At 41.4% G+C, this 144,179-nt stretch overlaps 1 protein-coding gene, 1 long non-coding RNA gene and 1 pseudogene across 2 annotated transcripts; 1 reads left to right on the top strand and 2 right to left on the bottom strand.

Annotated features, from left to right (window-relative positions):
* Positions 1–28,389: 28,389 nt before the first annotated feature.
* Positions 28,390–40,423, bottom strand: LOC132663110 (large ribosomal subunit protein uL6-like; annotated as a pseudogene).
* An 8,211-nt stretch (positions 40,424–48,634) lies between these two features.
* RAD23B (RAD23 nucleotide excision repair protein B) lies at positions 48,635–96,199 on the bottom strand. Its single transcript, XM_060609111.3, has 10 exons — positions 95,706–96,199; positions 76,965–77,046; positions 76,591–76,670; positions 72,957–73,225; positions 67,639–67,694; positions 62,752–62,879; positions 58,747–58,879; positions 56,868–56,995; positions 56,024–56,194; positions 48,635–51,125 (listed from the first exon to the last, which is right to left on the bottom strand). The coding sequence occupies exons 1-10, from the start codon at positions 95,769–95,771 to the stop codon at positions 51,012–51,014; spliced, it is 1,227 nt and encodes a 408-aa protein (XP_060465094.1). The 5' UTR covers positions 95,772–96,199; the 3' UTR covers positions 48,635–51,011.
* LOC132663112 (uncharacterized) lies at positions 96,200–142,489 on the top strand. Its single transcript, XR_009602903.3, has 3 exons — positions 96,200–96,499; positions 115,244–115,355; positions 142,218–142,489. It is a non-coding gene; the product is annotated as an uncharacterized LOC132663112 (long non-coding RNA).
* The last annotated feature ends 1,690 nt before the right edge of the window (positions 142,490–144,179 follow it).

Here is a 144,179-nt window from a genome sequence, read left to right as displayed (position 1 = left end):
TTACCAACCAAGAGGTTTCATTTTTTAACATACCAGGAAGTCTAGAAGCATAGCAGCCAGGGATGAGCAGGGAGTCAGTGGGGCCCCAGGAACTCAGACTTTTCCATCATCCTGCTCGGCCATACTTAGCACACAGCCCTCTTTCACGGGCTCATCTAGACCTTTGTCCTGTTTCAGGGGAAATGTGGAGGAAGGATAAAAGGTAAAAATCATAAGCTGGTTGAGCCAGTTTTTTATTTTTTTATTTTTTTAATATATGAAATTTACTGTCAAATTGGTTTCCATACAGCACCCAGTGCTCATCCCAAAAGGTGCCCTCCTCAATACCCATCACCCACCCTACCCTCCCTCCCACCCCCCATCAACCCTCAGTTTGTTCTCAGTTTTTAACAGTCTCTTATGCTTTGGCTCTCTCCCACTCTAACCTCTTTTTTTGAGCCAATTTTTTTTATCAGGAAAGCAAACAGTTCTCTGGAAGCCCTACCTACTGGCCTCATGGGCCATCTCTCCTACATGAAAACATGGGAAATAGAGTTTGTTTTAGCTGGCACATTCCTATCCCTAATAGTTAGGGGTCTGTTAGTAAGAAGACGAGGAGACCAGATGGACGTGGGGTAGGCTCCTGGCAGTGTCTGCCATATTAAACGTGTTATTTTACCAGATCATAACATATTTGTTCACAAAATGTGTTTTGAACTTTAACAATCGTCCAGGGTCTTGTCAGCTTGAAACCTGAAGCAGTCGAAGGGTTCAACCTGACACAGAATCCACAGAACATAAAGGATGGTGGGGTTAGCCATGTTGGTGCATTATTACAGAGGTGAGGAACGCAGGCACGAGCGGCTGCAGGCGTTTTTCAGAGACAGCGGGGGATAGTATTCAACCCATGACTCATTCTGGTGCAGTGTTCTGCCACCTGCAGGGCCCCCCCTCTCTGAAACACGTTCCCTCTCTGCTTTCTAATTTTTTATTTTTCAAAAATATTTTTATTGTGACAAAACCCACAAAGACAGGAAGCCACACAAACCAAATTATGGTCTAATGAATTATAATAAGATGAACCCGGCCTGGGTCAAGGAAAGAACTTTGTCGCAACACTCCCTACAGACCCCCATAAAAAATTTCATGCTTTCATATCACTCCCAGGTATTTGGTTTTGGTATTTGGTTTTGTTTTTGTTTTTTAGTGTTACCGTCCACAGGTGCGATTCAAGATTGAGTTTAATCTAGCTCACTTTAGACCTTTGTTGTGTCTTTTCAATATGTTCTAATCTATAGGTTTGTCCTCCAGCTCCTTTATTTCATTGCCACCCATGAGTGGATGAACCAGCCTTTTTGACCTACAGAGTTTCCACGGTCGGTTGTGCTGATTGCACATTCTTGTTGTACTTCTTTATTTGTAGTTCCTGGAAATTTGCAGCTGGGTCCAGATGCGGGATCAAGCTTCATCCTTTTGACAAGGTTATCAGCGGTGTTTGTTAAGACTATGGGAGGCACGCGGTATCTGGTGTTTCTTTTTGTGGTCTTAGCACCCGTTGATATTCACATTTTCTTTCCATTTTAAAGGAGAAATGCGGACTCTGTGGTGACGAAAGCTTCTCGGTATCTACGTCTTCCTGTCTCCTTTCTCCCAGGGGAGGCTGGGCTCCTAACCCCGGAAGTTTGGGAATGTGCTTGTGCAAAAGGATGGGCTCCTGTGCTTCCTCTGGAGGTTTCCGAGGCCCCTGTGCTGGTGAGGTGGACTTAGGGTGGATGCCCACCTCTCGTGCTACTCAGGTCCTGGCGGGTGAAGGTGGAACCCACTCACTGGCTGGAGTCTGCATACGTGAGGTGTCGGGAGTCACTGCAATGCCGGACGATGGAACACACGCGGGGAAGGGGGCAGGCTGGAAACTGGGTGGTGTCGAAGACAGACGCAGCTGCTTCTGTGGCCATGTCCTGACACATCTGAGTCTTCTGACACTGAGCGCTGGTTAAGAAAACCACACTCACCACCTATGCCAAGGCCATTTCATCAGCAAAGTCCTCTGATAATGGGTGAAAGGCGATGAAGGCCAAGGGCTCGCTCCACCCCTCGCCCGGATAGCACCTGGCCACAAGGGAGCCCTGCAGCATCACCACCTGGGTCAGGACAATGGGGACGGAAGCCAGACAGGCAAGCAATATCCTCTCCTCTCTGCGGGCCCTGACCCTCCCGCTCCCCTGCTGCCCCGTGGCTGGGAAAGGATGAGAATAAGGCCCTGTAGGGCACAGACTCTGATGGGAGGAGCAGGGAAGCAATCTGGGGAGAGAGAACATGCAAAGAGTGAGCTTACCTGGTGCCGTGAACAGTGCTTGAGATGATGTTCTTGAAGACAAATGAATGAAGGGGCGCCTGGGTGGCTCAGTCAGTTGAGTGTCCGACTTCAGCTCAGGTCCTGATCTCATGGCTCATGAGTTACAGCCCTGCATCCGGCTCTCTGCTGTCACGGAACCCACTTCGGATCCTCTGCCCCCGCTTTTTTGGGGTCCCTCTCACGTTCTTGCGCTCTCTCTCTCTCAAAAATAAATAAAGCTTAAATAAAAAAGAAGATGGGTGAACATTACCACCCTTCCTGGTTGTGGGAGAAATAGCATCTCTATTGGAAGCCCAGTTCTGTTCTGCGGTGCTGTTCTGTTTCCCGAGACTCAGCGCAGAATTTGCCCTTCAACCCTGTCAATTCTTTTTACAGCACTGAATTCTCTGTATCATATTGCTTTTTACTTGAAATAGTGAGGGTATTTCCTTCTACAGCTGAATTCATACTGATACAAATAGATTAGATAAAATCTGATGGGCAGAACTGAGTTTATAAGCTGGGGCTACAATGTAATTGTTCCATTACCAATTAGGAGTGTGAACCTTACAAAGGATTCATAGAGCAACAAAGAAGCTACATTTTCCTTGGGTGGGGGGGGGGGGGGTGGAATGTCTATCTTTGCCGATCCTGAAATTCTACTTTGCTTTGTGCATATATTCCAAAGGAATCATAAACTGTTCAGCCAGGCACCTAGAACAGGAATGTCAAATCCACTTTGTGCTTGTTGCCATTGCCAATCCTTCACTCATGACAGACATTACTAATCAATCATGTACTCTTTTCCCCCAAGGCCAGATGTGGCTTTATCTCCACACAGCACTTCAAGCAACCACTTCTAATTGACTAGCTAAGGAAGCAAGACTAGTGATGTTTGGCCATGTCTGCTCTAGAACAAAGATGGGTTTAAAAGTGCCAAAAAATTTTGGGGTCTCCTGAGTGGCTCAGTCGGTTAAGTATCTGACTTCAGCTCAGGTCATGATCTCACGGTTTGTGAGTTTTCGAGCCCCGCATCAGTCTCTGTGTTGACAGCTCAGAGCCTGGAGCCTGCTTCAGATTCTGTGTCTCCCTGTTTCCCTCTCCCTTCCTCACTATCTCTCTCTCTCTTGCACAAATAAATAAACATTAAAAACATTTTTTTTTAAAGTGCCATAAAATTTTTGAAGTCTCTTTTTTTTTTTCCAACAATTTTTTTTTAGTGAATGCCTGTTATGTTCAAGGGTCTGTGTTATATGCTTTAGAGGAATGCAAATATTATTTTATCATATGTTTTAAAGATTTTATGTTTAAGTGATCTCTATACCCAAGGTGGGGCTTGAACTTACAACCTTGAGGTCAAGAGTCATAATGTGATGGGGAGTAACAGGAGCCAAATTTTGCAAAGCAAGATGACATTAGATTGCCAAGGCCTTGAATGCTTAGCTCAGGAGTTAGGGCCCCATTTGCTCTGCAGGGAGAAGTCAAGAAGTGGGGTTCAGAGTGGCATTTGAATCTCAAGGAATCCAACACTTAGAAGGATCCCTTTCACCCTCGCCTTCTTGTGAGATTCAAACCCTTTTGGAGAGTCCATGGCTGCCACAGGATTATGCAACCTACTGGAGGAAAAGAAACACGTCACAAGTTAGTGCAAAGGAAGAGCCTTCCAGGTGGCAAAAAAAGTTACCAGAAGATGCAGGTGGGTAGAGTCAGTCAATAGGAGTAGCCTCCCAGTGGAAGACATGTATTTTTTAATAGTGTTACCCCTCACATGTGCACCCCAAGATCTAGTTTAGTCTAGCTAATTTTTGAAACTTGATGTGATGATTTGATATACATATATATTGTGAAATGATTACCACAATAAGGTTAACATACCTAGCACCTCACATAGTTACTTTTTTTCTTATTCCATATATAAATGAGATCATACATTTGTCTTTCTCTGACTTATTTCACTTAGCATAATGCCTCAAGTTTCATCCATGTTGCAAATGGTAGTATTTTCTTTCTTTTTATGGCTGAATAATATTCTTCTGTGTGTGTGTGTGTGTGTGTGTGTGTGCATACTTATCAATTCATCCATTGACAAACACTTAGGTTGTTTCCACGTCTTGGCTATGGTAAATGCTGCCATGAACATGGGGTTGCAGATTTCTCTTTGAGATCCTGATTTTCTTTCTTTCAGATATATCCCCAGAAGTGGGATTGTTGGATCACACAGTAGCTATATTCTTCATTTTTTGAGGAATCTCCATACTGTTTTCCAATTTACACCAATTTATTCCCACAAACAGAGCACGAGGGTTCCCTTACCCCATATCCTCGTCAGCATTTTTTATTTCTTGTCTTTCTGATGCTAGCCATTCTAACAGGTGTAAGGTGACAGCTCATTTTGGTTTTTATTTGCATTTCCCTTATGATTCATTATGTTGAGCATCTTTTCATGTACATGTTGGTCATTTGTATGTATTTTTAGAAAAATGTCTATTCAGGTCCTTTGCCCATTTTAATCAGATTATGTTTGTATTTGTGGTTTCATTTTGCTGTTGCATTTGTAAGTTCTTTATATATTTTGGATATTAACCCCTCACTAGATACATAATTTACAAATATGTTCTTCCATTCCATTGGTTACTTTTTCATTTTGTTGAATTTTTTTTTTTTTGGTAGAAGTTTTTTGGTTTGATGTAGTCCCACTTGCGTATTTTTGTTGCTTCTGCTTTTGTTGTCATATCCAGACAATCATTGCCAAGACCCATGTCAAGGAACTTTTTGTTGTATGTTTTCTTCTAGGAGTTTAGTCTCAGGTCTCAAGTCTTTAACCCATCTCTAGTTAATTTTTGTAAATGGTGTAAGACAGAGGTCCAGTTTCATTCTTTTGCATGTGGATATCTAGTTTTCTAAATATTATTTACTAAAGAGACTGTCCTTTCCCCCATTGAGTATTCTTGGCTCCCTTGTTGAATGTTCGTTGACTGTATATGTGTGGGGATTTTTCTGGGCTCTTGATTCAGTTCCCTTGGTCTATGTGTCTATTTTTATGCCAGTACTATATTTACTTATTATTTTTATTTTAAATTTTTATTTATTATTTTTGGGAGAGAGAGAAAGAGCAAGCAGGGGAGGGGCAGAGAGAGAGAGGAGGGCAGAGGATCCAAAGCAGGCTCTGTGCTAACAGCAGACAGCCTGACGTGGGGCTCAGATTCACAAACCCTGAGATCATGACCCAAGCCAAAGTCAGATGTTCAACCAGCTGAGCCACCCAGGCACCCCAGAGCCACCCAAGGACCCTAGTGCCGTAGTATTTTGATGACAGTAGCTTTGTAGTATAGTTTGAAAATAGGAAGTGTGATACCTCCACTTTGTTCTTCTTTCTCAGGACGGCTTTGCTATTCAGGGTCTTTTGTGGCTCCATTCAAATTTTAGGATTGTTTGTTCTATTTCTGTGCAAAGTGCCATTAGATTTTTTATTGGAATTGCGTTGACTCTATAGATTTGGGTAGTGTGGACATTTTAATAACATTAATTATTCGGACCCATGAACATGAAGTATCTTTCCATGTATTTGTGTCTTCTTCAATACTTTCTTCAGTGTCACAGTTTTCAGGATGAGGACTAGATTTTGAGTATCAAGGCTCTTAAGCACTGGTTCTCAAACTTGGCTGAAAACTGGAATCACTTGGCCAGCTTTAACTTACATACATACTTAAGTCTCACTCTCAGAAATTCTGATTTAATTGGTTCAGGGTAAGGCCCAAGCAGTGAGATTTCTAAAGCCTCTGCAAGGTAGTTCTAACGGGTGGCCAGCTGGCCCAGAGCAGAAGTTATAGGTGGGTGGCCTTGCAGCCAAGTCCAATCAGCTCATCTGTTTGGTTTGGCCCACCCAGTATTTTAAACTTGTTCCACTGACAGCACTTAAAAGTGGAAATTTCATGTACATGCACAAACAGAAGCCTACATTTCCAGCTTTTCCTGAAAAATCAGAAAATCTGGTGTACTCAGTCTGATTCCTACAAGGCCACCATGGGCAGACATGGAGTAGCTATTGCCCCTGTAATGGCCCTTCAGAAGCTCAGTCCACTCACCCTTCATTATTGTCTTACCCTGTGGACATGTAGCTTTGCTAACCTGGATTAGACTCTAGAAGCCCCCACTGGACCTTCTTCCTTGGATTCTGGCCTTGGTGTGCTTCTTGGATGTTAGAGAAACATTTCTTCCCCAAATCTGGTTTTTGATTTTCAATTGCAAAACAGCCAGTGTATTGTAAATCTGGGTATCATGCCCATACGTCTTAATCTTCAGTATGTTACATCCTGCATAGTGTTGTTTCATCGGAGTTTTTGAATGTCCCAAGACAAATTATGATCCCTTGTTAGAAAACCATATGAACCACTTGACGAATCCAACACCTGGTTGGTTTTGCCATTTCAATTTAATGCCTCTATTCCATGATTCACTTCCAGGCATCAATTGTTTGCATTTGCATGCAGAATAACAATACTTCATGCAGTCGGAGTTCTGCTCAGCCATCCATGAAAGCACTTCCTCAGACATTCTTTCATAGGATCTTCACAGTAAACCGAACAAAAGCAAATATATTGTTCTCAGTTATTGACAAGAAAAATGACTTTTTCAGTCCAACCTGACCTGTTATTCAGGACTCTTGAAGTTTTACTGATTCCTAACCCTGAACTTTCTACCCCCCCCACACCACCCCAATGCCAATTCCAGAGTGCTCCTCTAAGAAATCCCATGAGAACTGTGACCCCTAATTGCAAAACGTTAATCTGGAAAACACAAGCCTTTGGAAATGCTCATTCTTGAGGTCACATCTGCTTTCTGACCTCATACTGTTTAGATTAGATTGCTCTCAGAAGAGTCTGGATTTATCAGAAAACAAAAGTTACTAAAAGATGCTTGGTACAGTGGAAAGGACATGGACAGTGGAGTCCTACAGAATTGGATTCCAAGGGTCCCTAAACCTCACTTCTACCAGCTCAGTCAAGGGGAAACCAGATGTACCCAATTGGCTGAGCATGAGTTAGAGCCAAGAAAAGGAGAAGCAGAACCCTAGGGGTTGGGGCGGGGGTGGGGGGCAAAGACATTAACAAACAGACAAAAAACCAAGATGACTGTCTGATGTAAAGAAAAGATAGGCAAACAGAGAGACAAGCTCGATGTCTAGCTTAGGTGGGTTAAGAAGGGCAGGGGCTACTCCAAGGGAAAGCAAAGAACTGTTTTATATCATCTTTGGGACTTAGCAGATATGTACAATAGTTTGCTAGAGGCCTCTCTGGTATGAGTCTGTCCCTTCCCACCCTCCTGTTCACTAGGAGAATAGTTAGGTTCCTTTGCTTGCTTAGCCAAATTCACTCTCATGCTGGAAGGACGTACAATGAAAAGGAACTGGAGGAAGATGGATTAGATTTTGTATCCAAGAATATTTTTACCAATTATGCATCTGGGTTTGAGAAAGGACAAAAGGGTTAGTAGAATTCATCATTTTCATCCTGCTCTCAATTTTTGCTTATCATTCCTTACCTGGACCGCTCTGCATCCATGCTGTAGCTAATATCCTGGAATCCTTGCCCACATCCTGGAATCACCTGGGCAGATAAGGCAATAGATGAGGAAGGCTGGTTGGGAATGGTTAAGTAATGCCAGTTATAGGATTCAGACTTCACCCTGTAAGTTGTTTAAGAAAATTATTTTAGCACAGTAGCCCTCAACCTTCACTTTATTTTAAAATCAGCTGAGGAATATTTAAGACTCTTCATACTGGGTCACAGCCCACACCAATGACATTAGAGTTTCTGGGGGTGGAACCAAGGATCAGTGTGTTAAAGCATCCTGGGTGATTCAAATTACATCAAGGACGAAAAGCACTCACAGCTGCAGTGTGAAGGACAGATTGGAAGACAAGGTTCTAAGGAAGAAGCAGGAAGGTAGATTAAGAGATTGATACAGTGGTCCAGGTGACAGATGATAAGGCAGGAACCAGGGCAAGCGTGGTGGAAATAGGAAAAGAAGAATGTGAGCTGGGTTAGGGAAGGAGTTACCTGGGATAGGCAAGACAAGGGAGGCATCAAGATGATTTACAGGGCTCTTCTTGGCCAGCTGGTTGAATATGGCATCGTTACTAAGATGGGGAAGGCAGAGAGCAGCAACAAGGGAATGGAGGAGATGCTGAATGTGGTGGGACTGCAGGACACTCAGGAGGAGATATTGAATGTATAGTCTAAAGCTTAGGGGTGATGCCCAAGGGAAAGAGTATATGGTTCTGCCCTGGATCAAGAGAATAGTTTGAGAAATCCTCAGCATCTAGGTGATAGTTGAAGCTATAGGGGTTGAAGAGATGGCCAGGGGAGAAGGTAGGAACAAAGTCAAGAACATTAGCTCAAATAATTAATAATTTAGTAATGGTAAACAAACAAAAAATTTGTGACTGTGGCTAAGGCCAAGAGTTCTTATCCCTCAGTGTCCTAGAGAGCAAGACAGAGAAGAGATAATTGCTACCCAGACTCAACTACCAGCTGCAGCTGAAATTTTACCTAACATCCTGCTCAAATATTTTGAGGAACACCATTTTGGACCCCACCCTACCATGTGCCCCTAGCCCAACTAGGGATGACACCTGAGTTAAGAAAATAAATCTGAATGCAACATCCTGTTCTTATCAGGTGAGCATCAAGAATCCATGTTCATCTCATAGATCTGAAATCAGGAAGGAATTCAGCCTTATTTCATGGATTTGAAAACAAAGGTTCAAAGGATGGAAATGTCTTGTTAAGGTGCCACAGTGGCAGGGTCAGGGAGTGGTCACCTGGGGACCAATCCACAGCACCCCCTGTTGGACCCTGTGTCACTGTCCCAAAGCACAGCCGTTGGCATCTACTCAGGCACTCCACACATCAAAGGCAAATTAAAGGGATAAATATTTCAAAACTATGTGAGACCTGACAAAATGGGGATTATTAGAGAGAAGGCAAGAGGGTAACAAGGGCCATCAACTTGAAAGCATTCTTTTGGGCACAATATTTGCCATGAAAAAAATGAAGTCTGCTATGAAGAGTATTTCCTTGGATCATTAACATTGTCTAAAGGCTGGTCTAACAACCATCAACAGACTCTGGCTAAGAAATGTCATCCCAGTCTGGGGTCAGCAGAATTGGCTATGTAGGAGAAAAAGCAGTGGAGGTCATGCCCAGTTCTGACAATTCCCAGTGTCTTACGCTAATCATGTCCCCTCTCTGGGTTGCCTATAAAACGATGAGGTCAGACTAAATAATCTTTGAGATCCTTCAAATGAAATGACTTGGTTTATCCGTTGCCTTTCCCCAGATGCTCATGAGATAGCTACCGTAACTTCTTTCCCAAACATGGAATAAGGACTCTTCCTTGCCCAAACCCTGGCTCTCCAGGTGGACTTAATTAGCTATCAAGGCTTGATGTGGGGAAAAAAGAATTCCATTCTCATGTTATATTTGTTAAAAACACATTTCCATATAAGCACATCCATCTGTCTCTGTGCTTGCACTGAAAGATACTTCTGTTGACAGTTTCTTGGAGAGTTCAGAGACTAGAGGCGTCTGTTCCCAGTGCACACCTCACCCGGGAGTGAGGGCTTTGAAGCCCAATTAATGTAGCAGACTTCATGGGGTTGGAGTGCCTGCATCTCCCTTTCTGGCTTACAAGGTGCTTTCCCATACTTTATGTCATTGGGCCCTCCCTGCTGACCTATGAGGTAGGTAGTGTGGGTGTTATTATTACCATCTTATTGGTGAGGCATCTGAGGTTAGGAGAGGTTAAGTGACTTGGCCAAAATCACACAGTGGCCACTGGCAGAGCTGGGACACCAATCCTGACCCCGTAGCCAACCCTCTTACCATTACTCACTCACTCATTCATTCATTCATTCATTCATCAATTTGACATACACTTAGTAAGCACCTCACATGAGCCAAAAATGGTGACGGGCTCTGGAAATACAAAGATGAGTAAGATAAGTTCCCTCTCTTGAGGAACTAACAATCTAATGAGCTGGGAGGCAGATCTCTACAGCATTGATGGAAATACAGGTGCTGTGCTTTGGGAGGAGAGAGGAGAAGGAAACTAGCTCTGCCTGGGGAAATCTCAGAGAAACAGATGCTGGAGTAGGAGTTTTCAGAGCTATAAAGAAGGGAGAGAGCACCATAAGGAAAAGGAACAGCATGGGTAAAGGCACAGAGGCATGAATAGTTGACATATTCAGGAGATACAGCAAAGTCCAGTGTGGCTCAAGACTAAGGTATGTTTTGAGCATGGAGGGAGATGAAGCTGATGGTTAGGGGCTTGGTGGTAAAAGCTCTCTAGCTTTCTGAGCGGAGCTGGCCTTGACCCAGTAAGTGAGGGGTCCTTGGATAGTCAGTGCATAGACTTTCCAGATTTTCCTGTTTGGCTGATGGTGCGTCTGCCTGATCCGAAGTCACCTACACAGTCAATTATCTCTTCCTCCCCACACATGGCTGACTTGACCCAGTTATTCCAGAGTATTGCTCAATTTCATTTTAGCTCCCTTAAGAGGCGAGAGAGAGAGAGAGAGAGAGAGAGAGAGAGAAAGAGAAAGAGAAAAAAGGAGGAGGAAGAGGAGGAGGAGGAGGAGAAGGAGGAGGCAGAGGAGGAGTAAGGGGAGGGGGAGGAGAGGAGGAGGATGAAGAGAGATGTTGGAACAATCCATCCAGGTGGCCCAGCCAGGATCTGGCCTCCAAGAGTGCATGTGGGTTTAACATTCTCAGGACAATATCTGCCACCCTCACTGGCAGAGGGGGAGCAGAGACGCTTCATGCACTGTTTGAAGACAGGTCTAGGCCTGGATGGGGGTGAGTCACTGGTCTTGGGTGGGGCTGGAAGGGAGCCTGGTGGCTGATGGTGGACATGGGTGGAGGGGGAGCTGGGAGGGTACTCTCCTGGCCAGGGAGATTTTCCTGCTCCTGAGGCTCTCTCCAGTCATCAAAACTCCTCAGGTTTCCTCTTGTCCCTCCCCTCAGACCAAGGGAAAAGGTAGGAATAAGGGGGTCAAATAAGGTCAAATAAGGAAGGTAAAAAGAACCATTTCAACTCTTGTGTTTCCAGCCTTAATCTAGGCTTAGCAGCAGTAACTTCCAACCAAAAATACAATGTACACTGCCTAGTATTTGCACAGCCCCTTAGAGTTTATACTTTATCACCCAAACCGGGACCCTTGAGAGTATTATATTGCTGAACAGGACAGAACATCAGGTATAAGCTGGATCCTTGTTCTGGATGTGCTGTGATGTATGGTCCTTCTAGATATGTCCAAATACAGTGGTTCATTAATCCCTCACATTTTCATTTTACGACTGAAGAGAAGCATGTGTTTCCCAGTGGCATGCTGCCAGTTGGACGGAAGAGGAAGACGGTCCAGCAGAGACAAGGTGGGGTCATCAACAACCTTGCCCAAGCTCCTCATGGGAAGCAGGGGCTGTGTTCTTAGAAGTGGAGCTGGGAAGGGAACCCCCATGCATGAGTGCTTAGGATGAGGCAAGTGTTGCCTTCAGCATGTATCCATTCATTGCCTCATTTATCTGACATTAGCCCTGCAAGGAGATAATATTTTGCCAATGAGGAAAACAAGGTTCAGAGAAACCAAGTAACTTATCCAACATCCAGTGGTATTAAGTGAGGAGTTGAGATTCGAATTCAAACCAGTACCTTTTCCATCACACTATGCTGCCTGGTGTGGCACATTGGTACATTTAGCATGGAGGCCCTCAAGAAGACCTATGTCTGGTGGTGGTAGCCATTCCCCAATATTCTTCTGTGCCCTCTTTCATAACCAATTACTTTAGCCTTCAGTCACCTATCTGAATATGCTTTGAGACTAGCCAGGTTTGTACTCAATATGAAATACATGCATTTAAAGATCCCATAAGCAAACCATCTTTAACTCAGCTCTCCTCTGACAGGAAGGCTGCTTGAACAAGTATTCTCTGTAGAAACTGAGGGAGAAGGTAAAGAAGTGAGTTAGAGAGGCTATCTCAGGTTGGTTGCTTATGCTCCAGGACTATCTCTGGTCCTGAAAAAGCTGGATCTACTATTGTAAAGGGCATAGCCCCTGGCCACTTTCTCTACTCCTGGGACACTGCAGTTTCCCCCATCCTGTCCTGATCCCAGCTAAGTCCGAGGAATCTCCTGGCAGCCTGCTCACTGCCTCTCTTCCCAAGTGACAAGGTGAGGTGCCCAGTGGCCATCACCTTTCTCCGCTCATGAGTGGCAACTTGCACACAAGGCAATGGGAGTTTGGAGCATGTATTCTCTTCAAGCTACTCATATATTTCATAACATGAGTCTACATGGTAGAGTTACCTCATCCTGGGTTGCTTGTCCAGGTGGCTGCAGGATCTTGCCAAGTTTTCTCTAGAACACTGTGAGCCCTATTAGGTTCCTGTTTGTCTGAAATTTTCCTCTCCTCTCTGGTGAGTCATTGCTTAACATGGTCAATTCCCTTGTTACTCAAAGTATAGACCGTAGTTCATTCAATTGCATCGGCACCACCTGGGAGCTTGTTAGCCATGCACAATCTCACCTCCCACTCTAGACTTACTGAGTCAGAGTCTGCATTTACCAAGATCATAACATTTGAAAAGAACTGCTCTTAGATGCCCAGGAAAGTTCAATTCCAAAATTCCATCATCTCCTGAAATCAGTCTCATATAATGAAGGATTGAAGATGATGGTCAGGTGCTACTAGATACTATTACACTCCAGACTCACTCCTCTACTCAGGCTGTACAAAGTTATTTGAGCGCCAGTTAGATTCGTAAACTTGTTTAGGTTTGGGTTAGATTAGAGGCTGAATTCAGGTTTAGTGGGAATGAGTTGGGATGGATTAGTGGTGTCTGTCATGGACCAAGGGGTGTAGAATGGATGCCTTCCCTATCCTAGGCACTACCTGCTTTCCTGGCACTCATTCTCATTTACATCTCTTGGCAGTTTCCCTACTCAGCCCCTGACATTTCCCAGTAACTCCTGGGACTAAGAACTGGATGACTCCAGACCCGACCATTTGGAATAAGCACTAACTCCAACACCTGCTCACTGCTGTTCAGTGACCACTCGTTCTGGACGTTTTCTACTCCATAGTCACAGCTACCTCTCTACATGAAGAAAGCACAAATATACCCTGAAATGGGATCCGCTTCTATGTCTGATCCACTTCTCTCCATGCAAGGGCTAGGGGAACCATGGTCTTCTTACTGCAGGGTCTAGAACTTCTTTTTTCTTTTCTTTCTTTTTGAGAGAGAGAGAGAGAGAGAGAGAGAGAGAGAAAGAGAGAGAGAGAGCAAGCAGGGGAGGAGCAGAGAGAGAGAGAGGGAGACAGAGGATCCAAAGCGGGTTCCATGCTGGTATGCAGGTATAAAGCCTGATGTGGGGCTTGAACTCCTGAACTGTGAGATCATGACCTGAGCTGAAGTCGGATGCTTAATTGATTGAGCCATCCAGGCACCCCTTGGAATTTTTTGTAAGTCCTGGAAACTTGTCCAAGTAACAGGAGCATTACCCCTAATGCCACTTTTGCTCAGAACATACCATTCAAGGTTTTAGACACGAAGTCAGTCACCTTTAGCCTCAATCCATTCTGCTCAGTCCAGAACATAATAGGAGTGAGGATAGTCACCAACTGGTATGAAAACATATGACCTCAAATTTCAATAGAGAAGACGCCTGAGGCCACGCCAAGAAGCTAAGAGCTCAGCCTGGGATGCAATGGTAGAAACCTGCCCTCATCTCCCTCTTCGACAAAGTCAGCCACCCAAACTTTCTGCTTCTTGGTCAATAACCCTTTTCTTTTACTTGAAAACAAGCACTTCTAAGGTTTCAAAAACAGAACCTGAGGACACCAAGACCTCTGCCCTGGGGCTGTCCTAAGTTTCCCGCCTTTCCACAGCTGCTCCCCAAATGGGAACCAATATGTACTAAGTGCTATGCAATTTTGTGTATTTTACCTCATTTACACTTCACACAATCCCATCAGGTAATTGTCATCATCCAAATTTACAGACAAATTAAATAACATGTCCAGTCACACAGCTGGTAGGTGGTGGAACTAAAATTCAAACCCTTTCCTACCGGGCTCACGAACTGGTATGGCTTCCATGTTCATTATGTCTGCAGTGAAATTCAGTGACCTCCTTGCTGCCAGTACCTTGTGTTTACTCCTCATCTTACTTGATGTTTTAGCAACATTCGACACAGTTGACTGGTGCCCTCCTTCTTGAAACACTTTCTTCTCTTGGCTTTAGGCAATCTTACTTGCTGATATTCCTCCTACCTCACTGGCTGGTCCTCCTCAGTCTCCTTTTCAGATTCTCCATTTTCTGTTTAATTTCTCAGCCTCAAAAAACTCAGGACTCAGTCCTTGGCTTTTTTTCTTCTCCATCTACACTCTGCCTGGGTGATCCCGCCAATCTCCTGGTTTAAATGCCATCCACATATGGAGGTTTCCAAACCTGTGATATTTCTCTGGAAACCCAGACTCGCATAATGAACTTTCTGTTTGATATTTCTACTAAGATCATTAATGGGATTATTGATTTCCCCCCCCCCCCTGAAATATTTGTTTCTTCAATTTTCCCCATAAAAGTTATTAGCATCCAATTACCCAAGCCAAAAACCTAGGAATTTTCTCTAATTCCTCTGTTTCCCTGGCCTTCAGCAAGTCCTAGAACCTCTGCCTCCAAAAGATATCCCAACATCCATTTCTCTCCTCCAATGCCAACACCTTAATCCGTGAGCAGCCCTCGACTGGGTCACTACAGAGCCCTCCCTGCAATCCATTTGCCACATGGCAGCCAAAGGATCTTTCTAAAATCATAAATCAGATCAAGTGACTTCCTTATTTAAAAACGTTTTGGGGCACCTGGGTGGCTCAGTCGGTTAAACGTCCTACTCTTGGTTTCAGCTTACATCATGATGTCACGGTTCGTGGGCTCGAGCCCCACGTCAGGTTCCACGCTGACAGTGGGGCACTGCTTCGGATTCTCTCTCCCTCTCCCTCTCTCTCTGCCCCTCTGCTGCTCGCTCTTTCTCAAAATTAATAAATAAACTTAAAGAATTAAAAAATAAAAACCTTTCAATGGCTTGCCATCTTGCTTTGAATAATATTCAAAATCCTTGCCCTCCCTCACAGAGCCTGACCCAATCTGGCCTCATCTCACCCTGCCTTTACCCTCACCCATCACACTAGCTTTTCTTCCTCCCCCACACTCACCAGCAGGTTTCTGTCCGAGGGCCTTTGAATATGCTGTCCACCCTCCAGAATATTCTTCTCCTGGTATTCCCAGGTTGGTACCTTCTGGCCATGAGATGAAATGCCACCTCCTCAGAGAAGCCTTCTTTGACCATCCATCAAAAGTAGCCACACCATCAGCCACTGTCACAATCCCATATTTTAGTTCTCTGCATAGCAGTATCTGATCTTTTTTATTCATGAATTTGTTGCCTTATTGTCTTAAGTTCCTCATTATAAGTCAGCCTCCAAAGCCTTCCCTGTCTTGTTCACCATCAAATATATAGTGCCCACAATGGTGTGTAGCACATAGGAGGCTCTCTGTAAATATCTATTAAATGAATAGGTAAATGAATGACCATGGAGACAAATCACTGATGTTTGTAACTCGGAAGGACAAAGCCACAAGGCAGCTTTTGGAGAGAAGAGAGCATGGTGGGCTAGCCCGGCAATGGCTCAGGCATATGTTTGGCGGTGGGGGGCGAGGGGGGGTGCTTGAGAACCTCCTTTGCATCTTCAAGGACAAAGTCCATAGTTGGAATTTACTTCCTTTCTTCTCTCCCTTTCTTATTAGAGAATGAGTTTTATTTATTTTTATTTTTTTTAATGTTTATTTATTTATTGGGGGGGAGGGGCAGAGAGAGAGGGAGAGAGAGAATCCCAAGCAGGCTCCGTGCTCTCAGTGGGGCTCCATCTCACGAACCATGAGATCATGACCTGAGCCGAAATCAAGAGTCGGAAGCTTAACCGATTGAGCCACCCAGGGGCCCCTTAGAGAATGAATTTTATTTTATTTTTTCTCTTTTATTTATTTGTTTATTTTATTTTTTTAATTTATATCCAAGTTAGTTAGCATTTAGTGCAATAATGACTTTAGGAGTAGAATCCAGTTATTCATCCCCTACATATAACACCCAGTGCTCATCCCAGCAAGTGTCTTCCTTAATGCCCCTTGCCCATTTAGCCCATCCCCCCACCTCTAACCCCTCCAGCAACCCTGTTTGTTCTCTATATTTAAGAGTCTCTTATGTTTTGTCCCCCTCCCTCTTTTTATATTATTTTTGCTTCCCTTCCCTATGTTCATCTGTTTTGTATCTTAAATTCCACATATGAGTGGAGTCAAATGATATTTGTCTTTCTCTGACTAATTTCGCTTAGCATAATACACTCTAGTTCCATCCATGTTGTTGCAAATTACAAGATTTCAGAGAATGAATTTTATTTATTTATTTATTTATTTATTTATTTATAAGTTTATTTATCTACTTTGAGAGAGAGACAGTGCAGGCGGGGAAAGGGCAGAGAGAGGGAGAGACAAAACCCAAAGCATGAAACCTGACATGGGGCTTGAGCTCACGAATCATAGATCATGACCTGAGCCAAGATCCCGAGTAGGACGCTTAACCAACTGAGCCACCCATGCACCCCAAGAATTAATTTTTTTTAAGAGTTATACATAATCTCTAACCCTAACAGAGAAATTATTTTCACATATGTGTATTTCCCTCAAGTCCTTTTTCCATAAATGAACAGAGTTTTCACAGAATTGCAATCATAGGCGATACAGTATTTAGTGGATTTTTTCTTTTTCTTTTTTTTGCTTTGGCTATTGTGTCATAAACATTTTCCAAGCCACTCCAGATCGGCATGTTTTTTTAAATAATATTAATAATAGTTGGCATATATTGAGTGTCCATGAAGTGCCAGCTGCTATTCAGACATTATCATGGCTTGTCTTGTTTCATCCTCACAATAATCTTATAAGATAGGTACTATTAGTATTTGCATCCTGCAGAAGAGAAGAGGAGACTGAAGCAGAGAGGCTAGGCCCGAGGTAACACAGCCAAGAAGTGACATTCTGTTTCCAGAGACGGAACTCTTACCATTATGCTTCACTGTGTCAAGTGGAAGTTACTTCATCATTCTCTGGTTATTGGATATTCATCTGTATTTCTGGATATTTGTCTGTAAAAGGGGGGCAATAATGGTACCTCCCTCATAAGGTTGTTGTTTTTTGGATGAAGTGTGTGAAGTTAAAAAAAAAAAAACGTTCTATGAGAATGGTTAAGCAAAATGTGGTATAGACATACAATGGACTACTGTGCAGTCTTACAAAGGAAAGGAATTCTGACGTGTCCTACACGGAAAAAACCTCCAAGACATTATGCTAAGTGAAATAAACCAGTCACAAAAAGACAAATACCATGGGATTCCATTTATATGATACTATAGGCTGATGTTTGTGTCTCTCCTAAATTCATATGTTGAAACTCAACCCCCAAATGTGATGGTGTTTGGAGGTGGGGCCTTTGGATCAGGTCATAAGGGTAGAGTCCTCATGAATGAGGGATTAATGCCCTGATAAAAGAGACCCCAGAGAGTTCCCTTGCCCCTTCCACCATGTGAGGACACAGGGAGAAGAGAGCTGTCCATAAGCCAGGAAGCAGGCCGTCTCTAGGTACCTAGTCTGCTGGCGTCTTGCTCTTGGACTGCCAACTTCCAGAACTATGAGAAATGAATTTCTAGTGCTTATAAGCTCCCCAGTCTATGGTGTCACATTATAGTAGCTCAAATGAACCGAGACATAGCAGGTCCTCGGAAAGGTCAAAATCATCAAGACAGAAAGTAGAGCTGTGCTCACCAGGGCCTAGGGGAGGGAGGAGTGGGGAGCTATTGTTTAATGGATATAAGGTTTCAATCTGCAGGATGGGAAGAGTCCTGGAGATGGACAGTGATGATAGTTGCCATAGGAATAACAACAATAGGAATGTACTTAATGCCACAGAACCGCACACTTAAACATGGTTGAGAGAGAAAAATTTACGTTATACGGTATAAAAATTAGGTGTAAGGTATACACACACACATATGACATGTGAAGAGAGGGGGTCTAGGAGAATATACACAAAGCTGTTGCCAGTGGTTGAGGAGAGAAGTGGAAATGCAGTGTAAAGGGGGAAAGTCATTTTCATTCCACGTGTTCCCATGGAGAACGTGCTAGAAATGGACGTTCAGACAAGGATTCCTTCTGTCTTCTACTATGTTGAGTGATTAGCTCACTTGTTTTTGTACCTCCCTCCTGCACCAGTGCCTAGAAGACCTACTTCTCTCTAGACTCCAGTGTGGAAACTTGTTTTAAAAATGTTTATTTATTTTGAGAGGGAGACAGAGTGCACGAGTGAAGCGGGTGGGGGAGGAGTGCAGAGAGAGAGGGAGAGAGAGAATCCCAAGCAGGCTCCACACTGTCAACACAGAGCCTGACATGGGGCTCGAACTCACAAACCCTGAGATTTTGACTTGAGCTAAAATTAAGGGTCTGACACTTAACTGACTGAGCTTCCAACTGAGCCAACCAGGCACCCTTGAAAATTTATGATAAGGTTTTAAATTCGTACTGCAAGATAGACTTTTTTTTTTTAATTTTTTTTTTTAACGTTTATTTATTTTTGAGACAGAGAGAGACAGAGCATGAACAGGGGAGGAGCAGAGAGAGAGGGAGACACAGAATCTGAAACAGGCTCCAGGCTCTGAGCTGTCAGCACAGAGCCCGACGCGGGGCTCGAACTCACGGACCGTGAGATCATGACCTGAGCCGAAGTCGGACGCCTAACGACCAAGCCACCCAGGCGCCCTAAGATAGACTTTTTTTTTTTAATGTTTACATATTTACTTTTGAGAGATTGAGAGCACAGGGGGGAAGGGACAGAGAGAGAGAGGGAGACACAGAACCCGAAGCAGGCTCCAGGCTCCGAGCTGTCAGCACAGAGCCCGATTGCGGGGCTCAAACTCATGAACCATGAGATCATGGCCTGAGCCAAAGTAGGCCTAAGCATGGCCTAAGCCAAATGCTTAACCAACTGAGCCAACCAGTCTCCCCTCATACTGCAAGATAAATTGCTACTTTTCAAATTGTGAACTTGCAACAGGAGAAGAGAGGATTTTGAATTTGAATTTGACTTGAAAAGTGGGTGGAGAAAGTGGCCACTCCTTCCTTCCTGTTCATTCCAGGCCTTTCTCTACTGGGCTCCTTTATTATTTTTTTTTTTAAGTTTATTTATTTATTTATTTTGAGAGAGAAAGAGAGAGCATGAGCAGGAGAGGGGCAAGAGAGAGGGAGAGAGAGAGAATCCCAAGCAGGCTCCATGCTGTCAGCGCAGAGCTCGAATCCTTTATTTTGAAGGGTAGCTAAGACATGCTGAGCTCTTGGTGGGTGGATTGGAGATGGAACACTGCATGTGTCATCTAATAACTACCAGTAGATGGTTGCTGAATGAAGGACAGAGAGCAGTAAGAGAAACTGAAGGAGCCAAGAGGTACTTGGCTTACTTCAAAGGAGCCAAGAGGTACACAGATCTCTGGTAATGGCAACCACACAATGCCATCCCATGGGGATTAAGGACGAGGGCATTATCTTGGCTGCCAGGGTGTAGCTGAGCCATTCCCTTCTATGTCATGATGGCGGTAGCAGGTGTGGGTAAAGTGTCATCCCCTATTATTGTGAGGAGGAATACGAAGGCTGAGGGGCTCTTGTCTTGGAGATGTTGGCTGATTTGTGGTGTTTTCTGCCTGGCAGTATACAACTGGCCTTAATACTAACACATCAAACATCAACCCAAAGTGGTAGCAATGACTTCAATCACCATGTTTAGGTTCTTAAAAACTTTCCCACAAGGTCAGCCGTATCACCTGCAGGTCCCAGTGCAAAATGAAAATGTAAGACCCCTTGTTCAAAATAATATGAAGCATTTCAAGAAGGTGACATCAGAGGAGTAAGTCACACACTGGGGACCTCTAGGCAGGAGTCTCCACACGACTTCTCAGCCTGGGAAGCCGCTCTGCCATCCACATCAATACAGACTCACCCCCCATCTTTCTCTGACTCCTCCATCTCTATTCCTCCCACGTACTCTCCTTAAGCCACTTCCTCAACCCACTGTCCCCACCTCCGAGCTCTGACTCAGTTTTTGCATCTCGCAAACTCTGGAACCCTGTTTCACTAGTTGTTATGGGAAATGCTGCCCTACCTGTTTTCCAATCACTCCCATGGATTGGGATGAGGAGGGGGTGTGGAGGCTTGGTGTGCTCTGATTTCAGTTTGAGCTCTGCAGCTCGTTCCTTCTGAACCAGCCGAGGGCAACAGCCCTTACCACTGAAGCCATTAGCCTTCTTCCAAAGGGAACAGTCTCCTCTCATAGGATGAATACATATTTCTTCTAGGAGAAAAATATCAACCCTTTTCCTCATAACACCACAGCCCTAGCATTATTATGCTCAAAGAAACTTCTTTATCCTGTTTTTACTACAGAGAGCCCCACATTAGCTGATTTCCTTTCTGACTGAGCTGTCTGGAAGTTTTCTTTTTTTCTTTTCTTTTCTTTTTTCTTTTCTTTTCTTTTTTCTTCTCTTTTCTTTTCTTTTCTTCCTTTTCATTTGAGAGAGAGAGAGAGGGAGAGTGTACGAATGGGGGACAGGGGCAGAGGTAGAGAGAGAGAGAGAGACAGACATAGACAGAGACAGAAAATCCCAAGCAGGCTCCACACTCAGCCCGGAGCCCGATGCAGGGTTCAATCCCATGACCCTAGGATCATGACCTGATCCCATAACCCTGGGATCAAGAGTCGGAGGCTCAAACAACTGAGCCACCCAGGAACCCCTGGAACTTTTCTTAATAGTTCCTCTCTGATTCTCCATTTTTTTTTTCTCTGATAGAAAGAGAAAGTTGAGTTTCTGTCATCCCACCACATTGCAATGGGCCAGAGAAAGCAAGGATGGTAAGCCTGATTCTTAGATGTTATCACTGGGTGGGTAGGAATGCATCTGTAATACTTGACAGAATCCTTACTTATAGTGTCGATTATTCCTGATCTGGGGATGTCATGTTGCTGCCCCTTGTCCTTTGGTCACATTTACTTGCCTCCTATCTGGGGGATCAGGGAACATCACCAGGCTCTAAATTCATGCTGGTGGAGTAAGTGGGCCCATGATGTCGCTCCCAAATCCTCTACTTAGTTCTTGCCTGCTTGCTGATCTAGACCTCCAAAAATATTTTGCCTCATTTCTCATTTCCCAAAGGCCCTCATCCTACAGAATTTTGTCTCCTACACAAACTTGTACACCAACTGAACACCCAATTTCTTCTCAAATCATCGTTGTATTTTTGCTTATTTTCCTTCTTCTCCTTGGGTTGTACTCAGAATCCCTTCCATCTCCTTCAAAACTCTGTTCCACAGACTCCCCTCCCTTTCTGTCTTTGATCTCCAATCCTTCTTCCGGGTACCTCGTTCCTGCACCTGAACCCTCCAAATATCTCCCAGCCTGGAACAACTTTCCCTTCACCCCAACTTGCCCTCGGGTCATCATCACATCTCTTGCCTTCGCTTCACTGCCAAATAACTTGAGCAAATATCCCTCACACTTGGTCTCTACTTCCTCGCCTCCACACATCCTCAACCCACAGCAATCTGGTTTGCTCCCAACCTCTCCACTGAAACTACTCTGACAAAGGTCAATAGCCTCCTTTTGCCAAACCCAGTGGGTGCGTTTCAGTGCTTATCTCCCTTGGCCTCTCTGTGAGTCTCATGTTAATCACCCCATTCTTCACGAGGCTCACTTCTTTGGGTCTCCACACCTTCCTCTCAAGTTTTCCTCCTACCTTCTTGGCATCTCACTCCTTTTCCTGGTCATATCATCCTCAGTCTTGATGGTGGCAGAAAGAGAACACCAGTAATTAGAAGTAGGATGTGAAACTTGGGGCCCCAGTGATGCTGCTTTCTGGGAGCTACAGAGGATCTCACCAATTGTTAACCAAGAACTTGGCAAACCAGGACAGAGGTGCCTAAGGAGCTGAAGATTGTGTGTCCAGGTGCTCAAGCAAGTACAACAGGAAATTTGCATTGTCTTTCATCTCTTCAAACTGTCTTCCAAGTTCCCAGAATCCTTCCTATCAGGGTGGAGATATCCACAAAAAAGACACATGGCTCCACAACACTGAATAAATGAAAACAATCCAACCATCCAACACCGAGGATCGAGGGTGAGGAATGACTGATGTGTAGTCTCTCATTCATGCACCATAGGAATAGTATTCTAGCGACGCTTCCCCCCTCTGCTCTACATAGTCATTCCCATTGGCACACAAAGATGCTGTTACTCTTCCTGTCTTTGAAAAAGTAATATCATATCGTATTTGTCTTTCTACATCTGACTTATTTCTGACTTAACACAACGTCCTCAAGATCCATTCATACTGTTAAAAATGGCAGAATATCCTTCTTTCTCATGGCCGAATAATATTCTGTGTGTGTGTGTGTGTGTGTGTGTGTGTGTGTGTGTGTGTATCTTATTTATCCATTCATCCATTAATAGACATTTAGGTTATTTCTATATCTTGGCTACTATGAAAATGCTGCAATAAACATGAGAGTTCAAATAAGGTTTTGATATCTTGTTTTCATTTCCTTTGAATATATACACCCAGTAGTGGAATTGCTGGATCCTATGGTGGTTCTGTTTTTAATTTCTTGAGGAACTTCCATACTATTTTTCACTGTGGCTGCACCACTTCACCTCCCCACCCAGAGTGCCCAAGCCTTCCCTTTCCTCCACATCCTCACCAACACTTGTTATGTCTCACGTTTTTGATGACAGCCATTCCACCACACGTGAGGTGGTATCTCATTGTGTTTTGATCTGCTACAATTTCTAGAGGAAACAAGGAACCAAACGGAGATGGTGTAATTATTAAAACTTAGAAGAGGGGCCCCATGGAGCTGAAACTCAGATCTCTGAGTCTTTTTTTTGACTGGGCTGGTGCCCCTACGTCTGAGGTGGCTCAGAAAGACTTGGGCTGAGACTCTGCCCTAACCAAAGGTGTGTTACCTCTCAGACTCCATTCTGTCACTTGTAACGGAGAAATAATGATGCTGACTCTGTAGGGCTGCTGAAAGGCTAAATCAGGCACCATAAGCAAAGCACTCCCTTCCCTAAAAGGGTAGGGCAACCAGCTGACCGAAGATCAATTTAGTTGTTCAATCTACAGGAATATGACTACACAACAAACAGCTTGGGAAATGTCAACCGTCACATTACTTGATTTCCCTATCTGCGGGGTCAAAGTGACAAAGCAGCAGGTATCCCGGCTGCCATTTATCCTGGGGCAAACAATGAGATGGCCCTTGGTACCAGACAAAGCAGGGACTTTCTCTAGGGAACCTGATGGTGAGACACGGAGCAACCATGAAGAGGGTTCTCATGTCAAGTTGTGATTCCTTATTGGGTTCTGGCTAACTAGTCATATGCCTCCGTTCCATGAGAGCTAAGCCACTTGAGAAGAGTCAGCTAAGGGATCAAAATGTCAGGTTTTTTTTGCTGTAAAGCTGGACTGGAGGCTGTAATTTGGATCTGCTTACTCCTTCTCCCCTTCCACCCAGGTGAGCCCGAACCATGACCTTAACTGCGACTGTAACCACAATTCTAATCGTAACCCTTTCCCCACCCGGCCTGAGACAACTGTCAGGCTCCAGGACAGGCCTGGCTACTGGGCCCACGAGGCAGAGGACAGCACTGTGTCCTGGTGCAGTCCGGAGGGAGAGCGAGCCAAGGAGGGCAGGGCGACTTCATTCTTGTCTAGGAGACTGCCCTCTGTGGGGAGGAAGCTGGAAGGAGGAGGGTGCAGCCCCCTGGCCCCTGTGTCGGGAGAGGGACTGTGGCATCCTCCCTGACAGCACTCCCAGCCTTCTGTCCCCTCATCACTGTGGCTCTGCCAGAGCTGTGGGGCCTCCAGCCCCTAGGGGCGCAGGTCCCAAGGTGGATTCCAGGTTCAAGCCCAAGCAACAAGCACAACAGCCACAGGACTGGCGCTGAGGACGGAGGGTGGGCACTCCTCCTAAGACGTAGGACAGGCTGGCCTGGGAGCACTGACGCCGTGGCATTGCAGGGTGGCCTGCGGGAAGTAGCCGTGTGTGTGCATGTCCGTGTGTGCACGGGCGTGCGAACTAGAAGAGTGCTGGCACTAAAGCACTGTCCCCTGGCACTCATTTCTGCAGCGGGTCCTGGCTCCCCGAGGGTGACATTAAAGGGAGAACACCCACCATCGTGAGGAACAGGAGGGTGAGCATCTGCGGCGGCAATCAGAAGACACGGCGCCTCAACCTACACTGAGAACTTGGAGGTGCTGCGGGGATCCAGAGGGGGAGGGCGATGGCAGGGGGCAGTGCTCAGGGTGGCATGGTGGCCACCTTCAGCAGCCAGTCTTCCCTGTGGCCAAGCAGAGAGGCAGGCACAGGTGGGGCCCGGGGGTCAACACCACCCTTCTGGGCTTTTGGGATTTACCAGAGTAGGTAGGGGAAGGAGGGGGGCGGGGGAAGGACTCCTTTGTAAACAGTCTTAGAATCATCCCATTTGAATTTTAAAAGAAATCTGACCTTATTTGTAATGCCAGCTGTTACAGTGGTACATAGCAGGTGCTTAGTTTGTTTTGCTTATCTTTCACATTGAAATTCGATTTTTTTTCTGATTGCATAAATAATACATAACGATTTTTGATAATGAGGACTACAGTTTACCCTTGAACAATGCAGGTTTGAACTGCATGGGCACACTTAGACGTGGATTTTTTTGATAAATACAGTACACTACTGCAAATGTGTTTTCTCTTCCTCATTTCCTTGTGATTTTTTTTTTTTTTAAGAGAGAGAGAGTGCACACGTGGGGGTGGGAAGAGAGAGAGAGAGAGAGAGAGAGAGAGAGAGAGAGAGAGAGAGAAATCTTAAGCAGTCTCCACACTTAGGTGGAGCTTGATCCCACGACCCTAGGATCATGACCTGAGCTGAAAATCAAGAGACGCTCAACCATCTGAGCCACCCCGGTGCCCCTCCTTGTGATTTTGTTAATAAGATTTTCTTCCCTCTCACTTCTTTATTGTACGAAGGCAGTATATAATACATATAATATACAAAATACATGTTAATCAACTGTTTATATTATTGGTAAAGCTTCCAGTCAACTGCAGGCTGTTAGTAGTTCATTTTGGGGGAGTCAAAAGTGAGATGTAGATTTTGACTGTGCAGGGTTTGGTGCCCCTTAACCCCTGTGTTGTTCAAGGGTCAAGTGTATTCATATAAATATCTGAACAAAAAGAGTCACCTAAAACGGCACCACCCTAAGCTAGTCACCATCAATGTGGGTTATCACCTTCTCTTGCACCTCCTTGTACATTTATATACATACATGTGTATACATTTCATAAATTCATAAATGTATAAATTTCATAAATGAGAGGGCGTTATTCACTTTTTTAATCAATCACCAACCTTCTGCTCTCATTCCCCGACCCTATCCGCACCCCGCAGGCAGCCCTTGTTCACAATCTGGTACGAACCTGTGCTTTGCTGTTTGTAGCTATCTGCTATTGGTCTTTGTTTTGTCAAATGAGGCCACCTGTTTCCTCGCATCTGGCTTTTCTCGGTCAGCAGCACTCCTGGAAATCCCTCCAAGGTCACCCGAAAGGGCTCCAGCTCCTCTTCGATGGCTCCTGCATGGTCTGTGGCAAGTGATGTTAAGTTGGCATTTCTCCACCCACTTTCCCCAAGGAGTCTGACCCTCGCAGATGCAGAAGAAATCTGAACCCACGTGGTGGTGCAGCGGGAGACCAGGAATCGCCCAGACTGAGGACCTACTCTCCTTAGTACCCGGTAAGCACAAACTCGGAAGATTATGGGGGAAAAGCCTTTTAAATAACAATGATGGGGATGCTGCTGCTGACAGTGACTAATAGTTGCACTTATTGGTTTTGACTGTCTTGCGGACTTTTTTTTTTTCTAAGTTTACTTTTTCCGTAAGTAATGCCTTCCCATGGTTCAAAATCCCCAAACGTACAAAGGGTACACAGTGAAAAGATCCCTTCACACTCCTGTCTCCCAGCTGCGTGGCTCCCCACCCCACAAAAGTACCATTAGTGGGCACTTTCTACATTAGTAAGAATTTTGATTTTCTTGGGGTGTCTGGGTGGCTCAGTCAGTTGAGCGTTCACTTCTGGATTTTGGCTCAGGTCACCATCACGTGGTTTGTGAGTTCAAGCCCCACGTCAGGCTCTGCGCTGGCCTGCTTGGGATTCTCTCTCCCTCTCTCTCTCTGCCTCTCCCTCGCTCTCTCAAAATAAATAAACGTTAAAAAAAAAGAATTTAAATTTTCTTTATTCCATTTACTCATCCAACCAGAGTAAAGTAGGTAGTAGAACAGTTATCATTCTATGTTACAAATGAGGAAGCTGAGACTCCAAGTTTCAGACATTAAGCACAACCTGGATGGGGATCCCCAGTCTATCAGACCCCAGGCCCACTGGGCCGGGTTTTCTTCTCATCGAATGAGCTCATGGTGTGGCTCCATGAAAGGAAGCCGATCATAAGTCCCAGTCTGGAGTGAGTGCTCATCTCTCCCACTGATTCATCACTTTAGCAGGCCTGGATTTTTCTCCTCCGAGTCTTCTTGTTTTTCTTTTTTTCCTACTGCAAGAGCAGAGCTGACTCCCTGAGCAGTGGGATGTGACCAAGCCAAGGACTGTCCCACCTACGTTTTGCAGCATCTGGAGCTTCTGGAGAAAGCCGGTGCTTGTGCAGCTGGGCCCCTTGTGTCTTCTCTCTATCTGCCTGGTGTTTGCCCTGAGGGCTCAGGATAGAGGCCTTCTGTTCCTGCATCTGTTTGCCTACCTCTGCCAAGAAGCCTTTCCCAATGCCCCTTGATAATCCCCTGATGCTCAGTTGAGAAAGATCACCTAGGCTTTCATGGGCTTCTTCCATCTGATCCTCACAACAAGCTTATGAGACAGGCATGAGGAAACTGAGGCTCAGAGAGGCCAAGGGACCCCCTCAGGACTCCACAGCATGCAAGTGGCCCCATTAGGACTGAAACCAAAGTTTTCTCAGGCCAGTTCCCTGCTCGATCTACTGTACTGGCCGCCTCTATGGACTGCCCATGCCCTTTGCTTCTGGCTCTGGTGCACAGGCAGTACTATATAGAGGTTAAGGTCATGGATTTGGGGATTAGCAGACTGGGGTCGGGGCCTGGCTTTGACACTTGCCAGCTCTATAGCTCAGGACATGTTCCCAATTTCTCTAAACGTTGGCCAGCCAAAAAGCGGAGATGATAAGATTTGACTCATAAGGTCCATGTGAGGCACAGCGAGAAAACGAGACCATGTACACAGCGCTCTCATCACAGGCCTTGGTTGGATGTGAGCAGTAAAGGCTTTCTCTGAGGATTTTAAAAACTGACTCATTAGCTCCAGTTCTCCTTCCTTGTGCTTGGCAGACAGAGGCCTACTCGCCAATCTTTGAGCACGCTGCAGTGTTTTGTACAGAAAGGCTGATATTTTGAGCTGGAACTCAAAGGGTGATGAGTCAAAAAAACAAGGGAGAGGCTGCCAAGGCCAGTAGGTGTGAGGGTGCTGGCATTTTTTCAGAATGATGGCTCTTCCCATGTGCTTGGACCTCACAGGTGGCTGGAGGGGGTGTGGAGAGAGATAAGCCTGGAGAAGTAAAGAGGAACCAGACCCATACCAGGGGCGTAAAAAGGAGAAAAAAATTAGCTTGTGGCCTAGTGGGTCCAGGATGGGGATCAAACCAGACCTCTACGCCTATTTTATTTTAGGCAAGATGGAAAAGAAATAGAACTTCCCGGGGGCCCCCAGCTACCCCACAACTGATTGGCAAGAACAGAATTTTTGTTGTTGGAAGAACTCATCTGTTTCTCTTCCCAATTGCAAGTTTCCTTATGGATCTTTCTGATTTCCCTAGATTTTCCGGTCTACTCTTCCCACTGCTAGGATAATTCCAGATAAAGATGATCTCTTCTGAATTTAGGAGTAGGAATACTTAGGAACATTCAGCTGTAAAATCAGAAAGGTTTTGATTATTGAGGAGAAAGATCACACTAAAACAACCAAAAACAAGGAAACTAACCAAAAGCTGCCTCTGCTTGGTCTGTGTGTAACACGGCAATACAAATGTGTAAATTTCTTCCTAAAACCAGAGAAGGGAAATTCTCTAAAGTTTATATTGAACAAGAGATGGTATTTAGAACATAACAACAAAGTGCTCATGATTTTTTTTTTTTTTATTGTTTATTTTTGACAGAGAGAGCACGCACAGGGGAAGGGCAGACAGAGAGAGGGAGACACAGGATCCCAAGCAGGCTCCAGGCTCTGAGCTGTCAGCACAGAACCGTGAGATCATGACCTGAGCTGAAGTCGGACACTTAACTGACTCAGCCACCCAGCCGCTACCATGGTTTCTAATTTTACATATAGACCATGTCGACAGCACTTGCTTTTTTTTGCCACGTTCATTAGGTTATTCTCATGCAGGTAAAAATATTCCTAAGCATAACCTAGTATCCCCAGGCCTTGCCAACCTGCAGGTGGTCTTGGGGTTATCCTGAAAATACAGTGTTTTTAGTCTATGCCTATGACAGACAGAATAATGGTCCCCGCAAAGAGGTCCACCTCCTAATCCACAGAACCTGTGACTATGTTAGGTTACACGGCAAATGGGAATTAAGGTTGGGGATGGAATTAAGATTGCCAATCACTGGTCAGAACATTAGGGGATAGTCCAGGAAGGCCCAATGTAATCACGAGGGTCTTGATAAGAGGGAGACAGGAGTATCAGAGCTGAAGGATTTGTGAAAATGGAAACAGAGGCCTGTATAATGTGGCCATAAGCCAAGGGATTTGGGTGGCTTCTAGAAGATGGAAAAAGCAAGGAAAAAAGGATTCTCCTTTGCACTCTCCAGAAAGGAGCGCAGCTCTGTGACACCTTGATTTTAGCCCCATGAGACCCTCTGACTTCCAGATCTGTATAATAAATCTTTGTTATTGTAAGCCACTGATTTTTCAGTGATTTGTCGCAGCAGAAATGGGAAACTAATATAAGGCCCTTACTTGCTGATGCAGGAGCTGAGCCCTTTCCACCCACTGGGAGTCTCGTGCTTATTCTGGACAGACGATCCTGGGCTGACTCATGTAACTCACAAACACTTCCCCCACATTCTTCCACTCCAGCTCCTTCAGTGACCTGTGATGCCCACGTTGCCTTTGACCATGTTTTCTCACTGAGGCAGGGATCTCTTGGGAGCACCCAGGCCCATCCCCAGGGGATCATCTTATACGACACAGAGCATCACATGCTGGGGTTTCCAAAGTGGCCCCGTCCCTGCCATCATCACTTTAAACTTCACCATTGTCCCTGAAGGAACTGGAAAGAGATTGCTTCCCACACCTCATGCTTCGCTGGGGCATCTGGTTTCAAGGGGCGGCTGTTCGTATCTCTGTACAACATGGGCAGCCTGCATCCCATCTCCTCTGGAGAAAGAGTAGGATCTATCCCATCCCTGCTCTCACCGAGGACACTCTTGCTGTGACTTGTTGGGCTCCCTCAACCAGATGCCCTCACATACATGAACCCCCCTTCTCCCCAACATCCACTCTCGCCAGACATGCCAGATATATTTTCATCCCTGCGAAGCCACAGGGATGCCCTGCCAGGGCCACAGAAGAGCTTTAGAGTTTTACTTGCCCCATCCCGCTCCCTAAGCCATGTTTCTAGAATCTTCATTTCGTCAGCCACCGTGGGGTTTGAGCGCCTTGGCCGGCCAGTAGGGAAGGGCCACTGAAATGCTTTGCTCTGGAGAAGGCGGATCCCATCACTCCCTCTGCAGCTGGGCACACAGAGCATTGAGACCTCAGCATCTTGCCCCCATGTGCCCTCAGAGACTTATTCGCCAAGCAGCCTTTTTTGGGGAGAGGTGAACGCGTGGCGGGAACTAAATATCATTGCCAGCCCCACCCCCTGCCATTATACCACTCCCCATTAACCTCACCTGCAAAGCTGTTCAACCCTCATCCCTGATGGGCCTCAGGAACAGGCAGGAGTGACCCTGGGCCCCATCCCAGCTCCAGTCTCTCTGGCGGGGCCCCAGGTGGCTGTTTTGGCCGATAGAGCAGTCCCAGGAAGAGGAGGGGTCCCCTGCAAGCTGGGCTCACCAATCAGACCCTGTCTCTGCAGCTGAGTCTCTTGTGGAGCTCATTTGCATAATTTGGTTCAATATTTACTGAGCCAACCTCATTTTCTGGGCTGTCTGCATGGCCGACAGCTGGGAAGGCTGCAATTACCGTATTACACGCGCGCAGGGAAGCCACGGAGAGCGCACACTGAGAGGCGGCTTCCAAACAAATGGCCCTAGGGGAGTCCCCGCCCGTGGTCTACCCCATCCCTGCAGCTGGAAGTCTGCCTGGGCCACAGCTGCAAGCCAGGCTGCACCCAGGCGCAGCTGACAACAACAGCAATGGCAGCAGTAACAGTAGGGCGTACTTTCCCTTAAGCCAATCATCGGAGCTGGCTTCTGTTGGGTGCTTTGGTGTGATCATCGGGCTTTCTTCTCCAGATGGGATTTCTCACTAATCCTCACTGCGGTCCCAGGAGAGGGGCCATCAGCAAGGCCTGTTTCAGGCCACTGTGTGGCCAAAAGGAGACCGATAGGCCAGGAAGAGGCTTCGCTTCAGGCCCAGCTGGATTCAGGGTGTGAGTGATGTCATCGAGACTCAGTTTTTCTCCAGTGAAGTGCACCCTCACACAGTTTCAGGGGGCAACAGTCTGAGATCAACTGCCAGAGGCCTGAGGGTCACTCGGATTGGACAAGCAGGGAAAGTCGCTTCTCCAGGGCTGCCCCTCTGTGACACACAACAGAGGAAGGTAAGGTAGGCAAGGATCTGAGAGCAGACAGGCCAACAGTCATGGACTCTGCCCCTGGAACGTAGGTTCGTTTAAGGCAGGGGCCGCTGGTGTTTACTCCCCAGCGTCTAGGAATATCTGAACATGAGAGGCTTTCAAATAAATAGGCTGATTCCTGCTTCTGGATGGATTTAACATACTTGAGGCTTTGGGTAGACAGCCATTAAATGTGGATAAAAATAGCCAGCCCAGTTTGGTTGGGATGATTAAATGAGAAAATAGAAGTACACATGCCTAAAATTATAGGTCACACTTAATAGGGGCTCCATAAAGGACCGTAGACTTCATGAACTCATCCCTTTTCCAGCCATACTTGACCATGGTAATCAACCCAGACAGACAATAGTTGCCTGTGGATTACTTGTGTCCCCCAAGATAATAAAGTAGTTTTTAAAAATAATAACGCTAACCATTTTTAGCATACTTCGCCATTTACAATGCACCTTTACAATAATGATCTCATTTGAATCTCTCTAAACATCCATGGTAATCATATGATAATTAATGCTAGTTGAGAGCTCGTCCATGCCAGATACAGTCCTGGATGCTTTGTCTTTATTGATTCCCTTCATCTTCACAAGAGCCCTAAAAAGTAGGTGTTAGTCTCCCCATGTTACAAATGAGGAAACGGAGGCAATGGGAGGTTAAATAACATGATGGTGGTCACATAGCAGATAAACAGCAGAGACCCAAATCATCTGGCTTCAGCGTGCCTTCTTTTAACCACTAAGCAAGATGCTGTTCACACTGCTTCCATGAGAAAACTGGACGTGGAATAATGCAAAAGTCTCACAAGTAACTGGAAAGTGGCAAAGGTGGGAACGGAGAGCAATAATCCGGATCTTTTCTGCGTTCCAGCCAGTAAAGCTTGGTCTCTCTCATTCCATAGCATATAGATCATGTGCTCAGAGTGCCACAGTGTTCAGTGGACAGCTGCCCATGGGGCTTGGGACCCAGAGCGGACACACAGCAGGGATCAATGAGGCAGCTGAGTGGTGTGGGGGCAAGAACAGGAATCCCCTACTGAACTCTTTTCTTCACAGCAAACCTGCAGGGCCAGGGACCCTGGGTGGTGGGCAGGTCAGAGAGGAGGGGTAAGCTAGCGGGCAGGGCCAAGCCTGAAGACGCTCTGGGTGCCCTGAGACAGCACCCCGCCCCAAGACACACAGGAAAGCACCAGGAAATGTCTGATGGGCGAAATCAAAACAAGCACATTACTGAGTTGGACCCGGTGGGAGTTTTCTCCACATGCCAGCAGAGAGGAGACACAGAGAAAACAGTGAGCCAGTCGGCATGCCACATTCTGGGGCTGCCCACACACACCTGGGGCAGTGAATGGCACCCGAGGGCCTCCCAGCCACAGAAGCTTTTGGGAATGGCAGGCAGTGAGGCAGACAGGTCAAAAGTTTACACCTAAGAGTCTAAATCTGTGGGATGCTAAATGCAAGGTAGTATCTTGGATTTGATCTTGGAACAGTAAAAGGATATCAGTGGAAAGCCACGTAAAGTCTGTGGTTTAGTTAATAGTAACATAACCCAGCGTTATTTTCTCAGTTATGGCAAATGTACCATGGTTGTGCAATATGTTAACAGCTGGGGACACTGGGCGAAGGGTGCACAGGGATCTCTGCATTACCTTTTCCTGAAAGTTTAAACTTCCCAAAGAATTTCATTAACATTTTTTTAAATGTTTACTTATTTTTGAGAGAGAGAGAGTACACAAGCAGGGGAGGGGCGGAGAGAGGGAGACAGAGGATCCGAAGCAGGCTCTGTGCTGACAGCAGAGAGCCCGATGTGGGGCTAGAACTCACAAACCGTGAGATTGTGACCTGAGCCTGAGGTCAGATGCTTAACTGACTGAACCCCCCAGGCGCCCCTTATTCAACTTTTTTTTTTTTTTTTTTTTTTACATCTCTAGATGGAATCTCAATTCCGTCACATGCTGTGCAACCCTAAGTCATTTAAGCACTCCGTGCCTCAGTTTCTTCATCTTGCATGCAAACATGGGGATAATGATGGTCCCTGCCTTTGAGTATGTATGACATTTAGCCTCATCTGACACTGTAAATACTCAATGACTGCTTTCCCGGGTTGTGGTAGACATGGGGACGGCTTCCAGAGCCCCCTTCATGGAAGCACTTGTCAGGGCAGCCCTGCCTGAGGTCATGCCCTTTCCAGAGGAGAGTGATGGGGCGAGGGGTGTGGTGTAAAGACCCTGTCACTTCACCCAGATGCGGGATAGCTCTGCCCTGGGGAGGAGGTTCGCTGCAGGACTCCCCGTGGGCCGGCCCAGGCTGTGTCAGGCCTGGTCACAGTTGATTTCCCTTGCTCAATCCCTCACAGGCATTGATTTCCTGATCCACATCTTGCCCCCCAACCCTGAAACCCATTTCGTTGTTTGCTTGTAAGAACCTTACCTGCAGCAGTTGGTGCTTGCTGGGAGTGGTCCAAGAAAGCAGGTGGTTCGATGGGGGCTTGGGAGCTGTGCTAATCCCTCTCGGCTGGCAAGGAGGACCCCATCACTGGTGGGGGTGAAGCACAGGCAGGTCCTGGTGCAAGGTGGCTTCCAACTGTTAAAACTTGTCCCAGTGCTGAACTGGATGGTGCACCTGCGGGTGGAGTGTGTTAGCAGGCAGTGAGTGCATCAGGCATTTGAGACTTGGGGGTCAGTGGGGTGAGTAATAGTGGCTCTAAAGATCACAATATTAGATGGCCATGGTAAGCACTATGGAGGCTCCTACAGAAAGATAATGAACAGCCGAGGCATAGAAGCAGGTAACAGAAAGCTAGAAATGGAAGCCACAGGGCCTCTTTAATTGCATCCAAGGAAACTTCCATACTCCACAGAAGGAAAGGGAATGAATTCAAGACAAGCCTGAAATAGTCTCAGTGTCCAAACTTCAAAGGCAGTTGACTACCCAACCAAAGCAAGTCTGTTAGGCCAGGGCCAAGGTCAAGGCTTGGGATCCCGGCAATGGGATAGGGACATCGGAGTGGATGCCTCTGAATGTTTCAATTTCCCAGACTCCTCTGAACCTTCTGAACCAGAAGCATGGTCCAGTCTTCGCCTCCCCTCAAGACAATATGGAGGCCTCTACCTGCAAAGCAACATGTACTTCCCTACCAGCAGGGCCCACCTCAACCTCCTCCTCCCCGTTTGGAATCTTCTTTAAGAAATCCTTACCTTCCCTGAGGTTAAAAGAATGTTCGTATTCCTTTCCACTCCCTGCCCCCCCTCCTTCAAATCAATACAGCTTTTATTGTGTCTTTAAAATATCACAAATAAGTCTGAAAAATCATCCGGCATCTTGCTGTTTTTGTAGCGGAACAACTTAGATCTTATTCATTAGCCTGCTGCACCATTCCTTCCTCAGAAACATCCAAAACGTTTCTGATATTCTTGTTTTCAACTGTTGTGACTTATTGAGTCAAAACAGCTGAGTGTGATACAAGTTCAACATCATTTCCCTCAAGAATCAACTCCTCTTGGGGCGCCTGGGTGGCGCAGTCGGTTAAGCGTCCGACTTCAGCCAGGTCACGATCTCGCGGTCCGTGAGTTTGAGCCCCGCATCAGGCTCTGGGCTGATGGCTCGGAGCCTGGAGCCTGTTTCCGATTCTGTGTCTCCCTCTCTCTCTGCCCCTCCCCCGTTCATGCTCTGTCTCTCTCTGTCCCAAAAATAAATAAAAAAACGTTGAAAAAAAAAAAAAAAAAAAAAAAAGAATCAACTCCTCTTACTGGGCTTGGGATACTGAACAAGAAACACCTGGCCTCATCCAAACCCTAGATATTTTGGATTTCTGCAAGAGAACCATTCTGCTGAATAACAACGTTGATGGGGAAGTGAGCATTCACAGACCTCATTTTGTAATGGAAGCCTAGCGTAACGCCCTTGACCATGTTCTGTACGTGACTACAGATGGTGCAAATGGTAGCCAGTTCTTTTCTGTTTCCCCACCACTTGTCAACTTGGAGCCTCTTCTTTTTCTTTCCGGGGATAGTGAGTTCTATATTGATGTGATTTCAGTCCCTCTGCAGGGTTCCTCTGGGGCCCTTCCCAATAACAGTGTGTCCCTTCAGAGTGATGTTGACATTCTCTGCAATGTCAACAGTCTGATTGCTGAGAATGGTCTTCATTCTTCATCTCTTGCAGTAGATGTGGCAAAGAGAGCTGTTCATATTCCTTTTATTAGTTTTTTCCCAGCATCCAAAATCTTATTATTTATTTATTTACTTACTTTTTTACTTTAGAGAAAGAATGCAACCATGGGAGAGGGGCAGAGGGAGAGAGAGAAGGAGAAAGAATCCCAAGCAGGCTCCACACCCAGCACAAAGCCTGATGTAGGTCTCGATCCCATGACCCTTGGATCATGACCTGAGCGGAAATCAAGAATTGGACACTCAACCGACTGAGCCACCCCCAAATCTTTACAATAACAAGGCAGGATCTGAAGTTAGTTTTTGTAGTGATGGTGGACCAGATGGCCTGTGGTGCACGCGGACCTCCAGCCCTTGCAGCACTGATAAGGTTTGGTGGGGCTGCGTGTGGTTCACAGGGCCTTGTTGATATGCCTGTACACCTCTGGGCCTTTTTGAGGATCAGAGAACAAGATGGGGCCACAGCCCTGGAAGGAGTCCAGTGCCAACTTGTTTAAGGTGAAAATCTTGCTCCTGGCCCTGAGGATGTGGCTCACGTGCAGTGTGCACACCTTCCATTTGGGGGCCACCTGGATACACATGTCATCTGTTATGGTCCCTACCAGCACAGCTGTTTTGTCCTCCTGGCAGAAAGCTTCATCTTCTTGGTCATCAAGGAAAGGGACAGAGGCCACCAATTGGTGCAACTCATGAACAACCTCTTTAGCAAAAGTTGGTTGAAGGTAGAGCTGTTTGTCCAGCCAGAGATCTGTACAGATTTACCAACAGTCTTAGGTGGATGTCCTGACTCTTGGGCTCCTTATGCCAAATGTTTCGGTCCTTGTTGTGGTGGAGGTGACCTCCCATGATGGTGCCTCCTTCTCAACCAGGTCCGTAAAGAACTTTTATGTCTGTACAGTTTTACCTTTCACATTTAGGTCTTTAGCCAACTGAAGATAACTAAAGACACACACACACATAAAAAGGTGATTTTATTTTTGTCTGGTTAGAAGCCAATTTCCCCCAACCCTATTTATTAAAGATTCCATCCTTTTCCTCTGATCTTTTAAAAAAATTTTTATTTTAATATTTTATTTTTGGGAAAGAGCGAGAGTAAGTGCACCAGCAGGGGAGAGGGTCAGAGGGAGAGAAAGAGAAAGAGAGAATCCCAAACACCAGTGCAGGGTTCGATTCTATGACCCTGGGATCATGACCTGAGCAGAAATCAAGAGCTGAAAGTTCAACCAACTGAGCCACCCAGGTGCCCCTCCATTGATTCTCGATGTCACTTCTTTCATATGTCAAACTCTAAAGTATTCCTAGATCTGTTTCAGGATGTTATGTTTTCTTCTATTTTTCTGCTTTGTCTTGTGCCTGCTTCTTTGCTATGGCTTTGTAATACATCTTAATAACTGGCGAGTAAGGTAAGTGTAAATGATAACTATTATCATTACAGATGAGGACACTCAAGCTCAGAAAATTTAAGTGTGTTTGTCCAAGATCACACAGCCAAACCAGAATTTGAACCCAAGTCTGCATTATTTAAAAGACTGGGCTCTTTCACTCCACCAGGCTATCCTCAGAGTTGTCTCTTTCCCAAGAAAAGGTTGGGAGGGTATTTTGATTGCATTGGCTTCGTTCGTCCAGCATCAAAGGAGGTCATGTTCTTCCCAGGAGGAACTGACATTTCTTTTTGGCTCCTGGAACCGAGGGAGAAGCCACATTATCTGCCACTGTTGCCTTATCCTTGGGAGCACCCAGTACGGTAGAGACAGCCAGCCTTGAGCTCAGGGCCCAGAGAAATAGCCCTCTGGTTAGTGGGCTTCATGCTTCCTGTATGGTGGCTGCAAACACCATATGAGAAACCACGTAATTATCTTTCTCTTTTTGAAAATAGATCTGACCATATCTGTCTCCATTGCTTAAAACAAAATAAAGAAATGACACTACACACCCACCCCCCAACCAGCCACCAAGAAAAAACAAAACCTGCAGTGGGTTCACAGTGAAGCAATAGGCTGAAAACTGTTGTTGTTTTGTGTTTCTTTTGAGTCAAGAAATCTCTTTTTTTTCCTGTAATACAATCATATGCAGAAGCCCCAATAAAGTGTAGCTTTATTAACATGTAGCTTTTAAAGTCTAAGTGTAGATCTGTTCAGTTTCCTTCTGTGCCTGGCACCCAGTAGGTGTTCAGTAAATACTTACGGATTTCATGATGTACACTTGGGGGCCTGCCCATCGAACCCATTTGACACCCACTGCCCTTGAGGTCAAGTGTGAGCCTCCATTATGGCACTTAAGAGCCTAAACTTGGCCTAGTCCTAACTTCACCTCCCACCTCTTAGACTGAGGCTCAAGCCACACTAACCATCTCATCATTCCCAAATTTGCCTGGTCCTTTGTTGCACCTGTGCCTTTGCAAGAGGCAGTCTCTCAGTCGGGATTCTTTTCCTCCCATCCCCTGCTGTGTGAACCACCAAACCTTTGTAGCCCAGCTCATATATCCCCTGCTCCAGGAAGCCTCCATTGATTTCTTGTCAACTACCTTGTATGCCCCACCTTTATGCTGATTATGCACCTGCTATCAGACTTGTCCTGGCCTCGTAAAGCTCTGTCACAGAACTCTTTGAGGAAGGGCTTGGGCCCTTAGTCTTCATCCTCAGTCTAGTACTTGGTCTGGCTCTTAGTGCTCAATAAATATTATGTGAATACATGAATGAAGAAGTGAACCAATACATGAATATGAAGACACTAGTCAACCCGTTGGAGGTCTGTCATTGAATGATCTAGCCCAGGACAGCCCTCCCAGATGGACCAGCAATGGTAAACACCTAGCAATGTGTGTCAAGCCCCAAGAAGGTGGCTGTATCTATGTCATAGGCTGGAAGAGGTAGGAATCTATGAGGCTGGGTTCTGACCATCTATAGCTTATAAGTGGGAGCCAATCAAGAGTCCGTTCTTGGAGAGGTAGGAGCCTCTTCCTGCCCAAGGACTCCTCTCTTCCAGCACCCACCCTTCCCTCTCTGTTCCCTCCCTAAGACCCGGGCCTTAAGAAACTGTTCCTACCTCCATAGCCTGTGGACAGCCCTGGGGAAGAGCCCCTTCCACATCCTAAGTCCCAAGTTTCCTTTGGAATCTTGCAGTTGGCTCTTCATGGGCAGATACCAATGGCCCTTGTCATCTTGGAGAACTTGCCTGAGCCTCCTTCCCAGATGGTGATCGTTTTGGAGGTCTTGGGTCCTGCCTCATTAATCATTTTCTCTGCTGGCCCATGGAGGTGCCTAGTGCTGGGCTTTGTCTTAGAGGCTCAATGAATATTAAATACCCAGCAGATCTGTGGGAACACAGAAAGGTCACCAAAACCATCAACAAGCTCTAGCCTGGTCTGGAGCAGGGGCAGAGCCATGAAGAATTCTGCTCTAAGGGGAGACATGGTAAACAGATAGTGACAGTGTGGTCGGCTATATACATGGATATGCTTTCAGTAAGCACCAACTGCATGCCAGACACTAGTTGCTATCATACATGGTAAGGTCTTGCTTATAGGATTGTGGAAGAGCAAGTATAAAGATCCCCATTTTTTGGATGAAAGACCTAAATGTGAGACAGGAAACCATCAAAACCCTAGAGGAGAAAGCAGGCAACAACCTCTTTGACCTCGGCCGTGGCAATTTCTTGCTCGACACATCCCCAAAGACAAGGGAATTAAAAGCAAAAATGAACTACTGGGACCTCATCAAGATAAAAATAACTTCTGCACTGCAAAGAGACAACCAACGAAACTAAAAGGCAACCAACGGAATGGGAAAAGATATTTGCAAATGACGTTATCAGATAAAGGGTTAGTTCCCAAAATCTATAAGGAACTTACCAAACTCGAACACCCAAAAAACAAATAATGCAGTGAAGAAATGGGCAGAAGACATGAATAGACACTCTTACAAAGAAGACATCCAGATGGCCAACAGACACATGAAAACATGCTCATCACTCATCATCAGGGAAACACACATCAAAACTACAATGAGATACCACCTTACACCGGTCAGAGTGGCAAAAATGAACAACTCAGGCAACAACAGATGTTGGTGAGGATGTGGAGAAATGGGAACCCTCTTGCACTGTTGGTGGGAATGCAAACTGGTGCAGCCACTCTGGAAAAGTGTGGAGGTTCCTCAAAAAATTAAAAATGGAATTACCCTATGGCCCAGTAATAGCACTACTAGGAATTTATCCAAAGGATACAGGAGTGCTGATTCATAGGGGCACATGTACCCCAATGTTTACAGCAGTGCTTTCAACAATAGCCAAATTATGGAAAGAGCCCAAATGTCCATCAACTGATGAATGGATAAGAAGATGTGGTTTATATATACAATGGAATACTACTTGGCAATGAGAAAGAATGAAATCATGCCATTTGCAGCAATGTGGTTGGAACTGGAAGGTATTATGCTGAGTGAAATAAGTCAGTCAGAGACAGATATGCTATATTTTCACTCATATGTGGAACTTGAGAAACTTAACAGAAGACCATGGGGGAAGGGAAGGGGAGAAAATAGTTAACAGAGAGGGAGGCAAATGATAAGAGACTCTTAAATACAGAGAGCAAACTGAGGGTGGATAGGGGAGAGGGGGAGAGGGGAAAATGGGTGATGGGCATTGAGGAGGGCACTTGTTGGGATGAGCACTGGGTGTTGTATGGAAGCAATGAACCACAGGAATCTACCCCAAAAGCTAAGAGCACACTTTACACATTGTATGTTAGCCAATTTGACAATAAATTACGCTAAAAAAAATATTTTCTCTAGGTCTGTTAAAAAAAAAAAAAAAAGATCCCCATTTTTTTAGATGAGGAAACTAAGGCTTACAGAAGTAAGATGATTTGCTCAAAGTTTCACAGTTAAATGAGTATCAGAGCTGCAGTGAGAACCCACATCCCTGTGCTGTAGGAACATAGAAAATAAAAGCAATTCCCTATTGTTTTTCCCATGGTGGGGGTGGGGGGGAGGAAGCATCCGGGAGGGCTTTATAGGTTTGATCATTAACCTGGGCTCTGAAACTGCTTAACACTGGTTCATTTACTCAGCCAAAATGTACTGAGCACTATTAGATGCCAGGCACTAAGAAAACATAGAATAAGATACAGACCTTCCCTGAAGGAGCATAGTGATTTCCATAGTGATGTAAAAAAAAGGAAAAGCTTGTGTCAGTGGCAAGTGTGACAGGAGAGTCCATGGGAGGCCATCCATTCAGCATGGGGCTGGGGAGTCATAGAAGGCTCTCTATCCAGTATGGGAGATCATAGGAAGCTCCTACTACAGTGTGGGGGATTGTGGGAAATTCCTGGTCCAGTGTGGAGGATCATGAGAAGCTCTCCAGCCAGTGTGGACACCATGAGAAATTCCTGGTCCAGTGCAAGAGATCTTGCGAGGCTTGGGGAGGAGGGGATACCTGGGTTGAGTCTAGAAGACTGAATGGGAGAGCAAGGAAAAGAAGTGTCCAGAAAGACCCTAGAGCAGTATGCGCAAAGGTCTGGAGGCGAACTTTTTCTGGAGGCCCAGAGAACAGGTTGACAGACAGCCTTCAGTGTGTGTGTGTATGTTCCAAGCCCACAGTGGGAAATTCATGAGGCCTAAGTCAATTCCTGGATTAGTGCGAGTCCATCTTGCTCAGAATTGCATTGAGAATTGAGATTATAGTTTTGTGAAGTCATAAGGAACACAAAAGGGACACAAAAGGTTGTAAAAGGCATTCCAGGTGACAGGAAAGGAAGAATGGCCCTTTGGAAACGTTGGTTCACTTCTCCCAGGCACCCTCCTCTGCCTGCAGCTATAGGGGCCTCTGGTTGAAGAATCCACAGTCAATCAAGGGCCATTGCTCCAGCAGGAAGGTGGCCCCTGGAGTGGGTCAGGGACAGAGAGCAAGGAGCAGGGAGCTTCTCAGAGGGGGCCAGAAGACCCAGCCCTCTTGTCTGCACAAACTGTCTGGATGGGTTCTGAAGCCGAACAGGTTGATTTTTCTAAAGAGAGGGAATTCTCCACCCCCAACCCACTCCATGGACAGTGATACAAATCTGAAGAAGAAATAAAAATCCTCATCTGACTCCAAATCCTCTGAGTTTTCCCTATACCCCTCCTTCTAGCCATGTCATAGGAGGGCAAAGGTCCAAGACCTCCGCAGACCAGGATGATCCCACTGTCTTCCCACCCCCAACACTGGTACAGATAGAGAACTGGCATACAGAGGTACTTGGGCATGGCCTGGGGCCAGGTGTGAGGTTCCATTCTCCCTCGGCTACGTTGTGATGAGAACTTGGCAGCCGGCTCACCCTCTCTGAGCCTCAGCTTCCTCCTCTGCGAGGCACTTCACGACAAGGATTAAATGAGTCAATGCAGGTGAAGCTCAGTGCCCACGGTCTTGTGGGTTTAGCGTCCTTCCCTCCTTTCCCCTGCTCGGCGTGGGCAACTGCAGTCCAGTGTGGGCTGGGTTTTCTCGGCTGGCATATTCCCTTCCTCTCCCTAGCCTATTCCCTATGGCTGGCTTCAAGTCTTCCATGACCCAGAGGCGCTGGTTCTTCCTCCCCGGCCTGGCCCTGAGGTGCCCTCCCACCTGAGCCACGGCATGGCTCTCTCTCCCCACAAGGGGGCGTGTCAGGACACAGCGGAGGGCACTCACCTTTCCAGCCTGTTCTCTGTCAGGTCCTGGCATTTCCCCATCCCTCACTTGGGCTTTTCACTTACTATTGTTGACAGTGTCAGACCAACCCTCCTCTCACCCCAGCCCCACAGGCAAGCCTTCAAAGCACAACTCCTAACTTGTCCCTTGTTAGCCGTGGGTGCTGAGCTCCTAGTGCCGCTGGTAGATATGGCAAATTTTGTCTTTGGCTTTGACACAATGTCCAGAACACAAATATGCAAAAAAATAGTTGTGCTCGGATAGGCACAGTTCCTGAGTTATGTGTTCAGAGAGTAGAACAAGGGAGCAGTCCTCTGCTGGCACCTGGGCAGGAAAGCCTTCGCAAAGCATGCGACATTGAAGTGGGTTTTAAAGCTTGAATAGGAGTTCACACGAAGAGAGAGGAGTATGGGAGGATCTCTAAGCAGAAACCAGCATATGCAGAGGCCAGAGGTGTGGAAAGGCCTGGGTAATGACGTCCTGCTGTATGTGGCAAAGAGGGAGGGAGACAGGTGGAAGGCACGAGCTGGAGCAGGTCTGTAAAGGGTGTTGAAAGCCAAGCGGAGTCGTGTTAGTTATCCTGAATGCGGGAACAGAGGGCAGTATGGCAGAGGGGCCTCAAAAAAGCTCCAGAGGTCTGATATTCCAACATGTCCCCAGCAGACAAGAGGCATCCCTTCACCAGCGCCCCCGTGACCTTCCCAAGCAGTGTGTTCTGGGTCACTTGACTGGTCCAAAGTGGAAAAACCTTTCCTAAAGCATCATCTAAAGCAGCTCTCACATTGTCTGCTCTCAGGACCTCTTTTCCCTCTTAAAAATTGTTGAGACACCCAAGACTTTTTGTTCATGTTGGGTTACATCGATCAGTATGTATTTGATTCAAAATGAGAAATCTAAAAAAAAATATTAAGTAAACCCACGTTATTTTTTTAGTCTTTATGAAAAATAATTATTTTAAAAAATGACTGAGAAGCATGGTATTGGACCCAGTTTTTGCAAATCTTTGTTGTCTGGCTCACTAGAGGGTTGCTGGCTGGCCACATCTGCTCCCAGAGTCTCCGTCTGAACATGGGCCTGGCTTTGGTAAGGACGCCCTCCCATCCAGCCTCTCACTGGAGGCAGGCTCAATGGATGGATGAGGAAACCAGGCACAGAGGTAGAGAGGCATGGCCAATGTCACGTAGCTGGTGTGGGGTGTGAAGGCAGAAATCCAGGCCTGGTTAGTCCAAGTGCTGACCCCCCAAGCCCCTCTGGTCTGGCCTCCGCTTGGAATTCTCAGGAGTGCAGCTGTTGTTGGTCTGCTCTCCACCGAGGTCTCAGATGGAGACCCATCTGGAATTTGTCGCCAGCTACCGCTGTCTCTACAACCAGCCAGCTCACTAGATTGTCAGTCTTTCAGAAGCTAGTGCAAAGATCCCTGGGGTGAGGAAGCAAAAACAGAGCAGCCTTCAGGATACTGTTCATCCTTCAACTTCTTAGCTTTCTGAACTGGGGGGTGACAGAAGGGATAGGAGAGCCTAGATGCCCAGGAGGGATGCAAACACCGCAACCATATGTTCACTGCCCACGTGTGATCAATATTGACTGGGCATCTCCTCTTGTCTAGCCCTTCACTAGGTTCTGGGGATAGAGAGGAAAGGCACAGGGTTCCAGGAAGAGGGGCCTTGTATGGTTTTGGACACTGAGGAATTAGCAAGACTAAGGAGGTGGGAACAATCCCAAACCAAGTGCCTGGCCCTGGGTGACTTCATCATTTGCTGAATGTATGAATCAAGGAAGCAGCCATGTGCCAAGACAAAAGACATGATAGAGCAGAGTTTGGGGTTGGGGGCCCACTGGAGATCACAAAGAGCCCAGAGTGGGAGCTGTATCCCCCTCCCCTAGTCTGCCCTTCGTGCCATCTCCATAACCACTTCTAGCACCTAAAACACACATTGGTCCCAAGTAGAAGAAACTGGGGAAACTCACCCAGCACTTAAACTCCATGTGCTAGGACCCAGGGCACCTAGAGACTGATTTGGTGGCACAGCAAGGGGAACAAACAAGGCCTTCTCCTCGCAGAAATGCTATTTCTGGAGTGCTGAATTCAGGAGAACCCATCTAAACACATTTTCGCCTCCATTTAAGCCCGGTGAAAAGTAACAACTGAAGCATGAAAGTTGCAGCTGTGCAAAGTGGCTGAACAGGGCAATAGCTCAGCACTCAAACAACAAGGGCAGCTTGAGTGCCTAAGAAGACCGGTCACACACACTGGAGGTGACAAATGAGTAAACACACAGACCATTAACGGCAGCCAAGTATCTCACCGTCCAAGAAAGGGGTCAGAAGCCTGGATGGTGAGAAGCTGGGATGAACCTGGTGGCATTGGACTAGAATGGAAGGCACGAGGTGAACTCATCAGTATTTATATATAGATGGAGCAGTGAGACTCCAGAAGCAGTGAGCATATCTAGCACCAAGTTTTGGTTTCTAAACACAGTATCTGCGGAAGGGAACCAGAGCTCCTTGAAGAGGCGCTGGAGCACAACAAGTACAAGAGCCTGGAGTACAGTATTGTGCCAGAAGTCAGGAAGAGGGGTGAGAAACAGAGAGGCCAGCCTTCAGAATGCACACAACTGCAGAACCTGGGACAATGCACGCATCAAAACCGCAGCAGCAATGGACCACATGCCGCTCAATAAAACGGGACCCTGAGCCCACACGAATGCAGAGGAACAAGAATACCAGAATACGGGAGACTGCTAATAAATGCAGAAGAAATTAAGCAACTTGAAAATCACCACTTGGCAACTACCTTAGTGCTACGAACTCAGGCAAGAAACACCAGTGGATACTAAAACTAATGGGCCAAAGTTTCATGAGAAATAGGATATTCTGTCTCAAAATATCTTATCATACAACTGTTTACTAAATGCAAAGGGACAATGAGTAACTGTTCAGCGGAGAAGCCTGGCAGTTACCACCTGCCTTGGACAATCAGAGTGAACCAGCAGTGGGCCAAACTGACGCCCTGGCCCCCCTCACGGGATGCAGTGAAAAAGAGCACAGTGGCACTTCTGTGTTTCTTCCAAAACCACCTTAACTGGAATCTAGTCATGAGGAAACACCAAACATAAATTGAGGGCCATTCTAGAAGGCAACGGTCCTCGGGGCGCCTGGGTGGCTCAGTTGGTTGAGCGTCCGACTTCAGCCCAGGTCATGATCTCACAGTTTGTGAGTTCGAGCCCCGCGTCGGGCTCTGTGCTGACAACTCGGAGCCTGGAGCCCGCTTTGGGTTCTATGTCTTCCTTTCTCTCTCTGCCCCTCCCCCACTCATGCTCTGTCTCTGTCTCAGAAATAAACATTAAAAAAAAAAAAGAAAAAAAGGCAACGGTCCTGTAATCTTAAAACAAAAAACTGTTAATTAAGGTCATAAAGACTAAGGACGGACTGAGGAACATGGACTGAAGCAAACTATAAGCATGGTGTGTTACCCTGTATCAATCAGGTCCCTTTGCTATGAGGACATTAACTGGGACAACTGCACAACTGAAATGGGTTTGGGGTGGGATGGTGCTGGTAAAGGGGAGTGCTGTGTACTGTCCCTGTAACTTTTCTGTAAGTCTGCAATTGTTTAGAGGTGAAAAGTTGTTAATGCTCTTTGCAAAAAATGTAAACACAGTATAAAAATTATAACACCAAAGTTAAAGATATGAAAATATCTTACAGAGTGCTTGGGTGGCGTAGTAGGTCGAGCATCTGACTCTTGATTTTGGCTCAGGTCATGATCCCGAGGTTGTGGGATCAAGCCCTTCTTCGGGCTCTGCGCTGACCATGGAGCCTGCTTAAGATTCTCTCTCCCTCTCTCCCTGGCTCTCTCTTAAAAAAAAAAAAAAAAAAAAAAAAAAAAAAAATTTACAATCAAATAACTTAATTAGTGAAACTATCAAATTTTTAATTTCCTTAGAACTGGAGACAAAATAAAAATTAGACAAACTGCTGTCAAACCAGGCCTAACTGACCAAAAAGAAATTTGAAACTCCAGCCCTGCCAAAAAAAAAAAAAAAACCTAAAGGACTGAAATACTAAAGTTTCAAAAATCACCTCAAAGTACACAGAATTACTTGAAAATAACTCATCCTCGAGCTGTTCCAAGGCATACCTGCACCAACCCCATTCATTCTCATCTAGTTTCTAACCAATCACTTTTGAGTAATTTATCAAGTATTCTTCTAATCCGTGATTGCAGGCAAATAAAACCCAGACTGCTTCTAAAACTCACCGCTGGATTTTTATGAGTTTTTGAGACAGCTTTGGACTTTGTTATAGAAGCTGTCAATTCCATAGGCAGTAACCAGCTGGAGACACAGGCTTCCATGTGGAAGGCCCATCTAGAGAGCCAGCACAAGTGTAGGACAAAGCCTCCCAATGTTCTTGGCACAGCAAATGTAATAGCTGCCCAAAATACTGGGGGGAAAGAGAGGAGTCTGCTTGAGACGAGACCAGCATTGAGAACAGCTGCCCCAGGTGCTCTGAAGACCATTTCACTGTCTGAGGAGGATTACAACCTCTTAACATCAATAACTCATGCCTAACCAGCTGGGAAAAGATGAGGGCGTACATCATGAAGAACGGCAAACTGAGTGTCAGAGACAGGAGTTGTGAGTCTGGGATGGCTGTTTTCTAATCTGTACTCTTGGAAGACAAATCATGCACGCTCTACCTGGTGAAGGATCCTTTACTATTCAAATGTTGTCATGGTAGTTCAAACTCCATAGTCGTCCCAGCCTCCTCTGAGTGAAAGCTCTACCCTAGGGACCACTGCTTTCGCCATCAAGTATCACAATAGAGAAAACCTTTTACAGCCAACTTGTCAGCACCATTGTCCCTGTGGTGCCCTCATCACTGCTGCAGTGCTGGATCTTTCTCCTAGCAAGCTTAGACCTTCACTCTCCCTCCTTGTCACTGCCTGCCCTCCTCCCCACCCCGCCCCTCCATTCCCAAACTCCCTGCACTCTGTTCTGGAAACTAGTTTGCCACCCAACTAGGTCCAATGGCTACACTCCCCCATCTGGGGGTTCCACGTACTCTCTTCTTCCAGCTGTGGTCAGGTGCTTCCTCCAGTTGTCTGATCCTAGGGCCTAAGGATTCCCAGATGCATGCATCGCACTTCTTTGTTCTGGTGAATTCATCGCTATGCCAGGTTCAGCTTCAGACTGTGTGCTAAATTTCATAATTTGACCGTGAGAGCAAGGAATAGTGCAGCAACAGCAGAGAGTAATTTCAGAGTAGCACCCGAAGACACCACATACAGTCTAGGCTAGCACGTAAGGCACACGATGCTTGATACTACTACTCTGGAAAGGACCTGTGACCGTCACAGGCAACCCAAACCAAAGGTAAGACCCAAAGTCAAGAAGCCAAGAATGTCAAAGCAACGGGAAGCATCATATACTTTAATGTATGATGGGCTAGTCACACAGAACAGTGGTGGCCAACTTCCGCTGTAAAGGGCCAGATGGTAATTATTTAGGCTTTGCAGGCCTTAGTCTCAGTTTCAAGTATTCAACAGCAAACCTCTGTAGCACAAGTAGCCACAGGCAATATGTAAACAAATGAGCACGGTTGTATTTCAATAAAACTATTTATAGACACTAAAATTTTAATAATTTTTACACCATAAAATCCTTAAAAAAAAAAAAGAAAAGAAAACCTTACCTCATGGGACTGCAGTTTGCCAGCTCCTGGCTTAGAAGAACAAAGTGGAACAAGATGGACATGGGAGATCAACTAAAAGGACATGTTGTAGCCAAGCCTCAGAGCCAGGGAACGCACCAGAATGGACTCGGTCAGGAAGCACTTACTCCCTGAAATTGCCTAATTTTGGTTGAATATTTTGTAGCAGTTTGAGGCTGGCTGCTAGAAGGCAAGAGCATGGGAAAAACGGGAATTTACTCATTTTTCAAACTCATTTTTGCAAGAGTGTGGCAGGGGAGGGGTAGAGAGAGGGGAAGGGGGATAGAAAGAGGGGGAAGAGTGGGGGGGGCGGGGAGAGGCAGAGAATGAATATGAATATATCCCAAGCAGGCTCCATGCTGTCAGCACAGAGCCCAATGTGAGGCTTGATCTCACAAACTGAGATCACGACCTGAGCCGAAATCAAGAGTTAGACACTTAACCAAATGAGCCACCCAGGTGCCCGGGAAAAATGGGAATTTAACTAAAATTTCTAAAAGCCATCATGAAGCTTGATTTAAGGTACATCAAGTATCCCATCTTTGTGTTGATGTTTTGGTTGAGAAAAACAGAGGAGACCCAAGAAAATTAAACTAGGACCTGGCCCCCCTACATGTTCACCAATTACTGAAGAAAACAGTGACAGGGGCATTGTCAACTTTCAATCTAAGATTCTATATGGCAAAATTATTTTAAAAAATGAGAAATGCAATGGTGAATGTATTGAAAATATTTTATAATTAATTCTCTAGAATCCTAGCCATGGTACAGGAAAAATTTATATGGTGGAACACTTCAGTATTTTTAAACAATGCAAAAGACATATTTGACTAGAGGATGGCAATAAGAATTTAACAAATATAAACTTAAGCTTCCTCACATTTCCATAGAGAAACTAAACAATAAAAATATTTCAAGAAATAGATGACAGAATACCTCAAATGCAAAAAAATTCCAAAGTCAAAGAGCCACTTACATTAAAAGATTTACCAGAACTGTATAAAGGTAACAGCAAAAGGTCACAAAAAGCCTATTTCTTTCACAGCATCTTGGCTAATTCTTTAAGCAGATAAAACAAAGTACTGTAAAGAATGGTCAAAACTTGGCCTGAAACTGTCTTCTTGTAATTATTAATCCCACTATTTGTGGTTTTGTTGTCCAAGGACAAAAACTCCGTGCCACCAACTTCTGCTGTCACTTTCCAGAGAAAAGAAGAGTCTGCTGCTGGGGTTTTGGTTTGTTTTTGCTTTTCTTTTTTCCAGTTTTCGCTATGCTGAGCAATTAGGTAGCAGATAAAATGGCATAAAATAAATGAAAATATTCCATCCTCCGATCAGAAATGCCACCCTCTTCCCAACTCAATGCTCTGCCTTGAAAGATGAACATATTTACAAATCCTCATTTTATTCTCCTGAGACATTTTGCATGATCCATTATAAAACATACAGGCAATACAAAGTCCAAAGGTCTGCTGTATTTAAGGTATAAGCATGAAGATTAAACTACATGATAACACTGTGGGGAGAAGTCATGGCTTCATTTATTTTCATAAGAGACAGGTACGAGTGCATGACGTAAAAGCTTCAAAGTCACCTCCAAACCTTGCTAAGGATTATTGCAAGAGATTATGCAGGGAGACAACATCTGTGCAAATTCATTTTCTTTACTCAGTATCAGATGGTAGGGGAAAAAAACTATTTCTTTAAACAGTCTTGTTTATATTCAGAAGAAAAGATTTGAAAAACTAAACAAGGAGATATTTTCCCCCTCTTTATGATCCAATAATATGCCAATGAAGGAGAGTCTAATAAAAAACAGAGCTGAAAAAAATCCAAATAAAAGCCAACACTGCTATTAAGATTTTCTTTTAATATGTCATGAGATATTTTTGATTGTATATTTTCCAAAGTACTTTTCCAGCTGCATCTCCCAACCCTTCCAAAAGATTATGCCAGTCTTTCCAACGCAATAAGAGATGCTGGATTTATACTTTTGTCCACCTTCTTTTTTGAAAGTAATAGAATCCTAATGACTTTAATGGTCATATATTCTTATCTAATAAGGAAAAACACTTATAAATATCAGAAACCCAGCTTTGAAACATTAGCTAATTTTGAACTGAATCAGCATCTTGTGGGTTTAAAAAAAAAGGCAGCAATTTGAACTCACGACTTACTGACAAACACATTTCTGCAGAGGGAAGGGGAAGAGAGGGAAACGAATGCTGCATTTCTCCATTGGCCCCAAAGTGCTAATTTCACAAAGGGATACATCAAAAGCAAACATGCAATGGTGGTTTTAAAACTTTTACTGCAATATAACAATGAAGTAAACAGTAATTAGACACCTACCAATTTTTTCCCAAAACAAACCAAAAAAAAAAAAAAATGTAAACAGGAAAATAACTCTGCCTATACTTGTACAGCTTCTCAAATCATGTTAGAAGGGTCTCACATTCGATGATCAAGAAATTTTAAAATAGCAGTAATTATTTTCATTTTAAGAAAAGGTTCCCCTTCTCCCCTCCCCAACCCCAAGTATTTAACATGAAAGAATGGGCTTTCTTACACATTAATTCAATACGTATTTGAAGCAGCAACAAAAACCATCAATAATTTGGCATTTCTGTTTACAATTGCTCCAAAATTTTTTCAATTTCACAAAGCCATTATCCAGTGTTGCCATGAAATAGAGACTGTAAATTCTAGGTAGCAAAGATTCTTTCTGAAACCAATGTTAAGTCAAAGAAATATAAAGCAGGGCATTACACTAAATTTCTGGATCTAGTACACTAAAAAGAGTGAAACCTAGGAAAAGTTACCTACTGTTTTATAGAAGAAATAAAGACCTGCAAAAGCTGATTTTTGGTTGTATAATATTTTACACACTGTGTGGATTTGCGGCATCTGCTACTTGAAGCAGACATGCACTGTATGTATCCCTGCCCTGTATCCTAGATCCCTCCCTCCCCACCCCCAACAATCTACTACCTTATACCAAGTATTGTGGATATGAGCCCAAGTCATCCCAGACAATCCAGTGAACAAAGTTAGTGTAATGCACTGGTGTGAAGTGTGAGATAAAAAAAAGTCCCTTTCAATCTTCATCAAAGTTTTGCTGTAGAAGAAAATTGGCAGCCAAGTTCTCATTCTTCTCACAAGCAAAATATGCTTGTATGACAAGTCCTTCAGGAAATCCTAGTGCCTTTAACTGGAAGAAAAGAAAGAAAACACACTGTGGGTTCCAGCACAGCAGTACTGACAGATCATGACCCGAAAACATGAAAGACACGAAAAAGCTCTTGAAAATGTTACGTGAATGCCTACCTATCTAAGTGTGGATTCACCGTTCAACCCAAGCAGCTAGATGGAATCTAGACCCTTGCTCAACCACCTACAAAATTCTCTCTTCCTAGTTAAAGCTATTAGACAGATACTCTGCTAACACTCATTGGCATTAATATTCAAAATTAGTCGCTGTGATTATTTAAAAATAAATGATCCTACAGAAATTTGTAAATCAGCTTTGAATACCTAAGAGGTAAAGATATAGATGAAAGCAACTGGAGGGGAGTTTAACTACTTTGTTATTTGTAAAGAAGGTCATGTCCTTCATCATCACTTCAACTATCACTCTCAAGCTCCTTGCCATATCAAACACTTCATACTAAAAGAAATGGGTGATCATAACAAATATCACATGATATATTTTGAGATCAAGACATATCGTGTCCTGTTTATATCTGCTTAAATTTTACAGCATTTTAAATGGTGACACCGGCCACTTAATTTTGTTTTCCTAGTCTATTAAAAATCACTTGTGACTTAATAATTATCTAATTCACTAGAGACTATATATTTGTCAAATATTTTTTATGAACCCTCTCCTCAACCGTCTAAATCACCTTGTGTTAGACTATATCAAGAAATGACCTTTAAAAAAAAAAGAAAGGGGCGCCTGGGTGGCTCAGTCAATTAAGCGTCCAACTTCGGCTCAGGTCACAATCTCACGGTTTGTGGGTTCGAGCCCTGCGTTAGGCTCTGTGCTGACAGCTCGGAGCCTGGAGCCTGCTTCAGATTCTGTGTCTCCCTCTATCTCTGCCCCTCCCCCGCTCATGCTCTGTCTCTCAAAAATGAATAAATGTTTAAAAAAAATTAAAAAAAAAAAAAAAAGAGAAGTCTCAATTCAGCACGATTAACTACTCATCCATGAAAGGAGAAGAAATAACTCAAAAATAATTGTTACCTAGTTCTTGTCCAGATTAAAGCTGGGCTAGCTGAAGTAAAAGGTAGATAGGGCACGATCCAACTATGTGCTTCTACAAGACACACACTATAGATTCAAAGACACAAATATGCTGAAAGTAAAAGGATGGAAAAAGATATACACCATGCAAACAGTTACAAAAAGAGAGCTGGAGCGATTCCATTAATATCAGACAAAATACATTAACACAGAAAATTGTTACTAAAAACAAAGACATTATAGGATGATAAACTACAGGAAGGCTTTGGTTATAAATACATGTAATAACAGAGCCCCAAGATACAGGAAACAAAACTGACAGAACTGTAGGGAGAAATGATTCAAGAACAGCTGGAAATGTTGGTATCATCATGTTCAATGCTGGACACAACAACCAGGCAAGGCAGAAGACTGACAAGGAAAGAGATGTGAACAACATCATAAACCAAACAGACCTAACAGACATTTATGGAATACTTAACAACAGAAGATTGCATGTCCTTTTTAAGTATATATCAAACATCCTCCATGAAGACCATGTTAGGCCATAAAACTAGCCTCAAAAAATTTTAGAAGATTAAAATTGTTCACAGTACATTCTCTGACCACAATAGCATGAATACTGAAATCAGTAACAGAAGGAAATTTAGGAAGTTCAAAATACGTAGAAATTAACCTAATCCTTCACTAATAGACGAGAGAAGGAACCACAAAGAAAGTTAGAAAATACTCTAAGGAATGAAAACAACACCAAACACACTAAAACTTACGGGATGCTGCTGTAGCAGTGCCTAGAGGGAAGTTTATAGCTGTAGCTACCTATATTCAGAAAGATCTTAAATAGATAACCTAAGGATCTACCTTAAGAAACTGGAAAAGAGGAAGAGAAAATTAAATCCAAAGCAAGCAGAAGGAGAAAAATAATGAAGATCAGAGAAAAAGTAAATAAAGACTAGAAAAATAGAATCAATAAAACCAGAAGTTGGCTCTTTTTTTCTTCAGATTAACAACACTGACAAATGTTTTAGCTAAACTAACAGGGAAAACAAGAAATCTGAGGATTCAAATTACTATAAAAATCAGGGATGTGGGAACACTACTACTTTTTATAGAAATAAAACTACCAAAGGAAAATGCTGTGAACAATTCTATGCCAACAAATTAGATAACTCTTGATGAAACACACAATTCCTAGAAAGACAAAAACCACCAAAACTGACTCAAGAAACAGAAAATCTGAATAGCTCTATAACAAATAAAGAGATTAAATTAGTAATTACAAAATTTCCCAAAAAGAAAAGCAAGGCCCAGATAATTTTACTGGTAAATTCTACCAACCACCAAATGAATTAACGCCAATTGTTCATTAACTCTTCCAACCAACAGAAAAAGGGAATACTTCCTAACTCATTCTCTAAGGCCAGTATTACTCTGACACTCAACCAGACAAAATCATCACACACACAGAAAACTACAGACCAATGTTCCTTATCGGAAATCTTCAACAAAACACTATCAGACCAAAATATAAAAAAGATTACACTATGACCAGTGGGAGTTATCCTAAGAATGCAAGGTTGGTCCAATGTACAAAAATCAGTATATTAAAGCATACTAATAGAAAAGAAACAAAATTACATATGATCATCTCGATAAACACATAAAAACCATCTGACAAAATCCTTTTGTGATAAAAACACTCAATATTAACTAGAATAGAAAGGAACTTAACCCAATAGAAAAGGAATCTAATAAAACCCTTAGCTAACATCATACTTAATGGTGAAAGAATGACTGCCTTCTCCTAAGATCAGGTTGCTAAGATCAGGAACAAGACAAAGATGTTGGCTCTCACCACCTCTATTCAACAATACACAGGAGTCTGTAGATAGGGCATTCAGACACACGCATGAGTACACACACATACACACACACACACACACACACACACACACACACACACACAGTAAGAAAGAAAAAGAAATAAAGGGCATCCATACTGGAAAAGAAGTAAAACTATGCCCATGTGTAATTGATATCCTGCAAACAGGAATCTTAAGAAACAAAATAAATGAGTTCAGGAAGGTTGTAAGATTTTATAAAATCAATACACAAAATTAAGAATTAAGCTGTATTTCTATACAGCTAGCAATGAACAATCCAAAAATGAAATCAAGAAAACGATTCCATTTATAAAAACAGCAGCAAAAAAGAATAAAAATACTCAGGAATAAATTTAACAAAAGAAATACAAGCTCAAGACCAAAGAATATTTCTGAAATTATAGAAAATCTAATAAACAGGAAGGCATCTCACATTCAAGGCTTGGTGAGACTTAATATTGCTAAGATGGCAATACTCTCCAAACTGGTCTGCAGAAAAAACAGTATCAAACCCCCAGCCTGTTTTTTGTTTTTTTTTTTTTAATTTTTTTCACTTTTCTTATAGAAATCAGACAAGCTGATCCTAAAATTCATACAGAATGCAAGGGATCCAAAAGAGCCAAAACAATCTTGAGAAAGAAGAAAATCAGAGATTCCAAAACTTACTACAAAAAGTCACAGTAATCAAGACCGTGAGGTACTGGCATAAGGAGAAACACATAAATCAATGGAACATAAATGAAAGCCCAGTAAACCCTCACAATGATGGCCAGTTGATTTTCAACAAGGATGCCAAGACAATTTAATGGAGAAGAGTGGAATTTTTAGTAAATGGTGCAGAGGCAACTGGATATCCACATGCCAAAGAAAAAGAAAAAAAAAAAAAGAAACCAGACTCCTACACCTCACTCTATAAACAAAAAGGAACACAAAATAAATCAGACCTAAATACAGTAAGAGCTGTACAACTCTTCAGAAACAAGATAGGAGTAAATCTTTTGACCTTGGATTAGGCAACTTCTCTTAGTATATACTGACACCAAAAGCACAAGTAACACAAGAAAAAATTTCTTCTCCAAAACAGAAATCAAGAATTGGTAACTAACCCTAACTATTAAAACAAAATTTGCTAAAGAACAATTGAGGCAAGTGTCATTCACTCACTTATGTTATTTGAGGGAGGAAAATACTAGCATGATATATATAAAGTACCTTTTAAGAAACATGTAATTATAAACCTTGAACATTTGATATGTTTTTATTATAAATACGGGCAAATTATCTCCCAGATGATTTTTCTAAGTATTAAGTTAAAATGCACTTTATCAGACTTCCATCTCAAAACACTTTGTAAAATAAGGCAGGGCAAGTGCTGTGTCCCTATTTACAAATGTTAACCATGGAGCCCAGAGAAAAATGAATGACTTATAGTATCGCATAAACTAAGTTATTGCAGTGCCTCAATATGAACTGGATGACCTAGTAAGGATGGAAACAGAAAAACAGTATCAGGAGCTGATGTTTAATATACATGTTTTTTTATACATAATTCATATACATATCTATTGTACATTTTAAGGGCAGTTGTGAAGTAAAATCTAGAATATAAAAAAATGGATAATCTTGCATTAAGCATACACTTTAAGATCATTTTCTTCATGAATGCTAACACCTAAAGGAAATCTTTAATTTTTAAATATATTTATAACGATTTTAGAAAGCTAAAGCAGTATTCAGTGCTAGTCCCTTGGCTTCACAAAGGACAAGATATGAGAGCAGGGACGAAAATAGACAGTCTTTGCTGCAATCCTTAGGACAATGCTCTATCTGGCTCTGTCCAATAGAACAACCTCTAGCGGCAGAAATAATCTACACCTGTGCGATCCAATGCAGCAGCCACTAGCTCCACGTGACCACCGAGCATTTGAAATGCAGCTAGTGTGACTGAGGAACTCAAATTTTAGTTTTACTTCGACTCACCCTTTCTATAGCTTCTTTTTCCTGAGGCGTCACTTGAATGTAGTTCATGTGACCACTTCCAGCTTCGGCAATCCCTCCACTGCCACCTCCGCCCCCTCCTCCTTGCCCGCCAGCTTCCTGGACTGGTTCATTTAACATCTGAATAAAATGCTCCTGGTGTTGGCTAATTTGCTGTGGTGATATGAAGGACAGAAAAAAACAAGACAATGATAGAAGTATCTTCAGGAAACCAAGAATTCTAAATACAAGTAAAAGAGAGCTAGAACTTTACAGCTGCCATATTTTAGAATGACTCTGGATTATGTAATCCTTGGAAGGATGTGATTTCTTGTATTAAAGAAATTAGGGAATTAAGAGAATTCAAATTCTCTTTCATAAACGTCTCCTGACCCCCAAATCAATTTTAAAAAATTGCTTGGGGGGGGGAGGGTCTATAAAAAGAAACAGAACTCACATATCTTCCACACTAGCAGGCAGTACAATGCTGTATAAAGCCCAAATACTTCATGACTCGGGCATTCATAAGCCCATGGGTGTGTTTCTAAGACGCAGTGCTTCACTAACAGTAAGTTTGGGAAAAAAGATTCATGAACAGTTTCTTTGCTACAGAGCTTCTCAGATTCTTTAATAAAGTGGTTCCAAACTTATTATTTGACCAACTTAAATTAACCCAACCTCCACCCTCCTGGACTCTTTTGTTAGTGTATCTGATCTATAGCATATTCTATTGAGGGCAGCTCAAAAAAACAGTTTCTAGAGCATGTGGAGGGGAAGGTAGTTCTCATGGACTTTTAAAAAATGACATACTCTGTAAACCCACTTTTGAAATTGATTCAACAGTTACCTGCAGTAATTGAGGGTTTTCTCGACCTATCTGTTGTAGCAATGCTGGAAGCAGGGAAGGATTCTGTTGAATAATTTGTCTCATCTGTTGAAACTGAGGCTGATTCCGTAAAAATTCAAGAGGATGTCCTAAAATACACATAAACATTTTTAAATCAAAGTAGCAATTACACACATACAAAGAGCTGATTCAATCATAATTTTAGACAGCAAACACTGACAAGTAAATATGAGTTCTCAGATGTGTGCAAAAGGAAGTAAATAATGTCAAAAAATCTTTCAACGGCACCAACTTCCAAGTCTCATACTACAGAAATTACTCCTATTAGCATAGATAGAGTATGGAAAACTGAAAGAACAAAGTTTTCCTACAACTGTCCTGAGCACTCGATATTATCAAATAATGAGAATTTATGACTTGCATGTACTCTATCAAAATAAAAAATATTAAAATTGTTCCTAAGAAAAATACATACCTAGGACTAACAAAACCAAAAAAGCCGCTTACTTTATAATACAACCTAAACCCTCATGGAAAAAAAAAAAAAACAATCTGAGTTTGAATCCCTGGGAAATTCTAAACCAAGTAAATGAAAGACAATTTGATACTTAGAAGTTAAGAGTTCAGATATGCAGATCAGTAAACTTAAATTACAATTAGAAAGATGACTTTGGTTATTACCATTGAACTTCAAACATTTACAATCTACAAAAGCTTGAGATAAATAAGCTGTAAGACAACCTAGTACTAACTAATACATCTAGAACTCTTTAGTCCTAAATCCCACGGCAATAATAAACATTAAGGATACCAAATAAAATACAGAACTGTAACTTTTTGGGGTAGTGGTGGTTGTCTGACTATACTACAAGAGACCAAAAACTGCATATAATTATGTTTTTGAGATTAGCGATGAATTACGGAACATCTTTTAGATGTTATTTCCTAAATTATTCAAGAAGAATCATTCAAATTAAAATGGCCACATAACATGCTCATCCTTCTTTGTGTTGACACTGGTTGCACAGATGAAGAAAATGAGACTCAGAAAGTGAAGTTAACCCAGTAAGCGCTGCTAATTGGGACAGCAGCCCAAATCTGAACCAAAGCTGGGGCCTCTTCTTTCCATTCTTAGGCCAACTCTGCAGAAATGAAACGCCTGTCCTCTGGGAGACTGCATACAATGCATTCAGGGCTTTTTGTCAACCAGAGCTTACTGTCCTACGTAGAGCTAAAAGCTCTATGAAGCATCTAAGCAGGGCCACTTCAAAATTAACAGTTTAAATTACTTCATCAGTACTGTATACAGAATGAGGAATGAAAGAGAATGAAGTAACTCTTGGGTCCACCACAGGCTCCAGGCTTTCCTCTGTAGTCATGCCTTTGGCAATGGGAGGGTGGGTTCTGGCCAGTAAAGAGAGTTGAATTCAAGCTTGGGTTTCACCTTTAGATAGAAGTCTTCCAACCTCCCAGTGTTTTATTTCTTTGGTTGTATAATAACCACTAAGATCCTACTGGCTTTGAAATTATACACACTTTATGACATTTATAGGGAGAGAAAAGAGACAAGGTGAGCAAACATTCTGAATGGCTTCAGAATGTAACACGAAATGCAAACTGGGAAGCATCTCTTCGTGGCATAGGCTAAACAGGATGTACCCTTTGCCAAAATTAGAGCGCTAATGTTTCAGCAAGAACGTATTAAATATCTACTTGGAAGAACTTGTTTTGGGCCCTTCTCTAACATTAATGGATAGAGAACTTGTTTGAAGAGTTATCCAAATGCTCCAGGAAAGAACCTCACCTCAAAGGTATTTCAGATTCATTTTACACTAAAAATTCAGGACCGTTTCCTCCCCATCCAAACACCCCACTTTACCTCCAGGACTTGCTGTTGTGGTCGATGCTGTCGTAGTTGCTGCAGCGGCAGCCACTGAAGACTGAGGAGCCCCGGTACTAACCGCTGGAGGGGTGTCGACCACAGCCTGACTTTCTCTATCTCCGGGGATCCCCTATAATACAATTTCCCAGCTTTAAAATATCCTGTCACATTCAAAGTTAGTTAAATATTACACAAAGTCAAAGATTTATTCATCTATTTAATGTGCTTGTCTAATTGTTCAAAGCATCAAACAGGTGCCTGAGTCAATTAAAAGTATAGGGATGAGGCACCTGGCTGGCTCAGTTGGTCTAGCGACCGACTCTTGATGTCAGCGCAGGTTGTCATCTCATAGTTGTGAGATTGAGGCCCCGCATCGGGATTTTCTCCCTCTCTCCCTTTGCCTCTCTTCCTCTCAACAAATAAACAAAAACAGAAATAAAAGTAAAGGATTAAGACTTATCTGGAAGCTGTATATGTCCGAGTTAGATTAGAAATGACCTGAGTGTGGTGTAGAAGAACCCATACTGCTATAAGGCTGCACTGTCCAACAGAACTTTCCATAATGATGAAAATGTTCTCTGTGCTGTCCAATAAAATACTCATTAATCACAGGGCACCTGGATGGCTCAGTTAAGCCTCCAACTCTTGATTTTAGCTCAGGTCACGATCTCACAGTTCATGAGATAAAGCTCCATGTCAGGCTCTGCACGGACAGTACAAAGCCTGCTTGGAATTCTCTCTCTGCCTCTCTACCTTTCCCACACTCATGCCCATGCGGCATGCTCTCCCTCAAAATATATAAACTTAAAAAGATACTCATTAATCACGTGTAACTTCTGAGAACTTGAAATGTGGCTAAGGTTACTAAAGAAACTAACTTTTTAATATACTTCCAATTTTACTAAATTTAAATAGCTACTTGTACTTAATAGCTATTTTACTAAGTTGTGGAGATTTGTAATTTAAAACTGAAGTCATAAAATGATGTTTACATATAGCAACATAGGTTACACCTAACACCAAAGATCCAAAACTTGCATATTAAGTAATAATGTACAGTTTTATAAGGCCAACTATTAAAAAACTTAAAATATCAATACAAATTTTATTAAAATTGGACACATCTGGTTTTAATGCTATACATTGCCCTAGTTAATTTTTAAACTTCATAGAAACGTTCACCAGCTCAGTGACAAAAAGGTTTGTATTTGTAAACCTAGCCTTAAAATCATCCAAAGAAACAGGTTTTGATGCACACGTGCAGCTCTGAAATGAACCCTGGAATAAAAGCCTAATGGAGACAGGGCAGGTGGCCAATAGTGGCTGAGGAAGGAGGATCTCCACTATTGATCCATAGTTCTAAGAAAGTGTCATCCAGAAAGTATCACATAGAAAAAACTAAAATGGATTATTCACAATTCACAGAAGTAGTTATCAAAGAACCTTAAATATTTCAGTATTTAAGTGATGCTTATTCTAAGTTTGGACCATTCGTCTTCTGAAGTTGTAACTTAAAACTGCACTGAGACTTTGGAACACTATTCTGATGCATGATTTACAAGACTTTTCATAACAACATACTAAAAGTCTTTATGAAATCCACACAGATTGTGAAAGGAGGAGAATGAAGAAGGAAATAAAACATTTGGGTAAGAGATGGTAATGGTAAATTCTTCCATTTCCCAATAAAAATCAGAAGCCAAGATCATAAACATACGAAAAAATAAGCTTAATGAATAGCATTATGGGTAATGGCCGCCCAAGTTAGCGTTCCTCCAGCTATTAGAAACAAACATTTCGGACATTCCACCAATTCAAATCCGTAAGTGCTGACAGATTATATGCAGATTGAGGATCCAAAGCCTCCATCAAAATCTCAAACAGGTTTGTTAAACTAAAAAGTTAATCACTGCTATAGAAGTCTCAAAAATTAGTGACAGTTAAAGGTGGCCCTTTTTAGTCTATGAATTGAACACTAAATATATCAAAAACACTTTAAACTATTTCATGAAATGGGGCGCCTAGGTGGCTCAGTCAGTTCAGCATCCAACTCTTGATTTCGGCTCAGGTCATGATCTCATGGTCTGTGGGATCGAAGCCCCGCATCGGGCTCTGTGTTGAGAGTGGAGCCTACTTGGGATTCCCTCTCCCTCTCTCTCTGACTCCACCACCTCCCACCCCCGCCCTTGCGCGCTCTCTCTCTCTCAAAAGTAAATGAATATTAAAATGAAAATAAAGTGTTTCATGAACTTGTATCTATTCATTTGCATTTGATGCTAAAAAGTAGTAACAACTTTGAAAACAGTGATCTATTTTTTATACCTTAAAACTTCAGATCTATTAGATTAAAATACCTGCTTCCATTAAACTAATGCAGAATTCCACACAGGTATACATTTAAGTCACTCCATAAAAGGAAAGGTAATACTTTAATAGAATATGGGGTTTGTTTTCTGGGGGGGGGGGGGGAAGGGTACCACAAACAAACTCACAATAGTTACCAATCCAAAATGATTCCTAAATTACAAACTGATAAATGGACTACCATCATTTTAAAGACTCTCATCAAGAGGACAATGGAAAAGAGAATTCAGAAGAGGAAATGATAAAAGGTTTTGTGAATCTCACATACAAATGAGTAGGCAAATAACTGGTGGAGGCAGCACAGTTACTCATTCTTGACTTTGACTCTCCTGAAGCTATTATCTGAAAAGGAGTTTCTAACAAAAGTACAACCTGGAAACAAATGAATGGGTTAAACTGTGAACTATATTCCCCACAAGAGTTAGGATTCTGGATTTCTAAGATGATATTTAGGGCAATTCAGACCTTGATAATACTGTAAAACACTGAAGACAATTATGGAATAAAATGTTAACATTTTAAAATTTTTTTTCATTTTTTTATTTTTGAGAGAGAAATGGGGAGGGAGAGAGAGAGAAAGAGAGGGAAGGAGGGAGAGGGAGGAAGGGAGGGAGAGAGAATTGGGGAGGGGCAGAGAGAGGGAGACAGAGGATCCAAAGCAGGCTGCGCGCTGTGAGCGCAGAGCCCAACGTAGGGCTTGAAGTTACAAACCGTGAGATCATGACCTGAGCTGAAATGAAGATTTAGCCGCTTAATCGACTGAGCCACCCAGGCGTCCCAGATTTTTAAAAAGCTAATTAAATGTTGCTCCAAAATTCTATGCTATTATTTTAGCCCATGCCATATCTGTAAATAACAGACATTCACTGTCATAAACACCATGTCCACAACAATCTATTTCTCAAAATTTTATGCTAGTAAAAGACAAGAACTTATTCAAAATCCCCTTGACTACCACTGACTATAAACAAGCTGACAATTCAAATGCAAAGGGAACCAGGCAAATAATATAACATTATATATTAAATTAAATGTACAATGCTATGTCAGGTAACGGGGAATGGATGGGAATATAGTAAATTAAAGAGTCTATGATCTAAACCCTTGCAAAAATCTGGATCCAAGTTGTCCAGACAAACCAGCTATCTGAATTTATAAGTGAAATCTCTCAATTTTTAAAAGATGGCCAATGAATTACAAAAATGTACACAGTACAAGACAAATACAATTGGGCATGGGCTTCCACTTTGATATTTTTGCCTTAAACAGTATACCCAGGAGTAAGTATGCCGGTTGTCAAAAAGCTACTAAAAATGGAAGATTAGATTAGATTTAAAAAAATCTGTCTCCACTCTCCAAACACACAAGCTGTCATTATGACATGAATAGGCTAGAAGGTGCTGCTCCAAGTGGATAGCCAATTTTACAACTCATTTAGTCACGTTGTTTCCTAACTAAAAATCACATCAAAATCTTTAAAAGAGACTACATCTTTTCAACACAAAGCGTTAACACACTAATAAAAACGCATTATATAAATTATTAGCATATATTATCATTTTTCTGAGAACTGTTATTGTTCCTTTAAGATCTGTGAGCTTTCAGTTTAAAAGTAGAATGAAGTGAAATATTTCTCACCATTAAAAGATACTCCACTGCTCTGTCAGGGTTGTTGAAACTGGCTCTCAGGGCTGCAATTACTTGCTCTCGCTCATATCCCATTGACATGATCTCGGTTACCATATTCTCATAAGACTGACCTGTCACTAAGAAAAGGTATGTGGGATGGGGGGAGAGGAAAGAAAGGAAACATTTAATAAATACACATTTTCCACATATTTCTTGGGGCTTCATGTATATACAGTGTTTCAGGCACTGCAGGGCTAGGAATACAAAGAGGCACAACAGCACAAACTACACACATGTGGCAGGTAGAATAATGCCCCCTGCGAATCCATGGAACTCTGTAATACCTTAGGTTTACAAGGCAAAGCAGAATTAAGGTTGTTTATCAGCTGACTCTCAAGATGGGGAAATTATCCCGGATTATCTGGGTGGGTCCAATGTAATCACAAGAGTCTTTAAAAGTGAAGGAAAACAGAGGAGAGGGTCAGAGAAACAGATATAAAGACAAGAGAAAAGAAGCAAGGTCACAAATGCTATGCTGTTGTCTTTGATGAAAGAGGAAGGGGCTATAAGCCAAGGAATGTGGGTAGCCTCCAGAAGCCTGGAAAAGACACAGAACAAATTCTCCCCTAGAGTATCCAGAAAGGAATGCAGCTCTGATAGTAGCCCAGTGATTCAGACCCTTGATTTTAGACCAGTGAGTACCATGTTAGACTTCTAACCTACTGTACCATAATAATAAATCTGTGTTGTTTCATACCAGGAAGTTTGTGGTAGCTTGTAAGTACAATAAAAATATCAGGTACAAATGTAGCACAAATATAGGACAGAATTAGCAGGTCAGGGAAGGCAACCTAGAAGAGACAGATGAACTAATTTCTGAAACAAGTAGGAGGGACATTTCAAGCAATCGATTCGGCTATAACAAGTTCAGTTTTCCCTTGACACCTTTTATTATCAAAGCAGAGAGAGAAAGGAGGTTAGAAATCAGAAAGTTAGACTTTCTCATACCATACAGAGCTGGGGCAATGAACCAAGCACTGCTATTCCAGGAAATCACTTCCCACAGGCTGTCTCTGACCCAAACTTGCTCTTCATGGAAATGTCAGACAACAGACCACACTCTGAAAGAAAGCCAACTCTCTACACCAAACTCACCTCACTTAAGCCATCTTTTCTTCTCCTTGTGTTCTGGGTGCTATTCATCCCTTCTTGTGTCCTCAAAGAACTGTACCCTTTAGTTATCTTCTCTCTTTTCCACCTCCCACCCTTCACTCTCCACTTAATTATCCTGATCAGCAGTTAACTATATCCTAGAATGTCATCCTAAAAACAGAAGCATGCCCCCATGGCCACATCTCGATTTCTCTTTCAGAAATGTCCGCTCCCTTCCCTTTCCAGCCATAGCTGTTTGCACAGGCTGTGTCCACTTCTCACATTCCACTCACTCCTCAACCAATACTGACATGTGACTTTGGATCTCTAAAGGTTTCTCCCTCAAATGTGCCCCTCCACTACCTATCTGCCTTCTCCATTTCAATAAACGGCACATCCTTCCAAACAAGTACAAGAACCAGAAAACTGGTGATCACAGTTCCCTTCCCCTTGTCTTTCACATCTCATCTAGCAGCGTTATCTGCAGATCCTCCCTCTGAATTACAGTGTAAAACTACTTAGGTTCCCCCCTTCTCCACTGCCTTCACTCAAGACCAGACCACAAAAGTCTCTGGATTACACCCTGCTTCCTCTCCTGCCCCTCCCCACTGCCTCCCTCAAGTCTACGATTCTTTCTTCACATGGCTGCATACGCGAGCCTTTAAAAAGAAAACCTCCCAACCATCTTCAAACACCATGCTCCAACCACACTGATATTTTCCAGTTCATAAGTCGTACCTTCTAAAACCTGCCGCAGAACCTCTACACACATACCAGGCTTGTCTGAGGGCCAGTTCCTCTGCAGGCTCTAGTTCTCAATTTAAATGTTCCAGTCTCACAGATGTACTGCCTATCCTATGTATAAGCACCTTCTGTTTTTCTTTAAGGAAGCCGTTTGTTTCCTTAAAATCATTAATCATAATTTGCAATTTACTTTACGTTTCACCCTTCTTTCTTTACCCCATCTGAATGAAAAGTTCAACTTGCAAGGGACCCTGTCATTCTGCATCACCGTTTCCCTGGCACAGTGATACTCTTACCAGTTAAATGATTTTCTGCAGAATTTTCAAAAGGCATTTGTTACCTATAAAAGTATAGTTAAAAAAAAAAAAAAACCTAAATATCACTGAGCTAAGGTGGCATTTGATATCTAGAGTTAAGGACTTTTCCTTTCTGCTTCCATAGAGGACTTGTTAAGATATTTTTTTTCTTAATCACCTATTCATATACTTCTGGCACAAAGCTACTTAAGTGCCAATATACTCTGAGTAATTTAGTTCCCAGATTCAGAATTCAGCATCAAGATAAAAGAAATTAGGAGCTGTGGACTACCTGAACTAAACGATTTTAACATGGTGTTTCTTACTTAAGTCTCGCAGTAACTCCATGAGAAAGGTTTATTTTGATCATGGGATCAATGGCTGGTAAGTCATGGTGCAGAGACCAACACAGGCTGTCAGACTCCTGAGCCCCCAAACCAAGTCATCATGTTACACCTCCTAAAATCACGCCTCCTAATTAGTCAAGTTACCAACACTCAAAAATAAATGCTTATAAACAGTTTGCTACTCATAGGAAAACTAGGGACAATGGACAACACAAGAGAGAGAGCTAATGAGACTAAAAGTAGTAGTGACGAAGAACCTTTATGTGTCATCAAGAGTCTTATCTTCCCGGTCACAAGAAACTGCACAAGGAACTAACAATAACTTCATTAGATCAGCCTTTTTTAAAACCCACTATAACAGAGCACTGACATGTAGGAGAGAATAATGCAGGAGTATTAGTGAGGTAAGGGCGTGAACTAAGGCAGGCAAGTGGCAGTGGAAACAAGTATTCCGGAGACATTAGAAAGGAGGGCCGTCAGTACCCTGGGCTCAACAGGCCAAGAGAGGCAGGGGGATCAAGGACGACGCCAATGTTTGCTAGAGATGATGGTGCAAGCAGTGAGGAACAAAGGAGAAGAATTGGATGGGGGAATAAAACAGGACTCTGTCTGGAACCTACAGAGTTCATGGAGGTTAGACGTCTTCCAGGTGGCAGTTTAAAGAATGAATCAGTTCACATCTGAATCTGGAGGCTCAGAAGGAGATGTGTACTGGGGCTATAATTTTGGGAATCATTATAGTATTTCCAGAGTTTGAACTTTGAACTATGGGCTAGAGCAGAACCGCAGAAGATCCGTATATTTAAGGGTCAGGTAAAATAAAAAGAATTAACTAGAAGGCCTGAAAAGGAGTAGTCAGAGGCATGGATCAAGAAAAGAGTAGTGTCACAAGCCATAAAAGAAAAGTTTAAAGCAGCAGGGTATCTACATAAAGACTGGGTGAATTAAAGAGTAAAGGGGTCCCATGACCTAAGCTGTACAGGTTGACAGAAGACGTAAAGGTAAGACACCGTCTTCAGAGGTGTACGTGTGGTAGCAGCAGCTAGAGCTTGGAGGCACCACGCTTTCCGACTGAGATAGCAGCGGTGGCAGCAGACAGTTCGGCAGTCCCAGGGACAAGTGTCAGTGGGTTCCAGCTCTGCAAGTGGAGAGCACATTACCGATTTCTGGCTCTAGTCCTTTCGGTATCTCTGTAAGGACTTCTGAGGATTAAGCATGTCCCTGTATGACAGAGTGATTTCTATTTTGCTGATTGGACGCTAACTTATACTTATTTGGTAGCAGAGCAGTCCCAGACAACAGTAAATGTAAAGATGTGGGTGTGGTACATGCGGTGACCTTAGTAACATTTTGCCCCTACATGCTATGGGCAGCCAAGATGCCGTTTCCATGGCAATGAGAGGTTCATGGAGTTCAAGTCCAATCAGGTCAGAGGCCACCCTACATCTCATGAGGTACTACTGCTGTTAGAACCCTGCTGCTGCAGCAACTAAGTAGGCAAAGAAACTAGAAGCCCATACCACTGAAGCTGCTGTTCCCACCTGTTCCCAGTCTTCTACCTCCCTACCATTTCCAGTAACACAGAACAGTACCAAAGGGGAGGAATGGGGTTCCCAGCCAACTGACCAATAATCAGCAGGCACAGGAGGAAACATACCAAAGTGTTATAATGGAAAAACAGGGGCAAAAAACAAAACTGATTTTGACATATTAAGTGTGAAGGGGAGATGAAAGAGCGTCATCCAGCATAGTTAAATTTAAAGTTGGGATGGGGTGTCTGGGTGGCTCAGTTGATTAAGCAGCCAACTCTTGATTCTGGCTCAGGTCATGATGTCACGATTGGTGAGACAGAGCTCGGGGTCTGCTTGGGATTTTCTCTCTCCCTCTCTCTCAAAATAAATAAACTTAAAAAAAAAAAAGTTGGGATAGAAAGGTATGTTCACTACAAGCATGATATAAGCAATGAAATACAGACGGGACCCAACAGGGCTACAAACTGGAATAAAGGCTGAAGGAGAATAAGATGAGGTGTGAGACAGATTTAGTAACATTCTGTACCGACTTCAAAAACATTTTGTAATACACCTGTACATAGTTCAAACTCTGTTAAGACCATATTTAGAATTCACATTTGGAAAATGATCTGCTTTAACTAAAAGAATATGCTTACCTCGAATAACAACAGTACAATTCTAAGGATTCAATATATAACACATTAATTTACAAAGTCTTTAGAAACATTAATCGAACAATTATCGAAACCATTTAGCAACTCGATTATAAGTAACCATGAAGATGAACACATGACCTAAAGAAATGATCCCTCTGATAAGGTCATTTACAACGTAGACACTTACCAAGTGCACTTGTTGCATCTTCAAAAAGGTTTGACCGAGAAGAATCTCCTGATGTACTGCAAAAGGTTTTTAAAAAATCATACTTCAGAAAGTATATAAACTTAAAGTTTAGTAACTGTCCACTATATAAAGAGATTATTTTATTTTAATTAAATGTAAAAGTCTGGCTACAGTGTTTAAACTGTCCTCTAGATTAATCCCTAAAGCCTTTATCCATAACATTTCCAATCTTAATACTCATTCTTCTGCAAATGCATCATTTTAAATGTCCAAAGATGTAAAATAACCAGACTGCTTACTACTTAAGGAATACAAAAAAGAGAATGCACAACCATTTCCCTGAAAGAATTTACATGAGAAGTTAAATAAGTCAAGTCACAGTGGAAGAAATACCAAACAATGCAAGTATCCCCCACTTTTCCATAGTTCACTGCTTTGCTTTTACAAAAGATCTACATTAGTACCTGCTTTCACTAACTATAAGAAATCCAAAGAGGATGGTCTCTGAAAAGGATTTCTGCTTTTACAAGAAAAGTGAAAATAGTGTTTCATTTGCTTTGCAGCAAGCCTTTCTAGAGGCGTACACCCCGAGAAGTGAGTGGCCCCACCAAGCTCCTTCAACTGGAACTACTCCCAGCATCTCAATATCAAGTCACTGTTAATTCTGAACCGTGTGTGTGTGCATTTGTGCTTTGTCTTAATTTACTTTGTGCACCCACTAGCAAGGTGTGTCCTAAGCCTGGGAGGTTATTTTTTGGGTCTGGGAATGATCAAAACTTTTTCCATATAAATTAATGGTAATTGCTTCATTGCTTTATGCTATTTCTGCTTTTACAAAAGGTTTCAAAGGAACACTCTACTTTCAAATAGTGGAGAAAAACCTGTATACGATAAATAGCCAAAGTAGAAACCACATTAGGCTGGAAAGGCCTGGGAAATCTTTACATAACAGAATTTCAGTTAGATCTTATACGAAACTGAAGGAAGGCATTTAAATCAAGGAACACAGCATAAGCAAAAAATGGGGAGACGTGTGACAAAATGCAAGTTGTAACCGAAAGTTAATCAGTTAAAAGCACTAAGTTTCTGCTGGGCAATTGCAGAAGATGAGTCTGGAAAACAAGGTAGACAAAAACAAGATTATGAAAGACCAGGAAGAGTACGCCAAAGAAAAATAAATCCAAGTTTACAAAAGTAGTAAAGGGAGCAGTTAGATTAAAACATACATACAACACACTTATTCCCAATTTTAAAAAGAGAACACAGTGGACTTCAGTTCTGAGAAAATCCTATAGCATAGCAAGAGCAAGTAGAATATCTAAGTTTGAATTCATAAATTACTTTCTAAGCCTCAGTTTGTTCATCAATACAATGGGGTCAACAATAATATCCATGTATCGCTAAGTTGTATGTATGTATGTATGTGGAGTTACTGCTGGTAAAGTGTTTAGCAAAGTGCCTGGCATCCTAACATCCGATATGATTATCATGATTAAACTACTTGTTTGGTATAATTTTTAAAGTATCTTCATTAACTCGATAGGCTAACATGTACAGAAGGAAAAAAGTTGTGAAAAGTATACAGGAAAACTAATTCTGCCCAAGACCCCAACCTAGGGAACAACCACCACTAGCAGTTTCTATGTAACAAGAAGTTGTGTCTTGCTTTTGGATGTGTTTCGCTTAACCTGATTATCTCAGTCAGCATAACTACAACTACCTGTTTTTCCCCACGCGCACAGTACTCCATTTAATTGGCCAAATCAAGCTCTTACTAAATTCTTTCTATGGACAAATTTTTCAATTATTCCTTTTGTAACTTTTTAAAGATTTTTATTTTTCCATGTTCTCTTGTTTATGGTTTCACTTTTATGTTGAATCGTGATCTGTCTAGAGTGATCCATCTTTCCCCTTCCATTTGGCTAGACATTAATCCCAACAGCATTTTCCTCAGTGGTCTGAAATCACATCTTTATCTTGCATGAAGTCTCTGGTATGTATTCTGGTCTGTTTCTAGAATACGATCTATTTAACTGAGCCGTATTTCTAGTAAGAGTCACTCTAAATTGTCGCAATTGTTACCATGTAGAGTACATTCTACTACCTGGTAGGACTAGTGTTTTTTCCTGCAGCTCTTTTACAGAACAGTTTGTGCTGTTTTGCATACGGCTTTAAAATTTCCTTTTACATATCACAGACCACAGTGAGGTAAGGTTGGACTGCCATTCTTCAACCTTGACTCTGCCTCATTGCTTCTCCTTCCCCATCTGCAGAGGAAACCACTTATCAGTTAGTGTGCTGTTCCTTTGTTACTACACGTTACTATATATACCCAAAGAAAATATATGATGTCGTTTTGTGGCTTTTGTTTGGTTTACGGTTACTGCCCATATTATTTTGTAATCTCTTTTTCTCACTTGATAACAAAGCCTTGAAACCACATTCACTCAATATGCATATATACTACATACTTTAACTGGCCTGTACTATTGGATATTAGGGCTTCTCAAACTTTAGGAAGCCTAAAAATTCACCAGGAGAGCTTGTTAAAATACAGATTTCTGTGATCTGCCCCCAGAGAATTCTGACTTAGGTCAGGGGTTTAATTTCAAACATACTCCCAGTGACGCTGATGCTGCCTACTTACTACCACCTTCAAGCAGCATTGCTCTCCAATATGAATAAATTGCAGGTCAAGTCATTCCCTTATTAATGGATATTTAGGTTGGTTCCAATTTGTCTTTAATTACAAATTAACGCAGTCTTTGTGCACACAGGCAGTTTCTCTAAGGTAGATATATACAAATAGGATTTGCATTGCAATCGGTAGTTTTTAAAGAACAAAACTGGCCTAAAGACACAAATGACTAATAACGAAATGTCAGGCCAGGGGTGATGAATAAACTTTCTGATGTCCCTCGAATAGGTACCAGTGTATCTCCTGATAATTAGCCCACTAAGTTTTGTGCTTTACAGGACACTAAATGTTTTAGAGCAGATGAAAGGACTAAGGCACATTTAAGCAGCCAGTTTTCTGAGCTTCCCTCATCCTTCTGTTACCCTTCTCGAAGGTGGTGATAATTTGGGGAAATGGTGTACAAAGCCCAACCAAGTAAGTAACTCTAGTATCTGCTCTGTGGATCACTGATCATCTACTGATTTATGCAACCTCTGTAGGTCTGAAAAGGTAATCCTGAATCTTTTTTTAAATTTTTTTTTTTTTTTTTTAACGTTTATTTATTTTTGACACAGAGAGAGACAGAGCATGAACGGGGGAGGGTCAGAGAGAGGGAGACACAGAATCTGAAACAGGCTCCAGGCTCTGAGCTGTCAGCACAGAGCCCGACGCGGGGCTCGAACTCACGGACCGCGAGATCATGACCTGAGCCGAAGTCGGCTGTTTAACCGACCGAGCCACCCAGGCGCCCCGGTAATCCTGAATCTTAAGAATCGGTAAGTGAAACTGTACCTCCAGGAAGAAAATCTTAAAAAAAAGAGATTGTACCGATCAATTCTGAAATTCTCACTATAAATAGCTTTTCGAAGAGCTGAAAACATGTAAGAAAATAGGCTATCCTGTACTGATGAACATATATTTAATTACATTTACAATGTTTAAATGGTCTGGGAAACAATGTGTTAAATTTGTTAACTTCCCTCCTTCACACAGAATGGACCAACAACCTTTTGATAGAACAGCTTAACCTGAGTTTGGTTGTCTCCCACTAGGTAAGAGTGTTGAATGCATTTCTAAATGTACGTGGGAGAAGCATCAAGTTAGGTGACAGTGTCTCAGAAGGCCTAAACTAAGGCAAAGTGCAGCAGGCAGGCATAGAGGAAATATTTAATTCCTTGAAAAGAGGCCCAAAGTGAGCAATAAACCAGATGACTCAAACCCCTCCAAACATGGTTGACTTGGATCAGACACAGAAACTGAACACATAGGTAAAAGACTAAAATAATCGTAACTAATTTTTTTCTGATCATTGTTGTATTTATCACAAACATGCTTCCCTTTCAGTACGTGTTTCCAACTCCTGTACAGATCTCCATTCTGTCTGGTTTTGATTCCAAGGACTCTAACTATTGCCACTGAGGTCCCAAGTTATATTGAAGTCACAAAACACAAACAGCTCCAGTGCCAATGCACACTGGACTTAATACAACCCATGCTGTCAGATAAAGCAGAAATTCCCCGTACAAGCTCCAGCCAAGCAAAATAAAGCACTTGCTTTGGTTCTTTAATTTACCATTGCGGGAAAAAACTTTTGTCATAAATTACTCAGTAATCTTGTCAACTTCTCACAAGAAATTATTTCTTGCTCCACAAATATCCCAGTGCTTTTTCTTTGGTTTTAAAGATCTCCACAGGCAAAACTTAAATGTTTACAAAAGTTCACAAAAATATAGATAAAACAGTGGAAAACTGAAACAATCCATATGTTCAACAAAAGTTGGTAGGTGAAGTACCCACAACAGCTGATACGTATTGCTGTGTACCGTGTGCTATTTTACACCTTTTATAATCATTATTCCATTTAATCCTTATAACAACTCTAGGAGATAGGTTGTCATCCACAAATTTTCAGATGAGGAAAATACCCAAAGATGTTACTTTTCTAAGGTTGAGCGTGAACAAATGTCAGATCCAAACACAATGCTATGCAGCAAACGGAAATATTTAATGGAATGAAAGATGTTTACAATAGAAATGACAACAATCAGAAAATAATATAAATAATGACTGGGGCAGTGTCAAGTTATTTATAATATGTCAAACTATAATAAAATATGAAGTTATTTTTATAATTCTTTTTGGGCATTTGTATTTCCTAATTTTTCTACACAAAATGAAGAATAACTTTGACCCTCTTTCTCTTCCCCCTGGGAAAAAAAATAATGGGAGTATACAAAACTGGATCACAAAAATTTAAACAGGCACAAAAATTAGTTTTAGTGAGAGTTCAATGTTCAGAAAAGTTTAACAGAGTAGAAACAAAGTTAGTTTGATCAAAACAATAATCAAAACAAACACATGCATGAAGTTCTTTTTTTTTTAATGTTTATTCATATTCATTCTTGAGAGAGAGACAGAGATCAGGCAGGGAGGGGCAGAGAGAGAGGGACACACAGAATCTCTAGACTCTGAGCTGTTCAGCACAGAGCCTGATGTGGGGCTTGAACTCACAAACTATGAGACTGTGACCTGAGCCGAAGTCGGACGCTTAACTGACTGAGCCACCCAGGCACCCCTACATGCATGAAGTTCCTAATATGAACGTGTTTTGGGATACAATTTCCTAGAATACAGTTCTTACCTGTCAGTTGATGTTGGACTAGTAGCCACTGGTGTTTCTGCTGGCTTTTCTGCAGGTTTCTCTTGTTTCGTTGCACTAGCAGGCGCAGGTTCAGAAGATGCTGTCGTTGATGCTGGAGTGATGGATGCAGGGGTAGGAGTGGGAGCCAAAGCGGGAGGAGAGGTCGGGACCTGGACCACAGCTGGAGCTGTGGTGGAGCTAACTGTGGTCGTGGTGGCAGGATTTGACTGCTGGGTTGTAGCTGGTGCTGGTGTAGTCACTGCTTTGGGCTTAACACATTAAAAAAGTAAAATAATGAATCATGATAAAATACCACACTATTACCTGATCTCTAAGTAGACTATCATTATAGGAGGCTACAAACATAACACTAATATAAACTTGTAACTTGAAAATAATTTCGTAAAGTAACTTAATAAGTGATCAGTATTAGCAATCTGAATCACTATGTTACTCTTTCAAAGCTGATATATTAACTAACAACCTTAATTAGCTTTTAGCTAACAGTTTGTCTTTGTTATGTTATCAAGTCACTACAAAAAAGAGCCAATAGAAACCACTATTCAGAGATATACAAAATGTGTACTAAAAAAAAAAGGACCATTTAATTACCCCCTACCAAACTTTACAGTTTAAGTTCCAAGGTTATAACTTCAAGGTATTTATTGTCATTTAAAAGTATCACCAAAAAAAAAATAATAATAATAATAATAAAATAATAATAATAATAATAAAAGCATCACCAAAATAACTCTCTTGTTTGATCTGAGCTAGTTCAGCATGCACTGGAAAGACTTGCTGTGCAAGGTAGGACAGGGGACTGAAAAAAAATAATACTAGGAGCATTCACTCCCTCTTTTCTTTGTTCTAAGAGTCTTGTGTTTAGCCCTATAACTTTTCAAACTGCCAATATAATACTCTGCAAATTATTAATGTTCTAAACTCTGATTTAGATTAAAATGTAATTTAAATGTATTATGCTAATTTAATATTTCCCTTAAGATTATTTATGATTATAATAATCTAACATTTCATGCCCTCGCGAAGTCTCTGTTGCCACAGTGCTATTTAAGCCTCATTCTAAATGGTAGCAAACCCATCTGCTTTTTGAAGTTTTGCTGCTTACTTCTGATCTAAACAGTTTTCCTGGCTCTTTATAATAAGGTCATTTCTCTTTGCCTCTATAATGCCTAATACTTCCCCTTCTAATAGATGACTTCTATTAATAACTTGAAAATAAAATAACCACAAATTATCAGTAGAGTCCTGTGTAAAGTAAGAAAAAGCTTGGCTCTAAGTAGCTATTCTTCAAACACATCCATCTATTCTGAGACCTATCCTGCTTAATTCTTAGTTACGTTCTAAACAGTCAAGGTTATTACAATACTAAAGGAAATAAGACCCCAAACATATACATATCCAAATATGTGGCTACCACATTTTGCATACTATTCATGATAAAACTAGATAAGACAATGGAATATTATTCAGCCCTAAAAGGACAGAAATTCTGGCACATGCTATAACATGGATGAACCTAGAAGACACTACGCTAAGGGAAATAAGCCAGTCACACAAGGAAAATACTTTATGATTCCATTTATATGAGATGTATAGAGTAGTTAAATTCATGGAAAGTAGAATGGTGGTTACCAAGGCCTGGGGGGGTGGGGGCAGAATGGGGAGTTACTATTTAGTGGGTACAGAGTACTGGAGATGGTTGCACAATGTGAATGCACTTAATACCACTGAACTGTACAATTAAAAATGGTTAAACTGGTAAATTTTGTGTTATGTATATTTTAACACAATTAAAAAATACTCAATTGAGACAAAGTTTCCTCATGATTCTGTTCCTTGTATGTAAAGTTTAACATTTAATGGCTAAGTGAAATAAGTCAGAGAAAGACACCGTATGTTTTCACTCATATGTGGATCTTGAGAAACTTAATGGAAGACCATGGAGGAGGGGAAAGGGAAAAAGTCAGAGAGAGGGAGGCAAACCATAAGAGACTCTTGGATACTAAGAACAAACAGGGTTGGTGGGGGGTGGGGGAGACGGGAAAGTGGGTGATGGGCATTGAGGAGGGCACTTGTTGGGATGAGCACTGGGTGTTGTATGGAAACCAATTTGACAATAAATTATGTTAAAAAAACCCAAACATTTAATGAGTAAGTGCTTTAACATAGCAAAATCACAATGGTTCTCTTAATGGATTATACAAACTTTTAAGTCCAACACATGTAAACCGTTTAGCTGCTTTTACTCAGGACAAAAATATGCAGTAATTAAAACTGACTTGCTAACCAGAAGAGACTTTTTTTCTTTGACTCTTTTTTTTTAATTATTTTTTTAATGTTTATATTTGAGAGAGAAGAAGGAGGGAGGGAGGGAGACACAGATTCCAAAGCAGGCTCCAGGCTCTGAGCTGTCAGCACAGAGCCCAATGCAGGGCTCGAACCCACGAACTATGAGATCATGACCTGAGCCGAAGTTGGACACTTAACCGACTGAGCCACCCAGGCACTCCTCTTTGACTCTTAAATATAGAAAAAATCTGAGGGTTGCTGGTAGGGTGCTGGGTGTGGGGAAGGGCTAAATGGGTGACGGACACTAAGGAGGGCATTTGTTGGGATGAGCACTGGGTGTTGTATGTATGTGATGAATCACTAAATTCTACTCCTGAAATCATTATTACACTATGTTAACTAACTTGGATTTAAATAAAATTTAAAAGTTAAAATAAATAAAATTTACTTGCTCATCTCTCTGTATTTCTACTGCATATATTACCTTAAACTTAAAAAAAAATCCTCACATTTATTTTAATAAATGGTTTATAGTCCTTAATAAACTTGGTTTCCAATTACTTATTTAAACCTATTTTCAGGGTTACAAGTATCACTGTTCTCAGATTATGATAATTCAATCCTAAAAATTCATGTCACGAGTACACCACTTCTGTTTTAACTCTCTACTGCATGCTTATGCATCTTTAATTAAAAATATTACAGAATCCTGACAGAACCCATATCCATTCTGTTTTAGAGAAAAACTTTGATAAACTGTCCCAAGTATATTTCAGTCCAATAAATCACAAAAAATTCCCTTTAAAAAACTTCGTCACAACAATGATTCCTTCATTTCTTTAACTGCCTTTTTCTTTTTTAGTTTCTAAAAATCTACCCCATCAACTAAGAAATATCATTGAATTTAGGAGTCTACATGTCTTTTCTGCTTGAGCCTATCAGATCTAGCACATAATTTAACAAGTCTCTTTAAGGCACCCTTATTAAAACCACAAAATAAGAAATATTTATTCTAAGAATCACATTTTTAAATCTTCAAATAATTAGCAATTTTACTACTCCAGCAAAATCTAACAATTTTTACATGATATTTTATCAACTGTTTTAATTTATTTAAAAATGTTTAAGCTATAAATGTATAAAATTATTAACTTTATGGTTCACACAAAGTAAACTTAAAATTTTTAAAAAAACAGCCAAGTGCCTGCCACTATGGATGTGCATAAACTGTATTCACCAAAGTATAAAGGCTGGACTTGGGATCTTTATTTTTTTTAAAAAACCTCGCAAGCATAAAAATATACAGAACAAAGCTAAAACTTACTTTTGTCACCATAACCACCACAAAGTTTTTTTCATCAATTTTATATTCTTTTAGAGCAGTATCATCATTGAGGATTTTGCCTAGTACATTAAGAAAAAAAGAATACATTATTTGAAGCCCATAACCTTTGTCTTACACATAACTGAAGTTAAAACAATTACTAATGTCAATTCTATCAATTAATACTTTCCCCAAAGAAAAACATTAAGTGATCAGTCAAGATAAAGAAAAATATAATTGGAAATATAATCAGGTAAAAAGGCACTAACATTTGATTAAAAGATACCAAACACAAACACTGCGTATGTGTCTGACAGAACGAATTTGTCTACACAATCTGAAAGATAGCATTACTTTCAATATTTAATTCATACCTGCATAAATTAATTTTTGACCTGCTACAGGAAAGGCATCTTTCCCTTTTTCAGATTCAATCTTCTCTTTCAGCGCCTTCACCTAAAGGAAAAATAAACATTTTTTTCTAACAGGTCTAAACAACAAATGACTATCCAGAATCTGAGAAATGCAAGGTAAAATTTTTATACATATATTAATCATTAATACTTGCAAAAACTTAAAGATCATGTCTTCACAATATTGTATTAAAAAAGACTCATTCTTAATGCATATCATTAGGTATAGGTATAAACTTTACCACCAGCTGCTACACATACACAGATTGAAAGAAAAAACTTTTACCAGTTGACTTGATAAATCTACTCAAAATAAAAATTGCAACATCAGAAGTCTTGATTCTCATTATAAAGCTTACGGGCTTATTTCCCACAGAGTAAAAAAGAAAAGCTCTCTAACCTAAAAGGTCTAAGAAAGAAAATAGTCACATCTACAATAAAAATAAGTTAAATACGAATGTTAAAAAGCAAATGATTCAGGGGCGCCTGGATGACTCAGCTGGTTAAGTGTCCAAATCTTGATTTCAGCCCAGGTCGTGATCTCACGGTTTGAGAGTTCAAGCCCTGTGTCAGGCTCTGTGCTCACAGTGGAGAGCCTGCGTGGGATCCTCTCTCTCTCTGCCCCTCCACTAACTGCGCTCTGTCACTCTCTCTCAAAAATAAACAAACAAACAAAAGAAAGGCATATGATTCACTTAAAAACATTTTTTTTAATGTTTATTTCTGAGAGAGACAGAATGTGAGAAGGGGAGGGGCAGAGAGAGAGGGAGACAGAATCTGAAGCAGCCTCCAGGCTCTGAGCTGTCAGCACAGAGCCTGATGCAAATGATTCACTTTAAAAGTGGGATATGTTTCATCATTGTCATCTGAGGGGGCTTCATAAAGATCAATTAGAACATAATTTCTAGAGATGGGGCCTGAACACCTTTATTTTTTTTTTAATGTTTTTCAACATTTATTTATTGTTGAGAGAGAGTGAGCAGGGAAGGGGTAGAGAGAGGGGGAGACAGAATCCAAAGCAAGTTCCAAGCTCTGGGATGTCTGCACAGAGCCTGGATGTGGGGCTCGAAGTCAGGAACTGGGAGATCATGACCTGAGCTGAAGTCATATGCTTAACCAACTGAGCCACCCAGGTGCCCCTGAACACCTGTACTTTTTAAAAAGCTTTACAGGTGGCTCCAAATTTCAGCCTTGGCCGAGGACTACTATCTGTTGTCTCATCTACAAAGAGGTACTGTAACAGATGATCTTTATGATCTCTGTCTTGTAAAATTACATGACAACAGGCTCATTATGAGGTATTTTGAAAATGAGTCCAATTTCTGAAACTAATCAAAAAGCACGGTGGCAGAGGAGTAAAAAAGGCAAGAAGATATAATGGAATTAGTTTCATTACTTTAAAGGCACAAAAATCAAGAGGAAAAATTCCATTCCTTCTATCTCCCAGGATACTTCTAAAAATTGTCTAAGTTGATAGTTCTGAGCTTTAGGTGAAAGACTGCTTGATAGGGATACACAGAGAGAGCACTACTTTCATTACTTTAAAGATACAAGAATCAGGGGCGCCTGGGTGGTTCCGTGGGTTGAGCGTCTGACTTCGGCTCAGGTCATGATCTCACAGCTCTATGAGTTCAAGCCCCACATCAGGCTCTGTGCTGACGGCTTGGAGCCTGGAGCCTGCTTGGGATTCTGTGTCTCCCTTTCTCTCTGCCCCTAACCCATTTGCATTCTGTCTCTGTCTCTCTCAAAAATAAATAAACGTTAAAAAAAAAAACTTAAAGATACAAGAATCAAGGGGGAAAATTCCATTTCCTTCAATTTCCCAGAATACTTCTGAAAACTGTCTAAGTTATAGTTCTAAGCTTTAGGTGAAAAACTAATGCCAGCGCAGAGCCTGATGCAGGGCTTTAACCCACAGATCGTGACCAAGAGTCGAATGCTTAACCAACTGAGCCACCCAGATGCCCCATAAGTAACAGCTTTTAAAAAAAGCACTCAGGGGGGTGCCTGGGTGGCTCAGTCGGTTAAGCGTCCGACTTTGACTCAGGTCATGATCTCGCGGTCCGTGGGTTCAAGCCCTGCGTCAGAAAAAAAGCACTCAGAGAATCTGACGTCAACATCAGTAAACTCAGGATATAAATTCCACAAGATAGTAAATTCTATGCTATGTGTGGGTCAGAATAAAAAAGTACAAGGATTCACAAGTCTAACAACTCTACAGTTGGCCCTTGTTCTATAATTTATGTTGGCAGTTCTGATTTTACCTATATATTCAGCTAACATGTCATGATAAGTGCAGGAAACAAAAGATACTATCCAAATTTCTAAGATAAAGTAACTTTTAAAGACCCATTTATTTAAACCCTATACTGCCAAGAGCAACAATTCTCTAGGTGTGATGAAGGAGCCATAAACATTCATAAGACCTTACTTATCAGGAGGTCTACCAGGTCAAAAGATATTATTTGCCTTTTGTACTCTCATTTTCTCACAAGTATATACTTGAGTTTTCCAGAGGCTACAAAACATGTGACTTCACAAAAGACTGAGTGCAGAAGCAGATGAGAATCTAGCTATCTCTTTCTATTAAGCCAAACATTAAAAAGTTTTGCAAAACAAGGGCCACCTGGGTGGTTAAACGTCTGATTTCTGCTCAGGTCAGAATCTTATGGTTCAAGAGTTCGAGCCCTGCATCCTGCTCTCTGCTATCAGTGCAGAGCCCACTTCCGATCAAGTCATCCCCTCCCCCTCGCCCTCTCAAGCTTGCACACTCTTCTCTCTCAAAAGTAAATAAACATTTTAAGGTGCCTGGGTGACTCAGTCAGTTAAGGGTCAGACTTCAGCTCAGGTCATGGTCTCACGGTTCGTGGGGTTCAAGCCCTGTATCAGGCTCTCTGCCGTCAGCACAGAGCCTACTTCAGATCCTCTGTCTCCATCTCTCTCTACCCCTCCCTTGCTTGTGCGCGCGCTCTCTCTCTCAAAATAAATAAACTTAAAAAAAATTTTTTTAAATAAATAAACACTAAAAACAAGTTTTGAAAGCAAGTAAGATAATGCCAGTCTTACTGTTTTTTGTTGTTTTGGAAAATAATTTTTCACACAAAATGTATTAGTTATAACATTTAATAGGTTTATTATATTTAAATGAATATAATAATTTAAATTTAAATTTATTATATTTAAATGAACATTTAGAAAATTCCTCTGCTTAATTTCTAATACAGTAAATACAAGTACATTGATAAAAGTTATTTTGGGGTCCTCAACAAATTTTAAATGTAAAGGGTCTTGAAAACAAAAAGAGAGGACTGCCTAAGAACTGCTACTTTACATGCTAAATGACTTGCCCGAAGTCAGCTGAGCGACAGCACAGAGCTCAGAGCACTCTGTGGTGAATAATTTCCTTCCATACTTCTTTGTTCAGAGGAGAAGAGATGCAATATTTGCAACTGTGGTTGGTTAAAAAAAAACCTCACAAATGAATGATAGACCACATGTGTTACTATGAGTGATTCTAGTTCTCAGAACAGTACATAGTGGTGGAGCACACAGTAACTGCTCAATTAACACTTGCTGAATGAGTAAATTAATATAGCATAAATATATGTAAGGAAAGGAAAATAAAGAAATATATGAAGCAAAAAATAACGAAAGAAATAAGCAGGAATCTCATTCCTGACAAGAATGTGTAGCCAATTTAGACTTAATTGATATGTATACATAGTTTCTAACCAATGGAAATTATACTTTTATTTCCAGCACCCATAGAATATACACTTTAAAAGTTTAGCCATAAAGACTATTCCACTGTATTTTCATAAGCCCAAACAAATAACGGACCTACTCTCTAGCTTTGTATGTCAAAAGAGTGAGGAAGGGACAAAACCCAAAAACCCTTGTAAGTTTAAAAAAAAAAAAAAAAGCAGGACAAACAACAAGAACAAACACCTCCAATCATTTTGCTCCAAAAAAACCCAAAAACGGGTGATTAAAAAATATTAAGTACATAACAATGAGAACTCTACAGACATCGATACCTATATGATTTGACTAAAAAAGTAATCATAGACTAACATTAAAACTGTTTATTAAAGAAAAATTAATAAACTAAGCATGCATTTCAGACAGAAATAGGACAAATACCAAAAGGAAAAATGCAAAAAAATTGAGAGAGAAATGGTAGAAAATACTTCTTGTGCCAAGAGAAATAAGGGACAAATAAAAGGGCAACAATTCATAAGTATAGTCAATAAAAAGTTCAACCTTATTAGTAACCAAAATCACAAATTTTAGTGTCAGATGTCATTAGTTCAATACACCATCATACTGGAAAAGACAGTGTTGAACAATTCTTGGTGTTATGTGTGAAGAGACAACACTCTCAGAATGGGAGTGTCAAACAATAAAATATTTGAAGGCAATATGTCAAAGTGCAACATTTTTGGGGCGGTGGCCATTCAATCTAGCAATACCACTTCAGAACGTAAAATCAACTTTATATATTTATATATAAACATATATGTAAATATATATAAAAATATATGTGAATACACACACACACACACACACACACACACATCTACTAGAACTAGACTTTAGTTCCGGGTGCACCGACCTGTCCAAAATTCTGGCGTTGTTCCTTAACCTCAACACAATCTTTACTTTCCAATCTACTTAAGTCACCTACCCACACAACACAGGCTGAATCCTGTTATCCCCAAACTTCTCCATCTTTGAAATTGTAAACATCAATCACCTATCCCTACCAGCTCTCAGTAACTATTCACTACACCTGGTCTTGCATTTGGTCCCCAGAGTGCCTACTTTCACTCTGATCTTTATTGCCAGTTCTATTTGGCAAAGACAATAATTCCAATGCTTCTATCACTTTCTTCCCATTATCAGACTTTCTTGTCTTTCTGCTGCTTCCCCCAGGCAAAATTCCACATTTGGACCCACACAACTGAATTTATTTCCATCTGTACTCAACAAAAAATTCACTTTGACCACTCTGTGCTGCCTCCTACCTCACTCAGCTAACAAATCTTACCTTAACTATCCAACCCCTACCTATCCATTTACATCCAATCTTCTACATGCTGGAGAAAATTAAAGATACCCTAAATCCTCACTTCTTTTGGTTCTCCTCCATTCTCCAAGAGGATATTTCAAACCTGCACTCTTCTCTAAATTTGATTGCCAAAACTTCCTCCCCCACTACAGATGACCATCTTCTACTTCATTCAAAATATATCAAGGGCGCCCAGGTGGCTCGGTCAGTTAAACTTCTGACTCTTGATTTTGGATCAGGTCATGATCTCACAGTTCATGAGATCAAACCCCACTTTGGGCTCCATGCAGGAGTATGCTGGGGACTCTCTCTCTGCCCCTCATCCCCAAATTAAAAACAAAGACAAAAATCAGCAGATATCAGAGGGACCCATCCTCCACCTTCTGCCACCAAAGCGACATACTTTCTTTTTTTGCATCCAGATCCACCTAATCTCCTTCCTTCCTATTAAAAATTTTTTTGAACATTTATTCATTTTTCAGAGAGAGAGACAGAATGTGAATGGAGGAGGGGTAGATAGAGAGGGAGACACAGACTCTGAAGGAGGTTCCAGCACTGAGCTGTCAACACAGAGCCCGACGCAGGGCTCGAACTCACGGACCGCGAGATCATGACCTGAGCCGAAGTCGGCTGCTTAACAGACCTAGCCACCCAGGTGCCCCTCCTTTCTTCCTATTAAATGAAAGAGGCATCCCTCTCTTTCAAATCTAATCCTTTTCACTTGTTCCTTGGTTCTCCCTCCAGTGTTCTTCAATACCTTGCTAGTTGTTTCCCACCCTCCCCCAGCTGTATTTTCACCCTCTCCTTCAAGGCCAGTTCATTTCCATTCACACTTAAACAGACCCAATTTTCTATCATCTTTAAAACAAAACAAAAACTTCACAACCCCCCATATTTCTTGCTAGGTATATTCTCCTCCCCTTAGTCTCAGGCATTTTTCAAAAAAAAAAAAAAAAATTAACTACACACATTGTAATACTAGTAACCCCACACCGATTACTCAAGAATGCAATGTAGTGCTGACAGAAGCATGGACTTTATTCCCAATTCTGTTACTTGTTTTTCTCCCTATGCTCAGGATTCCATTAAGACTGTTCTTACCAGTATCTCTAAATTCAGCAAAACCATAACTAGATACTTCTTAGTCCTTCACTACCTTACCTGACCTGTCTCTTAAACAGTACTGACCTGTCTCTCCACACTGTCTTCCTTTGGCTTCCATAAGGCCATACTCCTCAGGATTTCCTCCAATCTCTCTGTTCACTAATTTGTGAAATCCTCTCCTTATCTTTAGTCATACAGACCCAACTCTCTACTGGATACTTTTACTAGATATCCTAGTATAGGCATTTCAACCATAATGTGTTTACTGCAGATGGCTTCTAGACATCTAGTTTGTCTAAACCTTCCCTAACCCAATCAAATGGAACACTTTAAAACAGCTTATAAAGAAAGGCCTTCTTTCTGGATATTACCAAAAACAAACAAACAAACAAACAAACAAACAAACAAAAAGAGGAGGCAGCACCTCTCTACATGGTTTCTCTTGGGAAGGTTATGGCAAGCAACAGATGCAGTTGTGACTCCTCTACTAACTGTGCTGAGTTCCATGCCAATGCTCTTGTTTCAATAAGCAATAAACGAGATGGATCTATAATGGAGCGCTACAGTTCCAATAAATAACCAAGGCCACGCTATCCAAGGCTAATAATAAACAAGAAGGAGGGACTAAACTTTCATTTTGCTGTTTATTTCCCCCTAAATAAAGAATGGAAATTTATTGGGGCGGCTGGGTGGCTCAGTCAGTTAAGCAGCCAACTTCGGCTCAGGTCATGATCTTGCCGTCTATGAGTTCGAGCCCCGCCTGGCCGTGCTGACAGCTCAGAGCCTGGAGCCTGCTTCGGATTCTGTGTCTCCCTCTCTCTCTGCCCCTCCCCTGCTCGTGCTCTGTCTCTCTCAAAAGTAAATAAACATTAAAAAAAAAAAAAAAAAAAAATGAATGGAAGTTTTTCATCAACTCAACTATCAACAAAGCATGGCTGACAATCAAGAAATCAAACTTTTTTCCTAGCCACATACTTCTTTTTCTCTTATATAATTGTGTGCATTTTAAAGGAAAAACATACTCTGTATCTAACATTAAACATGGTTGACAATCACAATAGTCTATTAAAAAGTGCCAACATAAAATCTGATCAATTATCCTGTTTCATCCCATTCCCATGAGATGCGTGTCTCTTCTTCCACCTTCCTCACATCAAATCATTCATCCAGTGGTTCCAACTTACCATCTAATTATTTCCCAGTGTGAACATTACTTTGCATCCCATGGTACTACCTTAGTTCAGGCCAACAACCATTAAAAGTAGTCATTTTCATTCAACAAACTTAAGTTGTAGGTTTCAAACATAAAAATGTTTTATAAATTATATCCCCATGATAGTAAATGTCGTTTTGCATGTCAGTCTTTTTTTTTTTTGGCATGTCAGTCTTCTTATACGGCACTTTTGCACAAGATTTCTAGGACTATAGCTTGTTGATTGGGTTAGCAACTGAATATTTATGATAATCCAGTTTCCTCAATATTACAATATATTTTCCTTATTACTGTTATAATTACATATACCGTAAAAAGATTTATGCAAGCTTTAATGGGTAGCCCTGAAGTACAGAGGCTGAATGAATAACAGCTCATGGATGCTATGTACTTAGCACATGCCAGGCAGTATATTAAGAGCTTCCCAATATTTAACTCAATTTAATCTGTGCCTCATCTCCTATTTGAATCCTGGCTAGTGCTACTGTGGAAGCTGATATTTGAGAACAACAACAAATGTTGATATTTGTGAGCGCTAATGCAGGCAAATTTGAGTTCCTTTGATCCAGCAGCTCTGCATCTGGAAATCAAAGCTGAAGAGATGTTTACAAAAACACTTTAAAGATACACGAACAAGTTATGTGTTCTACACTACTGTTCCTAACACTGAAAACAACCCTAAACATTCATCAATGGTAAAATATATTACTGCAGATGCATTCATTTAAATACAATGCAATACAAGAACAATACTATTCATGCAAGGTACTCACTGAATACATGCATATATGAATGAATGACGTATTTATAATTATAAAGGGCAAAAGCTAGTTGCTAAGCAAGTGATTTTTAAGAACATAGTGAAATTATGTTTATATATTACACATAGGTAAAAAAAAAACACCTGTCTAGCAGCAAACAGAGTCCATAGTGGTTATTTGGACCAGGGGCATAAAGGCTTCTACTTTTTTATATACTGTAGTAACTATAACAAGCCTAGATTATGTTAGTAATTTAAGGGAAACAACCACTGCTTACTAATATCACAGAAGAATATACTGCAATTTTGAGGAGTCTGCACTAAAAAAGAAAATTCTAGAGTGCCCAGCCAGCTCAGTTGGTAGAGCATGCAACTCGTGATATTGATGTCTTGAGTTTGAACCCCACGCTGGGTGTAGAGATTACTTAAAAAAAAAAAAAAAAAAAAGTCTAAGGCAGTACTCTAATACCTACTTAAATTCCGAAAAATAAGAGCAACCAAAATTTGGCAATTAACATTAGCAAAAGGAAAGAGTCCCAAACCTAAATATGTTTACAAAAGGATTTCATAGATTGTGTGCATCTATGGGGGCAATGTTTTTGGTTTTCTTTTTCCTTTTGATTCCTTAAGTGGTATCCTTCCATTTGGGAAACTAGCATAGGCACCAAGGAGTATTTTCTGGATTCCTCTCCCCAAAGTATATTTCTGCGAATTCTAAAGATAGATTTGATGGTAAAAAAGTCAGTTTACTAGTGCAATAGGAAAAATCTTCCCACTGGACCCAAGGAATAAAAGAATGTAGCAAAAGTAAAGAGTTTTTTTTTTTTTTATTACTGACAGTACAGTATTAATAATGAATGAACATGGGAATGCAATTGGTGCAGCCACTCTAGAAAACAGTATGGAGACTCCTCAAAAAACTAAAACTAGAACTACCCTATGACCCAGCAATTGCACTACTAGGCATTTATCCAAGGGATACAGGTGTGCTGTTTCGAAGGGACACATGCACCCCCATGTTTATAGCAGCACTATCAACAATAGCCAAAGTATGGAAACGGCTCAAATGTCCATTGATGAATGAATGGATAAAGAAGATGTGGTGTGTATATATATATATATATATATATATATATATATATATATACACACACACAATGGAGTATTACCGGCAATGAAAAAGAATGAAACCTTGCCGTTTGCAACTATGTGGATGGAACTGGAGGGTATTATGCTAAGCGAAATTAGAGAAAGACAAAAATCCTATGACTTCACTCATATGAGGACTTTAAGAGACAAAACAGATGAACATAAGGGAAGGGAAACAAAAATAATATAAAAACAGGGAGGGGGACAAAACAGAAGAGCCTCATAAATATGGAGAACAAACAGAGGGTTACTGGAGGGGTTGTGGGAGGGGGGATGGGCTAAATGGGTAAGGGCCACTAAGGAATCTACCCCTGAAATCATTGTTGCACTATATGCTAACTAATTTGGATGTAAATTTAAAAAAATAAAAAATAAAATAAAATAATGTATGAACAGACAGTATATATAAAGGCAATCAATTCTCAAACAGGGTTATGATCCAAAAGGCTATGATTTTAAATATAATTTGAAGTTCAGAACCTATTCTTCCCATACAAACTATGATATTTAAGCTACTCCAACTATTCATGCCAATTTAATTAATCTATTCTAAAATATATTCCTAACAATATGATTTCAACGAGATTAAAACCGACACACTTTGAAAACTGATTAAGTAGAAAAGTAGAAACTCTTAAGATACCTGTAAACTTTTAAAGTTTCTATAGGCAGAGAATGAATCTAATACACTACAAAAAAGTCACCTACCTAATTTACCCAAAGTGTGAGGGGGAGAGGAAGGAGTGACAAATAATTTTTATCTACCTGTTTGAAGTATTTAGGATCTGTTCATACGTATTAGTCATTTGCGGCCAGTCTACCTCCTCTCCTAGAAAAGGTTTATGTAATGTATAAAAGGTTTATAAAGTTCATTCAGTATAAAATTAGCTCTTGGAGAAACTACATAAAGAATTTTTCCAAACTTATAGGGAACAGATGGTGTGGTGTCCTTCAGCAGAATTCACTGTGCTACGGCAAGCTCAAATTTAGCACATTTCTTTCCAAAAGCAACAGAAATTTTATACATTACCTATCAAACCATCTTATAATTTCCAAACTAAAGAAAGCAGAACACTGCTCTTAAAAACTGTTCGAAACTGCCGATCACATCAAGCTGACCCAGTCCGAGGATACCACATTCACACAGACTTTTTGTAAAAAAAGATAGTAAAGACAGTGATCAAAATAATGGAAAACTGATGAAAGCACAATTTGTTGAAAAAAAGTTGCATGCATTTATTTCTAATTTCACAATTCGCTAAAAATTTTCAGATCCATGATCTCTTTTGATTTTCACATCAACTCTACAAGGAAGGCAGGGAAGTTATTACTTCTATTTTACTAATGAGAAAAGAGATTTAAGTGCTCAAGGACAGAGGATAACTACAAAGTGGGGGGAAAAAACTCTTCCCTAGACTAGCAGTGCTGTGATGTATTTGAAAGAGAGCAAAATGTAAAAACAAGTAAACAGACTCAAGAGTTACCATTAAGTTTTTGCTATAAAGAGCAGCAGGGAAACGAGGCAGTAGCCAAAGAGGGATGTGGAGACAAGGGAGAGTTTTATTAAAATTGGGAAAACAAACATTCTACGATGGAAAAATCAATGAGGCAGAAGAGAAAAGTTGAACTGGGAGTGGGCCCTTCACAGGCGAAGTAGAGCAACCAAAATGCTGTGGAAAAGTAGGACTAGCCTCAGCACCACCCACCATAGATAGCTACCCACAACAAAAGGAGACTAGAAGAAGTAGGTAGTTCTGGTAGGATTCCGCAAAAGTTCTTCTGTTCCAATTGTTTCTATATTCTCAACAAAATCTTAAATCTGGGGTCATCAGCTGACAATAAGGATTGTATATGAAATCTGCCTATGACAGCAGAAGAGTGAATGGACAGACTAGTGGAGAGTACTACCAGGCAGTAAAAGGGCCCAACGAAGGTTAATGTTCATGAATTTTAGGTGAGACAAATCAATGTGGCTATGTGTCTTCTAGCTACACAGGTGTAAGCACAACAGAACTGAATTTAATCACATCTGGGGTTTTCCGAGCAGAAACAATGAAGTGAGAGTGGGACCACGTTGCCAGGCACAGCCACAGTTCTAAGCACTCTGTGTATGATCTCAAAATCATAAAACCTTCCAAACAACCATATGAGGTTAGTACTTCCAGTGGCAGTACCCTCATTTTAAGCTGAGGAAACAGGCACATAACTGGGTAACTTGCCCAAGGTCACAGAGCAAGTGGTACAGCCAGGATTGAAATTCAGGCAGTCTGGTTCCAGAGATATGCTATGCTGACCCTTGCAAGAAAGCGATTATAATCACTGACCCTATTTTAGCTGGGCAAGAGTGGAAGCAATAACATGAAGGGAAGGTCAGCAAAGAGAAGTATGAATCAAATGAATTATAGGTCTCATTAGAACTAGAATCAGAGGAAAGGTAAAGTAGGATACTAAAAACAGATTACTGGGGATGGGGGAAGTTTGTTACTGGTAATAAGATCTAATTACCAGTCATGGGACTGAATAATTGAGGGAGCAGAAGGAAAGATCACCGGATGAGACATTAAGGATTACAAGACCAGGGTACAGGCAAGATACATATATACTGAAACTACCAGAGCCATTGACTGTGTGATGGCAGCAAGTTACTAATCGCATTGGCCTTCATTTCTTCTTTTTAAATCATACACTGTTACATATTTTCCACAATTCTAGTGTGGGGTTTTAAAATACGTCTACCATATGCTGTGGAGCTCAGAACTATGATAACTTTCACACGTTTTTAACACAGAGATAAAAGGAGCTACATCAGGAAAAATGACAATGTCAAAATAACAATATATGTCCATAGCTACTATCTACACTTCCTCATCTCCCATTCACTTCTCAATCTACTCAAACATAAGTTTTGGCTCCAACACTGCATGGAGATTACTTGTCAGGGTCATTAATGAACTACCAAGCTGCCAAAACCAAAGGGCATGTCTCTTTTGAATTCTCAAGCATCAGACACATTTGATCCTTTCCTCCTTCTTGCAACATTTTTTCTTGGATTCTTCCTACCTCAAAGATTGCTCCTTGACTGACTCTTCACTATCCCATCTCCACGTGAAATCTTCAATTCTAAACCAACTTCAACCCCAGGACCCATCCTATTACCTAGCAACATTCTCACCATGGTTCTTCAATTCTAGAAGCATACTATTAATTACATATAGTGGATAATTTAGGGTTCATTTTTCAGAAGGAATAGGCATTGAAAAAGACTGCTAAATAATCTCATCCAGTCCCGCGGATTGAAGTCAACCACATATGCTGCCTATTGTCAGGTCTCTATCTCTAACCAAAACTTTTCTGTGGGACAGAGGTTCATTACAAATCTCCGTGCCATCTCTACTTGAAAGTTTTGTTTTGTTTTTTTAATGTTTAAATGTTATTTGAGAAAGAGAGAGAGCAAGAGAGAGAATGTGCTTGCGCAACTGGAAGAGGGGCAGAGAGAGAGAGAGAGAGAGAGAGAGAGAGAGAGAGAGAATCCCAAGGAGGCTCCACACTCAGTGCAGAGCCTGTTGTGGGGTTCAATCCCAACAACTGTGAAAGATCACGACCTAAGCCAAAATCAAGAGTAGGATGTTTAACCGACTGAGCCACACAGGCACCCTTCTTCTTTAATGTTTAATAAGCATCTTAAACTTAAATCTTAAATTCCCACCGCAACCCCAAACCTGCTCCTCTCCCAGCCCTCCACATGTGAGAAAAGAACACAAGTATTCGCATAATTTATACAACCTAAATCTAAGTTTAATCCTCAATTTCTCAATTTTCCCCATTCCAACCCATCAAAAATTCTTTCATATCTACTCTCCCAAACATATCTCAAATCCATTCACTTTTCATCATATCTTAAACAGGTCAAAACCCTGTTTAAGACTACAGTACAAGCCTAACACAGTACAAGCCTAACTGATCTCCGTGCTTTCACTCTTGCTCATCCTACTATCCATTTTCCATACAGCAAAGTAACCTTTAAAATCATAAAAGAAATAATTTTCCTCCTCTGCCTAAAATCCCCTAAAGGCTTCTTCCTATTTTACCTTGAAAACCCCTACCTTAGAACAAAGTCCTACAGGCTCTGGCCCCTTGCCTAACTCAGATCTATTACCTCCCTTCACCCTCACCTACCAGATCAGCATACAGGCCTTTTTTGATTCCCAAAACACACTCTTAAAAGGTCTTTCCCCACAGAAAACACTCTTCTCCATGGGAGTAATTATTATTCAGATCTCAGTTTAAATGTCACTGTATTCAAAAAGGCCTTCTGTGACTAGTCAATTTAAAAGTAGCCACCCAGTCATGTACTATCATATTACCTCATCCTATTTCAGTTCTCTATATAGCTCTTAGCATTATCTGGTTATTAAAATTTGTTTTTAAACGGATTTGTTCCATTATAAAATATGCACTGTAACAGCAGGACAAGATATTTAAAGTGCTCAACAAATATTAGATAAATCAACATACAAACATTGGGGGATCACTAACTTGATAGTTCACTAGAAGAATGTATTCAACTCATTCAAAAGATGTTTACTAAATGCCTACTATGTGCTAGGTATAGGAAGAGCAAAATTCTGGCAGAAATCATACCAGATTTCCCAGGTACTTCCAGTATTGTGATTTACCAATATGCCAACAAATCTTAATTTCATCTCTGTGATACAGTATTTTAATACATTTATTCTTCTTGTTTTAATAATCTAGGAAACTTCTATAATAAAGTACTATCTCCAGCACAACCATATTAAAATGTAATAAACTGCAATAGGAACAAGTTGCTAATAAATGATGTCTAACAAATACCATATACTATACAAGTACAAAACAGCATTTTACAGCATAATCACCAACATTATACAAATAAACCACAAAGCAAGGTAATTCTTTGTAGATTACTGTACAGTATGCTAAGTGTGCAGTCTACAGTAATTAAAACTGTTTTATCTTTACAATTTTCTTGTCCAAAACTTCCAACGTATATATACAGCTTTGATGTGTTAATATAATCGCATTTCAGCTTCTTCATTTAAAGTTTCATGTCAGACTTATTATTTTTTTTCCCAGTTATTCAAAGCACACAACAGTGACAAGGGTTAGCATATTGAAGGATTAAATCTGTATATCACATATTCTTTCTTGTCATCATTTTCACAGATACAATAAGATCTGCAACGTATTACAATCATTTCAAGTTTTGTTCTAATCTACCTGTTCCGGGTTGGGTTGAAGTAATAGCAAAAGGGTTTTTGAAGTTAAAGCAATGGGTTGTTGAAGTAATAGCGAAAGAGAAAAAACTAAGTGACTTTGGATCTGAGCTTTAAAAAAAAAACTATTCCATTTTCCTCTAAATGTCCATCACATGACCAAATTTCAAAAAAAGTTGTTTTCTAACGTTTATTTATTTTTGACAGATAGAGCCCAAGTGGGGAAGGGGCAGAGAGAGAGAGGGAGACAGAGGATCTGAAGCAGGCTCCGCACTGACAGCAGAGAGTCCGACATGAGGCTGGAACCCACAAACCATGAGCTCATGACCTGAGCCAAATTCGGACACTTAACCAACTGAGCCACCCAGGCGCCCCACCAACTTTCAAAATTTTAAAGAATTTTATACAAGTAGCAGTCTATTAGACATCTCAGAATGCTAATTTCTATTTTTTTTTTTTTACAGTAAATCATCTCTTTAAAACAAAGCTTCACATAATTAAGAATATTCTCTTTTAGCAATGGTCTTCTCATCCAACCTACTCATTTTGTTTCTATCTTGTTTGAATATTTTATAAGGGATGCATTACTATCGTGATAATAAAAACATTGTTTTCCATTGGTTAACACTAAAGGCAGTGCATGCTAATGGTCAAACAAATGGTACAAAATGGCTGATTAAGTGTCAAGAAAATTTTGGCGGTTAAAAAAGATGGAGAGGAGGGGCGCCTGGGTGGCTCAGTCGGTTAAGCATCCGACTTCGGCTCAGGTCATGATCCCGCAGTTTGTGACTTCAAGCCCAGGTTTGGGCTCTGTGCTGACAGCTCAGAGCCTGGAACCTGCTTCAGATTCTGTGTCTCCCCCTCTCTCTGCCCCTCCCCTGCTCACACTCTGTGTCTGACTCTCAATAATAAATAAACGTTAAAAAATTTTTTTTAATTAAAATAAAAAGAGGGAGAAGAGTTTCAGCATTCAAAAACTAAAGCAAACACAAACAATTTAAAAACAAATCCTGTTCCTTTTTCCACTTTGTACATCTCCTACTCTATAGCTATTGAGCCACTAGGTCAGCAAGGCTCCCAGAAGACCCAGACAGACCCTGTCCAAACATGCCTGTATTCCTCCAATGCTGCCACTCAAAGACCACTAAACATATAGATGTTCAACAAATGAATCACTCTCATGATTCCTATATCCCAGTCCTTTTTTTTCCTTTATTTTTGCTCTTGCACATCTGAAGCTCTTACGACTTTCTATATTGGCCACTTGAAGTTACTTAATTTTCTTAATTCCTTCTAGGTAAACATCAAACAAGGGCAAACCTTTGAATAGCCAAAACACAAGTCTCAGAGAGCAAAAACTGTTCATTTTATGTGGATCTCCTTACAGGTCTCACTAAAATCCTGTTTTCTCCGCTTTATTAAAAAATCTATTTCTAATATCCCCGGTTACCTAGTTTTCACCACAAATTAGAAACAGGACACTTAGAGTCTCCCTATATTAATAGAACATTCATCGTTTCTTTCCTTACAGTAATTCTACTAAAATACTGTATCAAAAATAGATATTAGGGGCATCTGGGTGGTTAGGCAGCCGACTTCAGCTCAGGTGATCTCAAGGTTTGTTCAAGCCCGCATCAGGCTCTGTGCTGACAGCTCAGAGCCTAGAGCCTGGAGCCTGCTTTGGATTCTGTGTCTCCCTCTCTCTGCTCTTCCCCTGGTTGTACTCTCTCTCTTTCTCAAAAATAAACATTAAAAAAATTAAAAATATATAGATATTATAAAAAATCACTATAAACATTTCTGAAATTTAAGTCCACTAAAATGAAATCCTACAAGGGGTTCCTGGCTGGCTCAATTGGTGGAGCACGGGACCCTTGATCTTGGGGTTGTAAGCTCAAGCTTCACACTGGGTGTAAAGATTACCTAAAAATGAAATCTTAAAAAAAAGAAAAGAAAGAAATCCTACAAATCATGTTAATGTAAATGCTCCATATCAATGATTAAATGTTTTCATTTCTTGCTCCAAACAATGCTAGTTTTTATATTTGTATAAAAAGTAACACAATTATATTTAGAAAAATAGCAACAAAAAGCTGAAAAAGCCAATCTCCATGACAACGAACTTTCTAAAAATACGCTTTTAGAAGCGTATTATATTTATAATTCGTGTAACATAAGACATTCCCTTGTAAATAAACTGGTAAACAGCAAATATAGTTAAGAATATATACAAAAGCAATACTGGCTCTAAAATAATTAATGCACAAAATGCCTACAAATCTTACAGAACAGCCAGTAGAGCTATAGAAAGTCAGGGCATAACTTCAATTAATCCACAGATATTTACAAAAACCTCCTTGAGGCTTCAATAATTCTGGAATTAATTCAGAACATTACAAGCTGGTAAAGTTCCTGTGGCACCAGTATTACTGCAAAGAACCAAAGTCAAATAGACATTTTATAAAAAGTTTCGTCTGAAAACGTTAAACAGACAGCTGCGCTTTAACTTTCATCCTTTACCTTACTAGTACACACTAAGCCATAAAGAAACATTCAAGAAAAATCTGACTTTTATTAGTAATATCAATCCACAGGGTGTTGTCAGTTACTCAGGATACTGAAAAGTTACTCATCTATAATTGCTATCTCCTGTACTTTAAGAATTTATCACAAAGCATACTTCTACATATTATTGAAATAAAATTATTTTGTGCCACAATTCCACAAAGATTGGAAACTATGTTTCTTAAATAATTGAAGATGTAGAAAACTTGAGGTTAAGTGAGACAGTTTAGTAAAACTTAACACTACATCCTCACCCAAAGACAGCCATTGCTAATGATCGATTTCATTTACTAACGACCAATTAAATACCATTATATCCTCACATCTCCGAAAGGCAGGTACATAGCAAATAAGTTAGAGGCACAAATGGTACTGGTCTATTTAACACCAAGAACCCTGATCTCCACCAAAAATAGAATCAACTGTTTTTTTAAATATAGATTGTTAAAAAGTAGCTAGTTTAAACTTAACATGTCAATCTTAATGGTGTACAGGAACCACAATTCAAAAACAAAAGCAATAGATTTACACCGGTGGCGTTTTTAGATTCTTGGCATAAAGTTGTACTGACATCTTGCAGTCACAAATACAGACGATGGCACGAGAATTTATCACGTGGACTTTCGAAGTGTTCGTGGGTTTGACGACAGAAGAGATTCAAAGTTTTTATTTTCTTTTTTTCTTCCCTGAAATTCTGTTATTTGGGGGCCGGGGGAAGGGTGCAGGGTTTCCAATACCTACATTAGAAGACTTCTACCACAGAGGAGTCATTAACCTGGAGTTGAGCGTGAGCCTGGATTTGAAGGGCTCTAACGCAGAAAATCTCACCACCACACAGGCCTGGAAGTGCGAATTACGTATGGGTGTGGGCTTGGTGGCGGGAGAACTGCGGCTAAACGATTCACGATAGTATATGCAAATAAAAGGATTACCAGTTCTGGAGAAGAGGCAAATAATTCATTTTCACCACTCACCTTTCGCTCTGCGGCTGACGGAACCTGATAGCTTTTTTTAAAAAGCTCATTATCTTCAGTTACCACCTCCTAGACCTTAGCGCCTAACCAGGTCCGAGCAGGGGTAGTGGCAACGCCTACAACTCCCTCCCGCACCTAAGCACCCAGAGAGCCCGGCTCCATCACCGAGGAGGCCTTGACCTCCCCTCCCCCTCTGGCCCCACTACCGAGAGCTCCCGGGCCCAGGCCTCCTGTGCCCGGCGGCCGTGTGCTCCACGCCATCTGCCACCAGGGCCTCGGCGTCCGGCTACTGCTTCCCCTTACTCCTGCCACAAAGCCTGCGGCCAACTCCGAAGGCTCGCGTGGGCCGCATGCCGCCGCGGCCCTGAGTCCTCAGGCCTTAACCAGCTCCCGGAGCTCGAGTCCCACGCTCGCTGCACACTCCCGGGTGTGCTGAGGGCTCTCTTCGATCGGGAGCTCTGCCGGGCCCTGCTCGGAGCTGAAGCCCAGGCCCAGCGCACAGAACCACCGCACCGCCCCCCGCTCAGGCCCGGCGGCCCCCTAGCGCTCCCCGAGGCCCGCGCGCGGCCGCCCCCGCCCTGCCCTGGCCCCGCGCTCCCCACCGCTCGCACCGTCTCGTCGGGGTCTATGTCGATCTTGAAGGTCTGCTGCTGGAGGGTCTTCAGGGTGACCAGCATGGTGCCGCCGCGCAGCTCCGCTGCCGGGCCTGCTCCGGGTGCTGGCCGCTGGGCGGGGTCTGTGGCCTGGCGGGGCCCCGGGGTCGCCCGCGCTCCTAGCGCACTCGGGAGGAAGGCGGTGGGGGTGGGGGCTTGTCACATTCGCCCTGCGGAGCGGCCTCTCCCCCAGCCCTGGGCCCGGGCCGCGCCGCTGCCTCCGCGACTGCGGCCTTCCCCGAGAGTTTGGGCCGCCGTGCTTCCTCACGCGCCCGGCGCCAGCCACTGAGTCCAAGAGGCACGAGGGGTCTGCGAGACAAGCAGAGAATCCGCTAGCTCACCACAAGCTGGTGGCCGCCATCAACGTGACTCGCCGAGACGCGCCCCCTCCCCCACCCGAAAAAATCTGGGGGATGGGGCCGGGCTGGCTAAGCACGCAGGCGTAGGGTGCGGCGAGGCTGTGCGCAGGCGCAGCCAAGAACTCCGCCCCGGAATTGGGGCTGGACGGATTGCGGCTCTGGAATGTCGGCGGCCTGGATCGAGCGTGCGCAGGCGCAGTCAGTGGGCGTCTCGAGGGCTGTCGGGGCTTCCTTGTGGCGTCTGCACCCGGGGCGTTCTCCCGCTGGTTGCTGCTCCGCCTACGTCCAGGCTCCTCCCGGCTGCCTGAGTTGCGCAATCCGTAGCCGGGGAAGCGCTACGTGGAGACCGCGCTAAGTGGAAGCCGAGCTCTGGAGCTGGGGAACAGGAGGGCGGTAGGTTGAGGCGGGGTTTGAGTGAAAGGATCGTGGTAACCACGGTACTGGGCCGGCGCTTACTGGGCGCTTGCCGTGTGGATGAGCCACTGTGGTGACGACTCTGATCCTTTACTCCTGAGAGCGCAGACCCCTGTGCCACACTGCCTGGGTGGACCTTGGGCGTAAATAGAAGGACCGATATAGTAGGTCAAGTTCTTTCACTCCTCTGGGCGGAACTGTCCAGTGGCTGCTGTCACCTATAAGTCAGACTGCTTGCAACTGGATACATAGCCCTTGCCTTTCACCACGTCTCCCTCCTCTCCCTTGCGCTCGGGTGGTTGGTGGGTACTAGGCACGTGCTCCTGCCTGAGAGCCTGCCTTTGCACTTGTGCCCGCTCCTGAGTCCTCTTTACCCAGATGCTTGAGTGGCGGCTCACTGTCTCGCCTCCTTCAAACCTTTGCTCAAAAGTCACCTTCTCAGTGAGGTCTACCCTAATACTCGGCTGAAAACCGTAACTACACTAGCTTTATTATCCTGTTCTGTTATCTCTATAGCATTTATCATCTTATAATTACTAGATAATATACATATTTATTAAGTTGATCATCGTTCTTTTCCTCAAACCCCAGACTGAAACTGCACAAAAGCGAGGATTTTGTTGTGTTAACCGATGTGTGAAGAAACGTGCCTGACAGCAGGCACACGATAAATATTGGAATGGGTAAATGTGCTTCCAGACCCTCATCAGAAAGGCACAGATAATAATAACTCAACTCCATTGATTTTGGAGGGGGGTGTTGAATAACGTATGTAAAAACTTAGTACAAGGAACATAGTAAGCATCACCTTAGTAGTTAGCTATTTGTAGTATGCTCATTTACAGATAAGAAAAGTGGAGTGCAGAGATGCTGAGTAATGTGCCTGGAGTCACCCACCTAGTAAGTGACAGATGCAGCATTTGAACCCAAGCAGAATAACTCCAGAGAACTTGCTTCAGGTGTCTGGCTGCTCTCAGTAATGTACACATTTGACATAAAGTGGTTCAAGTATAAAGGAAAATAACAGTTATACCACTAACCATGTGGCCAGTTGCAAATTACATCTCTGTGCCATGATTCTGACTGATATAATGTCCCTGCTGGGTTTTTCTTGGATCTTAGCGCTCAGATATAATTCTTCCATGGAACTTTCTTTCCCTGACCAACTTCCTTCTCCACTGACCTGGCATTTCCCCTTTCACAGCACATATCTCCTTGTATTGTAATACAATATCTAATCCGCTGTGGTCTGTATTCCTGTATATCCACTGTTGGTCACCAGGTGATCTGATCTTGTCCTTTGTTTTGAAATACCTCCAGCTTGGACCTGTCCCCTTCGGTGTAGACAGAGTTAGCTAATTGCCTAAACAATATCTTCACTTAGAGTATAACAACCTTCTGAAGACTATCACAACCAAACAGAACCATTGATTTTTGTCTGGACCTCTCTTCCCCCTGAAACCTGCTTTTCTCCCAGTCTTCCCCCATTTTAGTTCACGATACCAGTATCTACCCAGGTGCTCAGATCAAAAATCTAGTCATCATCCCTGGTAAATCTCTCCTTTGTTCCTGTCTTCCCATCCACCATATCTAATCCATTATCGAGTCCTGTCAACTTTATTCTCCAAATTATATCCCAAATTCAGCCATTTTTACCATTTCTAATTGTACAGCCTTAGGCTAACCCGTCATTATCTTTCACCTGCCTCCCAACTCCACTTCTATTCTTTTCCCCATTAGCCTCCCCAGCAATCAGAGTAGTCTTTTCAACCGTAAATCAAATCATGTCACATCTATTCTTTTTTTTATGTTTATTTATTTTTGAGAGAGAGAGAGAGGCAGAGAGAGGGAGACACAATACGAAGCAGGCTCCAGGCTCTGAGCTGTCAGCACAGAGCCTGATGTGAGGTTTGAACTCACGAACTGTGAGATCATGACCTGAGCCAAAGTTGGATGCTTAACCAACTGAGCCGCCCGGGCACCCCTCACATCTATTCTTAATACCTAATTACACTTGAGAATAAAATTCAAACTCTTTACCTGGCTTTTAAGAATTCACATGGTCTGAGTCCTGCCAGGTTCTCTGGCCTCATCTCTTTTCTTCTGTCTCTGGCTTATTCACTGCCATCCCTCTGCACCAGCTTTCTCTCATGCTCCAAGCAGGCTAAGCTGGTTCTCACCTCTGCAGTTTGCAGTAATGGTCACTTGAGCCTGAAACTGTCTTCCTACATCTTTGAATGGCTAACTCCTTTTCCTCATTCAGATTGCAGGTCCTATTTTACTTCCTTGGAGAGCATTTCTGCAAAAACTGCAATGATCTATAATAAACGTATAATAACCCTCTAGGTGAGGCTCCATCCTACTCTGTTTATGTGGTTAATTTCATTTGGGCCCCAACAAAACTACGTGAGATAGGTGCAACATTACCCTGGCTTAAATTTTTTCATGGACCTACTTGAAATTATATTTTTCAACCTGTTTATGGCCTGTCTCACAATACTACTCGCTTCCCATCTCTGTATTTTAGGGGCAGAAACTCATTTGCCTTACTCATGGTCTTTCCCAAGCACCTAGAACAGTGCCTGGAACACAGTAGGTGCTCAGTAGTGTATGTTGACTGACTCCCAACTCATTTGTAAGCTCCATGAGGCCAGGTGTTGTGTCAATCTTGCTCATAATGGTATCTTTAAAGTATAGTGCAATGTGAATACTCAATATGCATTGGCTGAAAAAATGGTGAAGGAACTTTAGTTAACAGTCATTTTAGTTGAAATTTAAATAGTTGTAAGAAAGCCTGTGAAAACATTTTATAATTTATTGTAGTTTTTTTATATTTTATTATAAATTTCATTCACTTATAATATGAAGTTATAACTTACTGTTATTATAACATAACCTTTTATTATATTAAATTTATTATACTTTTATTTATTGTATTTATTTGTTATAATTAAAACCTTTCCTGCTACAACTACTGTTATCCATCTGAAGTAAAAGGGCAGTGAGAAATGCCTCTCCATATATTGGAGTATATTTTTAAAAAAATCTTTTGCTTGTGGCAAAATAAATCGATATTTAGAAATATTGATTTAGAAATATTCTAGAAATATCTAGAAATAACCACCGTTTTGAGGGTCTTTAGAAATTTTCTAGATACATATATGAGAATATATTCTTTCAAATAGTTGTGGCAACAGTAGATTTTAAATGCCAATTGAAAGATTCACCTGATACATTTTCTAAAGTCCAGTGTTCAGATAAAAGGTTGTTTTTGTTTTCTTTTAATTTCTGGAAAAACTGTATGCCAGGCATAACCACTCTTGGCCCAATAGCACTGGTTGGACAGGCTGTATGCCTCCTTGGAAGATGTAGTTGCCTTTACTCAGAGTCCCACAGTTCACATGATAGATGATAGGACCTCGCTCCCCAACTGTCCCTGCAAAGGCCGCTGAGGTGAGTTTGCTCATGAGTAAGGCCTGGTAGGATAAAGGCCTTCTTCACGAGCTATTTTGCAGGATAAAAAGATGGGAAGGAGTTGTTAATTCCAAATACTTGATAACAAGGTTGGTAATTTTGCTTGCATTTTTGGAAATCAGTCAAATGATTTCAGAGAAGTAGATGAGCAAGCAGAGATTTAGCAACTGCTGACTTATGGCAAAAATGCCAGACTTCAAGCTATTCATTCAGCAAATAGTTGTTGAGACTCTCTCCATGCCAGGAACTGTTCTGGGTGCTGTGGATACAATAGGGAACAAAACAAAGTCCCTGCCCTCATGGAGTTTATATTCTAGTGGGATAATAGATAAAGAACTAAAAATCAAAGATATCTACAATCAGGTGATAAGTGCTATTTTTTAAAAAACACATGAAGAGGATTGGGGCACCTGCGTGGCTCAGTCAGTTAAGTATCCAGCTCTTGATTTAGGCTCAGGCATGATCTCACAGTTCATGTTCGAGCCCCACGTTGGGCTGTGCGCTGACAGAGGAGCCTGCTTGGGATTTTCTCCTTCTCTCTCTGAGCCTCCCCTACTCGCGCATGCTCTCTTTCAAAACTAATAAATAAACTTTAAAAAATTAAAAGAAACAAAAAGCACATGAAGAGGATCAATAGTGTTCAGAAAAGTAGAGTTGCTATAGAGAATGTGCCAGATACCTTTCATTCCTTTTCCTCCCATCATTCTTTCTTCCCTCTTCTTTCCTCAGCAATTGGCTCCAAGAAGGCTGACCTATGTGGACTACCACAACTGACTTCCTGGGGAGTCCCTGCAGGAGATAGGAGTGAGCAAAGAGAGTGAAGTTAGGGAATTTATTCTTTGTGGTTGGTAGTGCTCTTTATTACAAGGGCATTGCTTCTGTAGGGTGGCCCTCCAGGGGGCAGAAAGGTACCCAGTAGGTCACTGGGATTGGTAAATGGGACCACTCCTGCTTCCCTACCTTGGTTCCTGGACCCAAATAGTCTTCCTACTGGGGAAACAGTGCCCTATAGGCTTCTCTGATTCAGTGTATAGATTGCATTCTGGAGAATGAAACCCTGTTCTTGCACAGTATTCCGTCTGAGATGTTACTTCAGTTGTACCATCAGCAAGTCATTCCATTGCTCTCTCGGGTTGGCTCCTCTGCAGAGGGTGGTATATGAAAAGACCAATGGGTCCTATGATCATGAGATCACTCCCAGACCTCCAGTACGAAGTGGGTCACTGGTTGGATGCTATGATGCATGGAGGTTCCGTGTTTATGGATCAGGTGCTCTGTAAACTCCTGTACAGTGCTACAGGCTAAAGCTCTGCTGGCAGGAGATGTAAACGTATACCAAGAATAAATGTCTATTCTTATGAGAACAAATTGACCCCCGGTATGCACAGGGCCCAAGACAGTCAACTTGCCACCAACTGCCTGGTTGATCCTTCAGAGAATAGTACCATACCAAGAATTAAACACTAATCTTTCTGGCAGTTTGGATATTCAGAGGTGATGGTAGCTAGAACAGCCTTACTGCAAGGTCATGCCTAGTCTCCATCTCTGCCACCACACTCACCCATTTATGTGCCCATCATGTTTCTACTCTTGCCTCCTAAAAGTCTATTTTAACTACAATACCCAGGTCAGTTCATTTACACTCAAAACTCTGTAATGGCTCCCCACTTCAGTCAGTAAAATCCCAAGTCTTTACAATGCCCTTCCTCCTTCCTCCTCATTACTTTTCTGACTTTATTAGCTACATAATTCCCTGACTTCACTGTGCTCCCGCTGCACTGGCCCCCTTACTATCCCTTGAACTGGCCAGGTCCACTCCCACCTGGGTCTTTTGTTCTCTCCCTGAAACACTCTTCTGTAGATAGATATCTGCCCTCTCCTTCACCTACTACAATCTTTGTTCGAAGTTCATCTTCTTAGTGAAACCTACCCTGTCCCTTTTATCATCTTATTTAATATGACATAATGATAATGCCCCACGCTTCCCCATCCAGCATTCCCCATGCCCCTTACTCTGCCTTCTTTCTTTTCCCTATTAAGTTAACTGTTTTCTTACATGCAACTTTATCTGTTGTGTTTCTCGTGTAGTGTCTGTCTCCCCTGCTGGATGACAGGGATCTTTGTTTTGTCACTCACATTCTTTAAACATCAGGAAAAGTACCTGGAACAGAAAAAGAAGAAAATTGAGCCTCCCAGGAATAAAGGCAAATTAAAACAAAGGTGACACTTTTGTGTTAAAATTAACAATTAAGACTTAGTAACCTCCAAAAATATCAAAAGTATATGGGAAAAGTGTTTCCATAGTTTACTAGTGAGTTTACAATTTGTAACAACCTTTTGGAAAGCCCTTTAGCCATATAGGTGGTTTTTAACCTCTAGAATTTCAACTTTTATACACATTATCTCCAAAACTACTTTTCTCAGCTTAGCTATCTAACTATGACTTGAAAAGTTGATTTAACGGTGTAGTCAGCCAACCAGTGGGGCAAAGGCCTGGCATTCACATGTTTTATGTTTAAACAGTATTATTTACACAACCCAACATTCCTTTTTCTCATTTGAACTGATTTTCCCATTAGTTTTGCAAGACTAGAAAAACCGTTAGCAATAAATTGTGAAATAGATCTTTTGCTAAAGTTCAGTGTGTTTAAACAGTTTGGGTTCTTTTGTTTTCTCGTTTTTCCCAGCTCAACGTTGTTTTTTTCTCATTCAACAGGTTTTTTCATTTCTAGCTAAAGTTGATTTTAATTTATGATTTATTTCAAATATACCTGACTTGTCTTTGGAGCTAAAAATCAGAGCTGGCTTTTTGTTGAAATCATGTTTATTTGCTAATGAGTTTATTATCATTTATTCTCCAGTATTCATTGGGAAACAATTATATGCCAGGCCCTACATAGGTCTAGCGAGGCTCTGTCTCTGCCCTTAGGAGGTTACTGGGGGAAACAAACAAGTAACTGTGTAGAGTGCTGGGATTGGGGCAGGCTCCAGGAAGGCAGTGTGGCTTGATTGACTCTAGGTAGGGTGGGAAAGATGGGCACAGGGACTCAGCGTCTTTTCAGTTCTCTCTCTCTCTCTCTTTCACAGTTGGTTATCTGATCTGTATATTGGCCAAATGTTCTGAAAATTGTATGAGAACTAGAATATTGTTTTAAAGGAAACCATGAGTAAGTTAATATAATTCTACAAGCTTCTCTGAAGAAACTTTAGAGCATTTAAAAAGTATGTTTTTTAAATCTTTCAATGGGAAGTATGCATTCCTTTCTCCTGGACCCATGTTTATTATTTGTGGTTTTGTAATATATGCCTGCCTATGTTTTTGCAGAATTGTTGCACTATATTAATCAAGAAGAGCCCCAGGACCCAAAGTGTTTGAAGTTCATATAGCAGTTGTCCCACTGATACCTCTTTTCTTGAGTCCCACTGATACCTCTTTTCTTGATTATTTATTGTTACATGAAATTGGTTTTATAGTTTCTACCTCATATATAAACTAGCTATAGGGGCGCCTGGGTGGCTCAGTCAGTTAAGCGTCCGACTTCAGCTCAGGTCACGATCTCACGGTCCGTGAGTTCGAGCCCCGCGTCGGGCTCTGGGCTGATGGCTCAGAGCCTGGAGCCTGCTTCTGATTCTGTGTCTCCCTCTCTCTCTGCCCCTCCCCCGTTCATGCTCTGTCTCTCTCTGTCTCAAAAATAAATAAACATTAAAAAAAAAACTAGCTATATATAAAATTATAAATAATTAATAGAATTGACAACATAAAGATTTTATGATGTCATCATGCAGTAACAGTGTGAACAGAATAAAAAGCATACAACCAACTGAAAAATATTTCCAACATGTGACAAATTTAATATCCTTAATGTATAAATTACTCACAAATTGGAAAACAAAGCATTATGATCCAATTAAGCAAAAGCATACAAGGTTTATACAGAAAATGCATGGGAAAATACAATTAATAGTGCTTATTATGTGCCAGGTGTTTTTCTAAATGCCTGCTAGATTAACTTTTAACCCTCATGTCAATTATGAGATGACCCTGATCAAGTTACTTAATCTTGCTGTGCTTCAGTTTTCCTCCTCTGTGCACATGTCTAAGAATTTTTCTATGAAAGATGCAAAGAAGTGAGGTTGCTGGGTCCTAGACATTGTGTATTTTAAATTTAATAGACCCCACCAAAATTCTATCCAAACTGCTATGTCAACATATGTTCCTATCAACACTATTTGAGATTACTAGTTCCCCGCCCCCAGCCAACACTTAACAGGCTCTGTTATTTTCTCTTTTTGCCATTGTGATGGGCAAATCACTTGTGCCTTTCATGAATTCAAATCCCGCTCATCCTTAAAAGTACATTTAATTCCCTGTTCTCTTAGAGTATTTCCTTTAACTGCTCAGTAAATTATTTTTCTTTTTTTTTTTTTTTTAATGTTTATTCATTTTTGAGAGAGAGAGAGAGAGACAGAGACAGAGCACAAGTGGGGGGAGGGACAGAGAGAGACACACAGAATCTGAAGCAGGCTCCAGGCTCTGAGCTGTCAGCACATAGCCCCACATGGGGCTTGAACCCACGAGGCATGAGATCGTGACCTGACCCTAAGTCGGACGGTCAACGGACTGAGCCAACCAGGCGCCCCAGTTAATTATTTTTCTTTCTTCTCAATTGCCTCAACACTTCGTCTACTCATTCAACAAATGTTTACTGAACATTTACTGTGTGTTCAAGTCACTGCAGATAAAGCAGTGAATAAATTAGGCAAAGATTTCTACCTTTATGGAGCTTACATTCTAAGGAGGAAAGCAGACAATAAAAATAAAGTTAAATTTATAGAATATTAGATGGTGATAAGGACAAATAAAGCAGATGTGGGCAGGCGAGTAAGAAGAATCAGGGTGGAAATAGGATTGAAATCTTAGATACCATGTCTGAAGAAAACCCTAGGGAAAGGTTACTTGTGCCTTTTTAGCATTTATCACTTTCTATTCTATGTTTATTTTTTTTATTGTGGTAATATCACTTTCTATTCTATGTTTATTTTTTTTATTATGGTAAAATATGCAGAACAAAATTTACCATTTTAACCTTTTTTTTTTAAATTTTTTTTTTTAAACGTTTATTTATTTTTGAGACAGAGAGAGACAGAGCATGAACGGGGGAGGGTCAGAGAGAGGGAGACACAGAATCTGAAACAGGCTCCAGGCTCTGAGCTGTCAGCACAGAGCCCGATGCGGGGCTTGAACTCACGGACTGCGAGATCATGACCTGAGCCAAAGTCGGCTGCTTAACCGACTGAGCCACCCAGGCGCCCCAATTTTAACCTTTTTTAAATGTACAGTTCAGAGACATTAGGCACATTCACATTGTGTGCAACCATCTTCACCATCTATCTCCAGAAGCTTTTCATTTTCCCAAATGGAAACTCTGTGCCCAGCAACCAACTCTCCATTCCTTCCCTTCGCAGTCCCTGGAACCACCCTTCTACTTTGTGCTTCTATGACTTTGACTACTCTCGGTATATAATATCAACGGGATCGTACAATATTTGTCCTTTTGTGTCTCGTTTATTTCATTTAGCATAATTTCTTCAAAGTTCACCAGAATTTCCTTCCTTTTCAAGGCTGAAAAATATTCCTTTGTAGGTATATACCGTATTTTGTTTTCCATTCATCTGATGGACATTTGCTTTCTTTTCTACCTTTTGGCTATTGTGAATAATGCTGCTGTGAACATGGATGTACAAATATCTATCCAAATCTCTGCTTTGAATCCTTTTGGGTATATAACCAGAAGTAGAATTACTGGGTGAAGTGATATTTTTATGTTGAATTTTTTGAAGAACGGCCATACCGTTTTCTGTGGTGGCTGCACCATTTCACATTTCTGCCAGCCATGCGCAAGGGTTCCAATTGTTCCACATCCTTGCCAACACTTGTTTTTTTCTGTTTCATTTTGTTTCTGTTTTGTTTTGTTTGTTTTAATAATAACCATTCTGACAGGTGTGAGGTGGTATCACATTGCGGTTTGGATATGCATTTCCTTAATGATTAGTGATGAGTGTCTTTTCATTGCTTCATGGCCATTCGCATATCTTCTTTGGAGAAATATCTATTCAATTCCTTTGCCCATTTTTGAATTGGGGTGTTTTTTGTTGTCAACAGCAATATATAGGAGTTCTTTATGTATTCTGGATGTTAATCCTTTATCAGATAAGTGATCTGGAAATATTTTCTCCTGTGAGTTGCCTTTTAGTTCTATTAACAGTGTCTGTCTTAGTCTATTCAGGCCACTATAACAAAATACTGCAAACTAGGTAGTTCATAAACAAAGGAAATTTATTTCTCACAGTTCTGGAGGCTGGGGAGTCCAAGATCAAGGTGCTGGCAGATTCAGTGGATGGTGAGAGCCCTCTTCCTGGTACATAGATGGCTGTCTTTCTGTAGTGTCCTTACATGGCAGTAGGGATGAGGGCTGTCTCTGGAGTCCCTTTTATAATCAGGACAGTAATCTCATTCATGAGGGCTCTGCCTTGATGATCTCATCATATCCCAGAGGCCCCACCTCCTAATACAATCACCTTGGGGGTCAGGATTTCAACATGTGAATTTTGAGGGAACGCAAACATTTAGACCATACCAGTGTACTTTGATGCACAAAACTCTCATTTTCATGCAGTCCACTGTATTTTTCCTTTTGTAGCTCATGCTCTTGGTGTCATGTCCAAGAAATCATCATCACATCCAATGTCATGAAGGCTTCCCCTATGTGTTCTTCCAGAAGTTTTGTAGTTTTGGATCTTATGTTTAGGTCTTTGATCCATTTTGAGTCTCATTTGCATACAGTGTTATAGAGGGGCCAATTTCCTTCTTTTGCATGTGGATACTAGATGTTCATTTTTATTACATTTGATAATTTTCCATAATGCAAGGTCCCTTGAAGACAGCACTGTGTCTTATAATTGTTTATATCCCTTACATACCATGTATTTAATAAGAGCTCAATATGCTTTAAAAAAATAAATGCTTTGTGGTTACTGACTATTGAATTGAATTGAAAATATTACTGTGCATCTTAATTGTATGACCAGCTCATAATAGGCATTTTAAAAAATTTTTTTTAAATTATGGAATTTAATATATTCTTATTCTAAGGGATTTCATTCTCAAAGAAAAATTGCTTTTTCAATTGATGGGATTGGAGAATGAGGATTATTGTAAATGTATTACATAATACATATATATATATATATATATAGAGAGAGAGAGAGAGAGAGAGAGAGAGAGATAGAGAATAATATAAATACCAAAAAATAAAGTACATAGCCATTTTCAAAGCAAATACTCAACTTCTACTTTGAATATGGTGAATTAAAATGAAGAATACTTTTTTTTCACTTCTCCAAATCTTTTTGAAATAATACAATCAAAAGAAAAGCCATAAGGGATAAGCACTGGGTGTTGTATGAAAACCAATTTGACAATAAATTTCATATATTTGAAAAAAAAAAAAAAGAAAGAAAAGCCATAAGAACTCTGGGAAACCAAAAAGGGTGATGTAATAGTTGCACAGAAATGTTCCCAGTGAACTAGGCTTGTTGGCACTCATGTGCTTGTATAGTCCCTGCCATTTCAAAGCTGGACTTTAACCAGTACATCAGTGAGAGTAATGCTGTGCCATTTGGATCTAAGCCTTTAAAAGTCGTGTCAGCTTCCTCTTTTACACTTATAGGGAAGGAAAAGAGCTTTTTTCCTCTATCCATCTTAGGGTCGTTGGCTGGGCCCTTGCAGATTAGACCAACTAAAGACAAATTCAGAAGAGAAAAACAAAAGAATTTTATTAACACATACGTTGCACATACATGTAGGAGAACTCAGTGATAAATAACTGAAAGAGGTGGTTAGAACTTGGGCTTATATGGCATCTTAGCAAAGCACAGTAAATTCATAGAGAAGTGACAGGATAAAGGAAAAGGGCTGTAGGCTTCTAAGGGTGACCAACTGTGGGAAGGTAAATATTTGGGGGAAACTAATGGAGTAAGGTTTGTTCGTGGAGGTCCATCTCAGTGTTGGCTTTCTGTCCTTTTCATGGCTATAAAACTTCCCTGGGAGAGGTGAGTTATGGCAGTCCTCATTTCTCAGAAGTTCCTGCTTTTAGTTAGATAAGGGAAGCTCCAGGTAGGCTTCTTTCTGCCTCTGTCAGTTTTGCCTCCAGCTCATAATAATCCTTATGCCAAAGTGGTGTATTTTGGAGTGGCCTATTCTGGTCCCCTACACACTCTTGGAAGCTGGCAATACGTGAAACGGTCTTTAAGATTTTTTTATAATTTTGGGGGGTGCCTGGGTGGCTCAGTTGGTTAAGCATCTGACTTCAGCTCAGGTCATGATCTGGTGGTTCATGGGTTTGAGCCCTGCATCAGGCTCTCTGCTGTCAGCTCAGAGCCTGGAGCCCGCTTCAGATTCTGTGTCTTCCTCTGTCTCTGTCCCTTCCCTGCTTGTTCTCTCTCTCCCTCAAAAATAAATGAATAAACTTAAAAAAATTTTTTAAATAATTTTTGACAGAATAACTCTATTTCTGGGTATTTGTCCTAGGGAAATATTCAGAAAAAAGAACTCCCTTTTGTAAGTTAGATGTACATATGATTATTAATTATAATAATAAAAATGGGAAGGTGGAAGTGGCCTTACTGTTGAATGCTAGGAGAGCATTCAACAAGGTACATTGTATATGACTGCTTAAGCATTATAAATCATGATTTTGGAGCATATTTACTGATAGAATACAATGCCACTCATTCATGTATTCATTCATTCTGCAAATATATATGAATAACGTGTGTCGGATACCATTACAGATACTGGCTTTTCATAGTGAGCAGAACTCTCTCATGGAATAACTACTATCCTGGAACACTCATTCAGGAAGGGACAAAAAATAGGCAAACAAATATGTAAGGTGGTGGTAAATACAAAAAGAAAGATGAAAATCAGATAAGAGGAGAGTTAATATTAAAATATGATACAATGATGCAATGTTAGGAGATGTTTATATAGTATAATCCCAGTTTTATAAATAAATAAACAACAACCATTACCACCACCATGATAAATACACGTACATAGGGGCACCTGGATGGCTCTGTCGGTTAAGCGTCTGACTCTTGGTTTCAGCTCAGGTCATGATCTCGCGGTTCATGAGTTTGAGCTCCACGTTGGGCTCTGTGCTGACAGTGCAGAGCCTGCTTGGGATTCCCTCTCTGTCCCTCTCTCTGCCCCTTCCCAGCTCGCACTGACTTGTCTCTCTCAAAATAAATAAAATTTTAAAAAATTTTTAAAAAAAGTAAAAAATACGTGTACATAAAGATAGAATAATGACTTGAAGAAAAAAATTCGAATACTCACAGTGGTGAGCCCAGAGTGGTAGAATAACTGGTAATTTTTTTATATGTTCCCACTTTCCAAAATGTCAGTAATGAACACTTATTTAGACTCAGAAAACCACAACACAAATCATTGAAAAATCCATCGAATTAGGTTTAGAATGAAAAATTAATTTACAGATGCTTATTGTTAAGTTTAATTATTTAAAAGAACATAACATTTGTCAGAACCCTTAAAATGTACGACACAGAGTGAACCCTGACTTATGCTATGAACTTCGAGTAATAACGATGTGTCAGTGTAGCATCATTGAACATAACAAATATACAGCCGAGGTACAGAATGTCCATAGTGGGAACGTTGTGTTGGTGGGGAGGATAGGGGATATATGGGAACTCTCTGTACTTCCTACTTCATTTTGCTGTGTGCCTAAAACTGCTCTAAAAGAATAAAGTTTATTAATTAGAAAAAAAGAGAGAACGTAACGGCCATAATGATGTCAGGCATAGATATTCTTTAAACAGGAACTTTTGGAAATACCCTTTATCTCAGTAAATTTGGCACACATCACTTTTCTGTTTCTCACAATTCAAGAAGCACAATTTTTCCGTATCACGTGGTAAGCACATCCATTTATAAGGGGCAAGTCAATATTTACCAAGGTCACCAAACTGTAACTACAAAACCAATGCCTATTTATTATTTAGAATGAGAAAGAGTGCTGTCACACGAGCTGGAATACATGTTTTCTGTGAAGCAACATATTTTTTTCTGTGAAGGCATGGAAAAATGCCTTATTATCAGAATGTTGCCTGGAGAGCCTGAAGTTAGAGGAAGTAGTAGCCAGTTTTATGATTTGATTATCAAATGAAGTGTTTCTCAAAGTGTAGGTCCATGAGTAGTTCCTGCTCAGATTCATCAAGGGCAGGTGCCTAGGTGGCTCAGTCGGTTGAGTGTCTGACTTTGAGTCAGGTCATGATCGACTCAGGTTTGAGCCCCACGTCGGGCTCTGTGCTGACAGCTCAGAACCTGGAGAGTGTTTTGGATTCTGTGTATCCCTCTCTGCTCCTCCCTCCCTCAAAAATAAATAAACATTAAGAAAAACCTTACCAAGGGTATTTATTAAATGCAGGTTCCTAGGCACTAACGTAGATTTACCTTGCCATAATTCCAGATATGGACCCAGAAACTACATTTTTAAAAAATTTTTTGTAATGTTTATTTGTGTGTGTGTGTGTGTGTGTGTGTGTGTGTGTGTGTGTGAGAGAGAGAGAGAGAGAGTGAGAGAGAGAGAGAGAGAGAGACAGGAGTCCAAAGCAGGCTCCTTAGCTGTCAGCACAGAGCCCAACGTGGGGCTCAGACTCATGAACCATGAGATCATGACCTGAGCTGAAGTCGAACGTGTAACCTACTGAGCCACCCAGGCACTCCAGAAACTTCGTTTTTAACAAGCACCCACAGTGATATTTATGTGCATGGAAGTTTGTAAACCACTGGTACTTGGACAAAAGGTAGTGATGCCATTTCTTCACAATCTGGAAAACTTTGCCAATGGGAAATTAACAACTCACGGGCATTGGTGAAACTTGCTTTTCCCTAAGTCCACTTCAAGAGCACTGCTAAATTTTAAGTTCTGAGCCTCTAGTTTTCTCTGATTCCTTGACCATGTTAACTTCATTTAATTACTGTCAAGTCATCATAGAAAAATCATTCTTTTTTCTCTTCATCTCACTACCCAGATTTATTACATTCTTTTTATGTATTCTATACAGGGGTAATTACATACAGTGACAGTTTGATGAGTTTTGACAAATGTATATATCCATGTAATCAACATTCCAGTTGAAAAATAGAATATGCCATCATCCTAGCAAGTTCACTAGGGTCCCTTTCCATCTTATCCTTGCTCCATCTATCTTGGCAACCACTATTACAATTTATATCCTCACAGATCAGTTTTGCCTCTTCTTGAACTTCATAAAATGGTGTATTGAGGGGTGCCAGTTGGTTAAGCGCCTGACTCGATTTCAGCTCAGGTCATGGTCTCACGGTTTGTGAGATTGAACCCCATGTTGGGCTCCATGCTGACAGTTTGGAGCCTGCTTGGGATTCCCTCTCTCCCTTTCTTTCTGCCCCTTCCCCCACTTGTGTGTATGCTCTCTCGCTCAAAATAAATAAGCTTAAAGAAATGGTGTATCGATTATGAGCTAACTCCATAGTTATTATAAAAGATGACACTCATTTTTGCAAGTCCTTTCAAGAGAAACCACTCTAGGCAAATTTTAAGAAACTCCAACATATTTCAGTTTTCATTGATAAAGGTGGAGTACCTTAATTAAGATTCCTTGGCCTACAGAAATAAACAGGATCCTGCTGAGGACTATCCTTCTGTAGCTAGTTAGTGTTGCGCCTTCAATTAGATGTTTCTGGTTTTATTAATTAATTTACTTACATAACTTACTTACTTACAGTGGCAGGGGGAGAGGGAGAGAGAATCTTAAGCAGGCTCTGCACCCAGCAGGAAGCCCAACTCAGGGCTCAAGCTCACAGTGGTGAAATCATGACCTGAACCATAATCAAGAGTTGGACACTTAACCAACTGAGCCACCCAGGGGCCCCTCGATGTATCCAGTTTTAAAACTCTGATAGTAAAAGAGAGAATGCAACTGGAGGAAATTCTTCTGACCAAAAAGAATGATACCTTGTAGCTTCTGCAATAATTTGAAGATCAACTTGTTGAAATACCGTTAGTAATAGTAAGAAGAAAGTTTGCAGACGGGCAAATGTATGCCACTTGATCCACAGACTGTGGACCACCACGTCTGGTCTCAGATTAGATTCCCAAAGGGATCAGTAACATTTTCCCCAGACTTGGATTTCACCATACTCATACACTTGTGTTTTCAGCCTCAAACCACAGTGCTAATCAGAGCCTAAACGAACGTAACATCATTTGAGAAACAATACAACCTTTCTGCCATCCCTCATCATAATTCCTTTGGTCCCATAACACTATTCTCTGGTTTCTCTGGTCGTTACCATTTTTGCATGCTTTGTGCTTTGATTCTTTTAGGATTTTAACATTCCTGCTATTTGTGTGGTTCCAGGTCAGTCTTGTAGCATTACCATTTGCCTCCATGTTTCTAAATATTTAATCTGTATCGTAGCTTAAAGAGTTCTATGCCATCACTTTGATTTTTTTTTTAAGAATCTCCCCACCTTTTTTCTCCTCATTGGAATTGCCCAGAGTCATGTTTCTGAGCACTTCCTGGTTTTGTCTTCTTTTGATAACTTGTGGAATTATGCCTATATTAAAAAAAAAAAAAAAAGTGTTCAAGTCTAGCTTCCTAAAATCCTCTGTACACATTTTATCCAGCTCAGTCTTGCCCCACTTTGAAGATTATGTGGCCACATTTTTCCAGGTTCCCATCCCTTCCATTCCGATGAATGGCTTCTTCCCATTGGTTGGAATCAGAGCACAATTATTTCTATTCCTTCCTATACCCTGTAGGACATGAAATTGTAGGAAGGAAAGTGAAAAACTGCTTTTATCTGAATCAAGGGTCCAAATGTTATCTCCACTGTGTGTGCTCTGCCAGTTTTGTGGATTTCCTCCATGTGGCTCAGCTCTGCTTCCATGAAAATGTCACTTCTGTCCCTCTCTTCTTTCATCTTCATCCAAGTGTTCAGGGAGTCCTCTGAATCTATTGTTGTCACAGCCTACAGTGCTGCCCCATCTACTTCCAACAGGTCTTTGTGCTCAGCACACCCTTCTATCACTGTGTTCCCATGGATCTGTTCCATCTCGCCAACTCTCAGTGGTATCTGTGAGGTCTTGTTGGTTGCCCTGGGCCTTAATATCAAAGTTGCTGTTTGCTTATGTATGTTCTGTGCATGATATCTGGACATCTGCTACCTACATTTTGTTTCTGATGTCCTTCCTGATTGTTTTCGTATTGAATCACTCGGCACCTCCCTCACTGTTGAAATTCTTCCCAGCCCTCCTTAATGTCATTCATGGAAACACATTTCAGTTTTATCTAGGTGTTTTTTTCTCCCTTCCCATCTGTTTTCCATTTACAGCCCTTTTGGCCAGATGAATTGGTATCTGACTAAACACATTCTTTTCAGTCTTTGAAAAATTCTCTTCATTCTTAGTCAAATATCCATCATTCCTACATTTGAAGCTATTGCCCTGAAATACAAATTTGTGCCAAGTGTGTACCTAGTCATTTACTTTTCATGTCATATTTTTGTTCTAAACATTTGTGCCTAAGTCTTTTATATCCCAAATTTCACATCATCTTGAGATGCTTCCATACTCTATTTTGATGGGCTTTCATTTCCCTGTAACTTGGCAGTTGATGACTTTGACCAGCCTCAGGAGGCTCCGCCATGGGCCAGATTTATACTCCATGAAGATAACACCCTGTCTTCCATGACTTGATTGGGTCAATTCACAGACATTACCATATTCCTTATAAGGAGGTCTCCAAGTCCCAGTGCTTGACTTTTCCTCCATAGCTTTACCATTTCATGTGTCCTCTTCCTCTGTAGGAAAGGATTATTAGAAGTGGTATAGTATAGTAGAAAAGAACCTTGCTGTTACTTGTTTCTTGGTAGCTAAAGAAGACAAATAAGGGACCTCTACAAGCCTGAGCTTCTTTATCCTTCAAGTGGGGATAGATTACTGACCCAACAGAGTTGTGTTGTTTAATAAGACACTATGTAGGAAGCCACTTTGTAAGCTAAAAGTAACATAGACATAGGTTTTAAGAATAATCGTTGCATTATTTAGTTTTCCTCCATCATGCAGAGCACATGGAGCATGCATGCCAAGCTGCTCAACATTTGCCCCAGCCCTATATTAACTCATTTATTGAATGGCTCCTGGAAGCCAGATCCTCTGTAAGAAGCAACAAGGCAAGTGCACAAAACTTGGTGGTGGAGTACGTGGCCAGGAAGAATTGGAATTTGGGAGCATTTCCTTTCCCCAGAAGATTAAATGGGCATTGTGATAGCCTGTACACTTCCTACAGTCATCTGCACCGTGCCTTGTTCTTTGGATTTGAACACTTCAACAGATGTTTTGGGGCATCCAGAGGTCCTCTAGTGGTGTGCAAAAATCTGCTTATTTTCTAGAACCCTGGACCTCTAGCTTATTCAGGATCCACCCTAAGCTAACTTCATCTGGGATCTTGCCACAGTACATACCCCTCTCCACCTTGACCATGATGGGACAGCATAGTTCTCTAGTGAGTTTGTAGGACAATCATAGTAACAACAAACCATGATAGTAACAACTACAATTCACACGTATTGAATATCTACCTTGCGTCACATACTCTGCTAGGCTCTATATACATCAGTGCTTTTCAGCCATTAAAAAAATTGTCGCTCCCCTAAGGAGACTTTTTAGACATGTTTTTCTTGATATCCCTTCTATGACACGTTAATACCATAGATGTACTGTGTATTTGTTAGGTACTTCATGTAGATAGGTATTTTCTGTGATTTATATTTAAAGAGAACCCCCAAGAACCAATTTTCACCCTCTTGAGGGTGATATTACCGCCATTGAGAATGTGTGTGTGTGTGTGTGTGTGTGTGTGTGTGTGTGTATTCCCCCGCTTTTCTCAATCATTCCTCAAGTAATTTTTAAACTGTTTGCTCAATCCCTGAACCTATTACACAACTATTGACTCCAGGGAAAGAAACCTTAATTTGGAAGTAACAACAAACACTCCATTTAAGGAAAGGCTACATTTTTCACATAGAGCCCACCCCAGGTCAAGCCTGGACAGACCCCAGCTTGATGAAGTCTTATGGTCTCTCTCACACACGATTTTCTTTGTGACTTATTCCCCCAGGACCTTGAATAGATGCTGGACATTCCTCATCAGAAACCTGAGGAGGATACTAAAAAGACAGCCACAATTTTCCTTCTGCTTGCTGCCAAAGTTCTTGAGGCCAGCTGTTGGGGTAAGATTTTCTAGGATTTTACATACATACATATACATATATGTATATATATACACACACACATACACACATACATACATACATACATATACACACAAATACTGCAATCTGAGGTTTCAAATGCCATCTTAGTTTTCTGTGTCAAAGGGCTAGAAAATGTGGAAATGAGGGAAGGTAGTAGAAGGATGGGTAAAGGAGAGAACGAGAGAGAGAGAAAAGGAAGACAAAGTATCATGGAAGGAGCAAGGGCTTTGCAATCAGACAACCAGCTTGGTCACTTTGTGACCTTGGGAGAAAGTTACTTAAACACTCTAGGTCAGTAAAAGACTTGTTCTTCCGGGTCTATCTTTGTACTCACAATATCTGGCATGTAAAAGGTGCCCAATTGTGTGTCAGCATTATTATTATCACATACACATGTTGGTAATAAAAGGAATTGGAATCAAATAAATTTGCCATTCAAGTTTTCAAATCTTAGAAAAGGCTTATGCATACCAATACACACGGGCACAGCCATGAGGCATTCTGGGACTCCAGGAGCAAAAGCTGATGGGAAAGGACCCCCATTCAATTTTTGAACCAGGAGAAATAAGACAAGGGAGTCATCAGTGGAGGTCAATTTATGGCCCTCATTACTGATCAATGCCGCCTTATAGAGCTGAGCTTCTATCTGTGAGCAGGTGGGATTCTCACACCAAACTCCAGCAGTTGACCAACTTACTCATCACCCTGAGGCCACACCAGAACATGGCAATCTTCCCCTTGTGCAGAAAGATGCCTTCTGTGGATATTCCCTAAGAAAAGGAACAGAAGCAAGAGCTAGGCCACGTGTGACTTCTTTCTCCTTCTAAACTCACCAAGCAGGCTAAGTCAGTTCACCTCCCAGGGTGGGAGTGGGGACAATGTGTAAAGGAACCGAAGAGGCCGGGTGTGTTATGCCAGTGGATGTCCTTCAACCTGGACAAGATAAAACAAGAGAGGGTTGGCTGTGAGAGTCCCACCTTCTATTGGATCATAGTTAGTAATGGGAGGTAACAGAACTGGCAGCATTTAATCAGTCCATAGAACTGGCCCTGAGTGGGAGGAAAGGCTACTGCAGTATGCTTCAAAATGGTTAACAATTAGCTCTCTGGGGAAAAAACAAAATGATAGCCATTTATAAATTTTACTGATACAAAGGTTGTGTAGCACACAATTTATAAGTAATAATAAAACATACAATCTCCTTTAAATTCCATATAGCCAATTGATTCTCACTAAATGTTTTCACTGATTGTTGCTGAACTCTTGTATCCATAGCCAACCTGTAGTTACAGTTCAACCATGATTTGATAAGTGGAGTAATTTCCACCATCCAGATAACAAAAGATGTAAATAACTCACAAGCACAGGCAATAGTAAAATGTAGTAAGATTATTGAGAAGTGATGAGTTTGTGTATTTATGACCTTTGCTTTTAATGTAAATTAATTGTATGTTTATATAATTTAAATTTTAATAATGGCTGTGTTTAACAGTCCAACTTGTAAAATGCCTGAAAACTTATCAGTCAGCCCACCACTGAGGGATATCCCATAATCCGAATTATGTTCAGCCCCCACCTAAGGAGAACAGCATCCACCAGGGGGCAGTGTGGCTCCAGGTGGTCCCTTGTGCAGGGAGCCAGCCCTCAGGCTGCAGTTACTAGAGGAATAGTCAGAAGGTTGAGACTTAGGGCTTCTCTCTGGGTGTTGACCCAGGAACAATCTGGAGACCAAAACACATGACCTGAAATGCTAGTGGAGAAGGGGTCAGGGGACAATCCACCTGCTCCCTGCACCCATGTGGCAATAGGACAGGGCAGTAAGGCCCATTGCAGACCCCACTCTCTGGTGATGTGAAGATGTACTCTGGACAGAAGATGTTCCCGGGTTCAGGAGCTTGAGTGAGACAAAATTTAATTACCTAAAATTGGGTTCAGGGCCTGTAGTTGAGAGAGCCAGGGAGGAGAGATCAACACTAGAAGCAAAGCAGAATTTCCTAGTCAGCTAAAGGATGTGGAGCCTTGGGGGACACAAGCAGAATCATAAAAATCCAATTTCCAAACTGCTTTCTTCCCTGCACACAGGAGCTGTAGTTTAGTTTTTAAAAGTAGGAGCAAGTTATGTAGCATAACGTGCTATTCAACAGAGGCTCTATACTGATAAATACTTCATATTTAATTTATCCTAATTCCATTTTGTATGCTTACAGTCACTTTCTAAAAGCCCCACTTGAGGCTTAAATGCCTCTTGTAGGACTTTGAAAGTGTAGTTTCTTGGTGACTTAACTTTTCCGTATCCAAAGTAAATGTAGCCACCTAACAGAGCAAAAGCAAAACTAGTACCTGGAAAAATCACATTTTCTTACTAATGTAGGCAAAATTGTCCCCAGAATAATAAGCTATCCAAATCATTTATATAAAGTTTTTGTTTTTTCTCTATACTCACCTGTTAGGAAATTGCTTCCTTATTTTGTTTATTAAGATCTAGCTTTGTAAGTCCAGGATTTCAAAAGAGTTGTGTTTATCTCTTTGCTTGCTTCAGGCATGAATTGCTCCCAGGCCATGGGAGAAAAGTGAGTTCATAACTGATGTAAGGGCTTTAGATTAATAGAATATCAACAATTTTGGTTTGAGAGAATAATGTCTTACATTGTTATTTTTAACAGTTTATGAACAATTATATTCAGTGGTATATTAGAAACAGTGGGAAAACAGAAAATTTTGGGTGATCAATGTCTAACACAAAGTAGTTCAAGTTGTGAAATTATTTATTCCAAAAAGTATGTTATGTCTGTGTTAAAAAGCTAAGTCATGTTTCAGTGTAGAAGAGTAAGAGAAAAGATATCTAAAATAAACTAAGGCATAGGATCACAGAATATATCCTGTTTTATAACTTAAAATATTTTTTATAATGCATAGTTTTAAATATGTGCATAACTAGAGAGTAGAGTATAATGAACCCTCAAACTTTGTGACTCTTGTTTCATCTATAGCTTTACAACACCATTGATATAACATTTCATCTCTGAATACAGAACTTAATAAGTAATAATATACTATTATCACATTTAAAAAATCATCATAAAAATTTCCATAGTATCATTCAATATATGGTCATTGTTTAATTTCCTCAACTTTTGTGTATGTGTGTGTGTGCACACTTGAATTTATAAAGATGATACAATATATTGCAGTTGGTTAACATGTCTCTTAAGTGTCTTTTCATCTGTAGGTTGTCCTGTCATTTCTTTTGTTTTTACAATTTATTTTTTAAAGATAACATTTTTGTTACTATTAAAATCACAAATATTTACCCATCACTCTTTAAGGCTTCATAATATTCCATTGTGTGGGTGTTCCATGATTTATTTACACAGTCTTCTATTGTTGGATAATTGTGTTCAATGTTTTCCTAATACTCAATCTATTGTGAACAACACCCTAATACATACATCTATGGAGACCTGCTTGATTATTCAAGAAAAATTGATAGATACAGAATTCCTGGTTGAAAGAATCAGTCTCTCTTTCTCTTCCAGTGCTTTTTCCAGTGGTTTCTTTACTTCTAAAGTAAAGGTATGAACTTGCTTTTGAATTTGATTTAAATTCAAACTGTCCAAAAATTGAGGATTCCTGCAATAAATATTGAAACCATTTCTTTCTATACTGGTAGGGTTCAGGTAAACAGAGTCTTTCATTACAGATGGGTCAGGAAGAGGTTCATTGCAAGATGACTATACAGGTGTTCATAGTCAAAAAGCTGGTTAAACTGGAAGGTGTCATATGTCCTCAGTGACCCACCCTCTGGCTTGATGAGTCACTTTAATTTGAACTGAAGATGTCACCCTCTTTCATAAGATTGATGAAAAACCCTGAGCATGTCAATAGAATGCCTTGGAAAATGTGTTCATTCCTTCTTTGGTTAGCTGTACTTTTACTGTGAGGTTACAAGAAAGTCTAGTCTCCAGTAGGGAATGTGAGTAGTTGTTATTGCCACGGGATAAGATTCTTAACTTCCTTTGAAAGCTCTCAGGAATTCAGTGTGGGGTCGGATGAATGGGAAGGGGATGGGGGTAAAGATAAACAAAATCAGCCGTGAACTGACAATTATTGAAGCTAGGTGATGGGTACATGGTAATTCATTCTACTATTTTCCCTAATTTGGAGTATGTGTGAAAATTCATGTCCATAATAAAAATTTAGAAGATCTCCCAGAGCAATATGGCCAGTCCATGGCCTATGCCCCTGGGTGGCTCTTTGGGGCTCCAAGTACAGCCCTTGAAGCAAACATGAATAAGATTTCATGATAAATTATTGTAATGGGGGTGTTTTTAAAGTAATAACAGGTCCTTGGAGAGTTTTCAAATGATATTCCATGCAAGCGTGTGCTACCATTCACTTTTATTTCATGCAATAAATGAATCATATAGGAATATTTTACAAGGGAAATTATTGTAGCGCCTCATCAATGACACTGGAGGGTTCCGCCTTATATCCTCTGTCAAGGAGACCACTCTTACAGAGCAGTCTTTAAAAAAACCTTCACAATCAGGAAATTTCACTTTCTATACAATCTGGTTTATAAAAGGTACTGAAAAACACCTATGGTGTACCAAATTGGGATTCATGAGATAACACCGAATTTTTTTTCTTTTAAACTTCTTCAGAAAGTCAGGCGCATCCAAGGACCTCATACACAGTAGGCCATCACCTAGAGTGGCTCTAGAAAATCAGGTGTCTAAAATTTTAATTGTAGAATGAATCCCATGTTCTGATGGAATATATTATAGATATAAAGAATGCTTACAGGGGTGGTCTGGGTGGTTCAGTCAGTTAAGCGTCCAACTAGATCTTGGCTCAGGTCATGATCTCACAGTTCATGGGATCTATCCCTGCATCAGGATCTGTACTGATGGCAAAGGGCCTGCTTTGGATTCTCTCTGTCCCTCTCTCTCTGCCCTGCCCTACTCGGGCTTTCTCGCTCTCTCTCTCTCTCTCTCTCTCTCTCTCAAAATAAATAAATAAAACTTAAAAAAAAAGAATGCTTGTTTAGTTATATAGGTATTTGATCTATTAGATGCCTCCTCTTAGTAGGCTAAGGACTAGGTGTTGAAAGTGCAAAGTGAAATCACTTAACCAGCCTCAGTGGTGATTCTCTGACATACAGAGAAGAGGGGCTATTTCATTTTATGAGTCAGCAACCACTAGCAAGCAGATGGCTAATTTTTTCTTCCCCTATACCCTGACAATGAAACAAGAAAGCTATAACCCTTAATGAGCATAAATTAGATCTTGATTATAAAAGACCTCATTTCATAAAATAAAGATTCTATCCCTTCAAGGGATTCTTCATTTTACACATAAGGGAACAAAGGATGAATGATGCTTATAAACTCAAGGTTAGATTGAAATCATAGTTTGTTCTGATTTGATTACATCAAATGGCAAAGTCCAAAACTTGTCTGGTGACTTCCTTCATAAAATAAGAGAACGTTTTATATTCTCTGTGAAAAAATGGGTTGCATTCTGTCTGCCACCAGCACCGGCTTGCTTCTCACTAATACCAAAGTACACAGTATCATTTCTATTTAGTTTGTCTAGAACTGAGGTATAATACAATGGCTTGTATCAGCTCATGAGAGCCTGTCTACACATCTCTTCCCAACTCCGTGTTCTGTAACATCATGTGGATGGCTTGAAATCAGGCGTGGTGGGAGTATCTACACCACAGAAATTGGCAAACACTCCAACCGGGACTTTTTTTTTTAACTGGGAGAGCCAGTTCGCCAGTATACCACTTGTTACACTACAGATGCTTAATAGCCAAGGCTCTAATATTTACAGTTTCAGCCTATTTCCAAATGACCATCGTCACATTCTGACAACGCACTGATCAAATCTGAAGTCCTCAATATAGTCTGGCCTTCGTCCATGTTTGGAGCTTCATCTCATGTCATCCTTTTTGCGTGCTCACCTTTCTGCAGACCCGCAGACGTGCCTTCATTTCTTTGAAAACTCCTTGCTCCTTCCCCACACAGTTTTCTCCGAGCTGCAACCCACCTGCTCCTAGGTAACACCTCCATGTCCTTCAGCACAGAGCTGAATTTCCACTTCCTCAGAGTAGCATTCAGCACAGAGCTGAATTTCCACTTCCTCAGAGTAGCACTCTATGTCTAGGTCAAGTATGAGAGTTGAAAGCCTTCCTCATACTTTGAACCTTAGTCTTGCATAACAGCCCTGTCTGTACCTCTGTACCCACTATGATTGTTTGATTCAGGACCACCTTCTTCACGGGGCAGTGGTCATCCTGGGAGGTGGGGCTGTGTCTGGTTTTCCTGTGTGTGCTTTCCCTACTAACTAGAAAGTAGCGTAGGGCCTTTCAAAATATGTATTTAGAAAATAGTCCAAAGATTCTGAAAAATGTGGAGAATAATGCAATAAGCATCTGTGTACTTATCAACCAGCTTTAACCTCAACATTTTACCAGAATTGTTTTACTTTTTTTTCTTAAAGAACAGAAACATTGGTATTCTGACTAAACCCTTTGTGAATTCTTCTCAATCCCATCGCCATCTTTTCCTCCCTGGAGAAAACCCTGAATGTGAAGGTGTTGTGTATTCCTCCACTGTAAGAAGCCATAATTTGCCTGGGAAGGTCTCTGTGTATATTTAGAAAAGATATTACTCATCTTTGCCAGCATATGTGGTGGCTGGAAGTGAGCAAAAGACCCTTCCTCATGAGGATTTATGAATGGCATGCTTCTTAGAAAGGGAGTTGATGCCCTGTTTAGGTCAGGATTTCTCAATATGTAGTGTGAGTCAACCATTTTATACTGTTGGATGGCTTAAATTTCTTGCCTTTGATCAGTTGTTAGATTATAAAATTTTTAAAGGGTATAATTTTATAATTTGTTTGAAGTTGTCTAAGTTCTGATATCAGCTTGATTTGTAGATACTTTAAGCTCCATTAATATAAGATGACAAAGAGGGAGTGTTCAGTTGTGGTAAAGAGCATGAATGGCTGGAGTGAAGTCTTTCTGAACTCTATGATCCAGAGCAAGGCAGTCCCTGAGCAGTGTCGTGGCATCACTGGGGAACTTGTTGGAAATGCACATTCCTGGCTCCCACCCCAGAGCCCCTAAAGCAGAAATTCAAGGGTGGACCTCAGCAATCTGTTTTAATTAGCCCTCCAGTTGATTCTGGTGCCCACTAAAGTTTAACAACTGATCTAAAGCAGCAAATTTAAGCCCTTCGAGCTTCAGTTTATTTCTCTGTAAAATAGAAATAATAATAATAATACTTAAGAGACAGGATCTCTGTGAGGATTAAAAATTAGTTAACATTTACTCAGCACATCTCCCAGCGCCAGGCATTGTTCTTAGCACTTACCATATTTTATTTCACTTAATCCTGAAATTAACTTCATCACAAATAAAGATTAGAAAAGTACCTAGGACGTAGCAAGCCCTCAATAATTGTTACTATTATTACCTTTTTGATTTAACCTTTGTAAAGATTAAATGAGATGATATAAATGCTTAGCACAACATCTAATGCCTAGCGTATTCATAACAGGTATTAACTATTTACACATAAAACTACTTGTCTCAAAAGTAAACATTATTTACATGGGTCTTTTTGAGAAGTGGGATCTAGTCTAAAATGATTACTGAAAGGGAATCTCCCACTGGAAAAAGAAGCCATTACAGAAAAAAAATTTTTACAGATCACATTTCAACATTTCTTTTAGTGATTTGTCAAAAGTCAAGGAAGCCAAAGAGAGCTCTTTGAACTAATTGGGAGGGCCAAGAAGGTATTAACTACTCTCTAATTAAGCTGGTAATAGCTGCCCTCTATTGGTGAGATCAAAGACCAGAGAAACACTGCCTGGGAGGACTTTTGAAGACCGGCTGCTCTCAATGACAGCCTTGAAGTTTCGGACCCTACAAAGTAGCTCAAAGGGAGAGTTGCTCTGTCTGTGGGGGTCCAAGTGAAAGAAGGAGAAGGTCCAGGTGGATGGAGAACAGTTAAAGGTTTGTTAGGAAAGCGTTAGCTTAGATTTGGGCATTTGTATTTGTTTCAGAATCGTACTCTGAATTGTGTCTTCTAAAATAAAAAAGTAAAATTAAGTAAATAAATAAATAAATAAATAAATAAATAAATTAAATAAACAAGTCACTAGCAGTAGTTGCTTTGCAGCTCGATGTAAAGAATTTCCACATATTGGGAAGGGATTGGGGCAAAAGCACACTCTCCCTCGTCTACAGCTGTGAATGGGAAACCACACAGTCAAAGCCTTTCCTGTTCACACTGTCATTCCCAAAGCTGACCTCTCCTTTGTACCCAGAACACCACTGGCTTCTCCTGTCATGACATCTGGTATGGGTGGAAGTGCTTGGGGTTTTTTTTGTTTTTTTTTTTTGTTGTTTTTTTTTTCTGGTCTAGACCAGAACTGCCCAATAGTGGGAGCTACATTTGTTACTTTTTTTTAAGTAGACACTAAAATATAGTGAATAAGAAAAGATGGAATTAATTTCAATAGTGTAGTTCATTGAAACCAAGATATCCTGAATATTATCACTTTGATATGTAATTAATATATGAGTATTAATGAGATATTTCACAATTTTGGGGGGTACTAATTCTTTGAAATCCAGTGTGCATTTTACACCTACGACACTTCATAATTTGGATTAGCCACATTTTCAGTGTTCAATAGCCACATGTGGCTAGGGGCTCCTGTATTGGATAGTGTGGAGCTAGAGCATGAGCAACTCAGAGGCAGTATCTAATCTATCCTTGTACCCACAATGCTTTGTTCAGTGCCTGAAACATAAGTGTTGTTCCCTAGGTAAATATGGTATGTAGAATTCTAAGTTCACCTCCAGCGATCCTTGCCTTTGTATAATCTCTTCCTCTTTGAGTGCGGGAAGAGCATATGAGTATGATGTGATATCAATTTATTGATTATGGTATGTTATATGGCAAAAGGGAAATTATTTGGGTGGGCCTGCTCTAATCAGGTGAGTCCTTTATTTTTTTTTATTTTTTTTCTTTATTGAGTTTTTAATTTTAATTTTTATATATATTTTTTTCAATATATGAAATTTATTGTCAAATTGGTTTCCATACAACACCCAGTGCTCATCCCAAAAGGTGCCCTCCTCAATACCCATCCCCCACCCTCCCCTCCCTCCCACCCCCCATCAACCCTCAGTTTGTTCTCAGTTTTTAAGAGTCTCTTATGCTTTGGCTCTCTCCCACTCTAACCTCTTTTTTTTTTTTTTTTCCTTCCCCTCCCCCATGGGTTTCTGTTAAGTTTCTCAGGATCCACATAAGAGTGAAACCATATGGTATCTGTCTTTCTCTGTATGGCTTATTTCACTTAGCATCACACTCTCCAGTTCCATCCACGTTGCTACAAAGGGCCATATTTCGTTCTTTCTCATTGCCACGTTGTACTCCATTGTGTATATAAACCACAATTTCTTTATCCATTCATTAGTTGATGGCCATTTAGGCTCTTTCCATAATTTGGCTATTGTTGAGAGTGCTGCTATAAACATTGGGGTACAAGTGCCCCTATGCATCAGTACTCCTGTATCCCTTGGGTAAATTCCTAGCAGTGCTATTGCTGGGTCATAGGGTATGTCTATTTTTAATTTTCTGAGGAACCTCCACACTGTTTTCCAGAGTGGCTGCACCAATTTGCATTCCCACCAACAGTGCAAGAGGGTTCCCGTTTCTCCACATCCTCTCCAGCATCTATAGTCTCCTGATTTGTTCATTTTGGCCACTCTGACTGGCGTGAGGTGATATCTGAGTGTGGTTTTGATTTGTATTTCCCTGATAAGGAGCGACGTTGAGCATCTTTTCATGTGCCTGTTGGCCATCCGGATGTCTTCTTTAGAGAAGTGTCTATTCATGTTTTCTGCCCATTTCTTCACTGGGTTATTTGTTTTTCGGGTGTGGAGTTTGGTGAGCTCTTTATAGATTTTGGATACTAGCCCTTTGTCCGATATGTCATTTGCAAATATCTTTTCCCATTCCGTTGGTTGCCTTTTAGTTTTGTTGGTTGTTTCCTTTGCTGTGCAGAAGCTTTTAATCTTCATAAGGTCCCAGTAATTCACTTTTGCTTTTAATTCCCTTGCCTTTGGGGGATGTGTTGAGTAAGAGATTGCTACGGCTGAGGTCAGAGGGGTCTTTTCCTGCCTTCTCCTCTAGGGTTTTGATGGTTTCCTGTCTCACATTCAGGTCCTTTATCCATTTTGAGTTTATTTTTGTGAATGGTGTCAGAAAGTGGTCTAGTTTCAACCTTCTGCATGTTGCTGTCCAGTTCTCCCAGCACCATTTGTTAAAGAGACTGTCTTTTTTCCATTGGATGTTCTTTCCTGCTTTGTCAAAGATTAGTTGGCCATACGTTTGTGGGTCTAGTTCTCGGGTTTCTATTCTATGCCATTGGTCTATGTGTCTGTTTTTGTGCCAAGGTGAGTCCTTTAGGAGAGAGAAACATTCCTGCTGGCCTGGAAGAAAGCATACAGCTATGTAGTGACCTGCCAAAGGAAAGGATATGCTTCTAGAAACTGAGACACGTCCCCAGCCAACCAACTAGAGAGAAATCAAGGACCTCAGTCCTATAACCACAAATAACCGAATTCTACCAGCAACTAGTGAGCCTGTAAGAACACCCTGAATCCCAGATGAGAACTGTAGCTGACACTTTGACTTCGGCCTTGTGAGCCTCTGAGTAGAGAACCTAACCATGCTGTGCCCTTATTTCAGACCTACAGAACTGTGAGCTAGTACAGGGATATTGTTGTAAGCCATTAAATTTGTTTTAATTTGGGGGCGCCTGGGTGGCTCAGTCGAGTGTCCGACTTCGGCTCAGGTCATAATCTCACAGTTCGTGAGTTCGAGCCCCGCATCGGGCTCTGTGCTGACAGCTCAGAGCCTGGAGCCTGCTTCAGATTCTGTGTCTCCCTCTCTCTCTCTCTGCCCCTACCCTGCTCATGCTCTGTCTTAAAAATAAAACATTAAAAATTAAAAAAAAATTGTTTTAATTTGTTAGATAACAATAGAAAACTAATACAGTAAACAAGTGTCGTAATTCAGCAAGCATCAATCAGCTGGTGGCAATGTCTCTAAACCGCAGGCATAGTCCCTAAGAGGAAATAGTGACCTCTGAACTTTGGACTTGAAAATCAAACCAGTGTTACGATGACAGCGTATTTATTTAACTGTGCCAGACTATTAGCGGTCTTGGCGTTTGAATTAGTCTCTCTTCCCAGTGCCATTTTTATCAGAGGGAAGAGCTAAGTGAGAGGCAAAAAATCAAAAACAAAACAAAACACAAACCCTCTGGAAATAAGTTTGATATACTTATCTTGTAAAAGAGTGACCATTGATGAGAGGCAAATATGACAAATCATGACAATAATAAGGATAGTTCACACTTGTTGGGTTTGTACTCTGCACCAGGCATATCACCCATTGCCTCACTGTCTCCTTACCACAGCCCTAAAAGGCAAATACAATTATTACCTTCCTTTTATGGATGTGGAAACCAAGCTTGAGAGGTAGGAGGAGATTTAGCTGCATAACCAGGCAATAAAGGTAATTAGGAAGGAAGAGGAAGAAGAGGTATTTTTGGATGAAGTACTCTTCAGAACAGATTAGCTTGACTCTCACATGCAGCTCTTTCTCTTGGATGACAGAGAGCTCTGCTTCCTCTCTGTTAACAGGTCCTCTTTAAACCCCTTCCTTTTAACAAGGTACATTTCCCTAGTGGTCCTCAACCTTTGCATTCTGCCTTCTAGTTTCTCCTTTGGGGAAGTCGTTGAGTCCTCTGGCTCCCAATAATACCTCTGGTCCTGGCTCTGAAAGGTACATCTTGAACCTTGTTGTTCTGAGCATCTGCCCTCCCGTGACGTTTCCACTTGGATGTCTCATTGTCCTCTCAAGTTCAGCTTGTTCAAGGTGGAGTTCATCACTATGCCCTGAAAATCAGCTCACCTCTGCAATACTCTACACCTGCCAACAGTTCCATAACCACTGGCCAGTCTGCCAGGCTGCAAACCCCAAACTCTTCAACCCTTTCTCATCTTCATTCCCTTTAGCCAATCAACTGCTAAAAGTATCTTTCCAGAATGTTTGCTCAACCATGCCTTCTACACTCTCCAACCTCCTGAGCCTTTTAGTTCACTGACCTTCTTTACTGTTTTCCCTATCCAGCTTTTATTCCAGGGTGCCTCAATTCAATCACCCTTGCCAGGGCTCAAGTCCCCTTGCCACTCTATTTTCATCATTCCTGTTTGACATAATTCGAAACCAGCCATCTTGCTCTTCAACTGGGAGGCTGAGTAATATTAGAAACATTGCACAGAGGGAAGATAAAGTTAACATAGAGCCCTCTGTTCCAGTTTTCACTGAGGCCCCAGGACCAAGGATGCCAAATGCTATCGCATTCCAAAGCAAATTACTGGCCCCTCCCTGTGCGTGACTCCTAAAGAAGATGGATGAAAACAGGTTTTATGATCTTTGTTTTTCACTGACCTTGAGCTGTGAGTTTTTCCTATCCGAAACTCCCTCATACTTACCCCCCTAGCCATGAGGGAGCTTCATAATCATCGTTGATAGGTATATGTTGAAGCTTGGAGGGGTACAGACAGACATTAGACTCATGCCTAGGGAAAAAAGTCTTTAATGAGAGGCTGGCTAAAGTGTGTGTCAGCACAGCAGAGGGCTGCATTTGGGAAATAACCACATTCTGGCCTATGCCAGGCCAAAGCTGCCTTTTTGCAGGGACCAAATGTGAAACTGATGGTGGGAATGTGAGCGTGGTTTGTTTAGAAAGGAATCTTGATCCAGAGGGCTTCCTGCGGTCAGTGAGGTGTCCTCAGCAAAAAGAGGTCAGGGGTTCCACTGGAAAGAGAAGCAGAAGGGAATTGTAGGTGGCCTAGAGGAGAGGCACCATCTGAGACCAAGGAATTCTGGTTGGAAGGGTGCAGCACAGGAGCTTCTGAGGAGGCTGCGGATGCTCCCGTGAAAGAGTAAATTAGTTATCTGGATACAACAGTCAGAACCAGAGGGAAACTACACCAGCTTGTATCTGTGTCCGTCAAATAAGGCCTTCCCCCCTTCTACCTTTCTGTTGTCTCTGCTCCCGCCCTGGACGGCCCAGTAATGATCAAATGGTGGAGGAACAGAGTGGGGGGTCAGGAAGAAGTAGCACTAACGGGGAAATAGAGATGAATATCCCAGTCCCCACTGCAGGCCCTTTGGTCTAAAGCATATCCGAGCTTGCAATGAAGTTTGGAGTTTTATCACGCATGTTAATTTATACATTGAGGTTGTGATTTGGGGATGAAATGACCAGAGGACATCTTGTTATCTGAAATGATCACAGTCAGAAGACCTTCCTGGGGGTGTCTAGGTGGCTTAGTCAGTTAAGGGTCTGACTCTGGATTTCGGCTCAGGTCATGGTTCTCATGGTTCATGAGTTTGAGCCCTCTGTGGCACCAGCACAGAGCTGGTGGCACAGAGCCTGCTTGGGGTTCTCTGTCCATCTCTCTCTTTGCCCTTGCCCTGCTCTCTCTCTCTCTCTCAAAATAAATATATAAACTTAAAAAATTTAAAAAAAAAAAGACTTTCTAATGTCTCATCTGAAGGGTTGGAAAGAGTAGACCCAAGAGGATTCAAACAGGCAGTTGGGGGTGAAGAATAAAATTGTTTCTCTTTGCATCCTATGTGTCCAGCTTGCTCAGTGAGACCACTCAGTTTGTATCACTGAAAATAATGTGAGTCCACAGTCAACCTTCAAGCCATGGCAATGTAACGTTTTTCTGGTAGACATACTGTCCTATTCTCTGCAAAGTCACCTTATGCTTCTCCACCTTCCTTGACGTCGGAACTTCACACTGGCCCCTCACTCTCAGATGATCTTGCCTGAGTCATTGCAGAGAAAGTAGAATCCGTCAGATGGGGGGAGTCTCTCTCCATTTCTTCTCTATCATTAAATGGAGCTTAGAACTGTACTTAGACTATTAATTGTTAATTGACACATGTACTGTAAGTCTATGAAGGATGCTTCCAGTATTTGACAATAGCATACTCTCTTAGGCAGGTAGACTATTTCCTCCATGATCTTATTCAATATCGATTTGCCTATTTCATTTTCATATAATGTAAAAAGAAACTTTTAGCTCAATTTGAAACTTGGAAACTTTTTGCATGTATATTAAAATCTACGAGAGAATCTAAAGTCAGGTTTTAATTTATTTGTATTGCATTCTGCAAAATACGTCCACGAGATTACCATTTGTATGGTGAGTATTTTGCAATATGTGAAATAGGGCGTTTCACGCCTTTGCCATCACCCTCAGAGAGCTTTTCCAGTCTCAATTCTCTTATTCCATCTAATTCCAATTTCATTTTAAAAGCAGTCGGGAACATATATACCCTGAGCATTTAAAAATGTTACATTTAATATATGTAACGAGTTTTTAATTCCAATATAAGTAACAAAAATAATTGAAAAACAGAGTTGCTAATGGAAACACGCTTCTCTATAAAAGTAATTTATGATATCTAAAAGAATTCTAAGTTCATTATAGAAAAATTTGAAAATCACAGGGAAGTAAAAAGAGTAAAATAAAAATCAGCCATAACCACACCACCACTTCTATCCTCATTTTTGAGATCTTCCAGTCTTTTTTATTTTTCAAACTTGGTATAATAATGCACACACATTTTATTATTTATTTTATTTTAATTCCAGTGTAGTTAACATACAGTGTTATATTAGTTTCAGGTGATTAACATACAGTGTTAACATACAGTGATTCAACAATTCTATACATTACTCAGTGCTCATCTTGATAAACTCTTAATCCCCATCACTTATTTCACCCATCCCTCTACGTGCCTCCCCTCAGGTAACCATCTGTCTGTTTTCTATAGTGATTCTGATTTTTAGTTTGTTCCTTTTTTCCCCCTTGTTTTGTTTCTTAAATCCCACATATGAGTAAAATCATATGGTATTTGTCTTTCTCTGATTTATTTCACTTAGTGTTATACCATTTAGATCCATCCATTTTGTTACAAATGGCAGGATTTCATTCTTTTTATGGCTGAGTAATATTCCATTATATATATATATGTATATGTATATATGTATTATACATATATACATATTATGTATATATATATATTTCTATGTGTCACATCTTCTTTATGTATCTATCAATGGGTGCTTGGGTTGTTTCCGTAATTTGGACACTTGGGTTGTTCCCATAATTTGACTATTGTAAATAATGCTGCAATAAACATAGGAGAATGTGAACACATTTTAAAACCCTGTTGTTTTCCAATGGTACATTATATTGAGGCCATCTTTTTTCTGTGCTATTGAATACTCTCCAGCAATCTGTTTTTGGTGACTGAGTTGTATTCCATCATAATATAATGTTGTAATTTATTATTTTATTGTCATGCAATATATAATCTGGTCTTAAAATTTCTTTAACAACCCCAGCATACTTATTTTTAGAAGTAGAAAAATCTAGTATCTCGTTGGCTTCTGGTACATATTCAGTTTCGTATTTTCACTCCACCATCAAATACCTTAACTTAGATTTTGCCAAATCGCGTACTTCCTAGCCTAGTAAACAATTGTTTTATTTCTTTAAAAAAATTTTTTTAATGTTTATTTTTGAGAGAGAGACACGGTGTGAGTGGGGAGGGGCAGAGAGAGAGAGAGGGAGACACAGAATCCAAAGCAGGCTCCAGGCTCTGAACTGTCAGGACAGAGCCTAACGTGGGGCTCGAACTCATGAACCATGATATCATGACCTGAGTCGAAATCTGATGCTTAACCAACTGATCCACTCAGGTGCCCCTAGTAAACAATTATTTTAAATTCAGCAAAAATAAGGAGGCCACCAAGCTCTTTAGGTTTCTGAAATTGCGGCCTCTGTTCATGGTATCTCTTTCCCTGTTTCTGTTACTTCCTAATCCCCTGTTATTCTGACTTTGCCCTCCTTTGAATTCTTTTAACTCCTTCCTCTTCCTTCAACATGGAGTTTGTTTTATTTATTTTTTAAAATATTTATTTATTTTGAGAGAAAGTGTGTGAATGCATGTGAGCAGGGGAGGGGCAGAGAGAGAGGGAGAGAGAGAATCCAAAGCAGGCTTCATGCTAACAGTGCAGAGCCTGACATGGGGCTTGATCATATGACCTCAGATCATGATCTGAGCCAAAATCAAGAGTCAGATGCTTAATTGACTGAGCCACCCAGGCACCCCATGGAGTTTGTTTCCTTGGATTTTCCCTTCTTTAAATTCTTTTTTTTTTAATGTTTATTTTTGAGAGACAGAGAGAGAGAGAGAGAGAGAGAGAGTGAGCATGAGTGGGGAGGGGCAGAGAGAGAGAGAGAGAGAGGGAGACACAGAATCCAAAGCAGGCTCCAGGCTCTGAGCTGTCAGCAGAGAACCCAACATGAGACTTGAACACATGGACCACGAGATCATGACCTGAGCCAAAGTTGGAGGCTTAACCAGAGCCACCCAGGCACCCCTGGATTTTTCCTTCTTAATGCTCACTGTAGAAAAATTCAGATATTGTACATAAGACTCATAGGCCTTACATTTGTATATTTACATTTGTAAATATACATTTACTTGCATATCAAGGGTGGAACCATCTGGTGAGAGATTCATATATACCAAGTTTATCCCACTGATGTATAAAAGCAGAATGCCGGTTTTTGAATTTACCCGTTGAGCAATGGAGTTGACCTGTGGTCTGAAATGCTCTACTATGACTAACACATTCCCTTACTGAAGGAAGACCTTCAAAGAAAGCTGAATCATAAGGAGAAGTTTGCCTTTAAGAATGAAATCAGAGGAAGGGGTTTCAAATTGATTAGACATTTAGAATGTTCGGTGATATCAGGCTAAGGCAGACTTATGTATGCATCATTATAATTAAGGTTAGATGTGGGGTTAGAGTTAGGCTGAGGGACAGTAATTGTGACCCTGAGAAATTCATCAAGGGAATGAGTGCTGCCTTCAAGTGCCTCTTGTGTTAAATCCGTCTGCGTTCCTGTGCATGGTCCATCTTCTATCAGAAACTTCTGCATTGACCACCTGCTTCCTTCTTCACTCTCTCTCCTTCCTCCTGGTCATCCATGACTCCTGCTTTCTTGGGCCTCCTCCTATGTCTAATTGTTTTTCCTCCATCTTCTTTCCATGCTGACTCTTAGTTCTTGCATCTCTGGAATAACATGTATACAAATTTTCTCCTGGGCACTGGGGTAGTCATTCGTGTGGCTCTGCTGTTAACACTCTTCCCCTTCCAGACACACAGTTGAACGACACGTTCTGCCTTCTTTGTTGTTAGGTGGAGCTATGTGACGAGTTCTGGCCTAATATTACGTGCAAGAGCAATATCTGTCACTTCTGGGGTAGAGCATTTAATTATGACTTTAGCTTTATCCTCTAATTAAATGAATTCCAAATTTACTGAAACAAACTTAATTGATCACCTGAGCACAGGTCCCAGTTTTCTAGTTACCTTGCAATTGATTGTCCTGTTTTCAAACCCATTCAGCATGTCTGCCGTTGGAGGCACCCTGGCATCCTTAATTCCCATGACTCTGGGGATTCTGAGCATGAACTGGTTTGCTTCTGGTTGACTCCTCCTCCTGTGCCCCCTTTCCTTCCTTTCCTTGGATTTCCATTCCCAAAATACTGTGACTGTTTACAATCTGCTATCATCTCCTTTTTTCTTCTCTTGTGGGTTCATATTTTATTTTTGCTCTTATGTTTTATTGTTATTTTAGAAGAGTTTGGGAAGGGAAAGACAAATTTGCATGTATAATCTTTCATGTTTACCAGAAATCCATTCACTTAATCTTTCTTCCAGTTTTTAACACGTCTCACAGAGAAATTCTGAATGTGTCTTGAACCCGACAGGGACTTGATACAAATCAAAGCAGCTATAATATGATAAGGTAGCTTCCCCGACCCAAAGGGGAAAAAGGGCAGGGGTTAAAATTACCCTGCATGGATGAATCGCTGGATTCTACTCCTGAAATCGTTATTGCACTATATGCTAAGTAACTTGGATGTAAATTAAAAATAATAAAGAAATAAAATGTTTAAACTTAAAAAAATTATAATCTAGTGTGTTCAGAGGATGTTCTTAGAAAAATGGTGCCATGAGTAAATAAGTTTGGGGGAAAAAAATACCCTGCCTGAAGATTTCTGAAAACAGCAGATAATACAATATTAATCCAAATTTCTATTCCTACATTCATTCAAAACCTGGTGAGCATCACACTCAGATTTAGGTGCTAGAATGTGGATAAAATGATTAGAAATCTTAAGAGTCTCTCCTGGTGAATTTCTTTTGTGTTTCTTCATATGCTACATGGTAGTTCAATCACTAACATAAGTTGACCTTTTGTTATAAGCTGGAGGGACAGAGAAGAGTGACTGTCTTTTTATAGAGAGAAAACAGCTGTGCCATCATCCCATTTGCCAGGAGAGAGGAAAAATTGTCAGGGGTTCCTGTTTGTCATTGGCAAGAACAGTGAGGTGCTGGGGCAACACAGTTTATTCCAGAGGTACAGACTCCTCTGTCAACCCCCAAGAATTACCTTTATCCACAAAGACCCTGATGGAGGGTCTGAAATTCCTCTTTTGACCAGCCGAAGCGTGGCCTTTTACACAGAACATTTCACGATGCCAACAGATAGTTTCCAGAGAGGAATTGGGAATTAAGTTGAGCTCTAGTTGCGGATGATTCTTTTTCATGCCTAGCTACCCAAACAAAGAGAGTAAGCCAGAAGCCAAATCCGCAAGCGAACACACACAATGGAATTGGTGCATGGGAATGTACAGGGCTCTGCCTGATTGAACTGTTGCCAGAGCACCAGGGGGCGATTTCTAACCGCCTCCCGCCTCCCCGGCTTGTATTTTGGCAGCTCTCTCTTCCCTACCCCCTCCGTCCTCTTCCCCGTGTCCTCAGATCCATTTGCACTGTTGTTTGGAAGGGGCCCAACTCACACAGATTGGCAGCACTGTAATTGGTGTTTTACTTACCTCTGCCTCTCTCCTCTCTGCGTTTGATCATTCTGATAATGACAGCTTATTTTCTCTCTCTCTCTTTACCATCGGAAAACAAAAAGGAAACTCTTGAGAGAGTTGTGGAGTTATATTTGAGTTTTCCGATGTACTGCTATGGGAATAAAATTCATATTTTTAAAATGTCTTGCCCTTCTGTGTCCCTCTTCCTCGCCGCTCACCCAAACAGCCCTGACGGGAAACAGTCATGTTGAGAATTGATTTTCCCCTCAGAAGGTGTTGTGACTACAGTGGCGACATCCTTGAGTGTTGGCATGTCAAAATGTTGATGTTCTCATTGAAGACCTTCATCGTTTCATCATCAAGGATGCTTTCATTTGCTAGATTCTGTTTGTTTATGTGCATTTTATTTCAAATGATATTTCTTGGGATAATATTTACAAGGGCTCAGGGCTCCTGGAATGAAAAGTGTTATATAAGCTGAAATGCTTACCCCTGGCAAAAGGTAATCTCCATTGCACACACCGCCTGGTTGTAACAGCTCACATTTACACAGTGTTCCTAGTTCAGAAAGAATTTTCACATGTACTGTTTCATGTAATCCCCCGATAGCACTGTGAAGAGCACATAAGGGATGGTGTGGCTCCAGGAATCATCCCACCTTGCCATGCCACCAGACACACGTGCTTTCTGTACCTGGTGTCCTGCTAACTTTTCACAGGTGTTATTGTGTAGCTCTCTAGAAGCTATGTCCCAGGCGGTTTTGTCTTGGAGATGAGTCAGGTTAACAGAAGCACAAATAAGTACAAAATAATTAGAGGGATTCTTTTATTTTCTCAAGTCTCCTGAAGAGAAAGACTGGGCAAGTAATTAATTACAGGATCTCTTTGGCAGGCTAGGGGAGAGGGGAAATCTGTGGACGCTGTAAAATTAATAAACTGATTCCATCTCCACCATCTAAACATTTCAATTAAGGATACATATAATTAGGGCAAGAGCTAGAATACAAAACGAGTGTATCATGTGATTTACCGTAGATCAAGATGCCATTTCTTGTGAGTGACAGTAATGTGCTGTTAAGCCAGTGGCAAAAAAACAAAAACAAAAACAAAAACAAAAAAGAAATCTGTCTATTTTCTGGGACATACACAGCCTTTGAACTGAGATTTTATAAGGCAACATTTCAAGGTAGTAAACAATTGTTCTAGAAGAGGATTCTTTTAGAAGAGAAGACCAAGCAATACTGTAATAATTGTGGGTGTGGTTTGATTCCTTCGGAGGGCTTGCCTAGAAGTCCAGTTCTTGAAGGAATGCCTTAAATACAAAGCTGTTTAATGAACACTACCGTAGTTGGCCATATAATGGTGTAGGGAAAATACAGGCTTTTGAGCAGCACACAGGACAAGTGTCCAACAGTTGTTGGACAAGCTGGAACTGAGCTTGACTTCTGGATCCTCCATGTGCTGTTATGCAACCTTGGGCAGACCTTTTTTCTATGAGCCTCAGTGTCTCCATGTGAGCATCTGTGGATTAAAAATACCTCCTTCACAGCATACTTGCGGGGATCAAGTGGGATAAAACGTGCAGCCCGCCTGGCATGTAGAAGCAGCTCCACAAATGGTGGCTGTTCTTACTGTGGCTTCATGTTACTCCCCTTCCCCGTGGACCCCAAACACCTGAGCATCAGAGACTCAGTTCAGCTCCTTTTTCTGCTCCCTTGAAGCCCCAAGTTACAAAGGCTCTCAGAAATTTGGCTGCAGTCGGTCTTTATTCGTCACAGCCTTGCTTCCAGCTCACATCCTGATTGATAAATTGGCTCTACTGGACGAGGCTTAGAAACGACTGTTTAAAAAGCCCAGTGTTTTGGCTGATCACACGACGGCTGACAACTTGGTCCAGAATCTGGTTTGTGTGAATGATTGTAAGAAGGAATCAACTTTTCATTTCTCATGTAACAAAGGAGGAAGGATTATAGCTTTATCTGTTACACACTGTAAATCACTTAAATGCCTCTTACCTACGTGTTCTGGAATCATATTTAAGGAATGTGGGAGCAATGAATGTACTTCCCAGAATATGAAGTGAGAATCACACTCATCCTGCATTCTCTTTCCATTACACTTACCATGGATCTCTGGTGAGAGGGGACCCATCTCAAGAGGAGGCAACTGGCCGTCCTCCTTTTGCACACAGGGCATTTCATATAGATAGACTCAGAAGAATGAGCTCCAATAGACTTGAGAGTGAGCTAATATATTGGTTGAGGACTTCTTGTTGGAAAACAGAAATCTGAACAAATCATGCTCAGGCAATATAGGAAATTTATTGGCTCACATGACTTGGAAATTTAGGGATGCTGCTGGCTTCAGTTGCCAGGTTATCAATCCTAATGGAAAAGAGGTATTCCGATTACTCTAGCAGCAAACTCCTAGGGAGGACTCCACTCAGATTTGCATTGCTGGACTAGCAAAAAAACGTGCACTATTGCGTATCCTATTTTCTATTCGCTGCAAAACCATGTGCTAACTGATACTACTTCTGTTTTGTTTTCTGCCTTTCTCTTTCTTGCCCACCTTTTTTTGGTGGCCTGGGTGTATATATTTAAATATCCTTAAATATACGTTTCCTGTTTCTATTTCACTCAAGCCAGCTCTGCTTATATCACCTGTTCATCTTGGAACCATCCACCATGAGCTGGGAAGTAAGCATATTGATTAGTCATTGGTCAACGTGACCACTGTTGAGTTGGGAGGAGGGTGGCATCATTATTCACAGTTCCATCAGGACCACATGAACTGGGATCTTGAGGGTAGACAAACAAGTTACCCATCCACTACACCTGTCCCTGTGTTGTACCTTTTCTGTTAAGAGATGTGATTGTTGTGACTACGTAGATTCCCTCTGGCTCCAGTTCAGTCCCTTGCCTCTTCTGCCAGTGGGTCTGAATCTTTTCATGATTTTCATTCAATAAAAGGCCCTTAAAAGTTCTTAAGATGTTGGGGCGCCTGGGTGGCTCGTCGGTTAAGCGTCCGACTTCGGCTCAGGTCATGATCTCACAGTCTGTGGTTTCGAGCCCCGCATCGGGCTCTGTGCTGACAGCTCAGAGCCTGGAGCCTGCTTCCGATTCTGTGTCTCCCTCTCTCTCTGGGCCTCCCCTGCTCATGTTCTGTCTCTCTCTGTCACAAAAATAAATAAAAACATTTAAAAAAAATTAAAAAAAAAAGTTCTTAAGATGTTGCATTATTTCATAGCCTTTATAAACTTAGCCATAAGAAAAACAGTTCCCATTTCCATTAAGTTTTCCCAGGTAAAGTTTCTAAATCTTCTATCATCTTCATAGATATGAGAGTGTTTTATTTCTTTCTTGCCTTTTTCTAGTTCAGGATTCCAAATGAAGCCTATGTGAAAGGTATAGCATAGGGTATTGGTAAAAGAATATGCATTTCTGGATTAGCTGGCTTGTGTTCAAATCCCACTTCAACCACTAGACCAGCATTGGTTAGGGAAATGCAAATAAATTTTTTTTCATTTATCATATTGGCAAACATTTTAAATATTGATGAAATACACACCTATTTCCCGCCCCCCCCCCCTTCTCTTCCATGGCAACAATACCACATACGTTTTGCCTTGGGCCCCATCTGAATCCATATCTACTCCTGGACTGCTCGGTTATATGACCGAATAAGTTCACTTTTTCAGTTTAAGCCATTTGGGGTCCGTTGTCTATTACTCGAAATTGAATTCCAATTCACATAATTGATAATTTCCCTTTCTTATAAAGGTACCCCTTTCTTATGAAGGTATGGGGAAAGTATGAGCCAGGCACTTGGTAGCAGATGGACACTATCAGACCCCTTCCTGCAACACCAGTTACAGCACTAGGGACTGTAGCTTTTTCCAGGAAGCTTCCTGTATTAAGTCCCTTGTGGAGACTGTGGAAGTCTCCCCACATTGAATGCTGCCTGCTGAATGGGACTTAATGTAGGGCAGAGTGGATGTGAGCAGTGCAAGAGATGTACAATATCAGACACTTGGTATGAACCACTTACCATCCTCACATCTTCTCAGCCCCCTTTTTACTCCAGCCCCTGCTGCAGCAGCTAGCTTTGTGCAAACATATTCTGACAGCGCCTCACTTCATCTGCATCATGGCCTTCTGCCCTGGGACTTCTTTAATGCTGTGTTGTGAGATGGCTATGGAGACCCACTCAGGCATGCACAACCTAAAAGGGCAGGGGAGTTAAAGCCCAACGGGGCATCCCTTTTCTAATGGGGGATGAGAGCTGGTGGGTAATGGAGGCATATTATATATATGTCTCCTTAAAAGGTCTTAGTGGGTCGAGCCCTAGTAACCCAGCAGTGACCAACTGGATAATATACTCCTGAACTGCCATTTCCTCTTGGCCTACTTTCCTGGATCACTTCCCAAATAAACTGCTTATACACAAGCCCTTGTCTCGGGCTCGATTTTTGAAGGAGAATCTATAATCACTGCAATCCTAATGAGATCCTCAAATTTATCTCAAGTTTCCTCAAGTCTTGTATAAATAGGTATCATGGAGCTCAGTGTGGGCAATAACCAAATAATTCTGGCTCTTGTCCCAAACTGAAGGAGCCTATGAAACTGATCTCAATTTCTTTTTCTCTGGCTTATACAGTCCATGTCCACCAACAGAAAAGCCCTTCAGTGGTCATGTCTCGGCACTATCGCTGATGGCAGGGCTTTGGGTGACAACACTGTTGTCTGTGGTCTCTAAGTGATACCCAAGATGCAGACCCAGACTCTCTAGCTTCTAAGTGGCTCTGTAATCCCTTGAATCTTCTCTGTGTTGGATCCATACGGCGATGGAGAGAAGATCCCTCTTCCCCTCTGGGTTACACTTAATTCCCCAGGTCCAGGACACTGGGAGCAATATCCCCACATCTCCTTTTAGTCCTGCCCGCAGCCCGGAGAGCTCAGACCTAGTTCATGGTCTGGCCCAGCAAGTGATACACAAGGGAGATCACAAATCCTTCATTTCGTCTTTATCTCTCCTGGACACTTTTCAGACCTTCTTCCACTAGCTTCCTTCCAAATAGTCCTGTAATTCAGAAAGCCCTTTCCTCACTGCTCCTCAGTTATGGCCTATCCCTTTGTTTGTCAGGAAGGTCTGAAACTCAGCATGAATATATCTGAGGCTCACAGGGAGTCCTGCCACTTTTCCTCCCACAATCTTATCCTGAGAAAGCAAACTTCGTAACTAAAATACCAGTGTTTAAATAGAGTAGAATGTCAACAAAATCCTTCTTACTGTTTACTATGATTTTATTTTATTTTATTTTTTTTAATTTTTTTTAATTTTTTTAACCTTTATTTATTTTTGAGACAGAGAGAGACAGAGCATGAATGGGGGAGGGGCAGAGAGAGAGGGAGACACAGAATCAGAAGCAGGCTCCAGGCTCTGAGCCACCAGCCCAGAGCCCAACGCGGGGCTCGAATTCACGGACCGCGAGATCCTGACCTGAGCCGAAGTCGGACGCTCAACCGACTGAGCCACTCAGGCGCCCCTTTTACTACGATTTTAAATGTGGCTTATGAATTTCCAGGCCTCCCCAGCCTCTGATTACCAAATAAGGCCTTATTTCCTTTTGTGATCTAAAGTAAAATGATCATGGGGTGCCTAGGTGGCCCAGTTGGCTCAGGTCATGATCTCTTAGTTTGTTGGTTCAAACCCTGCATCAGGCTCTGTGCTGACAGTTCAGAGCCTGGAGCCTGCTTCAGATTCTTGTGTGTGTCTCTCTCTCTGCTCCTCCCCTGCTTGCACTCTGTCTCTCTCTCTGAAAAAATAAACATTAAAATAATTTTTTAAATAAAAATAAATTAAAAAAATAAAATGATCTCCCAGACTTCTAAAATGAAAATTTAAAAATAAGGTAAAATTATCATATGTCCCCATCCTTTGAAGACCCTTCCTCTGCTGAGTCTTTGTCACCAGCTGAATTCTGAGTCAAGAGAATACTCACATGCTCTATAGATCTGTTCTGCTGGTCACATTTGTCAACCTTTCTCCCCCAAAGTAACCTGTTTCTGAGGGTCCCTCATGCTTCACATAGATTTGCAATTGTGGAAGGGTCCCATGAACTGGATGGATTTAATCAATTGGTAACCACAGCTCTCAGGGCTTTTTTTTTTTTTAAGTTTATATATTTATTTTAAGAGAGAGAGAGAGAGCACGAGTGGGAGAGGGGCAGAGAGAGAGGGAGAGAGATAGTCCCAAGCAGGCTCCACACTATCTGTGCAGAACCTGATGGGAGGCTCAGTCTCACGAACTGTGAGATCATGACCTGAGCCATAATCAAGAGTCAGACACTTAACCATCTGAGCCACGAAGGCACCCCTTTTGGGGTTTTTGTTTTGTTTTTTAAAGTTGCTTTAAAATTTTTTTTTAACGTTTATTCATTTTTGAGAGACAGTGTCAATTAGGAGTGGGGCAGAGAGAGTGGGAGACACAGAATTCAAAGAAGGCTCCAGGCTCTGAGCTGTCAGCACAGAGCCTGATGCAGGGCTCAAACTCACAAGCTGTGAGATCATGACCTGAGTTGAAGTTGGGCACTCAAATGACTAAACCACCCAGGCGCCCCCCCCTCCTTTTTTTTTTTTTAAAGATAACACTAGTCAGGGGCACCTGGGTGGCTCAGTCGGTTGAGCGTCCAACTTCGGATCAGATCATGATCTCACAGTTTGTGGGTTCGAGCCCTGCATCAGGCTCCATGCCAACCGCTTGCTCAGAGCCTGGAGCCTGCTTCAGATTCTGTGTCTCCTTCTCTCTTTGCCCCTCCCCCGCTCATGCTTTGTCTCACTCTGTTTCTCAAAAATAAATAAATGTAAAAAAAATTTTTTTTTAAAGGTAACACTAGTCAGACAAAGAAGTTTGAGGTGGGTAAAAGTTTGCCACTCCCACATAACCTTGCTACCATATTATAATGGAACAAGTCTCAGCCCAGATTCTGCCCCACAAGCAGACATTTGCTAAACACACATTCACTAGCAGGCAGGCACAAAACAGGTCACGGCTATCTATTCTGGAAGCTTGATGAAGTCACAGCCTCTGTCTGGCCTTTTGGATGGTCTGATGAACACCTTGCATGAACTTCTGTTCACTGGAGACAAAAGCCAAGACTGCAGAGGCAGGATTCTGTCACCCTTTCAGTCAATATCAGACAACAAGGATATTCCACATCGATGGCCACACACTGGAGTGCATGCCTTTTAGCAATCAAGTGTCCCTAGTGTAGTTACTGGGCTGTCTGGATTCTGACAGCCGCGCAAGGGTGGAGATATTTTATCCAGTCTACGTATTAAGAATACATGTTTCCACATTCCTGGAAATAGCTTTATTACAAATGTTTTTTTTTTTTTAACTTTTAAAAACGTTTTTTAAATTGAAATATATTTGACAAAGAATACTTTTCATTAATGAGAGCCCATTTCTGACATTTGTAATGCTGATCAACAGGACACCATTTTGCACAATAAAGACCCATTTTTGACATTCCATGTGCAAATTAGCAAAGCTTTGACTATTGAGGTACAGATGGCAAACGCATTGGTGGATCGAGTGCACATCAGAATGCCAGCTGACTGCCCCAGCTACTCCCAGGGCAAAAGCTAAAACTAACTGGCTGTGTTGGTGTGTTTTAAAGCAAATTGTTGTCATCTCTGTAGGTCCCTGAACCTCAAAGTCTAAGGCCCCAAATCTCTTGGATTCCACAGATTGATCACTGGACCCATATAAAGCAATCACAATAGTTGGAAGTTTTTCAAACTGCAAATCATGATCCATTAAAAGGTCATAATATGAATTCAGTGGAACACAGCCAACCTTAAAAACAGTGACATAGAATATATAGAAATGTCAGCATTAAACACAATAAGGGTAAGTATTGTTTCTGAAACTCTATGTTAAATATTTGTGGCATGTGTTTACTGGTAAACTCTGTAAAGTGTACAATATCTTTTAAAATTTAAAATGTCTTATGTGTATGTGTATGTGTGTGGGTGGTTGCTTTTTTTTTTTTCTTTCTTTTTTTTTTTTTTTATGGTGTTGAAAACACTCAAATAGTTGAAAATACATTTCACAAAGTTGGTGTTATTTACTCTTTAAATACTACTTATACCAGTGGTCCTGGTCTAGATTCACATTTAGGCAAAACATTTCTCACCCTCTTCAAGGGCATGGTTCTGGCGGAAGATACCCCACTTACATCACTGGGCAGAGCACTTGGCATCTTGCTCTGCAGCATCAGCATTGAGATTTATGGTGACCTCACTGCTATCGCCAAGGACAGTGGGTGGGTACTTGCTTCGTGTTTATATAACTACAGGGCCAATCCTGGAAAACTTCCAAAGACAAAAGGACTCTGTTCCAAAGACTCTGAGAGCTTTCTCAACTTCCCCAAACTAAAAGTTGCCAGTAACCTCCCAATGGCAGTTCCAGGAAAAGAAAGAAAGAAAGAAAGAAAGAAAGAAAGAAAGAAAGAAAGAAAGAAAGAAAGAAAAAGGAAGGAAGGAAGGAAGAAAGAAAGAAGGGGGGAGGGAGGAAGGAAGGAAGGAAGGAAGAAGAGAGAAGAAAAGAGAAGAAAAGAAATTCTGCTTTTACCAGGTACCAGCATCATACCTGCTTCACAAATAGTTTGTATTCTAGACACATACCCTGAGCCAGATGTTTTCTTTTATATCAAATAAATTGAAAAGAACGGTTGAAGCTTTTCTGACGATTGCATTGCCTCTTCAGCGTGCATACAGTGACTTGTATAGAGGGAAAAATCTGTCACATGCAGCCAAGTTCTGTCAAGTGTTTTTAAGAACTTTCTTACTGAAAGGTAGCACTACCCCAGGAGCGATTTTTAACTTCCAACAGCATTTTTATTAGCTAAGTCATCAATGCTCCAGGATCCTGCATAAGAATTGAAAATGGAGTTTGCAGAGATGAATAATGTCTACATGATTCTTTGAACTTAAGCTCAAACCCAGTTGTTGTTTAGTAATATGATAGAAATTTACAGTTTGGGTTTCTAGTATGTGTATATACACACACACACACACACACATACACACACACACACACACACACACACATATATATATATATATATATATATATATATATATATATATATATATAAACAGTTGAACTTTATGTGTTAAAAGCCACAAACTGGAAACTGGAAAGCCAGTTTGTTCTACCAACAGGACAGTCCAATGGAAGGATACAAGGTTGGTTTACCGGAGAGAAAAACATACATGATAACAAGTGGAAACTGCTGAAGGTAGCTCACCAGGGATGATGGCACCGAGTCGGATCACCCCGGGAAACTGGAAGGAAAGGACTTTGTGTTGCCTGGGGCACAAGTCTGAGAGTAAAATGATCTGGAGGCCTGGGTTGAGGTATACGCAAAGGCACTTGTCTGAGAGAAGCAGAAATAATGCCATTTGTGGTGAGGGAGCCCGTGAAGAGTGACCCAGGAAGTGACTCAGAGGGTAGTGGGGATGAATCACGTCAGGTTGTGGTTCCAGAACCAAGGAGAGAGCCTGAAAGCACAAATGAAGCACATCATGCTGAGGGCAGCCGGCGGATGATGGGAGTCCTCCTTCAGCTACTTGGTGCTGCATGAGAAATAACCTGTTGAGAAAGCTCCGTCTCTCATTCCAGCAAAGTAGTCCAGTTCTTTTCGG

This window comes from Panthera onca, chromosome D4 (assembly GCF_046562875.1).
Source record: "Panthera onca isolate mPanOnc1 chromosome D4, mPanOnc1 haplotype 2, whole genome shotgun sequence".
NCBI classification, from domain to species: domain Eukaryota; kingdom Metazoa; phylum Chordata; class Mammalia; order Carnivora; family Felidae; genus Panthera; species Panthera onca.
The sequence above is the reverse complement of the archived record's forward strand: the minus strand, read 5'-3'. Positions and strand labels throughout refer to the sequence as shown.

Bases quoted from the DNA above. Each gene is read 5' to 3' on its own strand.
- RAD23B (XM_060609111.3), bottom strand. From the start codon at position 95,771: ATGCTGGTCACCCTGAAGACCCTCCAGCAGCAGACCTTCAAGATCGAC. The intron at 62,880-67,638 runs GTAAGTGTCTAC...ACCTTTTCTTAG, and splicing joins AGATGCAACAAGTGCACTTG to TGACAGGTCAGTCTTATGAG. The intron at 51,126-56,023 runs GTGAGTCGAAGT...CTTTTCTTCCAG, and splicing joins AAAAAGAAGCTATAGAAAGG to TTAAAGGCACTAGGATTTCC.